The 113637-nt window shown below is 65.4% G+C and overlaps 3 protein-coding genes and 1 non-coding gene across 5 annotated transcripts; 2 read left to right on the top strand and 2 right to left on the bottom strand.

The window, feature by feature from the left end:
* Positions 1–17315: 17315 nt before the first annotated feature.
* KCNG3 (potassium voltage-gated channel modifier subfamily G member 3) lies at positions 17316–33834 on the bottom strand. The gene is made up of 2 exons (XM_056130563.1): positions 33224–33834; positions 17316–17961 (listed from the first exon to the last, which is right to left on the bottom strand). Exons 1-2 carry the CDS (start codon positions 33820–33822, stop codon positions 17316–17318), a joined length of 1245 nt encoding a protein of 414 aa, XP_055986538.1. The 5' UTR covers positions 33823–33834.
* A 15005-nt stretch (positions 33835–48839) lies between these two features.
* MTA3 (metastasis associated 1 family member 3) lies at positions 48840–86965 on the top strand. Of its 2 annotated transcripts, none has more exons than XM_056130530.1 (17): positions 48840–48882; positions 49782–49849; positions 54234–54327; positions 65173–65299; positions 67539–67602; positions 69663–69780; positions 70906–71008; positions 71231–71330; positions 74884–75072; positions 76425–76499; positions 78125–78183; positions 79634–79758; positions 79896–80044; positions 80508–80730; positions 83694–83780; positions 85240–85383; positions 86800–86965. In XM_056130530.1, exons 1-17 carry the CDS (start codon positions 48855–48857, stop codon positions 86823–86825), a joined length of 1779 nt encoding a protein of 592 aa, XP_055986505.1. In that variant the 5' UTR covers positions 48840–48854; the 3' UTR covers positions 86826–86965. The 2 variants fall into 2 exon arrangements, with proteins under 2 accessions (XP_055986505.1, XP_055986506.1); XM_056130531.1 differs by having other exon boundaries at positions 79637–79758; positions 86800–86964.
* A 3164-nt stretch (positions 86966–90129) lies between these two features.
* On the bottom strand, positions 90130–98009 carry HAAO (3-hydroxyanthranilate 3,4-dioxygenase). The gene is made up of 10 exons (XM_056130532.1): positions 97851–98009; positions 96616–96694; positions 92890–92973; positions 92309–92415; positions 91521–91610; positions 91086–91129; positions 90805–90950; positions 90570–90642; positions 90408–90486; positions 90130–90340 (listed from the first exon to the last, which is right to left on the bottom strand). Exons 1-10 carry the CDS (start codon positions 97928–97930, stop codon positions 90262–90264), a joined length of 861 nt encoding a protein of 286 aa, XP_055986507.1. The 5' UTR covers positions 97931–98009; the 3' UTR covers positions 90130–90261.
* A 4397-nt stretch (positions 98010–102406) lies between these two features.
* Positions 102407–102499, top strand: TRNAI-UAU (transfer RNA isoleucine (anticodon UAU)). Its single transcript is given in 2 exon segments — positions 102407–102444; positions 102464–102499. It is a non-coding gene; the product is annotated as a tRNA-Ile (tRNA).
* The last annotated feature ends 11138 nt before the right edge of the window (positions 102500–113637 follow it).

Below are 113637 nucleotides of genomic sequence, written 5' to 3'. Positions count from 1 at the left end.
TGCCCGAGCAGCTGCCCCCGTGCCCAGCAGGCCTACAGTCCGGTCTCCCCGCAGCAGCTGGGGAGGGGCAGAGGGCGCAGGGGAGAGGGCAGGACCTTGGCTGCAGCTCCTGCCAGGAGCCTGGCGAGCAGCTTTGGAAAGGCATCAAGTGGGCGCAGCGCTGCCAGGCCCGGGGGTGGCACAGGGAGCCTGGAGCAGCCTGGTTCCGGTGGGTCGTCACTGTCCCTTCGAGGTGCCGACAGCCCCCACAGAGAAGGAAGGGCAGGGGTGGGCGGGCTTCGGGGGAGGGGCAGCTCCCGGGAGGACTCACCCGCCCTGGCACAGAGAGCATCGCTCCTGGCACCGGCACTGCACAGGTCCCCTCAGAAGCAGCAGGGTCTGAGGCCATGGCGGGGCGGGCGGGACGCGGGCTGGTCAGGAGCGGGGCCTCGTGGGGACACCCGGCCACGCCCTAGCGCACTCGCCGGCAGCGGGCAGCTCTGTCTTTTTCTGGAAACACAGCGTGGGCACCTGTCCGCCGCTCCCTGCGAGGCCGGCACCCTCCCCACCAGCACCCACCCCAACCAGGTGTGTGCCCCAGCAGTGGCGACCACCCTGCCAGCGAGATCACAGTGATGACGAAGACGAAAATGATGGTGACAACGATGAAGACGAAGTTGAGGCTGGTGGCGGCCACGACAGTGACGGTCGGGAGCTCACTAAGCTTCGTGGCCGGGGTCGTAGTCCCAGCCTGCTGCCCCCAAGCTGTCACCTCCACGCATCCCTCCCCACCCGGTGGGTGACGGGACCTCACGGCCACCCGTGCCGGGAAGAGGAGGATCCGGAGGCCTAAAGGGGGGGGGGGGCCCTGAATCAGCAGCATGGTGGGGGGGACTGTGGCCCTCGCAGGCAGGCGTGTCGCTGGAGTGGGCTCTAGGGGGCACCCACGCCCTCTGTGCCCAGAACCGACCATCCTCGAGGGGCCACTCGGCTCCTGGCAGACACCACCCCACCGGCCCCTGCTGCACTCAGCCTCTTGGGGGTCCTCGCCAGGGGGTGGGGGCAGAGAGGAGTCTCGCGCCTGCTGGCCCCGTGCCTGGCCAGCCTCCCGTCTGCCCATCTACCGCTGCTTCCCGAGGCTGCGCAGACCTGGGCCGCTTCTGCGTCTCGGCTGCGTTCCCGTGTCGGGGGGGCTGGTCGCGTGGCAATGCCGCGATCGATCGAGGCGGGACCCCCATGCTGCTTTCGCAGGCTGTGCCATTCCATGTCCCCCGCAGGGTTCTGATTCGCCATCCTGGCCAACCCTATTTTCTGTGGTTGCTTGGAATAGCTTTCCTAACGGGCACCAGGCAGTGTCCCGCTGGAACCTGGCTCCGCAGCTCCCTAATGACTGTGATGTTGTGAATCTTTTCATGTGCCATAGAGCAAAGACAAAGCATGGGCACGGCGGGCGCTTCTTGGCTTCTCGGCAGAGCCGCCGAGAGCCGGCATACACACCCGTTTCTGCTGGAGCTGGCTCGGGCCGGCTCTACGGACCCTGGATCGATGGAAGGGCAGAGGGTGGGTGGATGGACGGATGGGCGACTGGAGGGCATGGAGAGGGGTGTGGGTGGACGGCTGATGGACGCAGGAAGGATGGGTGAGCACAAAGAGGGATGAGGAGGGTGTGAGGGGGTGGGTGATGGATGGAGGGAGGGTGGGTGGCTTGATGCAGAGAGGGACGTGTGAGAGTGTGGTGGGTGGGTGGATGATGAATGCACGGAGCGATGCGGGCTGGCTGGGGAGGTGCAGAGAGCCCGGGGGCGGGTGGGTGGACAGCAATGAGTGGTAGGTGGATGGATGGATGGACGGATATTACATGAATATAAGCAAACAAACAGATGTCGAGCCTGTTCCATGTCAAATGTCAAATCATCAGCTGACAGTTAAGCTCCGGGTCAGCAGGAGAATCTATTCCTAATCCTACGTCTCAGTCAAAGGGAGGCTATCGGAATCCTAGATGGTTCACCTCTATTTTTGTGCTTTTCAATATTTCTATTGCAAAAAAAATAACGATTTTTAAAAACAGTCTTGGTGGGGCTGGAGCGATAGCACAGCGGGTGGGGCGTTTGCCTTGCACGCGGCCGACCCAGGTTCGATTCCCAGCATCCCATAGGGTCCCCCGAGCACCGCCAGGAGTAGTTCCTGAGTGCATGAGCCAGGAGTAACCCCTGAGCATAGCCGGGTGTGACCCTCCCCCCCAAAAAAAACAGTCTTGCCTTGTACCCGACTTAAGTTCATGGGCTGGGGGACAATGAGCAAGGAAGTGATTCCCTCCGTGTGGCTGGGCTCTGCTTCTGCTCAGATGGGCCGCACCTGCCCGCCTGCCGCATGCTGGACTGTTGCCCGCCAGGGGACCAACATTGCTGGACCAGGCCAGTGTTGGGGAGCCTGTCCAGCAGCGGGCAGAGCACCTGCAGAGAACGATTGGGTGTGGGCGGGGCCCGGGCGCCCGCAGGAGAGAATGATTGGGTGTGGAGGGCGTGGGCGGGGCCTGGGCGCTAGCAGAAGAGAATGATTGGGTGTGGAGGGCGTGGGCGGGGCCTGGGCGCTAGCAGGAGAAAATGATTGGGTGTGAGGGCGTGGGCGGGGCCTGGGCGCTCGCAGGAGAAAATGATTGGGTATGAGGGTGTGGGCGGGGCCCGGGCGCCCGCAGGAGAGAATGATTGGGTGTGAGGGTGTGGGCGGGGCCTGGGCCGGTGGGAGAGGGCGGGGCCAGTCTCCCATCCTCTTGACTTAGTCCCTCCCCGGGCCTGTCCTGGGGCCCTCAGAACCGTTTTCTGGGGAATGGGCCTCTTCCTACCACTGCAGGTGTCCAGGGCGCCTCCCCGATGGAGCCCCACCGAGTGACAGCGACAACAGTCCGGCCTCGGGTCCCTCCCCGGGTGGGGGGTGCTGGGTTTCCTGGTGCACCTCACACCCGCAATCTCCGGGTCGTCTTCATACACGCCACACACCCAGCCCTGCAGGTCCTTCTCTGGGTGCACCTTCCAGAATATTCCTTCCTCTGGGTCTAAGGTGCAGATGAGGAGAGCTCCCCAGTGAACGCGAGCAGAAGTGCATACACACACTCTCAGGGGCACATACGCACACGCGTGCACGTGCACACATCACAGTCCCAACAGCCGCAAGAGGCCTCAAACACCTCCACGCTCCTTCCTGCCAAGGGAGGCAGAACAGAGACTTCCGGGCTGCAGTGAGGTTCTGTCCAGCACCCGGACTCGGCAGGCCTCCTTCAGGGAGGCCCCTTCCTGGACCACAAGCGGGGGGGTGCGCCCAGGATCCACCCAGACGGGCAGCATCAAAGTCCACAAAGCCTGTGGGCCTGGGGAGCCCCGGCCGGGAGGGGCTGGGTGTGGAGGGCCCCCGGCTCTCTGCTTCCCGGCCAGGACTGGTCTGGGGCAGGGCTGGGGTGGAGGGTGAACCCACCCGCGGGATGCTCCGGGCTGGAGCCGCAGGAAGGGGCTGCCTGGGGCAGAAACAGCCCTGGACTGCGGTTCTGGTTCCGAGGCCAGGAAGGCGCTGGCTGAGCACATGGTCCAGGGCTCAGTCCCCCAGCACCCATCCGGCTCTCCAGCCCCCACTGGGTGCGATCCCTGAGCACCCGCAGGGGTGTCCTCCAGAGCAAAGAACAACAGTAACACAACCCTGACCACATAGGGGGGAGTTCCCAAGGGAGCTCGGGGCCCCAGGCGAGGGCCCCGACACCCACTCAGCAGGGCTAGGAGACCCCTGGGTGCTTGGCCCCTGGCTACGAGGGGCTTCGCTTGCATGGCACCAAGAGCCCCCAGGCCCGCTCTGCACGCCCTTCCAGAGCCTGTGCCTCACCAGCTAAGGCTCGTTTCCTGGTGCTGCGCCCCAGGGCCAGCGGGGAGAACGTAGGTGGCATGTGGGACGTGTGTGGTTGTGTGGCATGTGTGAGGCGTGGTGTGGCATGCGTGGTGTGTGTGAAGTGTGTGATCGGTAGGGCATGTGACGTGTGCTGTGTGTGGCATGCGTGACGTGTGGTCTGGCGTGTGGCATGTGACGTGTGGTGTGGCAGGTGGCGTGTGGGGCACGTGGCAGGCCACAGCGGGCCTGTGCTGAGGGACGAGCACACGACTGGACCTTGATGTCTTTGGGACACTCGGCCCTTCGTTGCCAAGCAGCCGGGGCTCGCTCGGTTCATCTCCGCAGTGATGGAGTTAGAGGCCTCGCTCCAGAGCTCTGGGAAGAGCCGCCTGCGGAACGGCAATGCAGAGTCTCGTGCGAGACGCCTGGCTCTGCCCTGACCAGCGCCGCGCGAGGGGGAGAGGGGTCCCGAGTCAGACGGTGACTCTGTCTCTGGCCGGCGGCGGCCTGCGCTCCTGAGTGTCCCCTGGGAAGCCGGAGCCTCCGCCGGGTCCGGGATGGGCGCGGGCAGGCCCGGCCTCTGCCGCACAAGGCCCCAGGTGCCATCCAGCCTCTGAAGGAGCCCACAGAGAGAAGAGAACCAGCCCCCAGCTGTCTCCTGTCCCGGGGCCTCGGTGGCCGTCCTGCGCCAGGTGCTGTGAGGTGGCAGGAGGGAGCACCGGGGGCCCCTGGGGCAGCCGAGGACCAGCTGAGGGCACAGCCACAGACAGCTGAAGTCCAGGGTGCGGCTCGAGGTGGGGGCTGCACCCGACCCGCCTCTTTGCAGACCCCCTCCCCTTCCCCTTCCTCCCGCCCCCACCATCTGACCCACCTTTCTGCTCCGTGAAGCAAGACGGTGGTGAAGATGGAACACTGTGTTCCATCTGTGGGCGTCTCACTCAGAGACCGTCACCACGATCCCCGTGGACCCAGCCACGGCGCCGGACCCTTCCCCCGGGCTCGCGTGGTTCTGGCGGCTGTGGACTTCTCAGTTGTGCTCCAGTGGGGACCTGCTCAACTGTCTAGGCCTGGAGGGGACCCCAAAGCCCTTCACCCCTAAAACACCCGCATCCCACACCCATGCTTGTGGCAAGCTGGGCGTGGCATTAGCCCCTAAATGACTCCCCTGCCGGTGGCTCACGGGCGGGCGCTTCCCGGACCCTGATGGTCTCTGGCTGCTCTGCCCTAACTGGGGTATTTCTCTCTCCTTCACCCCAGGAACTCGCTGCCGGGGTCCGTTTGCGATCGCTGTTCTCTGTAAAACCCAGAGCCGTGGACCCGAGAGACAGACAGCAAGGTGTCGCCGAGCAAGCCGGGAGGCTAGGTAAGGCCCCGGCACCACGCAGTCTCCGGAGCACCACAGGAACGAGCCCCGAGCACTAAAGGACGTGGCCCCCAAATGCTGCTGGCCTGCTGAGACCTCTCGGGTGCCCACATACCAGTCCGGGCCTCTGTCCCCAAGACCATCTCCCTGCCTCTGCGTCTCCTGCGTAGCCACTTGCTCCTGGCCTTTGGGGACAGGCCCCGGCCTGCGGGTCAGTAGGGACTCCCCAGAGCCCAAGGGCCCTGCTGAACCAGAGGAGCTTTTTATTTTTTTTATTTCTCACTTGTTTGGGGGCCACACCCGGCTGTGGTCAGGGGTCACTCCTGCCTCTGCATTCAAGGATCATTTCGTGGTGCACCGGGGCCTACGAGGTGCCAGGGATGGGTCCCGGGTTGGCTGTGTGGGCGAGCGCCCTCCCCGGCCGTCGGGCTCTCTCCAGAGCATGTGACGCGGACGTGAGGTTGAGTCCCTGGGGCCGAGGCGACCCCCGGCTGGGCTCTGAGTTCGTGGCTCCTGCAGACACCCCCTGTGGACCAGGGCGGCCCCCAGTCTCGCCTGGAATGTCCCCTCCGTCCCTCCCTCCCTTGGGGAGGCCATTCTCTGCAGCAGGAACACGAGAGAGCAGAGTGGGCCTGGGCAAGGGCAGACCTGAACAGGGGTGCGGGCCTGCCGCCCAGCGCTCGTCCGGCCTGCGTTCCTTCCCTGCCCCGGCCGGGTGTGGGGGCGACGCAGCCTTGCCGCTGGCCGCTGCCGTCTCTGCAGTGAGCAAACATACGTGGTGAGCCCTGCTCACCGTCTGACGGCCACGCCAGGACACAGGTCAGAGTGTGGTCAACGGGCCGAGCCATGGGGCGGCAGAGAGGGCGCTGGCCGTGCACGTGGCCAGTCCAGCTCTGATCCCTGGCACCCACACGGCCCCCGGAGCACTGAGCCTGGAGCAGGCCTGGGCACTGTCCAGGGTGGCCCCAGAACAAAACAAATGAAAACAAGGTGTCCCAGAGGGGAAGGGTCCGGACCCCAAAACAAGAGCCCCTCAGACCCAGCTCCCTGGGGTGCCCGAGCTCAGCGCCTCCCCCGTCAGCCTCTTGCTCTCTTGGTCGCCGAGCAGGGCCCACTTCCCCGCCCAGACTGACCCACTGCTCACCAGTCTTGAGCGCCTGCCCCTGCTGGCTGGGCTCTGCTGCCACCAGGGCTGGACACGAGGCGAGGGCCGGCTCAGATGCCCGGCCACACTCCCCGCACACTGGACACGCCCGGCCAGTCTCTCCACACACACACTCTCCCCTCTCCCCCCCACACACCCCTGCATTGCCGTGGGTGCCCTGGGGGCATGCAGAGGCGGCCACTCGCTTCCACTGTTTGACTCAGACCCTGCGTCCGTGATTCCCAAACAACAGGACGCTGAGGCGGCTTCAAGGCGGCCAGGCAGGCAGCCCTGGCAGCGCAGGGTCGGAACAAGCGTCCTCAGAAGCCTTTGCAAGCCCAGGCCCCGGCCAGGCACATCGGGCCCTCGTGCCCCGTCGCTGCCCGCATCCGTGTGGCCACCAGCGATGGCCAGCACAACTGCAGCCGCCCCGCGCCTGAGTCTCACCAAACTCGCACACGTCACCACACAGCTGACACGAGACTGGCACGGAAAATGCCCCTGAGCACCCGCTGCTCCCTTGGCCCGGACAGGCGCCGGGGCTTTGTCCTTGTTCGGGATGGGTTTGCTGCATCAGGGTCAGACCCGCCCAGAGCTCCAGGGACAAGTCCCAGCCCCCACCCCCGGGGCAGAGCTCACACTCGTCCCCCTGCCCGTGGGGTGGGCTGGAACGGGGCCCCAGCTCAGGACCAGGCCAGGCCAGCGTCCCACAGGGCTGGACAGAACCGAGGTTGCCTCAGCCCTCCGCCCGCTTGCTGTGAGGGGCTCTGGAGACACTCCGGCCGGCCCCTTCGTCCTCCTGCCCCACCTGGTCCCAGGAACCAATCGGTCCCTCCTTCTGCTCCCTGTGCGCCGCCTTCCAGAACCTTCTCTTTCCAAGCCTAGTGCAGACCAGCCCTGCTGTCTGTGCCAAGGAGGCTGGTGCCAGCCCCAGGACTGGGCAGGACGGCCCGGGGGACTGGGCGGGACAGCCCTGCCTCCACGGGCTCAGGAGGTCGCTGGCCTTCTGGAAACTTCCTCCCAAAGGCCCATCAGAGTCATTAAGGGACCGAGGCAGTTCCCAGGCGCAGCCACTCTGCACCAGCCAGAATCTGGGTCTCTGCCCGGGACCTGCCCCGAGACCCTCCTGGGACCCCACCGTCCCCCGGCCCAGCCCATCCCCCGACGTGCTGCCACACATGCTTCCTCCTGGCACCAGCCCAAAGCCGTCCCCAGCTCTGGGACGCGAGACACCGGGAGCAGCCTCGCCCGCTGCCTCTGGCTGGGCTCGTCTCCCAGACAGACTGAAGGATTCCTCCTCCAGGGAAGCCTCCTTGACTCCTGAGCTGAAAGAGAGACCGTGCTGGGCTCCGCGCTCATCGCCACCTGTCCCCTCTCCGACCTCGGCCACTGGACCCTGCCCTCCCCCCTGAAAGGCAGCCAGAGCAGGGGGTGTCCCTCGACGCCCAGCGGGGAGCGTTGAGCTGCTGCAACCAGCGCCCAGCGCCAGCTCCTCGCCCTCCCGAGCCCCCAGACCCACCCCAGGCCAGGCCACGGCCTCCAGGCCCCGGCAGGAGCAGGCCCACCGCCCCCAGGCCCAGGAAGGTCCCGCTGCCTGGGGCTCAGGCGAAAACCGGCTTTAGCCAAACGTGAGCCACCTCTCCCGGATCCCGGCAAGGGAACGACAAGGAGGGTCAGAGGGCACCCTGTCCCCGAGCCCCCAGCGGGGGCCCTGGCCAGGCGGACGCCAGGAAGGGCAGGGGCGAGGCCCCAAGCTCCCCAAGGGTCTCTTTGTCCTTCTGGCAAAACCCCAGTTCTCGGGCTGAGGTTTCAAGAATTCCGACCATGTGCACGCGCTTGTCATTCTTTTAAGGAGCAAAAAAATCACCACCACATAATGTTCAGCCTCACATTTGCTGCTTGTTTTCCTTAAGAGAAAAACCTGATTCATTCCCAGACACAGCAGCAAGCCTGCCCCCACCCCCCACCCCGCCACCTCCCGGGCTGCTGCAGGCGCGGGGAGGAGACATCGCCTTGCAGGCTGGAGACCGTCAGGCTCAGCGTCCAGCCGGACTGTCCCGTCCCAGCTCCGCGTCCTGCTGAACTGTCCTGCCAGCCCTGAGACAGTCCCTCTTAGACTCTCACTGGGCAGAGGACGGGTGCGGGTTGGGGGCTTGGGGATGGACACAGGCCTCGAGGCTGGCCAGGGCCCCTCTGCCCCAGGCTCCTGCCCATGTCCCCAAGGGGCCCGTGGTGGCCGACCTCACGCCAGCTGTCCTGAGTGGCTTCTGGACTCTGCGGTGCCCAGACCTGACGCGGCTCAGCCCCGTCGTGTGCCCAGCTGAGGCCAGGACATGCCAGCTGGCCCGCGGGAAACGGCCTTTGGATGCCGACGGCGGAGCTGACGGGCCTCGCACCCGCCCAGCACCGACTCAGATGGGTGTGAGGCCGGAAGTGGGGGACAGATTGGAACCTCAGAAGGACGACCTAAGCCCTGGGCGGCTGCACAACTCAACTGCCTGATCGGGGAGGTCCCCAGCGCTGCCGGGTGTGGCCCCAAACGAAACAGCAGGGACAGAATCTCAGAAGGCCACAGAGCTCCCTTCTCGTGCCAGCATGTGGGGCATGAACGAGGCATCACAGCCTCCGGCACGGGTGGGAACAGCCCCTCACAGAACCCACCCCGCGCTCCCCCAGCCAAAAAAAGGCAGCCCGTTTCCAACGGGCAAAGGCTCGAAACGAAAATTTCATGCCAAAGACTGTATCGATTACAGTCAATAAAAACTTGGAAGGACGCTCAGTGGCGTTGGCTGCGGGGAAATGCAGAGCCGCCGCCCCGAGCCTCACTTGGTCCTCAGGACGGCCGAGGAAGAGGGGAAAGTGCGTGGCAGTGTCTGTCCCAGCGCCAAGTCCCCCACGCGACCCGAGAGCACTGGCTAGAGCTCGAGACTCTCGCTCAGTGCTGCGGCCGCCTTGGCTGGAAAGGCCCAGACGTATGTCCGTCCGCAGAGGAGCAGCACGGCGGAAACGGCTCCGCGCCCAGATGAAGCTGGCGAGTGCCAGGTGTGAGCTGGAAAACGGTGTGGAGTGGCCGAGCCGGGCCAGGCTGTGCACCGAGGGACAGGCACAGGGCCCGTCTGCAGGAGGCCGGGCCTGGACATGAGTGTGCGGTCATGGGAAATCGTGGGCAGGGCCAGTGTGGGGCCCATCAGCTTCTGCAGAAGCATGTGGGCTGCTTGGGCGCGGCCATAGCCCCTCATGCAAAGAATCCTCGCTTGTCAGAGAGACCCAGCCCCGGCCCGCAGCCTGCACGCCAGCCCGGCCTCCTTCCTCTCGGGGCCCCGCGGTCGGCTCTGCAGGGTGGGGGCCGTGGGGCCCACACTGAGCCGGTGAGCCAGAAGGATCTAGAAAGGCTGATGGAAGGAAGGGATCCCCTTCCCCCCCCCAGCCCCCTCAGACAACTTCTGTGGGAACCAGAAAACCACCTGCTTAGCCACCATGAAAGTCACAGAAGGAAATGGACACACGTCATGCCAGTGCAGCAGACGCTCAAGGGACAGGAGAAGGGGCAGAGTGTCCTGCTCGGAGGGGAGCGGCCGGGACATGAGCTCTCCTGCGACCACACGCCCCCGGGCACCAGGGATGCTCCCAGGTCCACACGCTCCCGTGGCATCATGGCTGTTCCCATGACCACACGCTCCCGTGACATCGCCTGAAGGACAGGGGCCCCGAGAGCCAACACGGGACACCCACAATGACCGGTGCTGCACCAGAAACTGGGCCAGCTTCCTGGGGGATCGAACCCCCCCCCAGACATAAAAGGAAGCAGAGCCCCATGCTCTGGGGAGCAGGAACAGCCGGTCCCGGGACCCGCTCCCGCCGCCAGGGTGAGCGTGGCAGTCGGGGCCGTGGCTTCAGGGGCCTGGCCCCGAGTCCGTCTCAGAGGCGCCAGGGGTTCCGGGCCGGGAGGTATTTGTGGGGAGATGCAGACGTCTGCTCAGCTCCTCTCCGGCCTCGGGGAGCTGGGCTGACCGACTGCCTTGGACTGCCCTGAACGGAACCTGGGGGAGAAGCGGGAGCCATGATCCTCTAACATGGGGATGTCCGTCTGATTTTTATTCTTCATTTAAGAGAAACAAACCTTCAAATGGCAAGAATGACCGAACAAAAAAACAGAAGAGTAGGCAGTGACCCCAAAGTAAGATATCTCAACTTTCTACATGCTTCTACGCAGAATCAAATCAACTGCGAGCCGGGCTTTACATCTGTCACGATTTTGCATTTCACTAACAAGTGATCCGCGTGGAAAGTAGCTGTGGGGAAAAAGAAAAGGGACAATGTGTATTATATAACATACGTTTATTGTCGTACACACAGAGACACACAGGGAAGCCTGAGTCAGAGCCGGGCGCGGCGACAGCTCTGAGCGCTGCAGTCTTGGCGTCTGTAGGGAACTGCAGAGTCAGTCGAAGATTCAGCTCAAACAGTCCGTTGAAAAGCAAGAGAAGCAATGTGTACACGGAACAGATCGCTGCATATTCATACGCAGAGAAACGCTTTTCTCAAAGACATGCTTCCAGACTTTAAAAATAACAGAGAGCGTCACAACAATACACCTTCACGTTGGCCTCTGCACTGTCATCGGGAAACGTGGAGAATCGCTTCCTGGCAGCTGATGTTGGGGCTGGGTGGGACGTGATGACCACTGGGAGGGCGCTGGGCGGCTGCGAGGGATGCCGGGTGACTTGGGCCCAGTCAGTGGGGTCCAAACCATACTCTTTTCCTCTGCCTTCCATCCACTAAGCATCACTGACGGTTCTACTCTGAGCAGAGCACTGAGACATTAAAGCACAGATCAAAGGGGTCTCATCCCAGTGACTCAGAGTGAGCTTGTTTAAACAACAGCTTGGGCACGGCACACGCTCCAGGTCCGTTCCTTAGACCAGCGATGCAGTGATGAGGATGGAGTGCGAGCTTGTGGTTACGACGGAAGTGCTGGTGGGGGGGAGAATGGGGGATGGGGAGAGGCAGTTTGACCCCCTCGGAGATCAGCCCAGGCAAGGTGTTGCCTTCTGGACCGTCCAGTACATCCATCCCATAGCAATCGGGCAAGAAAAAGAAATCGAAGGGTCCCAAATTGGAGAAGTTAAACTATTACGATTTGCAGATGACATGATAATATGAAAGGCCCCAAAAGACTTTCTGGAAATAAACCAACATGGCAAGGTAGCAGGATACAAAATCAATACACGAAAGTCTGTGGCATTGCTATATGCAAATAATGAACTAAAACAGAAAAAAAAAATTTAAAGCCCCAAACACCAACCCAAGGGACAGAGAAATAGGTAGGGCACTTTCCTTGCAGCTGAACCGGGTTCAATCCCCGGCTCCCCGAGTAATCCCCAGAGCCCACCCTGAGTGAGCCCTGAGCACAGAGCCTGGAGTCAGCCCTGAGCACCACCAGGAGTCAGCCCCGAGGGGGGACTGAGCACAGCTGGGTGTGCCCCCCCAAAAAAAACAACAACCTAAAACCATTTATAATTGTGTCCCCAAACACCAAAAACCTAGGAACAGACTTAACAAACGACACGAAAGCCTTCTCCGTAAAAACGATGTCACTACTGAGAGAGACAGAAAAGGGAGCAGGAGGCGGAGCGATCCCCGTGCTCAGGACTGAAGATCTGCCATCATCGAGACGGCGATGCTGCCCACGGCACCACAAGACTCTGTGTGACCACAAGGCAGAGACTCAGAACAGATGCTCCGAGCCCCTGGGTGGAGCCACAAAACTCCCCAAACGGCCAACGCAACCCCGAGAAGAGACGGTGCTGGGACTGCATCTGCCGACGCCAGACCATCCCGGGAGCTGCAGTGCCCCAGACCGGGTAGTCCTGGCAAAGAGGCAAAACCCAGGGCCGGGCTACGGGCCCAGCAGCGCCTCGGTGCCAGGCAGCTGGGCTCTGAGGGGCCGGGAAAGGCTCTGCCAGGCGCACAGGACTGGCGTCAGCACGTGGAAACGGACCGGACCTGTCTCCCCCCATTCACAACAGACCGTCCAGAGCGAACTCAAAGCATGGGTTGAAACCAGGAGCCGGAAACACTGAGGGAAACTTCAGGGGACTTTCGGACATGGACCTCAGGGTCCCGACAGTGGTTGGGTTCAGGGGCAAAGGTGACAAAAAACCAAAGTAAATCAACGGGACTACATCAGATTAAAGGGTTCTGCGCGGCAGAGAAACTTGGGCTAATACTGAAAGACATCTCACAGAGCGGGAGGAAACGCGCACGCCACGGGCAGGAAGGCTAACGTCCAGACACGTGGGCCCCCAGAGTCACAGCACAGCGGGGAGGGCATCTGCCCTGCACACGGCCAACCCAGGTTCGATTCCCAGCATCCCGTATGGTCCCCGGAGCACCGCCAGGAGTAACTCCTGAGTGCAGAGCCAGGAGTAAACCCTGTGCATCGCCGTGTGTGACCCAAAAAGAAAAATTAAATAAATAAATATATATTTAAAAAAAACTGTCCCCCAAAGCAGCAGTAATTAAATTAAAACAGCGTGGTACTCGGACAAAGACAGGCCCTCAGATCAACGGAATAGGGTTGAAAATCCAGAGAGATCACAGGCATGTAGTCAGCTAACCTTCGAGAAGGTTGCAAAAAACAGGGAGGAGAGCAAGGAAAGCCTCTTTTGCAAAAGCCTCTTCCCAATGCTGGGAAAACTGGCCGGCCGTGTGCAGAACAACAGCAACAAAAAATAAACCAATCTCTTTCTAACACCACACACAAAAGCCAACTCAAAACGGACTCAAGACCTTGATATCAGACCTGAATCCATAAACCACTCACAGGAAAGCACAGGCAGAACCCTCCCTGACACTGACGCCCAAGCAAGTGGAAGCAAAGACAGGGAGGGAACCAAACAAACGGAACTGCATTAAATTAAGAAGCGTCTGCATCTTGAAGGAACTGCATTAAATTAAGAAGCGTCTGCATCTTGAAGGAAACGACCAAATACGAACAGCCCACAGACTGGGAGAGATCATTTGCACACCACTCTTCCCATAAAGGGTTAATATTCGAGAGACACAGAGCACTGGTGGAACGCGCAAAGCAGAAACATCCAACCGCATTGAAAACTTGGGAGGAGAGGAACAGACACTTCAAAGAACAAACACAAACGGCCAAAAGGCATCTGAAAATGTTCCTACATCGCTAATCATCAGGGCGATGCAAATCAAAACAATGTGATTCCATCTCACACCACAGGGACTGGCACACATCCCAAGAACAGCAACGGCAGTGCTGGCGCGGATGTGGCGAGAAAGGGACACTCCTTCGCTGCTGGAGGGAATGCCCACCGGCCCAGCCTCTTGGAAAACAATGCGGGCGTTCCTCCGCAGCCTGGCAATCAAGCTTCCACACAACCCAGCAATGCCACTTCTGGGAATATGCCCCGAGGCCCCCCAAACACGGCAGGAACGCCATCTGCACGCCCGCGTTCGCTGCAGCACTGTTCACGATAGCCAGAATCTGGAAACAACTCGAGTGCCAGATCAACGACGCCCAGCTGCACCCTGGAATACTGGTAGGCTGTGAGAGACGATGGGCTCGCGCGGTTTGCTGCTACCTGGGGGGCCATGGAGAGTGTCACGCTGAGTGAGTCCAAGAGACAGGGACAGTGTGACTTGCTCACTGCGGGACATAAAGACACAGCAGGGGATAAATCGTCCCAAAGGCAGCAGGGACAAAGAGCAGGAGGACTGGGCCCTACTGGGAAGGGGGTCCCGGGGCAGGGAGGGATGGCAGGTCAGGGAAGGGCCGTGACAACCACGACAGAGGAAGTGGCCACGGGACAAGGCCCAGGTGCTGAGGGGTCGAGAGACAGGCAGACACCTCCAGGGGCGGGACTGTGCACCACGGGCTGAGGGCGGCCTGGACACGGGGCCACGGGTCGGGTGCTGGTCACCCACACCTGAGACCCAACCATAAATAACTTTGGGATTCACAGTGATCAAATCGACTTTAAAAAGGTGCAGTCCCTACCCCCAGGAGCCATCCACAGCTGTAGGGAAGATGGACCCTCAGTTGGCTGCAGCACGGGTGGGACTGGAGTGACCCGCAGGGAGAAAGGTCAGAGCGGGGAGCAGGTGGACGAGCTCACACCGCGGGCAGGGGAGGGCAGGGCAGCGGCTCCACGCGCAGACCCCGGGCTCAGAGCAGGGGCGTAGGACGGATCGGTCTCAAGGGACCGTGGGGGGGCCATGGGGACAGCGTGGGGCGTGAGGACAGGATGGGCCACAGGGACAGCAATGGAGGGCATGAGCAGCAGGCGGGGGTGGGATATGGCAACTTTGTACATAAACACCATCCACTTTACGTCTTTATTTGGTCCTCAGGCCGCCCCGGCGGTGCTCAGGCTGACTCCTGGCTCTGCGCTCAGGAATCACTCCTGGCGGTGCTCGGAGACCATGTGGGATGCCGGGGATCAAGCCTGGGGTGGCTGTGTGCAGAGCAAGTGCCCTGCCCGCTGTCCCGTCACTCCAGCCCCAAACACCATCAACTTCAACACCTCGATATCTTCCTAAACTATATTTTGAAAGAAAACAATTATGTAAGATCATGCAAACACGCACGCGCGCGCACACACACACACACACACACACACACAATTCAGGCCTCAGAGGAACTGCTTAGTTTGTGCATTAAGGGGGCAAAAGTCAAGCGACCTCTTCCAGAACATTCCAGCCAACCACCCAGGACACGCCTCTCCCTGCTGCCCTGTCCAGTGGTCCCCCGGCACTGTGGAGACATCTGAGGCAGCTGCCCGCCCCGGGGCCCCAGGAGGGACACCCAGACGACACTTGTGTCTGCAGTCCCGGCGAGAGCACGTTGCTCCCCCCTCCCCTGCCTGCCTCACCCCGCGGCCCCAGAGCCCAACACGTCAGGGAGAGAAATCCTCCTGCCATCGGGGCGGTGCCCACTGGGAGAAGGTGCCAGCTGCCAGGGCATCCGGGCGCCTGAGTCCTGGGCTCTGGGACAGACAGGGCAGAGTCCCTGCAGCCCGGCCAGTGGCGTCACCATTGAAAAGAGGACGCTGGTGTCACAGCCGGGACAGAGTCAGCCTCGGCGAGTGGTTGGCGGGGCCCCCGAGCACAGCTGGTGTGCGCCCAAGGTCAAACAACAAAACAGACCCCAAAAATTAAAAAAAGAAAGAAGGAAAAAGGGGAAGAAAGGGAGGCCTGCCAGTACAGTAGGACAGCTCCGAGGCTCTCGCTGTCGCCGGCACCAAGGTGACCTGTGGAGGCCCCCGCAGGTGCGAGGCCTAACTCAGGTGAGCACAGAGCCAGGAGTCACCCTGGGCACAGTGTGTGGCCCAGAAACCAAAAATTTAAATGAAATTCAATTTAAAAACAAAACAAGAGGGCTGGAGCGATAGCACAGCAGGTAGGGCCTTTGCCTTGCACGCGGCCAACCTGGGTTTGATTCCCAGCATCCCATATGGTGCCCCCGAGCACTGCCAGGAGTAATTCCTGAGTGCAGAGCCAGGAGTAACCCCTGTGCATAGCTGGGTGTGAAAAAAAGGGGGCCAGAGCTATAGGACAGTGGGGAGGGCACTTGCCTTGCACACGGCCAACTGGGTTTGATCCCCGGCATCCCATAGGGTCCCCGAACCCCATCAGGCAAGATTCCTCAGTGCATGGCCAGGAAGAACTTCTGAGCATCACTGGGTATGACCAAAGAAAAAAGAAAATAGGAAGGAAGGAAGGAAGGAAGGGCTCTAGGAAGTCCCAGCTGGCCGGCTCTGACGCAAGGCTCCTCCCGGCCAGTCTCTCGGTCACAGGCCCACCCAGCACCCATGGCTGGAGCACGGAGCAGACGGAGGAGGTAGGCCTCTGCCCAGAACTCGGACCCATCACCCCGTGGGCTTCAGATGGGCCAGCCGCAGGGGCAGGGCAGGGCGGGGGCCAGCTCCCTCCGCAGACCCAGAGAACAGCAAAGCGCAGAGGTGGCAACCCGCATCCAGCCGCGAGCCTGGACGAGAGAATCCGACGGGCCTCTGGGAAGCTTCTGGCAACGCTCTCTCTACGGACTCCCTCTGCCCAAGAGCTACGGTCTGTGGCCGGTCACTCCCTTCCCTGCCACACGCGCCAGCAGGGCACGTCCTCCCTTGAGCTGACTCTCCGGCGCTGCACAGGACGCGGCCTGAGGTCTCCCAGCTCCCGATGTTGGCTGCACTGCCCGAGGCTGGCCAGAGCAGCTGGGAGTCGGGACTGACCCACGCCTGGTGCCAGCCCTCCGAGGACCCGAGGAAGGCCGTGGTGTAGAAGGGATGCGAGGAGCCCCCGCCCAGGAGCCCCACCAAGCCCAGTGTTCAGGGGTGAGGACGAAGAGGAGAAAACCACAAAACTGGATTTCACTCTCCGACTCTCTCTCTGGTCATCTTCACGTCGGCAGCCGCCGTGTTTGGACACACGGACACAGGACAGTGGTCACAGTCACGTCGGCGAAGCTGGGGAAGCCCAGGGAAAGGCGAAGCAAGGTGAGCACTCTTGGTTCTGGAACTCTCCGGGGACTCACATCAGTGCTGACAGCGACAGGAGCGTCCCCGGGCCCCCTCCCCCGCCCCTCCCGCCTCTCCCGCGCTCCAGCCCAGAGCCGAGAAGCTGGCCAGATTTTTCAAGTATTGGTTAAACAGCTCCTGCCTGTGACATATGTTTCCAGCATACTTCTGACATTGATATACAAGATTATAAAACACTGAAAATGTTACTCGCCGACAAGAAACACACGGCAGCTCCGGGTTCCCTGCTCCGCCCGGCGGTGAAACATTTGGGAGGCAGCGGCATCCCCGAGAGCGGCAGACGGAGCAGGCCGAGACAGACGCTGCGGCCGGCGGCCAGACTCAGGGGCCAGCGGCCTGGGCCCTCTCCCCCTGCCGGTGCCCGTCCTGCCCGGTGCCCTGCGGGGGGCCGGCCCAGTCAGCCCAGGAACTCTGCCGAGAGGCTCCTCCCGCAGCGGGCGGAGCGGACCTTGAGCTCATGGTAGCACTGCACAAAACTGTGGTAGATGAAGGTGATGGGGAGCGCCAGGAGCACGATCCCGCTGACCACACACACCCCGCCGAGGACCCTGCCGGGCACCGTGACCGGGTACATGTCCCCGTAGCCCACGGTCGTCATGGAGATGATCACCCACCAGCAGGCGGCCGGGATGCTGGCGAAGTCCTTGTTGGAGGCCTCCAGGTCCAGCCCGTGCTCCAGCAGCTGCGAGAGCGCGCCGAAGACGGCCATGGCCACGCCGACGAAGAGCACCAGCATGGCCATCTCGCGGTAGCAGCGCCGCAGCGTCAGGCCCAGCGTCTGCAGCCCGATGAAGTGGCGGGCCAGCTTGATGACCCAGAAGATCCGCATCATGCGCAGCACGCGCAGGGTGACGCCCGCCCGCTGCAGCTGCGAGTTCTCGCCCGTCAGCACCGTCACCAGCACCGACACGTAGTAGGGCGCGATGGCCAGCAGGTCGATGATGTTCAGCGGCCGCCGGACGAACTCACACTTGTCCCGGGAGACCACGAAGCGCACGACGCACTCGGCCGTGAACCAGCCGATGCAGACGGCCTCGATGACCCTGCGGGAGAGCAGAGGGGCACGGTCACGCTCAGCCTCTCCGTCCGCGCGCAGGCCACACCCGCGGGCACGCGGGCACGGACAGACACGCGAGCACGGACAGACACGCAGACACCCACAGACACGAGGATGTGGAGAGACACGTGGGCATGGGCAGACACGCGGACAATGGCAGGCACAAAGACACAGACAGACACGTGGACACGGACAGACACACGGACACCCACAGACACGAGGACATGGACAGACACGCGGGCACAGGCAGACACGCGGGCACTGACAGACACAAAGACACAGGTGGAGACGGACAGACACGTGGACACGGACAGACACGCGGATACCCACAGACACGAGGACACAGACAGACACGCAGACACTGACAGACACGCGGACATTGACAGACACAAAGACATGAACAGACATGTGGACATGGACAGACACGTGGACACCCACAGATACAAGGACACAGACAGACACGCGGACACCCACAGACTCACGGACACGGACAGACACGCAGACACCCACAGACACAAAGACATGGACAGACACACAGACACCTACAGACACACGGACACCCACAGACATGTGGACATTGACAGACACACAGACACGCGGACACGGACCCGAGAGGTTCTGGGCTGCCAGGCCAAAGCACCGGCTCAAATGGGCGTTCGCCGCCGGCCGCCACCTGAAAGCCCCCCCCACTGACCCGACGGCTCAGAACCGCCCGCGCTCAGCCGCCATCGGAACGCCAGTGGGCCTGGCCGGCTGCAGACACCCACGCGTCCAGGCTCCAGACAACGGGCGCCGACATCTCCCTGCGCTGCTGCCTCCGCGGCCTCCAGCCTGGACCCCCCTCACGGTGCCAGCGGCCGGGGCCAGACTGGACTCACTTGCAGTTCCCAGAGGGGCCACGGTCTGCAGGCGGGAGAGGGCAGCCGCCGGCCACGCACCCAGGAAGGACGCGGGTGCCGGGAGCCCGGTGGAGCCCCAGCCGTTCCTGTCTCAGCGGGGCAGTTTCCAGGTCTGGCATCCCGTTACTGCACGTCCCAGCTGGCCTGACAGCGAGGCCCGGGCCAGCGTCCAGCTCAGCGGGGCAGCAGCTCCCCTGCCTCCCACGCACAGGGGAAGTAGCCGCAGGGCCGGGGTGGGAAGGCAGCCACAGACACGGACAGCGCCTGCCACTCTGCCCGGGCAGCACCCAGGGGGCAGAGCGAGCGTCCACAGAGCCAGGCGTGGCCAGCGCGTGCGGTCAGCAGCAGAGCACAGGGCTGCAGGGCGGCCGCTGTGCTCGGGAACAGCCTTGGCCCCGGGCACCTCCCAGCACTGCCCAGTCAGGGCACTGGGACCTGTGTCTGCAACTCCCACCTGGCGGAGGGCGGGGCTGGGCGTCAGGGAGGGCCCTCGCCCGAGGGGCCACCTGGGAGTGGAGGGAGAGGGGCTCAGGACTCAGGACCCTGCACTGGGCTCGGGGGAGGGGGAAACCCAGGACCCCTCACTATCGCTGTGTGTTGTCTGGAGGCAGCAGGGCTGAACTGAGGCCACACGCCATGTGCCATGTGCCGTGTGCCCATCCCAGGGAGCCAGGGGCAGGGCGGGGCTGCGGGCAGCAGGGCACGTGTCTGAAACACACGCGTGTCCGTGGGGCCTGCTCGAGTCTCAGCCCAGGCCATGAGCAGCGAAGAGCTCAGGGACAGCCCTGGGCCTTCGTAGGTGACCACGGGCCGGACGAAGGCAGGAAATGCCGTTGGAGCCAGGGCCCGCTCACGGGAGAGGGACGGTGGAGTTCCCGGACCCCTGAAGTGCTGGTGGGCGGCGGGGGCGGCCGGGCCAAGGCTCCCGGACCCCACGGCCTCGCCCCCGCCCACAGACCCACCTCGGCCGAGCCGCGCTCTTGCTCACGGCAAGAAAGCCCAAAGATGCCATTAAACCCACATTAGTGAGATGTTAACTGTGCCAAAAATACCAGACCATCTTCTGTCTAATTATTTCCAGCAGCATCAGAGTCGTTCCGAGCGGCAGGGAGGGGCCTGCGCGGCCCAGGGTCCCGGGAGAGGCTGCAGCCAGGCTCGGCCCACGGCAGACGCACAGCCCGCTCCACGCTCGGGGACGGCCACCACCGGCTCTCTGCTCGCCTGCGCAAACAGCCGCCAAGGCTGCTTCCAACGCTCCCGCTCACTGCCTGAGCACTGGTCCGAGAGTCGGGGGGGCTGGGGGAGAGAGACAGAGACAGAGAGACAGAGACAGAGAGAACGAGATATACAGAGACAGAGAAACAGATATAGAGAGACAGAGAGACAGAAAGTGAGAGACAGAAAGAGAAACAGACTGAGAGACAGAGATAGAGACACAGAGAGACAGGGACAGAGAGAGACAGAGAAACAGAGATACAGGGAAAGAGAGACAGAGACAGAGAGAAAGAGATATACAGAGACAGAGAAACAGATATAGAGAGACAGAGAGACAGAAAGTGAGAGACAGAAAGAGAAACAGACTGAGAGAGAGACAGAGAAACAGAGATACAGGGAAAGAGAGACAGAGACAGACAGACAGAAAGAGAAACAGAGACAGAGATAGAGACACAGAGAGACAGAGAGACAGAGAGAGAAAGGCAGAAAGACAGAGAGACAGAGTGGGGGAACATGCAGAAATTGGTGCTCCCGGCACTCAGGCCCTCAGCTGAGCTCACGGCCGGGCCTCGGGGCCTCGGACATCTCAGCTGTGCGCCGACGGCTCTGGGTGACGGCAGGAAGGAGGGACCCAGGGTCTGCCCACGGCGCAGACGGCAGCATGGATGTGCCCAGCACTAGCAAGGCTCATGTCCCGACCAACGCGTCGGCGCTGCCAGCCCCTGAACGCCAGGGCCAGCCTGGACCGCCCAGACCCGGCAGGCGGCACAGGGCGTCAGGGAGAGGGTCCGATGTGCCTGCTTGCTTCCGGGCCGGCCGCGGCTGTCCACAGGCGGGGCCTGAGGCGGGACAGAGACCGGACGCGGGGGAGGGCAGGCTGACAAGTGGGGAAGGGCGTGAGGCCATGCAAGCCCAGGACAGTGAGGGCCATGACGTGCTGGACACTGAGGCCACGTGTGTGCTGGACGGGACGGGGAGGCCCGCGGTTGCTCTGCATCCCAAGAGCAAGGCCGGCGGCTGGCGGGGTCCTGGGGCTGCTGCTCCCCCTCCCCTCTGCGTCCAGCGGGCCTCTCCTCGGGCTTCAGCAGGACAGAGGAGAAGGACACCGCTGCAGTGGGGACAGGCAGCTGCTGTGCCTCAGTGGACGCAGAGCACTGAGCACAGAGCACCCATCTGAGGTACGGCAGAGGACACGCGCCGGAGCCCCGGAGTGGGCGGGGCGGCAGGACACAGCCTCTGCGCGAAGTCTGAGTAAGGCTCTCAGCGACCCCGTGATCGCACGGAGTCACAGTCACACTGAGTGGACACGGATGGCCCGGCAGTGGCCGCAGGGGTCGTGGTGCCGTGCGCGAGGACCCTGCCCCCTCCGGCGTCTTTGTCTGCGGCTTTCGCGTTCACCCCAGCCCAGGAGCCAGCCTCTGGGGGCAGCTGCCGCGGGAGCTGCCTCAGGCGGGTTCCCATGGCCAGGTCCCTGTGGCCACCTGTGGTCCTGCTCCGAGGAGGCCCACCTCCCCCCAGGACCAGCCCCCTCCTGGCTCCCTGCACCCCGCAGGGCAGGGGGGGACAGGGGCCAGGCCTGACACAGGCAGCCGGGGCTGGGGGACGGGGCAGCAATGGCCTGGCCTGGGGGTCCTCGCCTATCCACACTGCAGCCAAACTGGGGACTGCGGCGTGGCCACCATCCATCCCGGTGCTGGCCCCGGGGCTCCAGGTCCTGCAAGGCTTTGCAGCCACGCATGCGGGGACATCGGTCAAGGAGACGCTGCTGGCCCCTCTCAGCACAGCTGCCGGGGTTAGAGACGCGGGCCTGGGGCCAGTGCTCCGGGGACGCCCGTGACGGGTGATGGACGAGAAGGCGAGAAGGCGTCAGTTTCCTCAGCAAGGCTGGTGGGGAGATGCAACGGAGAAGGGAAGGGAAGGGGAGGGGGGAGGGGGAGGGGGAGGAACGAGAGGGGGAGGGGAGGGAGCACTGCAGGCTGGGTAGCACTTGGGAGAAGCACTGGGCACTGCTCGGGGTCCAGGGGCCATGGGGGGCAGCGCCAAGGAAGGGGCTCCTCTCTCCCCGCCCCTGTCCAGGGCTCCTGGGCAGGACGGAGGCAGGAGCAGCCCTGGGCACCTCCAGGTGCGGCCAAGGACTAACCACAGCCCCAAACGGCGCGGAAGAGGCTTGTGTGGCAGAACAGAAGCACCTGGGAGCCCCCCAGCCCCCCAGCCCCGACCCCCGACTGCTGGGCCGAGGCCCCCAGGGAGTGGCCCCATCCAACAGGCTCCCTGGACGCAGCCGTGGACGCTCACTCGGGACTGACGGGGTCAGAGAGGGTGGAGACAGGACAGCGAGAGGCACTGGGGGTCCCCTGAGCATGGCCAGATGTTCCCCTGAAACAATGGAAGGGAGGGAGGGAGGAAAGAGGGAGGGAGGGAGGGAGGGAGGGAAGGAGGGAGGATGGAAGGAAAGAGGAAGGAGAGAGGGAGGGAGGGAGGGAGGAGAGGGAGGGAGGGAGGGAGGGAGGAAGGAAGGAGGGAGGGAGAGAGGGAGGGAGGAAGGAGGCTGAGAGCAGGGCGGGTGTGGGGGCCCCCGGCGGGCTCCCAGCACTGCAGGCCCCCGCCACTGAGCTGGGGACAGCCCCTGAGCATGACCGTGGTGACCACAAACCAGTGTTGAACGCGAGGAAACGTGGCTCCTGGCAGGGAGGGGTCGGGAGCTTCCCTCTGCGTTTCTGGCCTTAGTTTTGTTTCTGTTTGGGGGCGCCATATGGGGCGCTGGGGACGGAGCCAGGGTCCGCTGGGCACAGGGCGAGCGCAGGTCCCTGTGCGTCTCTCCAGGACCCCCAGCCCGACTGAGGCGGGCAGGAGCTGCTGCTCCCAGGACCAGCCCCGAGCAGAGCCCAGTCGGGGAAGCAGCGGTGATTGGCAGCGGGTGATTGGCCGCCGGTGGCTGGGGACCTGGTTGAAGAACGCCTCAGAGCTTCCGCTGTAGTGCCTCGGGTACCAATTTAAATAAATTATCCAAACGAACGAGAGAGGGGGACAGTTTGTTCTGGAGGCTCCTAGTATACTGCATTGTTAGCAAAAGGACACTTCTCTCCCTATAGGCACTGGGAAATTCAGCGCTTCCCCACTCAGGTTTGGGCTTTGGGGCGACGTCGGGGGGGGGGGGGGGGCTGCCTCCCGGCTCTGCACTCAGAGATGGGGCTGGGGACCACGCGGGATGCCGGGATGAAACCGGGGCGCGTGCAAGGAAAGGTTCTCCCTGAGACTGGTCCCTGAGGACGGATGTCAAATAAGTCCAGAGCTCGGGGGTCCATCAGAGGTCCTGTCCCCTCCACAGTCTCCCGGGCCCGGCCCCTACTGGGGGCCCCCTCACACCTGGACAATCCCCAGGAAAGCAGCAGATGCCTCAACACTAACGTCGCAAAGCTGGTCCCTTGCCACGGTTTCTGACAGCGTCTGAGGCATCCGACACAGCCGCCAGACAGATGGACAGATGGACAGATGGACGGGTAGACGGTCAGACGTCGGTCTACAAAGCCACCCCTCCCTTCACCTCCTCATCAGCCTTCTGAGCTGACTTTTCCCATCTGAAAACTGCTAAAGCCTTCACGTCCTTCTCTGCAACAATAAACTGTGTCAGTGTCTGCTCCTCAGTGTCCGGCAATAATCTGAAACTGTTTCCTCTCCGCTGGGTTACTGTTGCACCCGCCAGTATGGAACTCATTCACGTAAAAGTCTCTTATTTGGGGGCCAGACAGCGGCCGCAGGAAGTGTACGCACCTTGCACAGTCGGCCAGGGTTCGAATCCTGGCACCCACCTATCGTCCCCCAAGCCCACCGGGAATGATTCCCTGAGCACAGAGCCAGGAGTAAGTCCTGATTACAGGGGGGTGTGACCCCCAGCCCAAAGTAAATGAATGAATAAACATAAATGAAAATATTCTACGTCAGGGTGGCGACTGCTGTTTGCAGACGGGGGTGGGTGGTAGGGGTCAACTCAGGGCGCCCCCAACACCAGCCACGGGCCCAAAGACCCAAGCTTCACCCACAGCCCCCGGAACCACATTTCTCATGAAACGGAGATTTTCCTTTTCAGCTCATGCCTGCTTACTTAGCAGTTGGGAATCTGACACCCAAAGCCACATGTGTTATTGGTAAAACGGCAGCTTCTGCGTCTCCAGCCCACGTCAGCTGTCACAGAGGACAGGCTGGGCGCCCCTGTCCGGAGGAGACGACTCCTCCAGGAAGTCCTCCGTCTCCCCACCACGTGCATCCCGCACCGGGAGCCGCACATGATTGCCGTGTGTATTCGCCTGCTATGTCATGTCCCAGGGAAGGCCAGTCTAGAACGCAGCGATGAGGCCATCAGACAAGCTCCCCTGAGGGGCATCTTCAAGTCAGCGACCTGAGCTGTGAGGCACGAAAGGCGAAGAGCCGGAGCAACCGCACCGCGGGGAGGGCGTCTGCCATGCACGCAGCTGGCCCGGTCCAGCCCCGCAGCCCACACGGTCCTTGGGGGCCACTTGCGGCCACTCTGACCACAGTCTCGGACAGCGCCACTGGCCCGTCTGGGGGTCCCGGGGTGACAAGCCTTCCCCAGCCGCCTCCTCCCAGAAACCGGGAACGGGCGGCTGCGAGTTCAGGCTCACGGTCCTGACACACTGGCCCCGACCCCAGGGCCCTGGAGTCGCCACACAATGCCCGGGTGCCGCCACCTGCTAGGGTCCAGGGGCCCCCCTGGGGGTGTGCGGGCGCCCAGACCCTGCCGCTAGCTGGCCAGGAGAGGGTGCGGAGATCTCGGGCTGTGCCCGCTGAGCCCCCCCCACCCCTGGGCCTTGCAGCTCTCTGCCTCGACCCTCCCAGCGCTCCCCATTGGGCCCACAGGCCCGCCAAGGGGCTGAGGCCCGGCGCACACAAGGTCACACAAGGTCGCAGGCATTCGAGGCCCTACAAGGTCAGAGCCGCCTGGCACTGGCCGTGAGGTGTGTGGGGGTCGGCTGAAGCGCTCACCCTTGTCCCACCGGTTCCCTCAGGACGACCCCCGAGATGAGGCTGTAGCGGGGCCCAGGCTGAAAGGGCGCGCCTGGCACCCGACCCGCACCCGAGGGGCCCGCGCTGCCTGGCGTGGCCAAAACAGAGTTGGGCCAGGAGCAGGCTTAAGGGTGAGCAAGGTCCAGCGCCCCCCGGGCATCACATGTGCCCCCGCCCCACCCAGCCCAAGGCCCCGGGAGGGACCCCACACACACCTAAACGGAGCGAGTGTGTGGGGGTTACCGCCTGTCTTGCATGCAGCTGACCTGGGTTCGATCCCCAGTGGGCCATAGGGTTCCCTGAGCACAGAGCCACGAGTCAGCCCCAAGCACAGATCCAGGAGTCAGATCACAGAGCACAGAGCCAGGAGTCAGCCCTGAGAACAGAGCCGAGAGTAAGCCCTGAGCACAGAGCAGGGAGTCATCCCTGAGCACAGAGCCGGGAGTCATCCCTGAGCACAGAGCTGAGAGTCAGCCCTGAGAACAGAGCTGGGAGTCAGCCCTGAACACAGAGCAGGGAGTGAGCCCTGAGCACAGAGCCAGGGGTCGGCCCTGAGCACAGAGCCAAGAGTGAGTCCTGAGCACAGTCATGAGTCAGCCCCAAGCACAGAGCCAGGAGTCATCCCTGAGCACAGAACCGGGAGTGACTCTGAGCACAGCTGTGCAGTCTCCAATCGTGGCGCTCCCCCACAGCTGAGCCCAAGTGCTGGGCTTCCCGCCCGCAGACCTGCATCCGTGGAGTCTGCACTGAGTGGGGACGGTCACCGAGCTGAGGACGCAGGTGTGGCTGCCCAGCCTCCCCAGGGAGAGCTCGTGGCAGTGTCCCCTGAGCCCGGGCAGCGACGCCCCTTCGAGGAGGGGGCTGCTGGCTTGGGGTCTCCGCCCAGGGGGTCCCACCACGCCCCAGAGCCTCCGCCACCACAGGCACAGGCTCCGTGGCCCGTCACCTGGGCGCCTCCACCCCTCTGAGGGCTTCTGACAGGCCACGGGGACCCCACGCCCCCACGCAGGCGGGCAGGAGCCGCCGCCGACCACCGGCCTGTGTACTGGTGGCGACCTGCGTGCCGGAGTGACAGGTGTGTGTGTGGGGAGAGGGGGTGGCAGGCGAGTGTGAGGGGGGAGTCACAAGTGAGAATCACGGGTGAGTGTGACAGGCGAGTGAGGCGGAGTCACAGGTGAGATCTGAGTGGTGGTTCGCAGTGAGACGTGTGTGTCTGAATTTCGTCTGAGCAAAGCTATAGCCTGGACTGGCACGGCGGCACTGGGCAGTGCAGGCTACTCCCACGTTGGAGTTGGTGTCACCTGTGGCGGCTGGTGCCCAAAGGACCGTGTGGTGCCGGGGACAGAATCCAGGTCCAGCACACAAGGTCTCAGCCCGGACCCGCCTCCCACCCGAAGCTGTGACGAGTTCCGCCAAAGGTCCTGCCGCCGAATGTGTTCCCAATTGCTCTGGCTGTTAGAGCAGCTATTATGATTAATAAAGAATGCGAATTTCATTCATATTTTAGGAGGAAACTTGATATTGCCCATATTGAAAACCACCTGTAAATACAATCCAGCCATTTTCTACTTTGGAATCGACCCAACATTCGCATACACCGATTTGCGAACGTGCGTGGGAAAGGTTTGTCCTGCACACCCGGAACTCCAGAAAACCAGGTCAGGCTGAGCAGCACCCAGGGCAGGCAGGGAGGAGGGCAGGGCTGGAACGACGACGGTCCGGTCTCAGCCCCCACGCCGGGTGCGAACAGCGCTGACCAGCAGCACACAGCACACAGCACACCGCTTCCCTCCGTCCTCTCTGCCCCTGCCCCCAGAATGTCCGCCAAGACAGAGTCCGACTGGCCATCGCTGTCCTGCGTCCTGTGCTTGATGCACTGAACGGACAGCTGTGGTTTCCAAGCCGAGGAGGATTTCTAAGAGAGAGAGCAATGCACGGCCGGATGACAGGACGGTCTCAGTCACAGATGCTGGGAGATAACCGTGTCACACACGTGCTCAGGGCTATGCACGTGGAAGCATACGTGTGCGTTTCTGCATACACAGGCCTCTGGAAAGACGCCCAGTGCCTGGCTAACGGGCAGTAGGCCTGGGGCGTCCGTCCATCTACACTGTAACCGCAGCGCGAGTTTCCCTCCCAACGGCAAAGCGTTTGTGGGAAGAGGCTGATGTGAGGAGTGACTTGCTCAGCCCAGGGGAGCAAAGGAGGGACACGGAGCCGACGCAGAGCCACCGGCTACCAGACAGAGCGGCGAGGGCTGCCACAAAGCCGCCCATGCGGCTTTTGCAAATGCTGCCTTTTATTCCGAACGAACTTAAGACCCATCAGATGTCGACTGGCCTAAAAGGCAACAGAAATCACACAATACTTAAACTTCCATCACCTAGGGTTTCGCTTCGTTTCATTAGAGAAGAAAGAAAGAAGGACCCTGTGCTCAAAATAACACTGCCAGAAATTTAAACATCTTTCAGTCTTGACAAACTCTCACCCACAAGGCGAAGCAATACAAATCAAAGATCAAGATTCCAGCAAGGCAATTTTTAGAAATGGTTTGTAGAGAACAGATTAAAATGACAGCTTCGCACAGAGACGAAGAGACTTCAGAGCCCGGAGACGCCACAGACGAAGCCAGAGCCGAAGTCGGGGGCCTAGTGCCGCACACCCCTCTCCTCTGGCAGGACCCCCAACCTCCCCAAGGGCCCACCCGTGAGGACCTCCCCACACGGCTGCCCTGAGGGTGCCCCGCCCCAAGAGTAGAGCCAGAGCAACTCTGAGCAACACGGAGAAGCCCATGAGCCCCGAGTGAGAGCCCTCACCTGCACGTCTCAGTAAGCCCCCCTACTCCGGACCCTCCTCTGGACGCGGGGAGCAGCTCCCCCTCGCCCGGGGTTCGCGGGGTGTGGCCTTTCTGGAAGGCCGGACAGAATGACATGCCCTTGGCCGAGCGGGAAGGAGGATGGCCCTGACCACAGGCCTCAGGAGGGCCCTTTCCAGAACCTTCTTTCACCTGCTGATGGGAAACAGGATGTGCAGAAAACACCAACTCACAGCTCCCCGGGGAAGCACAGCCATCAGGCCAGAGGGTGCCAAGCCTCGGCGAACACTCCCGGAGAAACCGGGCGGGGCGTGCAGGGGTGCTCAGGGCGGGCTGCGGGAGCCGGGTGCAGTCCCAGCACCCCAGAACCTGACCAAGGCCGCGGTGGGGCAGAAACCCTCCCCCAGGGCGGCTGAAAATCGCACAAATGGGCTATCACACAAGACCAGGGAAACAACTAGTGGGGGAGAAGGGAAACAGAAAGGACACACAGTCAGAGGTGGTCACAGAAACGGTCAAGAAACATGGCCTTAGGATGCGACGCAACTAACTTTACGGGGAATGGGAAGGAAGCCGGACTGGGTTCAGTTCACATGCCTTGCCAATCACCCAAGCTAAATCAGACATTTTTTTTCTTTTTGGGTCACACCCGGCGATGCTCAGGGGTTACTCCTGGCTCTGCACTCAGGAATCACTCCTGGCGGTGCTCGGGGGGATCATATGGGATGCTGGGATTCGAACCTGGGTCGGCCGCGTGCAAGGCAAATGCCCTCCCCGCCGTGCTATCGCTCCAGCCCCTAAATCAGACATTCTATCCCACACCAAATTTGATTACTTTACAGCTTACACCTTACTCGTTATTCAAGCAACAGTCCTTCGTATTAGCCCCATCACTCAAACATCTAGCGGGGGTAAGGACTCAGTATCTGCACTGCACCTGGCAGTCTACAGTCGAGGGATGTATGAATTACATCCCGTGCTCAGGCGGACTCCCAGGGGTTCTGGCTGCAGCAGGAAACGGCCAACCCCGCACAGGGCTGGTCTCTCGCGCCAGGCTGTGCAGACACCCGCGTCCCTGCCCTCGGCGCGGCCTGAGGAAACCTCGCCTCACCCCGCCCCTCCCGAGACCCCCAGCCCCAGCTGCCGAGACTCAGAGCCCTGGAGACCCAGGTTCACACGGCTGCTGGCCGGGCCCCCGGGTTCCCTGCTCGCCCATCAGGTGGGGTGGCGTGTGATGAGGTCGAGGGGTGCTCAGCGCCTCGGTGCTCACAGCCTGGCCCCCGGGACGGTGATGCGGGTGATGCCACGGCCAGAGTGGCCTCCAGAGCTCTGCCCCGGACCTCCCCGCAGCCCCAGTGGTTCTTCGGGGCTCTACTGATGCACTCAGCTCCCAGCAGAACAAGCCGCCCCGCCCGGGCCCAGAACCTTCTCCCCTGCCCTTCTCTGAGCTCAAGCCCCCGAAGGACGGGGTCCAGGCCCACGCACCCCTCCACACTCGGCCCTGAGCAGCGTCTCCCGCAGAGCCTCAGCGGAGTGTCCACGGGGCCTGTCACCCCTTCCGTACGCCGCCAGCCCGTCGGAAACTCAGACACAGCTGGGCCTGTGAGGCTCCCCGGGAGAGGCCGAGCTGGGGCGGAGTACGAAGGGTCCCCAAGGGCGAGAGCAAAGTGAGACTGGATTGTGCGGACGCCTTCAGAGCGGTGGGAGGGAGCGGCCGAGCTGCTGGACAGGATGGCACGAAAGGGGCAGAGGAAGCGGGTGGGGGGCCGCCCGCGGGGCTGGCAGGACAGGGGGTCCCAGGCAGCGGATCAGGCAGCCTCCTGCAGGCGCTCTGGGGAAGCTTAAATTTGGTCCTTCGAGCCAAGAAAAACATCTTCGGCCTGAAATATCTGGGTATCTAGGAAACAGCCGCTTGAGTCATGATCCACGTTCACAAAACCAGACACCAGGTCTGGCTGTGCCCCTCCGCCCGCTTTCCCTGTGCTGCCCGCCCTCTCCGGCCCCCCACACCGCCACACCCAACGCCTGGCCCTGCGCCTGGTGCTCAGGGCTCACTCCTGGCGGGGCCTGGAGGACATGCAGGGGGCCGGGATGGACCCGGGCCAGCCGCGAGCAGGGCAGGCCCGCCCCGCACCACCTCCCATCCCTTCTCCGGAGCCACCAGCCATCCATCTCAGGCTCTGTCACTCCAGCCCCTTCTCGGCGGGGCCCGCGGGCACACCGAGCTCTCCCTGCCGCATGTGACCACCCAGGGGTGTGCTCCAGGGACCTGGGGCCCCTGCCCTGCCGAGCCTCACACTCTCGTGGGCACCATTCTGGGGCCTCAGCGGGAATCAGGAGCCTTTGCGGACGCAGCCAACAGTGTCCAGGCCCACCCGGGCCGATGAGTCAATAGCCCTACGGTCAGACGTCACCAGGCTGACGGCTCAGTCTCACCCAGGCGCCAGCCTCAGGAGGGGAAGGGGGGAGCAGCCCTCGGGAGCACAGGGGTACAGCCGGGCCCTCAGGATGGACGGTGGGGGAGACGCGGCTCAGAGGGCTGAGCACGCAGAGGAAAGGCCTGGGTTCCACCCCAGTGCAGGGTCCCCCGAACACAGAGCCGGGAGCAGGGCCAAGTAGCCCCGTGAGGCCTCCGTGAAAGCAGAACTCGGTGCAGTGACAGGACAGTGAGCAGGGGGCCAGCTGCAGCCGGCCCGAGTTCGATCCTCAGCAGCCCACGGGCACCCCTGAGCCCGACCAGGAGTCATCCCTGAGCGTGGAGCCAGGACGAAGCCCTGAGCACTGCTGGCTGTGTCCACTAAAGTGAAAACAATAGGGGAGGGGGGCCATCTCCCCGCGCCCGCTCCCCTCCCCTGCAGAGGGAATTGGGAGCAGAGCACAGACAGCTGCAAGGGCCGGCAACTGCAGCCGGGCAGCGAGACGCTTTCCTTGCTCAACTGACCTGGCACCGCAAATGGTCCCCTGAGCACTGGTGGGTGGTCCCTGAGCACCTCCTGGGAGGATCCCCAGCACCGACCCAGGGACAAGCCCTAAATGCAGATGGGTCCAGCTCGCCAAAAGAATGGGTACCCACAGAGTTCAGAGGTGAAAGGTTAAGGTACATGCAGAATAGCCCGGGGCAAGTTTAACTCTGCCCTGCGGGGGGACTCGCAGAAAGACACAGCAGCCAGGCTTCGCCCCTGCACACGCGCCCCACGGCAGTCAGGCTTCGCCCCTGCACACGCACCCCACAGCAGTCAGGCTTCACCCCTGCACACGCGCCCCACGGCAGTCAGGCTTCACCCCTGCACACGCACCTCGTTACAGTCAGGCTCCACCCCTGCACACGCACCCCAGAGCAGCCAAGCTCCACCCCTGCACACACACCCCACAGCAGCCAGGCTTCACCCCTGCACACGCACCTCGTTACAGTCAGGCTTCCCCCCTGCATACATGCCCCACAGCAGTCAGGCTTCACCCCTGCACACACACACAGCTATAGTCAGGCTCCACCCCTGCACACTCACCCCGCTACAGTCAGGCTTCACCCCTGCACACGCACCTCACTACAGTCAGGCTTTACCCCTGCACAAGCATCTCGTTACAGTCAGGCTTCCCCCCTGCACATATGCCCTACAGCAGTCAGGCTCCAACCTGCACATGCACTCCACAGCAGCCAGGCTTCACCCCTGCACATGCACCCTACAGCAGTCAGGCTCCACCCCTGCACACATGCCCTGCTACAGTCAGGCTCCACCCCTGCACACACACCCCACAGCAGTCAGGCTCCACCCCTGCACACTCACCCCGTTACAGTCAGGCTTCACCCCTGCACATGCACCTCATTACAGTCAGGCTTTCCCCCTGCACATGTGCCCTAAGGCAGTCAGGCTCCACCCTGCACACGTGCTCCACAGCAGCCAGGCTTCACCCCTGCACACACGTCCTGCTACAGTCAGGCTTCACCCCTGCACACACACCCCACAGCAGCCAAGCTCCACCCCTGCACACGCGCCCCACTTCAGTCAGGCTTCACCCCTGCACATGCATCTCGTTACAGTCAGGCTTTCCCCCTGCACACGCACCCCACAGCAGCCAGGCTTCCCCCCGCACACGCGCCTTACAGCAGTCAGGCTCCATCCCTGCACACGCACCCCACAGCAGCCAGGCTTCACCCCTCCACACACCCCACAGCAGCCAGGCTTCACCCCTGCACACACCCCACAGCAGCCAGGCTTCCCCCCTGCACACGCGCCTTACAGCAATCAGGTTCCATCCCTGCACACGCGCCCCACTTCAGTCAGGCTTCACCCCTGCACACACGTCCTGCTACAGTCAGGCTTCCCCCCTGCACACACACCCCACAGCAGCCAAGCTCCACCCCTGCACACGCGCCCCACTTCAGTCAGGCTTCACCCCTGCACATGCACCTCGTTACAGTCAGGCTTTCCCCCTGCACACGCACCCCATAGCAGCCAGGCTTCCCCCCTGCACACGCGCCTTACAGCAGTCAGGCTCCATCCCTGCACACGCACCCCACAGCAGCCAGGCTTCACCCCTGCACACACCACACAGCTGCCAGGCTTCCCCCTTGCACACACCCCACAGCAGCCAGGCTTCCCCCCTGCACACGCGCCTTACAGCGGTCAGGCTCCATCCCTGCACATGCACCCCACAGCAGCCAGGCTTCTTCCCGGCACAGGCACCGCACAGCAACTAACCTTCACCCCTGCACACGCGCCCCATAGCAGCCAGGCCTTCTCCCTGCACACGCACCCCACAGCAGCCAGGCTTCCCCCCAGCACGAGCGCCTTACAGCAGTCAGGCTCCATCCCTGCACACGCACCCCACAGCAGCCAGGCCTCTTCCCGGCACAGCACCACAGCACCGCACAGCAACGAACCTTCACCCCTGCACACGCACCACACAGCAGCCAGGCTTCCCCCCTGCACACGCGTCTTACAGCAGTCAGGCTCCATCCCTGCACACACCCCACAGCAGCCAGGCCTCTTCCCGACACAGCACCGCACAGCAACGAACCTTCACCCCTGCACACGCACCACACAGCAGCCAGGCTTCCCCCCTGCACACGCGCCCCGCAGCAGCCAGGCATCCCCCCGCACGCGCGCCCGTCCCTCTTCCGGGGCCCTCGGGGGCGGCTGCGGGGCTCCCGCCGTCCTCCCTCCCAGCGGCACGGGCCCTCCCGGCCCGCGCCCGACCGCACCGTCCCGCGGAGCGCGGGGCCGCCGCGGAGCCCTCCGGAGCCGCGACCCCGCGGGCGCCCGCGACCCTCCCGCGGCGGGGGCGCGCGGCGGTACCTGCTCCGCTCCTCCAGGCTGCGGTCGTCGGCGGCCGCGGCGCGCCAGTCGGGCAGCGTGCTGGCGCACAGCACCACCATGGACACGATGACGAAGAGCACGGACACGCCGGCCAGCACCCGCGCGGCCCGCGACGACGTGGGCTCCTCGAAGGTGCGCCGCATGCGCTCGAGCCAGCGCGGGGCCGCGGCGGGGGGCGCGGCGGGGGGCGCGGCGGGGGGCGCGGGCGGGGCGCGCGCGCCGGGCGGGGCGGCGGCCAGGCGCTCGTCCAGGCGGCGCTGGCAGCAGAAGTCCAGGTGCGCGCCGTCCAGCCCCCAGTAGAGCATCTCGTGGTAGAAGGACAGCTCGCACATCCGCGGCGCGAAGCGCAGCTTGCCGTGGCCGCGCGCGTACAGCAGGATGAAGCCGAAGGCCTCCGGGTGCCGGTCGAAGAAGTACTCGTTGCGCTCGCGGTCGTAGTCGTCGCACAGCTCCAGCACGTCGCGCTCCGAGCGGCAGCCGTGCAGGCGGCTCACGCGCCGCAGCGGGAAGTCCTTGAGGCGCTCGCGGGCCAGCGCGTAGCGCGCGCCGCCCACGTTCAGCACCACGGGCGCCGGCATGCCGCGCCCGCGCCGTCGGGTCGGGTCGGGTCGGGTCGGTCGGGTCGGTCGGGGCCGGTCGCGTCGGGGCCGGTCGGGCCGCCCGCCCGCCCGCGCGCCGCTCGCTCCCGCCGCCCGGCCGCCCGCTCGCCCGGCCGGCCCCGCGCCGGCCCCGCGCGCGCGCGCGAGGCGGGGCCAGCCCGGCCCCCGCCCCCGGCCCCGCCCCGCCCCGCCGCGCCCCGCCGCGCCGGACCCTCCCTAGGTCCGCGACCCCCCGCCCCGGCCACCCCGCGCGCCCCGGGCACCACGCGCGCCAGACCCTCCCCAGATGCCCCCCACCCCGGCACCCCGCGCGCCCCGGGCACCCCTGGCGCCAGACCCTCCCCGGACGCTCCCTAGATCCGCAAACCGCCCCCCCCCCCCGCCACCCCGCGCCCCGGGCACCCCTGGCGCCAGACCCTCCCCGGACCTCCCCGGGCACCCCTGGCGCCGGACCCTCCCCAGATCCACACCCCCGGCACCCCGCGCGCCCCGGGCACCCCGCGCACCAGACCCTCCCCGACCCTCCCTAGATCCGCAACCCCCACCCGGCCACCCCGCGCCCCGTGCACCCCTCGTGCCCCGAGCACCCCGCGCGCCAGACCCTCCCCAGATCCCCCTCCACCCCGGCACCCCGCGCGCCCCGGGCACCCCTGGCGCCAGACCCTCCCCGGGCACCCCGCGCGCCCCGGGCACCCCTGGCGCCGGACCCTCCCCAGATCCCCCCCACCCCGGCACCTCGCGAGCCCCGGGCACCCCTGGAGCCGGACCCTCCCCGACCTCCCCGGGCGGCGCGCGCGAACCGGGCGCCTGACCCCGGACCCTCCCCAGATCCACACCCCCGGCACCCCGCGCGCCCCGGGCACCCCGCGCGCCAGACCCTCCCCGGACCTCCCCGGGCACCCCTGGCGCCCGACCCTCCCCAGATCCCCCCCACCCCGGCACCCCGCGCGCCCCGGGCACCCCTGGCGCCAGACTCTCCCCGGGCACCCCGCGAGCCCCGCGCGCCCCGGGCACCCCTGGCGCCGGAGCCTCCCCAGATCCCCCCCCACCCCGGCACCTCGCGAGCCCGGGGCACCCCTGGAGCCGGACCCTCCCCGACCTCCCCGGGCGGCGCGCGCGAACCCGGCGCCTGACCCCGGACCCTCCCCAGATCCACACCCCCGGCACCCCGCGCGCCCCGGGCACCCCTTGGCGCCGGACCCTCCCCAGATCCCCACCCGCACCCCGCGAGCCCCGCGCACCCCGAGCACCCGCGGCGCCGGACCCTCCCCGAGCGCCCCACGCCGCCGCCTTCCTGGGCAGCGCGCACCCCAGGCGCCTGACCCTCCCCGGACCCTCCCCGGACCCTCCCCGGACCCTGCCCGGACCTTCCCCGGACCCTCCCGGACCCTCCCCGGGGACGCCGCGTGTGCAGCGGCCCGCGGGAGCCCCCGATCCCGGCGCGCTGCGCTCAGAGCCGGGCGGCCCCGGGACGGCGTTTCGGGCTCGGCCTCGGCCCAGCGGACGCCCCTCACCCCCCGGGACGGCGCGCAGGTGAGTGGGCGGGGCCGGCGGGAGAGAGGCGCGGCGGCACCGGCCGGTGTGGACCGGCCGGTTCCGAGAGGGTCTCGGCGCCCGCTAGAGGCCGCTGTGCCGCGGCGCGCGGGGGCCGGGGGGCGCGGAATTCATCTGGGGGTGATGAACGCGGGGGCAGCCTGCGGGGAGCGGCCTCGGGCGACGACCCCCGCCCCCCCCAGCGCGCGGGGCCCTGCGGAGCTCTCGGGGCGGGGACGCAAGCTCGTGGACCTCTGCGCTGCCGCCCCGGACCCGGGTCTGCGACGCCCACCCCTGCCGGCCTCGGGGGTGCCGGGGCTCCCTGCCGAGACACCCTCCCGGGCCGCGGCCGCTTGCGGGCAGGGGCTGGCCGGCGCCTGCGAGTTAGGAGCCGGTTCACAGACGCGAGCTGCAGGATCTGGGTCTCGGCCCCGCTTAAAGTGCTCACGGTGGGCAGGGGGGAGATACAGAGGCGACAGCACTCGCCTTGCCAGGGGTTCCTGCATCCCCGCGCCATGGCACCACCCAGAGCCCCACCGGGAGTACTCCCTGATGCAGGCCAGGAGTGCTCCCTGCTGCAGTCCAGGTGTGCTCCCTGCTGCAGAGCCAGGAAAAGTGCTCCCCGATGCAGAGCCAGGAGCACGCCTCGGCTTACTCAGCCAGGTGGGGCCCCCGGAGGAAAACAGAACTTCCCTGAAGCTCCCTCCTCAGCCAGCCGGCCTTTTGGCAATTATTAATCCGACCTTAGTCGAGCATCTTCCACCCAGATCCTCCAAATTCCAGTAGGCGGGGGTCACACCCACCACCTGGCCCCCTGGCGCCGTGTAATCCCATCAGCGGCCAAGACTCAGAGACTATAAAATCCAGATCCCGGAACCGCGCGGCCGCATTCCCGGCCGCGCGACATCTTATTATCTCATTCCTACTTTGGACAAACTTGCAGGCTGTCGAATGTAGCCTGCCCACAGGGCAGAGTCTGGCAAACTCCCCGTGGCCTACCAAATATGCCAAATACCAGTAACAATGATGGGTCTCATTCTCCTAAAGAGCCCTGAATATAATCTCAGGGCTAAGATGAAAGAGACGTTACTGGGGCCTGCTCGAGGCAATCGACAATTAACAGGATGATGAAATGAAAAATGAAAATCCGACCTTACCCTGCGTGTTTGCCTCTTCTCCAGAGCTAATAATCCCTTTCAAGTCTGTTGATGGAACCGCTAGAAAAGATACCACGCTTTAAATTAAATTCGAGCTTAGGAAACACATTAATTTGCCGGCAATACGATTTGTGTCTCCTAGGCATATCTTCACGAAATTTCTTAGAGAGATAGGCTGAAATCATTTCATTTCTTCAGGAGGAATGTTCCGGCGTGACCCAGTGCCATCAGCCATCACCGCAGCACGGTGCCCTGGAGGTTGCAGGACTGACCCGTTCGTGCCAGCCACCCAGGGAGCATCCACGGCCCTCAGCGGTGTGGCCGGGGGACGTCACATCTGCACCCGTTCCTGGGACGAGAGCCGGGCGTAGTGCTGGAGACTCCCGAGTGTTTCTGGTCTAAATGCCCAGTGGCCACTGCCCCCGCCACAGCCCTCACAGCCCCTCAGCCCAGCTGGCGCTGTCCGCCGAGGGGCCCTGCTGCTCTCCTCCGAGTCCCGTGTCGCGCTGGACACCCTCGGCCCATCCCCGTGGGCCGCCCTAGCCTGGCCACCACAGAGTGTCCACACCAGCCCTGCAGGGAGTCACTGCTGGAGTTTTGGAACAACCTGGCTCCACCCCGGCCCCTGGCGTGGAGTGTCAGGAGTCAGCGCTGAGCACAGCCAGGAGAGGCCCGAGCATCAAAGGAGCGCTGGACCCGGCCCCTCGGGAGCGGGGGACACTCTGCTCGGCCACCCGCTTGTAGCTTGGGTGCTGGCACAGAGTGGCCGCAGGAGCAGGAGGTCCCATCAGGGGTCCCGAGTCACCCGCCGCCGGGCCTGGGACGTCTCCAGGGGTGAAGGAGCCATCGCAGTGGACACTCAGCCTGGCCAGTGGCAGTTGCCACTGTCCCGTGCCCACTTCCCCTTGGCCACGCCTCAGGCCAGACACCTCCTCCTCCAAGAAGCCTTCTGGCCTGCTGCTCGTCCTTCCGGACCTCTCCTTACCCACTAAGCGTGTCCCCCTCTGAGAGCAGGCATCCCAGGGCATGTCCAGGGCAGTCCGCACAGGAGGACACCTGCCCCTTCTTGACCTGCGTGCAGGCAGGCTCTGGGGCTGGCACAGAGGGGCCCCCGGGTGCGTGGGTGGGGGCGTCCAGCAGAGCTGCCGGGTCTGGCTCAGGGCCCCGGGTGAGAGGAGGGAGGGAGGCCCGACCTCGGGTCGACTCCGGCAGAGGGAGGAGAGACCTGAGCCCTGGGACTGGTGCGGAGAAGGTGAGGGGCCGGGGCTCTGGGCCCTGCATCCTCAGCCCGGGGAGTGGCCACCTGCAGAGGGGATGGCGCAGCTCTGCGGCAGGGCTGGGCCTCTGCACCCCAGCCGAGCAGCTCAGACAACTGAGTGAGTCCCCGCTGCGTCCCCCCACCCCCCAGCCCTCCGGTGCCCGTGAGGCTGAGTGTGTGGCCTTCCTGGAAGGGAGCACGGCCCAGGGGGCTCTAGGAACGGAGCCAGTCCGGCTGCTCCCCTGGGGCGGGCTGGGAAACACCAGCCCTTTTCTTCCCGGCCTGGTCCAGCCCAAACAGCTGTTCTGTTCCTGCGGTCATCACCCTGCCCTCGAGGCGCCCCAGCCTTGGCTGTTTCCTGGACACAGGCCTCTTCAGGTCCACCAGAGTGGTGGGTGTGGAGGGCAGCCTGGAGGGGGCGTACTTCCCAAACAGGTGCTGAAGCAGGACGTGGCCGGGGTGGGGAGAGAAACCCACTGAGAGTGCTGTGGCGCTGAGGGCTCCCCCAGCCGGGCCCCGCACTGGCCAGCACATCGGGCATCACTGGACTCTGAGGCCCAGAGTGCCCAGCGCACCCCCACCCCAACTGCTGCGTCCATTCTCCATCGTGTGGAGCTCAGAGCTCACTGCCCGGAGGCGGTGGCACAGGAGATGGGAGTACGTGTGAGGGTGTGTGTGTGTGTGTGTGTGTGTGTGTGTGTGTGTGTGTGCGGTACATGTGTATGCATGGGAGTATTATGTGGTGGGATGTTTGTGTGTGTGTGTGTGTGTGTGTGTGTGTGTGTGTGTGTGTGCGCACGGAGCCTTGCTTGGGCCCTGTCTGGGGGGGTTGCTGAGGACAGAGCCAAGGCCCAGGGGAGCCCTCTTTCCCGTCAGCTTCCCTGACTGCGTTTCTGGGCTCCATGGCTCCGTGGCGCCCCCAAGTGGAAGCACAAAGGGTCGCAGGGAGATAGATCAGCTGTTCTGGACACACGTGGCCCTCATGTCTCTGCAGGCCTGACATGCACATGGCCAGCTCGGGTGCCCCGTCTTCCACTTCGTCTCCCTGGGGTCACCCAGCCAGCCCATGAGGAGGCCACTGTCCACTCCCAGCTTCCAGTGGGGTCCTCAGGATGGCTAGGGCCCGGCTGCGAGTGGAAAGGGGGGCAGGTCTCCCGGTGGGACCCACGTCTCCAGGCCTGAGGCCTCCGAGGCCCGGGGCCAGAAGCATGGACCCCAGGGAAGGGCCGGCCTGCGGGTCTCTTCAGGGCTGATGCTGCAGGACGCGGCCGGGAAGAGCTGAGAGTCCCTCCAGGGAGGACCCGGGGAGACGAGGCCCCGCTGACGTGAGGCCCAGAGGAAGGCGCCTGCAGCCAGGGAGAACCCGTGACAGGGCTCTCTGGGCTGCTCTGTGGAACTCACGGGCGGAGAGGCACTGGAGACTCTGGAAGGCTCTGCAGAGTTCTAAAGGGTTCTGGAAGGGTCTAGGTCTCGGAGTGTTCTGAAAGGCCTTAGGAGCTTCTGGGAAGCTCTGAAATGTTCCGGACGACCCCAGAAGACCCTAAAGAGATCTGGAAGGCTTTAGAAGCTCCTAGGAGACTCCTGTAAGTTCTGGAAAGCCCTGGAAGCTTCTGGGAGGATGAGGCTTCCCCTGACTCAGCACTGCTGACTCCCTCCTCCACCTCAGTTTGGAGAAGTCAGTGTCTACAGTGATGGAGCTTTGGCAAGCCATGGTTGACTTAGCACAAAAGATTTGTGCTGGGGCTGGAGCGATAGCACAGCGGGTAGGGCGTTTGCCTTGCACGCAGCCAACATGGCCGACACGGGTTCCATTCCCAGCATCTCATATGGTCCCCCGAGCACCGCCAGGATTAATTCCTGAGTGCATGAGCCAGGAGTAACCCCTGAGCATCACCGGGTGTGACCCAAAAAAAAAAAAAGCAAAAAAAAAAAGATTTGTGCTCTTAGGGCACCACGCCCATGCTCGATTACGGAATATCTGTTTTTATGGTTTCCTTTGGATTTGTGTTTGTACTTATTTGAGAAGTTCTTCTGTAAACGTCCATTCTGTGCTAAGCTGAAGGGAGAGAGGTTTGAGACCTAATTCAGTGACCTAATTCAACATGATTAGGGGCTCCAGGGTACAGGAGTCGAGGTGCTTGGGTGCTGTGGACACAAATGTGGTTCAAATCCCTGATGCGGCAAATGAGCACTGTCAGGTGTGCACTCCCCCCCAAAAAAAAAGAATTGGAGAAACAATCAAAAAAGCTAATTTACATATTAATATGCCAAAATGTGCACAGCGACACTGTAAACAATGTTACCTCGGTAGTCCCTGAGTGAGAAAACAACACAGGGCACCTGGCTTGGCCGGAAAGCCTGCCCAGGGCCATCTGGGGTCCAGGCACTGGCCTCTGGGGAGCCTGCCCAGGGCCGTCCGGACATGCTCACAGTCCTGTGGACACCCCCATCCCCAGCGAATCCTGGGACGTTGGGGGGACCCGTGCTCCCCCGGCCTTGAGACGGCCAGCACCCTCAGGAGCAGGACGGTGGGCAGGTAGGCGTAGGGCCCCAGCAGGGGCGCGTGGGAGCAGGGGGAGGGGAGCGGCAGGCGAGGGCCCCCCGCCCGGCTCCCACCTGCTCTGTGTGGGTGTCCGGCTCTTCTCCAAACCTCAGACTCTTGGGAGGTTAATTGTTTGGAACTGTGGGCGGGGTCTGGAGTCGGCCCGATGGATGGATGGGGGTCCGGGTGGATGGGGTCTCTGCAGCAGGGAGCGACACTAGCCCACCTTGCCCGGCGCAGGGCCGGCCTTCCTGGGGCAGCGCGTCCGGTCAGCGGGGTGTGCAGGAACCCGGCCTCTGCCTGAGGAGACTGCGAGCAGGAGACGCCCCAGGAAGGCTGGGGGGCGAGGGGGACAGTGGCCTGGCCTGCCAGAGCTGCCCTCACGGTCAGGTGTCAGGGAGGCCAGCACCCGGTGAGCAGCAGAGAGGGCAGATGTCCAGGGCGGCCCTGAGCCCCGTGTTAGGCCCAGGCGAGTGTGAGTGTGACTGGGTGTGAGTCGATGTGAGTGTGTGAGAGTGTTTGGCAGTGTGTTGCCATGGCGTGTGTGGTGAATGTGCCTGTGGGTGTTGGGTGTTGTGGTGGGTGTGTCTGGCTGTGAGTGTGATGGCCTGTGTGATGGTGCGTGTCTGAGATGGATGTCTCAGTGTGTTGTGTCTGTGAGTCTGGCTGTGGGTGCGTGTGACCTTCTAGTGGGAGATCCCGGGCGAGAGTCAGGGCTGCTCAGTGCCAGGCGGACGAGAGTTCCCCCGGGCCCGACTCCGGTGTCACTGGCTCTCCAAGGCCCGAGGCCCCGTCGGACTGTCCTGCCCAGGCCGGGCGCTGCTGCCACCTCAGCTCCTTCCCACTGTCTCCAGCCTCCATGGACTCCGCACGTGTCACCCCACAGACCTACACGCGTGTCACCCCACAGAAGTACACACGTGTCACCCCACAGACCCATCCGCAGGTCACCCTGCAGATATGCCAGTGCATCGCCCACAGACCCACGCACGTGTCTCACGGAATCACCCGCATGTCACCCCCTAGACGACACACGTGTCATCCCACAGATGCGCTGAGCTCGCTCTCCAGCAGAGGCGACAGGCCTGGTCCAGCTAGTGGCGTGTCTGAGGGACACTGAGTTGTGGGGGCCTGGGGTGTAGTGTCTGGGAGGTATGCTGGTGTGGGTGTGTGCTCAGTGTATCTGGGTGGGGTGTACTGAGTGTGCAGAGACTACTAAGTGTGTGTGGTACACTGACTGCAAGATCTACTGAAGGGCGGGTGTACTGAGTGTGCGGGTTTACGCCCCTCAGTGGGGTGTGCTGAGTGTGTGACTGTGGTGTGTACTGAGTGTGCAGGTGTACTGTCTGGGGTGTACTGAGTGTGCGGGTGTGCCGAGTGTGTGGTCTCGGAGCGTGTGTGGCGTGGGAGTGGGGCGCGGTGAGTGGGTGGGGTGTGGCAGGGTCGGGGTGCAGCGGGGAGGCCTCGGGCACGTGACTTCGGTGGTTTCCAGGACTCTGGGTGGGGCGGCGCTGCCAGCGCAGGCCTGGAGGGCTCGGGGCACTTGTGGGTGAGGTTGGCACAGGCTGGCGCGTGGGCAGGGAGTGCTGGAGGCGGGAGCGGCCTGCACGCATGTCGTGGTACAGCGGTGGGCCCCCGCAGCCGGGCAGGGCGTCGGCACTCAGGGACAGGGGCTGGTGGGAGGTGACCGCTCCTGGCCGAGGGTCTGGGCCCGGAAAGTTCTGGGCTCTCAGCGCCCATCCCTGCCTCCGTTCACTCTCCCTAAAAAAGAGACTTTGCCGGCAGCGCGAGTCCTTGTTGTAAGTTGAGGCACGGGGGAGAAACGGGATTATTTTCGCCCACCACCTACTCCTGCCCCCAGAGGCGCTCAGTGGGCGCGCATCTCAGCCAACCTTCCAGACGCTTCCACGCCCTCCATCGGGGAGGCAGGGCTGGGGCTTTTCCGCTGCGGTTCTGCCATATGTATTTTAATCCCGCTCACTCTGATCACGTAATATATTTTGTAACTATATATACGTGTGTATAGAACATGTGTTTTTTTCCTCGGTGTCTTAAAACTCGGAATCCTCAGCTGAGCTAGAGCGAGGCCCGGTGCCTGCTGGCACGCGGCTGACCTGTTCCAGCGCCCACACGGTCCCCCGACCCCGCCAGGAGTGACCCCTGAGCGCAGAGCCCGGAGTCAGCCCTGAGACCGCGGGTGTGGTGGTGAGGCAGAGTGACCCCTGACCCTCCTGGGAGCCCGACTCCACGCGGGGGGTGAGGTGCAAGGCTCCTGGGGGTCAAGGGTGGGCTGTGGCCCCTCAGTAGGGCGCAGACCCCTGCTGTGAGCAGAGGAGTGGGAGCCAGGCCAGGGGCGTGCTGGGTGTCTGTCCACGGTCATGCCCATCTGGTGGGCGTGTGGACTCTGCCCCGTCCTGGCCTGTTCCTCCTGGGGGGCGGGGGAACACCCTGGCAGTGCTCGGGGCTGACTCCCGCTCTGCATTCAGGGGTCACTCCGGGTGGGCACCAGGAACCATACGGGTGTCGGGATCAGCCTCAGGCCGTGTGAGGGCAGCGTCCTCCCCTGAGCCGTGTGGTCTGGCTTTTCCCGCCGGCCCCTCCCTCGGGCCTGTGCCCCAACACCCACCTTTCTCAGAGCCCCCATCCGCTCTGCTCCCCTCAGGGACAGCCTGAGACCAGGCGGCCTCCGCAGGAGTTCGCCTTGGGGACCGGGCAGTCGCACGGCTGTAACGCTCTGCTTCCCGGCATCCTGTCAGTTCCCGCCACAGGACACGGGAGAGGGCTGGGGTCGCAGCTGTGAGCTGAGGACAGGCTGGGGGCTGGCCAGGAGACTGGGCGAATTCGGGGGGGGGGGGTGGCACATGCCCTCCAAGTCCGGGTACCATGGGGTCCCCTGAGCACCACCAGGAGTGACCCCGAGAGCACAGCCAGGAATCGCCCCTGAGTCTGCAGGTGTGGCCCAGTCCCTCCCCGCAAAGAAAAGTGTCTACAAGGGAGGTTGCCTGGGAGGTTGCCTGGGTCCGGTGTCCCCCATCCTGCCGCCCAGCTGACTCTGCTCACCCCTGCCCTTCCCATAAACTGACTCTCCAGGCTCAAGAATGTCCCCACACACGTGTGCGCGCACGCACACACACACACACACACACACACACACACACTGACTCTCCGTGCTCACCCGGGTCTCCCCATAAACTGACTCCAGGCTCATGAGTATCCCCACACACATGCACACGCACACACACATACACACACACACACACACTGACTCTCCATGCTCACCCATGTCACACCACACACACACACACACACACACACACTGACCATGCTCACCCATGTCACACCACACACACACACACACACTGACTCTCTGTGCTCACCTGTGTCCCCTCATAAACTGACTCCAGGCTCATGAGTATCCCCACACACACGCACACACACACACACATACACACACACTGACCATGCTCACTCATGTCACACACACACACACTGACTCTCCATGCTCACCCATGTCACACCACACACACACACACACACACACTGACTCTCCATGCTCACCCATGTCACACACACACACACACACACACACATACACTGACTCTCCATGCTCACCCATGTCACACCACACACACACACACACACACTGACTCTCCATGCTCACCCATGTCACACACACACACACTGACTCTCTGTGCTCACCTGTGTCCCCCCATAAACTGACTCCAGGCTCATGAGTATCCCCACACACACGCGCATACACACACACACCTATACACACACTGACTGTGCTCACCCATCACACACACACACACACACACACACACACACACACTCTGCTGCTGTGGTTCCTGGCCGGGGGAATGGTGGCGGGAAACCCCAGGGGCACAGACTCAGCTCACGAACTACAGAAATTGCTGGCCCCGGCTGAGGGCTGGGCCTGCATAGCGCCCAGAGGCAAGTGGCCGGAACCCAAACAGAAAAGCAGGGAGGAGGAGAAGTCTCCTCACGGTGGGAGCCGGGACTGGCGGGGGCTCGTGGGAGCCTCCTGGGGCCTGGGAGGACCCACCCGACCCCCTGCCCGAGCAGACACAGGGCCCAGCACTCCCAGGGGGCCGGGGGCCAAGTCAGCACCTCTCCGGCTGAGGCCCGGGCCAGAGAGGTGGGGATTAAGGTGCAGGTCGGGAGTGGGGAAACCCTGGCCAAGCCCAGCCCCCAGGAGGCTGCACAGGAGCACTGTGGTCCCAGGGGTCTGATCCCCTGAGCACAGAGCCGGGAGTCAGCCCCGAGCACTGCTGGGTTGCACACCCTCCCCCCGAAAGAAAGCAGGACATTTGGCCGCAGTGACAGGATTCTGAGCGTGCAGTGCCAAAAAGTCCATTGCAAGCAGGTGCCCCGCGAGGATGGAGTGCTGAGGCACGGACGGACGGACGGACGGACGGCAGCTCTCAGGGCTGAGGCAGCACAGACGAGGGACCAGGGCTGGGCTCCCCCCCGCCCCTCCCCCCCCCTTCCCGCTGCAGTGTCAGTTGAATCAGTGAGGACCTCTGGTGGAGTGTCTCTGTGCGGGTCTGTGGGTCTGTGTAGGTCTGTGTGGGTTTGTGTGTCCCTGTACAGGTCTGTGTGTCCCTGTGCGGGTCTATGTGGATCTATGTGGGTCTGCATGGGTCTGTCGGGTCTGTGTGGGTCTGTGTGGGTCTGTGTGGGTCTGTGTGTCCCTGTGCGAGTCTATGCAGGTCTGTGTCCCTGTGTGGGTCTGTGTGGATCTGTGTGGGTCTGTGCAGGTCCGTGTGGGTCTGTGCGGGTCTGTGCGAGTCTGTGCAGGTTTGTGTGTCCCTCTGTGGGTCTGTGTGTCCTTGTGTGTCTCTGTGTGTCCCTGTGCGGGTCTGTGCAGATCTGTGTGTCCCTGTGCGGGTCTGTGTGGGTCTGTGCAGATCTGTGTCCCTGTGCGTCCTTGTGCGGGTCTGTGTGTCCTTGTCCTTGTGTGTCTCTGTGTGTCCCTGTGCAGGTCTGTGTCCCTGTGCGTCCTGTGTGTCCCTGTGTGTCCTGTGTGTCCCTGTGTGGGTGTCCCTGACCTCCCGGTGTGGAACTCACCCCTCCCCAGGTAACAGCCCCTCTCAGGGAGGGTTGTGGGGGCGCAGACAGTGGATCCAGGGTGGCTGTCACTGGGCGCAGAGCCTGCGGCCACCCCAGAAGGGTCCGGCTTGGGCTCAGTGCTGGGGGGTGCAGGGCCCCCCACTCCCAGACAGCCGGTTCAGGCCAGGGAAGAGCCGGAAGCTTCTCCTCCCCCAGCTGCCTCTGCTGTCCTGGCGCCACTCTCCCCGGGACCCAGGGCCGCCCCCAGGCCGAGGGCGCAGCTCTGGGGACAGGCAGGCCCCGGGCGCGTCCTGCGATCTTGGAGATAAGAGGTGTCGCACCCACGTGTTTGCCCAGGAGCCGGGGCTGAGCTTTGAACCCGCGGGAACCGGCCGGGGCAGAAATCAGGCGGGCAGGACGTCCGAGGCCGAGGGCGGGTGGGGCGGGGCGGCCCCTCCCCCGCACCGGGTCCCGGCCCCTCCCCCACCCCCCCCACCCTCCTCCCGCTCCTGGGAGCTGCCGCTGGGCTCCGGCCTGGGGGTCTCCGTGAGCAGCTGCTCTGAGGTTCTCAGCCCCTCGGGCACCCCTTGCCTCTGCCCACCGGGGACAACCGTGCAACCCCAGGGGGCCGGAGAGGAGAAGGGGCACACCAGCAGGCCGCTCGGGAGGGGAGTGGGGGTGCTGCGCGGGGAGACCCTCCTCCTGGTGGCCACAGCCCCCACAGCCTGCCAGCCACAGGGGGGCCCTGGGGCCTGGTCCCTTGGCCTGGGGGGAGGGGTGGCTTGTTGTCTGGAGTTTTCCTCCAGCACCAGGCCGAGGGCTCAGGAGCCAGGGTAGGAAACTGACCCGCTGGGCTGGGGTCTGTGTCGCCGGCCCGAAGGCCCCTGCCCGTGGAGTGCCCCCCCCACCTGTGCCCCCAACCCAGGGGGAAGGGGAAGGGGACAGAGGGGAGGGGGGGAGGGGGGGGAGGGGCGAGGGAGCTGGGTAGAGAAGGGGGGAGGAAAGGGAGAAACTAGTCAAGCAGAGGGGAGGAAGATTCGGACTGTCCTGCCATGGAGTAGGGGTGAATTCTATCAGTGACTCTCCCCCTGCCCTCCCGCACTCCCCCTGCTGCGCTCCCTGCCCTCCCCCCTGCTCTTTCCCCTGCTCTCTCCAGGCTCTCCTCACCTTCCTGCTGCCCTTCCCTGCTCTCCCACCGGCTCCCCCCACCCTCCCCTGCTCCCCCTGCCCTCTCCCTGTCCTCCCCCTGCTCTCCCCTACTCTCCCCTGCCTTCTCCCTGTCCTCCCCTGCCCTGCTCTCCCCTGCCCTCTCCCTGCTCTCCCCTGCCCTCTCCCTGCTCTCCCCTACTCTCCCCTGCCCTCTCCCTGTCCGCCCTCTGCCCTCCCCTGCTCTCCCCTGCCCTCTCCCTGCTCTCCCCTGCCCTCTCCCTGCTCTCCCTACTCTCCCCTGCCCTCTCCCTGTCCGCCCTCTGCCCTCCCCTGCTCTCCCCTGCCCTCTCCCTGCTCTCCCCTGCCCTCTCCCTGCTCTCCCCTACTCTCCCCTGCCCTCTCCCTGCTCTCCCCTACTCTCCCCTGCCCTCTCCCTGCTCTCCCCTACTCTCCCCTGCCCTCTCCCTGCTCTCCCCTACTCTCCCCTGCCCTCTCCCTGCTCTCCCCTACTCTCCCCTGCCCTCTCCCTGTCTGCCCTCTGCCCTCCCCCTGCTCTTGGTGGAAGCTGGTGGCCGCTGCCAGGCTGCTGATTTGGCTCCTGAACCTCAGGGAACAGGAAACTCCTTGGAGTTCGATAGGTGACCCCCGCCCCCTGCCCCCGCCCCACACAGGGAGCTTTCGGGGCTCCTGGTGCGGACGAGGTCTCCTTCCATCCCAGGGTATTCATTCCCATTGTACGGACACCTGGGCCGCGGCAAGTCCAGGTGACACAGGCCGGTGTCCGTCCCCCTGGCTGGAAACGCTTTCCAGGAGCACTGGCTCTCGGGCTGGGCCCCTGCTCCCACGGGTGCGTGCCCGGCCAGGCGCTGAGGCCAGGGGCCGAGCGGGGTGCCCCAGGGGCAGCTGAGGGCCCCTGGGGGGCTGCAAGGGGTTGACATGGCAACAGACTGGATGCACCTGGCCTGGGGGTCTCCGGCCACTGGGCAGGGGCACTGTCCATGCGCTGGGTGGGCAACTTCCGAGTTCACGCACACCTGTCTGCTGGGCCCCCACACACAGCAGGTGTGAGTGTGTGTCCGAGTGTGTGACTATGCACGTATGTGTGAGTGTATGTATGTGTTGTGGGTGTGTATGTGTGTGAGTGTGTATGCATTGAGTATGTGTGTACTGTGTGTGCGTACACACATCTGAGAGTGCGTATGTTTGTACATGTGCATTGAGTGTGTGTATGTGAGTCTGTGCATGTATGAGTCTGGGCCTAGAATATGTACACATGTATGCGTGTGCATGGAAGTATGCACGTGTGCGATAATAATGTGTGCGTGTGATGCAAACATTCTCAGGGCTAGTGTGGACTTGTCCAGGTCCCCAGTCCAGCAAGGCCCCTCGGACCCCGTCCCAGCAAAGACTCCCCGGACCCCCATCCCAGCAAAGCCCCCCGGAACCCCGTCCCAGCAGAGACTCCCCAGGACCCCCATCCCAGCAAAGCCCCCTGGACCCCGTCCCAGCAAAGCCCCCCAGACCCCGTCCCAGAAAACTCCCCGAACCCCCATCCCAGCAAAGCCCCTGGACCCCGTCCCAGCAAAGTCCCCCAGACCCCATCCCAGCAGAGACTCCCCAGGACCCCTGTCCCAGCAAAGCCTCCGGGACCCCCATCCCAGCAGAGACTCCCCAGGACCCCCGTCCCAGCAAAGCCCCCCGGACCCCCATCCCAGCAAAGCCCCCCAGAACCCCATCCCAGCAAAGCCCCCCAGACCCCATCCCAGAAAACTCTCCGGACCCCCATCCCAGCAAAGACCCCTGGACCCCGTCCCAGCAAAGTCTCCCAGACCCCGTCCCAGCAAAGTCCCCCAGACCCCATCCCAGCAGAGACTCCCCAGGACCCCCGTCCCAGCAAAGCCCCCCCGGACCCCTGGACCCCGTCCCAGCAGAGACTCCCAGGACCCCTGTCCCAGCAGAGCCCCCTGGACCCCGTCCCAGCCAAGCCCCCCGGACCCCGTTCCTAGCCAAGCCCCCCGATCCTGTCCCAGCCAAGCCCCCCGACCCCTGTTCCAGCGGCCCCCGGCCAGCCCCCTCCCCAGCCGGGCAGCCCCGCCCCGCCTGGCCCCGCCCCGCCCCGCCCCGCCCCGCCCCGCCCGGCCGCCCCCGGCCCCCGCCGGCCGCAGCGCGCGTCCCTTCCGCTGTGCCCGCCCGCCCCGCCCCTGCACCTGCCTCCTCCTCCTCCTCCTCCTCCTCCTCCTCCTCCTCCTGCTCCTCCTCCTCCTCCTCCGCCGCCGCCGCCGCCGCCTCCCCCGCGGACATGGCGGCCAACATGTACCGGGTCGGAGGTAGGAGGCGCCGGGCGGGCGGGCGGCGGGCGGGGGGCGCCTCCCGGCCTGGCACCGCCGGCCCAGCCCGCCCGCCGGACCCTCCCGGCCAGGCCGCGCCGGCGGGGGACAGGTCAGGGCCGCGGGCGGGCGGGGGCCGGGGGCGGGGAAGGGGCGAGCCCGGCGCGCGGCCCTGCCCCCGGCCCGGCCCAGCGCCTGCCCCGGTCTGGCCCCTGCCCCCGGCCCCGGTCTGGCCCCTGCCCCCGGCCCCGGTCTGGCCCCTGCCCCCGGCCCCGGTCTGGCCCCTGCCCCCGGCCCCTGTCTGGCCCCTGCCCCCGGCCCCGGTCTGGCCCCTGCCCCCGGCCCCTGTCTGGCCCCTGCCCCCGGCCCCGGTCTGGCCCCTGCCCCCAGCCCCTGTCTGGCCCCTGCCCCGGCCCCGGCCCTGTCCCCGGCCCCGGTCTGGCCCCTGCCCCCGGCCCCTGTCTGGCCCCTGCCCCGGCCCCGGCCCTGTCCCCGGCCCCGGTCTGGCCCCTGCCCCCGGCCCCTGTCTGGCCCCTGCCCCCGGCCCGGCCTCCCACCCCGTGGGCCCTGGCTGTGTCCCCCAGCCCCATGTCCCGTATCCCCAGCCCCCACGGCCTGTCCCCTGGCGTGTCCCCCGGGCCCGGACCCCGGCCGTGCCCTGCCCCGTCTGTCCCGTCTCTCCGGCCCGGTGTGGGGCTGTCGCCCGGCCCAGCTCCCTGTTCCCCGGGCGGCCGCGCTGGGCACTGGGTCCTGGCCGGCCAGCTGACGGCCGTGGCCTGGCCCCTTGGGAGGAAGGACGCGGGGGACAGGCGTGGGGGCTGCCGGTCTGGGGGAATGCCAGGGGCTCGCGGGCTGCTCTGGGGTGCGAGGGCTCAGAGCCCCCCTCCCTCTCACTGCAGACTATGTGTACTTCGAGAATTCCTCCAGCAACCCCTACCTGATCCGGCGCATCGAGGAGCTGAGCAAGGTACAGGGGTCCGGGCAGAGGCCCCGGGGAGGGAGGGCTGCGGGCCTCGGGGGTCCGGGCAGAGGCCCCGGTAGGGTGGGCTGCGGGCCCTGGGGGTCCGGGCAGAGGCCCCGGGGAGGGAGGGCTGCAGGCCCCGGGGGTCCGGGCAGAGGCCCCGGTAGAGTGGGCTGCGGGCCCTGGGGGTCTGGGCAGAGGCCCCGGGGAGGGAGGGCTGCGGGCCCCGGGGGTCCGGGCAGAGGCCTGGCGAAGATGGGCTGCAGGTCCCGGGGGTCCGGGCAGAGGCCCTGGGAGGGTGGGCTGCAGGCCCCAGGGGTCCGAGCAGAGACTGGGGGTCCGGGCAGAGGCCCCGGGGAGGGAGGGCTGCGGGCCCCGGGGGTCCGGGCAGAGGCCTGGGGAAGATGGGCTGCGGGTCCCGGGTGTCCAGGCAGAGGCCCTGGGAGGGTGGGCTGCAAGCCCCGGGGGTCCGAGCAGAGACCTGGGGGTCCAGGCAGAGGTCCCCAGGAGGGAGGGCTGCGGATCCCGGGGGTCCAGGCAGAAGCCCCAGGGAGGGAGGGCTGCAGCCCCGGGGGTCTGGGCAGAGGTCAGAACTGCAGAGGCCTGGAACTGCAGAGACCCCGGGGAGGGTGGGCTGCCGGCCCCGGGAGGGTGGGCTGCGGGCCCCGGGGGTCTGGGCAGAGGTCAGAACTGCAGAGGCCTGGAACTGCAGAGGCCCCAGGGAGGGTGGGCTGCCGGCCCCAGGAGTCCAGGCAGATATCCCAGGGAGGGTGGGCTGCCAGGAGTCTGGGTAGAGGCCCTGGGGAGGGTGGGCTACGGCCCCGGGAGGGTGGGCTGCGGGCCCCGGGGGTCTGGGCAGAGGCCCCGGGGGTCCAGGCAGAGGCCCCGGAGAGGGTAGGCTGCAGCCCCTCCGAGCTGGGAGCTGACCCTGACCACGGTCTCGGGCGCCTGCCCGTTGCGCTGACGGGTACTGCTGAGCCTTCCGGGGCAAGTGGCCGTTGGCCGCGGTGCCTGGCCTAGGACGCCGGGCTCGCGTCCCTTCCTCTCTTCCTTTTCTGAGTCAAGTATTTCCTCTTCCTGTCCGAGGAGGAAGCCCCGCGGTGAGGGGAGAGCCGGCCTCATCCTGGCCGGGCGAACTGCACGGTGCCATGGGCTCGTGGCTCAGTCTGTGAGGCCTGGTCGGCCCTGGACACTCAGGTCGAGCCTGGTGGCAGTGGGACAGCCTGGAGCCACGTGGCAGCATGCTGGGCCCAGTGGGCTCAACGTGCAGCCTGGGGGGGCCCGGGCAGCAGAACCCCCTGCGGGCTGCTGGTGTCCCCCCCGAAGTCCTGGTGTCTCGGGCCTGGGGGGAATCAGGGGTCAGGGGCGGGACCCCAGTTCGATCCCCAGCACGGCTGGAGGTGACCGTGGTGCCCTCGCCAGCACGGAGCCTGGGCGGCGTCTGGCAGCCTGGGGACCACCACCACAGAGACACGGGCTGTGGGCACTGCTGCTGTGTCCCGGGCAGTGACATGTGACGGAGAATGCAGGCCTGGGAGAAGTGTGTGTCCGTGTGCGGGGGGGCATGTGTGTGAGCGTGTGTGCGTGGGGGGGTACGTGTGTCTGTGCATGTGAGTTTGTATATGTGTGTGCACACGTGTGCGTCACAAGCATGTGTGTGGCCGAATGTGTGCATGAAGGTGTTTGTGTGATGTGTGCACGTGTATGTCCAAAGGTGAGTACATTTGTGCGACCAGGCGTGCATGCAGGAACATGTACACACGTGACTGTGTACGTGTGTGTACATGTCTGAGCATGCCTGTGAACATAGATGTACCTGCGTGTTGTGTGAGGGTCCTTGGGACTGTTACTGGCTTGGCTCAGGAGTGACTCCCGGTGCCCAGAGGATGGGACCGGGCAGGCGTGCGGGTGCCTTCACCCTACTCTGGCCCCCGGGCCCTGGAACAACGCTCTAGGGTGACCCCTGGGTGGACGCACCTGCCAGACAGCCCTGCCCAGTCTCCTGGGCCACCCTGCCCGCTGCTCCGAAGCACAGAGACGCCCCGGGTGGACCGGTCTGGCCGCGAGAGCCGTGGTCAGTGTGACTGTGGCTGTGCTGCCCGGGCAGGAGCTCGGGCCTCTCCCGAGCCTTCTGGCACGGAAGCTCCCACCGACAGCCCGGCCAGCGTCCGTCTTCCCTCTGTCCCTCCTGAGTCTGGCCTGCAAGGGCCGCTGACCCCTGCAGGGCCGGGGCGAGGGCCGAGCGGCTCGGGGCCCCTGTGCTGAGGCAGCTGGGGGCGGGTGTGTCCTACGCCCCGTGGTCTGCAGCGTCCAGTGCTCGGCCACGTGCCGTCAGGCTCTGCGGCCCCTCGCCCTCTCCTAGCCCACACTGGCGCTGCCGCAGCTTCCGGAAGGTTCCTCCTGCAGCGGTTCTCGAAGACCGTGAGTGTAGGACCCTGAGGTCGCCCCTTTGTCCTGTTTCAGGCGGTGTGAGTGAGTGTGAGCTGCACGTGGATGTTACGGTGTGTGCCGGTGTGAGTGAGTACGCGTGTCCGTGCGTGCACACGTGTGCGTGTGTGTTTGCATGTGGGGGTCCTACCCAGTGCAGGGAGCCCTGGAACTGTAAGTGGGCTGCGGGGGTGTGGTGGGCCCGAAGAGCCCGTTTGTGAGTAAGAAGCAGAGTGACCTCCCAGCTGCTGTGAGCCCGAGGCGCCTTCTCAGACGGGCTTGGTCCTGGGCCCGGGCGGCAGTGCTCAGGGAGAACCCGGAGCTCACATGTGCACACCGCGGTGTGCTGCTGGGCCAGTTCTCCACCCTGGAAGTTTGGTTTTTGTTCTTTGGCCACTCCTGGCAGTGCTTGGTGCTTAGTGCTCAGGGCCCAGTGCTTTGGTTTGGCTCTGGTGGTGCTCAGGGCTCGGTACTCGGGGCCCAGTGCTGGGGTTTGCCTCTGGTGGTGCTCAGGGCTCGGTGCTCGGGGCCCAGTGCTGGGGTTTGCCTCTGGTGGTGCTCAGGGCTCGGTGCTCGGGGCCCAGTGCTGGGGTTTGCCTCTGGTGGTGCTCAGGGCTCGGTGCTCGGGGCCCAGTGCTGGGGTTTGCCTCTGGTGGTGCTCAGGGCTCGGTACTCGGGGCCCAGTGCTGGGGTTTGCCTCTGGTGGTGCTCAGGGCTCGGTACTTGGGGCTCAATGCTGGGTTTGTCTTGGTGGTGCTTGGGACTCGGTACCCAGGGATCAGCTCTGGGTTTGCTCCTGGTGGTGCTCGGACTGTGTGGTCCCCAGGGCCTTCTCTCTGCCCCCCGAAGCCCCTTGGAGGTGGTGCTGGTGCTCGAGCCGGGACCTTTCAGATGCTTCCTCGGAGCTCCCCTGCCCCCTGACCCTGCTGTGGCCCTGCAGCGCGGGGACAGTCTGGGGCAGAAGCACTCGGTCTGGCCTGGTGGGCTCCAGCTTCAGGAGGCGGCGTTTCCCTTTTCCTTCCCCTCTTCTTCCTCCCTCCTCCTTCCTTCTCCTGGCTCTGCCCCTGTCAGGACTTGGGGTACCATCGGTGGAGCTGGGGGCTGGACCTGGGTCAGCCGTGTGCAAGGCCAGTGACGCCCCCGTCCCCTCTGCATGGGTGTTACCTCCCCCGCCAAGCCCAGAGACTCTGGTAACTTTCTGCAATTTGTTTGAAACTGGAATGACGGAGCAATTCGCATTTCATCGTCAGCTGTGTCGTCTTTTCTGTTTCGCTTTGGCTTGGACCGACCCCTGTGCCCTGCACATCTTCCGGGCCCAGGGCCTCTCTGGGATTGGTTGTCTGTCTGTCTTTCTTTCTTTCTTTCTTTCTTTCTTTCTTTCTTTCTTTCTTTCTTTCTTTTTTCCTCCCTTTATCTCTCTCTCTTTTCCTTTCTTTCTGCCTGCCTGTCTGTGCCCAGGGCTCACTCCTGGCAGTGCTCGGGTGACCATGTGCGGTGCCAGGCTTGAGGCGGGCGCCCTGCCTGCTGTGCCAACCATGGCCGTGGCACGTGAACTCCTGTTCGGGGGCCGGGCCCGTGGAGCCCCGCGCCGTCACCAGCATTTCCAAGCACGCGTGTCAGCACTGGGCCACCAAGGCCGCACTTGGCGTGTTGAGAGCTTAGGGCTTGGCATCGGGTGCCCCCGGGGGGCGCAGATTCCCAGCTGCAGAGTGCACGCCCCGTCTGGCCCCTCTGCCTTGCCCCGTGCAGCCGAGGGCACCGCGGCCCGGCGTGGGGCCTGGGAGAGGACCGGCCAGCGCTGCACTGGCCTCGCGCCGGTGCTCGGGGGCGGGAGGGGCTGTGTGGACAGCCCCCGTGCGGGTTCCCTGAGTGGCGCGCTGCGAGTTGGCGAGGGTGTGAGAGGGCTGTGGTGGCGGTGCCAGCCATGTGCAGTGAGATGACTCTGACTTTTCTTATCTCTTAGACTGCAACGGGCAACGTGGAAGCCAAAGTAGTGTGCTTTTATAGACGACGCGATATTTCCAACACGCTTATAATGCTTGCAGACAAGCATGCTAGTAAGTCCATTCTCTTTTTCTGGGATTCAGAGCTCGTGGGTCAGCCTGCGGTGCCCACCCACCCCTGGCGGGGGAGTGCTCGGGGGACAGTGCTCTCGCCGCCTCCGGCCTTCTGAGGCGGGTGTGAGTCGGGGTGGAGCCTGGGAGTCGTGTGCGTAGTGTGGGGGTGGGGCTGTGCCCCAGGCCGGAACTGCCGGGGCTCCGAGGCGGTGGGCCTGCGTGGGCTGGACAGGGCGCGGGGGGCTGGGACGAGGGCAGTCCTGGCTTTGGGGAGGACTTTTCCTTCCAGAACAGCCAGGGTTCAGCGGGGAGGGCGTTTGCCAGGCACACAGCTGACCTCGATTCGATACTCAGAACCTCATAGGGTCCCGGGCCTGCCAGGACTGATCTGTGAGCACAGAGCCAGGAGTAGTGAACCCTGAAAATCCACTGAGTGTCGCCCCAAAACAAACACAGAACAGAAGCAAAAAGCTGGGCAGTATTTTTATTTTATGTATTTTTTTTTTTTTGCTTTTTGGGTCACACCCAGCGATGTACAGGGGTTCTTCCTGGCTATGCACTCAGGAATTACTCCTGGCGGTGCTCGGGGGACCATATGGGATGCTGGGGATCGAACCCGGGTCGGCCGCGTGCAAGGGAAACGCCCTACCGGCTGTGCTGTCTCTCCAGCCCCAGTATTTTTATTTTGTTTAATTAAGTTATTTTATTTAGTTTTGGGGCCACACACCAGCGGTGCTCAGGGAACCCTGTGGGGTGTCGGGGATTGAGCCCAGGTCGGCCTTTGCAAGAGTTCCCTCCCCTCTGCACCGGGTCTCCGACCCCACATGCTTCTTTTGAAAGTATCTCATCTCCTGTGTGAGGCCGGCCGCCCCTCGAGGGCTGCGGCCGCCTCCAGGAAGCAGCACTGGGCTGGGCCGTGGTCACGGGGTCCCACCACCCCAGCCCCGCCCGGGCCCACCGGGCAGATGGGCCTGTGCTTCCGTTAACTTCCTCTGCGTGCGTTTGGTGCAGGAAGTAGTTATGAGGTGGGCCGGGCACGTTTGCAGGGTCTGTGTGACACCCTGTTCTCTAGCTCCCTGGGGTGGGGGCTGCTCCCAGCTGTGCTGGGGCGCCTGGGGTCGGGGGTGCCGGCACAGGCCCCAGGCTCAGCCTATTGGGTCTCTCCAGCCCCAAGTGCTGCTCTTCAGCGCGGGCCAGAGACAGTGCGGCCCTGAGCACTGCCAGGAGTGCCTGCCCCAGAAAGTAAATGACACGCGTAGGAATCCATTATTGTACTTGATTCATTTATTTGATTTGGGGGCCACATCCGTCAGTGTCCGGGGATCACACCTGGTAGTGCTCGGAGCCATACGTGGTTCCGGGATTGAGCCCAGGTCAACCCTCCCGCTGCCGTCTCTCCCTGCCCCCTGGTCCCGTATCTCGGCCGCAGCCAGCCCCTGTGAGCGCCTTGTTAGCAGAGCGATGCGGGAGCCTTTGGAGTCGACTCACGGCCACAGTCTTTTTTTTTTTTTTTTTTTTTTTTTTTTTTTTTTAATTATTGAATCACTGTGGGAAAGGTTACAAAGCTTTCAGGTTTATGTCTCAGTCATGCAAATATCAAACACATTTCCCTTTACCAATACTTATTTTTTCCCATGAAGAACCCCAATAAAACCCCACCCCCCACCCCTCCCCGTCCCTGTGAGGCAGATGAATTCTAGTTAACACTCTATCTGCTTTGATTAGATTGTTTCAATAAAAGATTCACCACTATTATTTAGAGTTTACCCCCCCCAAATCAGACATGCTGAAAAAGCATTGTGAAGTGATTTGCTTTCTACAGCTGGGTTCAAGAATTAAATGTTGGTTTTGGATTTCTGCTATTTTACCTATTGACCCTGGAAGTATTTCTACTGAAAGTCAGATAGTTAAGAAATTGGTTTCTGTGTTCTGGAGTCGTGGCCGTGTTGGAGAGCCGCTCGTGGGGGGCAACTGGTGGCCTCGGTAGGGCGTGAAGGGCGGAGCACGGCCACAGTCTTTAGCTCGAAACGTCTCCGTCACGGCTGCGGCCTGTGAGAGGCCCGGGTTCGGTCCCGGCCGGCACACACGGGAGGAAGCGCTGTCCCCTCTGACCCCGAGGCCTGGGTTCCCGTTGGCGTCTTACACTGCAGCTATGAGCGGAACGGGCTGTCGGGGCTGTGTGTGGGCTTGGGACTTCGGGCCGCGGGGGTCCTGGGGCCACGAGGCCCAGGCGGCTCCTGCTGTTCCTCGCGGAAGAGCCCCCCCTCGTGCCCCCACCGGTGCCCCTCGCCTGCCCCTCGCCGGCCCCTCCCCCGTGCCCTCCCCTGCAGGCTCCAGGTGTGGCTCTGGGCCCCTCACACCCCACCCCGCCCCGCGTGTGTTCCCAGTTTGTTCTGAGAGCTCTCGCCTGCGCCCCTCTCAGGCCACACGTGTCCAGGCATGGTGGCAGCCTGGCTCTGCCCCAGAGCACACGTGCCCCGTGCGTGAAACGGCACATGCCCTACGTGCCGTGGCGAGGGACTGTGTCCCCCGCGCAGGAGGCCGGGCCTGCTCACCTCACAGCGTTGGATGCTGTCCACGTGTCCCTGGCTGGGGGCACTCAGTGACACCGCCAGTGCGGGCAGTGGGTGTGGGCCAGGGCGAGACCCCTTCCTGGGACCCTCAGCTGCTTCTCTCGCGGGGGGGGCCACGTGCTGCGGGGACCAGCTCTGCTGCCCCTCGTCTTCCAGCCAGGCCCGCCTGGGAACGTGGCTGGCGCGTGTGAGGCCTGCAGGGGTGACCCGGGCGGGCCGAGCCCACAGTCCAGACGTGCCAGTCTGTTGCCTGTCCACGTGCCTCCTGGCCCAGCTACCGGCCGCTCTGCCCCGGGGCTGGGCCTGCTCGTCCCTGACTGCTGCTCTGGTCCTGCAGCCCCTTGTCTGTCTGTGGGCCACTGCCGTCCACCCTGTCCCCGCGCATAGTTGTGACAGGAGACTGTGACCCGGACCCGTCTTCCTGGGGGTCCGTGCGCTGCCGCGGTCCCAGGGCTGCATGTCTCCCGGGTGACACGTCTCGGCAGCTGCCCCACTTCTCACGGGCTCTCGCCCCGTCCTGATTCCTGCCACCTCCTGAGCCCCGAAGTCACGCTGGTCCCACGGAGTCCAGGCCGTGTCAAGCCTCCTCCCGGCCAGGGAGTGGGGAGGGGGTGGGTCAGGTCAGCGCACCTGCCCCCGCACCATCTGCTGAGCTCCGGACGCTTCTGCAGGCCACCCTGCAGGCCACTTGGCCAGTGTCCCCTCGAGCGCCGCTGTGTGGCCGTGCAGCCGTCCCCAGAGCTGCGGCCCTTCTCTTGGCTGACCCCGCACTCAGACCTGCTTCCCGCCAACTGCCCCCTCGCGGACGCTTGTTGGGGCAGCCTGCGTGCCCTGAGCTGCCCCCGCTCTCCTGCTGGCGCCTGGCCCTCTCCTGCGTCAGCGTTGTGCCCTGCGAGGGCACTCTGACCCCTCCTGGAGCCCCTCGTCCCAAGGTCGGTCTGGGGCGGGTTCCAGGGAGGGGCCTCCTGGCGGCACCTGCTTTGGGGTTGGTTTCGTTTGTTTGTTTGTCTCGGCAATGCTCAGGGCTGACTCCTGGCTCTGGACTCAGGAATCACTCCTGGCAGGGCGCGGGGACCGGATGGGGTGCCAGGGATCGAACCCGGGTCTGCCGCATGCAAGGCCAGCACCCAACCCGCTGTGCTGTCTTTCTGTCTCTGGTTTTGGTTTTGTTTTTAGCATTTTTCCTTGAGGTAATCTGGGTCACTGAAGAATCCCTACGGATGTGGCCGAGAGTCCTCGCCTGCCCCGTCTCCACCCCCAGCCGCCCATTTCCTCCTCGTGCCCCAGGACTCTCACGGCATTGGCGGTCACGCGCCCTTCACAGACGGTTGCAGACTGTCGAGGCCCCACGGTGAGCCGCCTTGCAGAGTTCCTGCCGCTGAGCTCAGTGCTGGAGCGCTTGGCCGCGCAGAGTCCCCTGTTGTCCTGCCTTGTCACCTCCTGGGCCCTGTCCCTCGTCTGGGAGGGGCTTTCCTTGCCCATCTCAGGAGCCGCCCAGCCGCCTTTGCTCTGTCCGACGTAGCCAAGCTCGTCCTCTGAGCGGCTGGCACTGCTGGCCCTGAGTGGGGACCCTGGAGTCCAGGCTTGCAGGAGCCCCCCGCTGGTCCCCGGCTCTGCTCCACGGGCCTCTTGTGGGGCGGGGGGTCCTCGGGGTTCTGAAGTGCTCCGCAGTGCCCGAGTCTCCTCCCTGTGGTGGCGAGAGGACGTGGCGGGCGCAGGGCTCAGGGAAAGGTGGGGAGACTCACCCCGCTCTGCCCATGCCAGGCCCGTGTCCCTGCTGGGCCTGGCAGGATGGGGAGGGGTCGGCCCTGCCCTCCCGCACGCCCTGGGGACCTCTGCCCGGGGCCATGCTTGCGCTCGCTGGTGGACCCAGAGTTACCAGGCTGGAGGCCTGGGGGCAGAAATGGGCTTTTCAGCCAGACCTTGGACTCAGTCTGCGTGTCCGGCCTCTGTGAGGGTGCTGGGGGCGTGTGCTAAGCTTCCGGGGGGCCGAGGACCCCACTGCCCTCCACCCTCAGCAGCTCCCCGACTGACAGGAAGCAGACCTGAGACACGGCCCGGCTGCCCAGGTTGACCCTGGCATCTGGGAGGCCCTCAGGAGGGTCCCACCCGGACCCTGGCCCCCATCCGGATGTACTGCCAGACAGCATATGTGGTAGGGGCGCCCAGGGCAGGGTTGTGGCGGGAGGTGGCTGCCACCCTGACCCCGTGGGCAGACGTGGTGGGCATCGGCGCTGCGTGGGGCTGGGTGGCTGCTGATGCTGGAGGCCACAACGCCCCTGGGACCCCGCGTCAGCCTCTGCCCGGGGCGCAGCACCGTCGGCTGTACCCTCCGTTGTCAGCCTAAGAGGTTTCTGGGTGCTGGTGCTGTGCTTGCCGAGAAGAGGAGTCTGGAGGGCTGGTGGGACACTGGGACCCCGAGGTTGCTTCTGCCGCCCAGGCCGGGCCCCTGTGGGCACAAGCCTGGGGAGGGGCTGCATTTCCACCAAGTGTGCTCACTGGCCTGGCCGACAGTATGAAAATAGGCGGAAACTCGGTGCTGGGTCCTCGCTGCCCCGTGGGACAGAGGCGGCCAGGTGCCCTAGGAGTGGTGCCTTTATTCTGTGTGTGGGTGCCTGGGATGGGGTGTGGTACTGGGCCCTCGCTCTCACCGACACGCCACATCTGAGCAGGTTAGGCTTGGGCCAGCAGCAGTGAGGATGGCCACAGGCAGCGTGTCGGCGTCGCAGAAGCCAGGCTGGGCACCTCAGGGCCAGGGGCTGGGCACAGGGTGGCATGCTCTGGGTCCCCGGGATGCGACGCCACGGGACAGGGTGGACGACGTGGCTCAGGCACTCGGAGACTCTCGGAGGACAAGATGCAGCTGTGAGGGATTCTGCGATGGAGCCTGGGGCCGGCCGGGCGCCCTAGGCTGCCCAGGAGGCCTGTCCACCCCGGCTCCGCCCAGATCCGCTCTGGCCCCGCCCCCAGCTCCGTCCTGGCACCGCCCCACCCTGTCCCAGCTCCGCCCTGCCCTCCAGGTCAGGCCCAAGTCGGCCCCCGCAGCCCCGCCCCCCGCTGTATCCTGGCCCCGCCCCAGCCCCGCCCCCGGCTGTATCCTGGCCCCGCCCCACCCCTGGCTCCATCCTGACCCCGCCCAAGCCCCGCCCCAGCTCCACCCTGGCCCCGCCCCAGCCCCGCCCCGGGCCCCATCCTGGCCCCGCCCAAGCCCCGCCCCGGCTCCATCCTGGCCCCGCCCCACCCCTGGCCCCATCCTGGCCCCGCCCAAGCCCCGCCCCGGCTCCATCCTGGCCCCGCCCCACCCCTGGCTCCATCCTGACCCCGCCCCTGGCTCCACCCTGGCCCCGCCCAGGCCCCATCCTGGCCCCGCCCTGCCCCGGCCCCGCCCCTGACTCTGTCCTGGCCCCGCCCCATGGTCCTCTGGGTTGGAGCCATTTGTGGGCCTGATTTTGTGGCCTCTCAGGGCTGTTGGGTGAAAATGCATTTTGCAGCTGGGGTAGCTCCTGAGGAACTTTCTGGTTAGCCTCAGCTGACATCGAGCAGAGTCTCGAGACACGTACTGAGCAGTGAACTGAGCTGGGCCCGTCGCGGCCTCCCCTCCGCCCTGCCCTCATTTCCAGCTCTCCTCTGGCGGAGGAAGGAGGAAAGGCTGGGTCTGCGGGCCTCATTCAGCGTGTCTTCCCACCCGGGAATGTTCTAGACCCAGACTGGAACCCCAGCCCTGGGTACCTTTCAGTCCCTCTTCATCCCCTGACACCTGCTCACGGACTCCAGCCCTGCTGCCTTGCGCCTGGGTCAGTGTGGTGGACTTCGACGCCCACTCTGAGGCTGCATGTGGGGTCGCCCAGGGAATGCCTAGGGCAAAGGGCACCAGACACAGGGGCCACACAGGTAGGACTTGGGTGGGTTAGCACAGGTGTCATGGGCCAGTACAGGTGTGATGGGTTGAGTACAGGTGTGTGGATTAGTGCATTTGTGGCTGGGGTCAGTACAGGCATGCTGGGCCCCTCGCGGGCCTCCTTCCCCATCTGGGGGGGCGTCCCGGACACTGCCGTCTCCTCAGCTGACTGTCTGACCGTGGCTACTGCGTGTCACCGTGGGCCGAGGAGCGTCTCTGACCGCCGCGCATGTGTGGGCATTCGGGAAGCAGCAGTTCAGTGCCCGGGGCCATTGCCTGCTGGAACTGTGGCCTGGCCTGCACATGCTAGGCCACGTATGTGGCGAGTGCCGCCTCGGTCTGTCTGGCCTTCAGTAACAGGTGACAAGGACAGTGGGAGACACCAGGCCTGGCTGTGTCTGTGCTCCCGGTCAGGTCCTGCTACAGCTTTTGGGCTGAAAACCATCTCCCGGGCGGCCCTTGGCTGACGGACCCAGTGCCCGACCCCCATTTGGCCGGGAGTAGTGCAAGACAGTGCTCAGAGCAGGGATCCGTGGCACTGACTCCCTGCAGACAGTCCTCACGAGCCCTTCCTGGAACTCAGTTCTGTCCCCACCACCCACCCCCCTCCACTGCCACCAACCCCAACCACCACCCACCCTCCCTCATCACCGTCAGCCACACCATCAGCTGCCACCACAGACCATCAACAGCCGCCGCCACTCTCAGCCTCACGCGTCTCCCTCCCGCCACGACCACCATCACCACCAGCCACCACCACAAACCCCGCCATCACTGCCAGCCACTGCTGTCAGCGCAGGGCTTCCTCCTGGCTCAGGGCTTACGCAGGAACGACCCGAGGCGGTGCTCAGGGACCGTCTGGGATGCTGCGAATCAAACCCGGCTGCGTGCAGGGCAAACACCCTCCTGCTGTGCAGTCGCTTCAGCCCCTCACATCTCTGAGAAGGTGCCTGGTGAGTGCCCCGGGCCTCACTGCTGCCCTCCGAAAGCTCTGGCTTCTCGGGGGCTGGACGTTGGGCCTCTGCTAGCGCCAAGAGCGCAGACGTGCTCAGAGTGGAGAGGGCGCACCCGCACCTCTCTCTTGCTTCCCCCCGGTCCCAGGAAGAGGTCGACCCTTGAGCGGCGCAGATCGATTGTGTCTGCCGTTCCCCGCAGGCAGGAGGGAGAGTGCTCCCTGACTCAGGCCGTGGTCGCACCGGCACTGGCCGTGGCGTTGACTCACGGCCCTCGCTGCGGAAACTTCCGCGGGACAGACCGTGCCCCGGGGTGGAGGACCGCGCCGGCCGGGCGAGAGGGCAGGTGGCTCGGAGCTGATGTCCTCTCTTCCTTTGCTGGCTGCTCGCTCTTGGTTCGGGGCTCGCTCGGGGCTCGCTCCGGGCACGCTGGGGATGGAGCCAGGCCGCCAGTGCGAGGCCAGCGCCCTCCCTGCTGTGCTGTCTCTCCGGCCCTCCTGTCTCCCTTTGCGTCTCCTTGTGTTTCTGTAGTGATGTGGTATCTCTGGGCGAGACTCGAGTTTGCAGATTCCCTTTAGAGAGAACTAGAGTAGAAACGATCCCCTCCTTCTGGGGCCAGTAGAATTGATTTGTACCTGGGTAAGGCGTTCTTCCTGCTGCATTAAAAAATCGTTTCCTGATCATATATATAAATAGATGTCTTATTCTGGTTGGTTGGTTGGTGGGCCACACCCGGCAGGCTCGTAGTCTGCTTTCAGCTCTGCGCTGGGGGTCCCTCGGCCAGTGGGGTGGGGGTTGGGGCGGGGTGTGTAGGGGTGAGGGTGGGGGTGTGGGTCTTGAGTCTCGTTCAGTGTGTGACTCTCGAGACTGGGAGCGCCGTGGGCTGTGCGTGGGGCCCCTCGGAGGCTGAGGTGAGGAGACACACCTCCAGCCTGGGGTTACCCCGGAGGGTGGGGGCCCCACGCAGGGGTCCCGCAGGGGCCGAGGCAGAGCTGGAAGTGGCCCGAGCTTGTTCCGTGGTTCGCTGGTTGGTGCTGCCGTCCCTGTCAGGTCTGGTCCCTGGAAACGTCCTACTTGGCCTGTCCGGATCTTCTCTCTGGGTTCTGCTGGGGCTGGCACGCGTGCTCCTCTCAGAGTTCCGCGGAGGCGAGGAATCGGCTGTCCATCACCTCATGTGACTGGGAAGGGCTGTGCAGCGTGCGTACCCGAATCAGCCCGTCAGACCAGGACTGGCGCAGCCAAGCCGCAGACACTGTTGCTCGGTGTCCCCATCACTGCTCTGCAGACCCCCTATCTCCAGGAGCGCCTGTGCTTCCGTGGGGGTTCCCCTCAGCGGACTCGCAGCGGACCCTCCCTCAGCGGCCCCCCTCAGGGGACTCAGTGAACTCCTCAGCGGCCCCCCCTCAGTGGGTCCCCCCTCAGCAGACTGTTAGCTCTCTGTGCAAGATCTGGAGTTCTTACTCTCCTCTCTTCCTATGATTGCATCTTTCTGTTGTTGTTTTGGCCACACCTGGCGCCGCTCAGGGGCCATTCCTGGTCCTGCACTAAGGGGTCGCTCACTCCCGAGTGAGCTCAAGGGACTGTACGGGGTGCCGGGGACCAGGTCGGCCACTTGCGAGGCGAGCGCGTTCCATCCTGTACTCTCTCTCCAGCCCCATAGTGCATGTTTGGTCAGGGTTTTCTTGGTTCGGGGGTGTGTGTTTTTTTTAAATAAACTTCTGTTTTCCATCTTCTAAAACTTTCTGGGGATTGAGATTTTTTCCCCTTTGTGTGGGCGCGAAGGAAGTCACCCTGCACCCCTGGGTCTCCAGAGATGGGATGGACAAAGCCGGCAGCAGATGTGTATGTGGGGAGGGCGTCTCTCTCTCTCTCTCTCTCTCTCTCTCTCTCTCTCTCTCTCTCTCATTGTTTTTCGCTTTTTGGGTCACTTCTGGTGATGCTGAAGCGTTACTCCTGGCTCTGCACTCAGGAATTCCTCCTTGGTGCTCGGGGACCCTATGGATGCCAGGGATTGAACCTGGGTTGGCCGTGTGCAAGGCAGACGCCCTACTCTTGCTCCAGCCTCTAGCTGCTTTTTAAAATCAATTTTAGTTCTTGTATATCTCAATGTTTAGAAAGCAGTTGTGAGAGTTTATTTGTGCAGGGGCATAGTCAAACAATTCAGACCTTTTCTCTTTGAGATCTGGAGATACTCAGAGCTAGACTGAGCACATACTTCTTTCTAACGGGCATCTGAGGGGCATCTCGCAGGGAAAACTGCACTTTGTCCGCACGGTGCAAATGTGTCATTGGTTTTTCCCTGAGGAGGTTTCTGCTGATCAGGGGCTTTGGGCAGAGGGGGCTGCCTGCCGGGACACCAGCTTATATCCCCGCTTTCCAAGGAGACCTTTGTCCTGGCCACGGCCCCTCCCTAGAAACCCCCCTTTGCTGGAGACCAAGTGAGCTTGGGGTGCAGCCGCTCTCTCCTGCCATGGAGAACCTTACGGAAACTGCTGTTCCTGCTGGGTTCTGTGGCCACGTGGGTCCCACAGGATTCCACAGGCTCCCACGGAGGCTCCCACGGAGGCTCCCACAGGCTCCCACGGGCTCCTCCAGGCTCCCACGGGCTCCCACAGGCTTCCACAGGCTCCTCCAGGCTCCCACGGGCTCCCACAGGCTTCCACAGGCTCCTTCAGGCTCTCACAGGCTCTCACAGGCTCCCACAGGCTCCCACAGACTCCCACAGGCTCCCACAGGCTCCCACAGGCTTCCACAGGCTCTCACAGGCTCTCACAGGCTCCCACAGGCTCCCACAGGCTTCCACAGGCTCCTTCAGGCTCTCACAGGCTCCCACAGGCTCCCACAGACTCCCACAGGCTCCCACAGGCTCCCACAGGCTCTCACAGGCTCCCACAGGCTCCTCCAGGCTCCCACAGGCTCCCACGGGCTCCTCCAGGCTCTCACAGGCTCCCACAGGCTCCTCCAGGCTCCCACAGGCTCCTCCAGGCTCCCACAGGCTCCCACGGGCTCCTCCAGGCTCCCACAGGCTCCTCCAGGCTCCCACAGGCTCCTCCAGGCTCTCGCAGGCTCCCACAGGCTCCTCCAGGCTCTCGCAGGCTCCCACAGGCTCCCACAAGGGTCTATAAGGGTCTCATGGGGATCCCACAGGGGCTCCATAGGTCCCACGTGGGACTCACGTAGGGTCACAGGGCCAACATGGGGCTCCCACAGGGGTGCCACAGGCTGCCACAGACCCCCACAGGGCTTCGTGGGGATCCCACGTGGGGCTCTGAGGGTCCCATAGCGTCCCACGGGGGCCTTGCTTGTCACATGCCTGGAGCCACACGGCAGGTGCGAGCGCGGTCCCGGCTGGGCTCCAAGGGGGAGACGTGCACGACTGCACCCAGCCCGCACTGACCGCCCTTCACGCCTGTCTGTGCAGAGGAGATGGAGGAGGAGTCGGAGACGGTGGTCGAGGCCGACCTGACAGAGAAGCAGAAGCATCAGCTGAGGCACCGGGAGCTCTTCCTGTCGCGCCAGTACGAGTCTCTGCCTGCCACACACATCAGGTAGGGACGAGGGTCCGTGTGGCCCCCCACTCCTGCACATGGGTCTTTGTGGGGTCCCAACGCCCCACCCGCAGGGATCGGCACTTCCCAGGCCGGGGGGTGCCGAGGCGCAGGGCCGGCTCTGGGCTGTGTCCTGCCCCTCCGCCGTGTGCCCTGCTGGGCAGAGGCTCGAGCCCTTCCTTGGTGGCACCTTGGTGTCAGCGGGGCTGCCGCCTCCAAGGCTGGGCAGGAGGGGGTGGGGAGGCCGGGAGCACTGCCCCGTGGAGACGGTCCTTCAGCTTTCACTCCAGGTCTCGGCTTAGTCCTGTCCATCTTACACGGTTCACGCAAGTAAGGAAGACTTGCGTGAAGGAAGGTCAGCTCTGCCCGTGTGCCCTGGTCCAGCACCCGCTTTCCTGGCCAGTGCAGCTGGGACCGGAAGAAGCCTGGCGGCTGCCCTTCAGCCTGGGCTCTGGGCGGCGGGGCACAGGCGGCTGCTGCTCTCACCCTGTGCTGATCAGTCCCCGGGAGGCTTGGGGGTGTTGGGGGGGGCAGCTGGCCCAGATGTGAGCCGGGTTGAGCTGCCCACACAGCAGCTGCAGCCACCGTGACTCAAGACCCCAAGTGCATTGGTCAATGCAGGCCCCCCAGGTGCCGTGACACAGGACCCCAGGCGCTGCGATGTGGGACCAATCATGAAATTGGTCTCCTGTTGTTTGCTTGCTTCAGGGCCTCCTGGGATGCTCAGAGACTGCTCCTCGCTCTGTGCTCAGGTGCCCGTGTGGTGCCAGGGGGAGATCTGGTGCCCACGCAGAGCCACTTGCGCTGTCTTCCCGACTCCAAAGTTAAATGAAAACCGTTCCGTTGAAAAATCTTCACCTATCCCTGGCTTTCTGTTACGTTTGTTGTGGTGGGTTTTCACAGCTGGTGGCGGGGCTCACTGGGGGGCACCCTTGGGTGGGGGTGCTCACAGATCCCAGAGTTTGCAGTGGTTCCGGTGGTGCTCGCAGGTCCCAGTTTGTGGGGTTGCGGGCACTCTCGTCGCAGAGCTGGGGGTCTCAGTTGGCGTGTTGGCTGCGCTGGGCCCTAAACTCAGCCTGCACCTGCAGGCGGGCACTCTTCGCCTCTGCCCAGGCCCTCAGCTGGGCTCTACTGGACGCGCCGGTTCCTGGTTCTCTGCCTGTGGCGGTGGGGCTGCCCTGCCACCTGGGCACATTCAGGTTGACACCCGACTTGCTCAGTGTCGTCAGCAGGCCTGAGGTCCCGGGCCCCAGAGCTCAGTGTTTCGGGCTGGGATCTCAGTGATGTGGCTGTGGGGTGCTGATGGTGCTTGCACCCTGCCTCCCGGTGTCCCCTGTTCTGGGTGCTGATTCTGCATCGTCCCTCCAGAGGGTGGACAGGCTTGGTCAGGGCCCAGACGGAGCCTCCTGGATTTCTCCTTGGCTGCCTTTGAGCTGCCTTGGCTGCCTCCTGGATTTCTCCTTTGCTCCTTGGCGTATGTGTGGGCTCTGGGCTCGCAGGTGATGGAACCAAGGGCGCTGGGGCACAGTACGGGTTCCCACTGCTGTGCCCACAGAGACCTGCCGAGCTCTTGCCCACGCCCAGGGATGGAGGAGCAAGGCACAGGGGATGGGGTTGGCCCAGAGGGTTCTCCAGCATGCGTTATGCCCAGACGGGCCCAGCGGACAGGTCTGTGGCCACCCCTGGGGAGGCGCAGAGTCAGCCTGCCACTGTTCCAGGTGGGCCAGCCCAGCCTGGCCATGGGCATCACGGTGATGGACGCCCCTTGTTGCACTAGCCCCTGCCTCCTCCTTTGGCATCTTGACCCAACAGCCTTCAGGGACTGTGTGGCATGTAGGAGCCCAGGAAGCGGTTCAGGCTCCGCCTGTCCTGGCTGCCCCGCCCCCGCCCCGCCCCCAGGGGCACCTCGTCCCGCTCCGCCCGGGACGCCCCGCCCACTCCCCGCCCCTCACGGAAGGCCCCGCCCAGAAGGCCCCGCCTCTCCCGGCCGCCCCGCCCACGCCACGCCCCTCCCGAGCGCCCTGTCCTTCCCAGCATGCCTTGCCCACGCCCTGCTTCTGGCCGCTCCGTCCCGATCGCCCGGCCCCGGGCGCCCCGCCCCTTGCCCCGCCCCCAGGCAACTCGCCCCGCCCCTTGCCCCGCCCCAGGCAACTCGCCCCGCCCCCTCGCCCCTCGCCCCGCCCCGCTGCTCCAGGTGGTCGGTGGAGCCCCTCGCGCCCTCACGCCCGCTCTCCTGCAGGGGGAAGTGCAGCGTGGCGCTCCTCAACGAGACGGAGTCGGTGCTCACCTACCTGGACAAAGAGGTACCGCGCCCCCCGGGGCGCCACTGAGGGTTAGGGCGCCTGCCCGGGTCGGGAGCCCGCCCCTCCTGCGGCCCTCCGGGGAACTGGCCGGCCGGAGCACCCGGGTCCCACCCAGCGTCGCACGTGAGCCCCGAGCACCGAGCCGGGAGTCAGCCCCGAGCACAGAGCCGGGAGTCAGCCCCGAGCACAGAGCAGGAGTGAGCCCTGAGCACAGAGCCGGGAGTCAGCCCCAAGCACAGAGCCGGGAGTGAACCCCGAGCACAGAGCCAGGAGTGATCCCTGAGCACAGATCCGGGAGTCAGCACTGAGCCGGGAGTCATCCCCAAGCACAGGGCCAGGAGTCAGCCCCGAGCACAGAGCCAGAAGTGAGCCCCGAGCACCGAGCTGGGAGTGAGCCCTGAGCACAGAGCCAGGAGTCAGCCCTGAGCACAGAGCAGAAGTCAGCCCTGAGCACAGCCAGAAGTGAGCCCCGAGCACCGAGCTGGGAGTCAGTCCCGAGCACAGAGCCGGGAGTCAGCCCTAAGCACAGAGCTGGGAGTGAACCCCGAGCACTGAGCCAGGAGTCATCCCCAAGCACAGGGCCAGGAGTCAGCCCCAGGCACAGAGCCGGGAGTCAGCCCCGAGCACAGAGCCGGGAGTGAGCCCCAAGCACAGAGCCAGGAGTCAGCCCCGAGCACAGAGCAGGAGTGAGCCCCGAGCACAGAGCTGGGAGTGAGCCCCAAGCACAGAGCTGAGAGTCAGCCCTGAGCACAGAGCTGGGAGTCAGCCCTGAGCACAGAGCCAGGAGTCAGCCCTGAGCACAGAGCCAGGAGTGAGCCCTGAGCACAGAGCCCATTGTCAGCCCCGAGCACAGAGCCGGGAGTCAACCCCGAGCACAGAGCCGGGAGTCAGCCCCGAGCACAGAGCCGGGAGTCAGCCCCGAGCACAGAGCCAGGAGTCAGCCCCGAGCACAGAGCCAGAAGTGAGCCCTGAGCACCGAGCCGGGAGTGAGCCCTGAGCACAGAGCCGGGAGTCAGCCCTGAGCACAGAGCAGGAGTCAGCCCTGAGCACAGCCAGAAGTGAGCCCCGAGCACCGAGCTGGGAGTCAGCCCCGAGCACAGAGCCGGGAGTCAGCCCTAAGCACAGAGCTGGGAGTGAACCCCGAGCACTGAGCCAGGAGTCATCCCCAAGCACAGGGCCAGGAGTCAGCCCCAGGCACAGAGCCGGGAGTCAGCCCCGAGCACAGAGCCGGGAGTGAGCCCCAAGCACAGAGCCAGGAGTCAGCCCCGAGCACAGAGCAGGAGTGAGCCCCAAGCACAGAGCCAGGAGTCAGCCCCGAGCACAGAGCAGGAGTGAGCCCCGAGCACAGAGCCGGGAGTGAGCCCTGAGCACAGATCCTGGAGTCAGCCCCAAGCACAGAGCCGGGAGTGAGCCCCAAGCACAGAGCCGGGAGTCAGCCCTGAGCACAGAGCTGGGAGTCAGCTCCTAGCAGAGCCGGGAGTCAGCCCCGAGCACAGAGCTGGGAGTGATCCCTGAGCACAGAGCCGGGAGTCAGCCCTGAGCACAGAGCCAGGAGTGATCCCTGAGCACAGAGCCCATTGTCAGCCCCAAGCACAGAGCTGGGAGTGAGCCCTGAGCACAGAGCCGAGAATGAGCCCTGAGCACAGAGCCGAGAGTCAGCCCCAAGCACAGAGCTGGGAGTGATCCCTGAGCACAGAGCCGGGAGTCAGCCCTGAGCACAGAGCCGGGAGTCAGCCCTGAGCACAGAGCCGAGAGTCAGCCCCAAGCACAGAGCTGGGAGTGAGCCCTGAGCACTGAGCTGGGAGTCAGCCCCAAGCACAGAGTCAGGAGTCAGCCCCAAGCACCGCCAAGTGCGGTCTCCCAGCTGTCCCCTCCCAGATGGGACCAATTTCCGCGGTCAGGCGAGGCAGCATTTCAGTGCCGGGCAGAAACAGCTCCGCGCTGAGTGGCGGTGGGCGTGGCGGGACGGACAGTCACACTCCCGGCCCCGCTGTCCCGGATGTGGGTGTCGGCCCCCACCACAGCCCCCGGCACGCGCGCGCCTCAGCCTCTCTCCCCAGGACGCCTTCTTCTACTCGCTGGTGTACGACCCTTCGGTGAAGACCCTGCTGGCCGACAAAGGGGAGGTGCGCGTGGGGCCGCGCTACCAGGCCGACATCCCGGAGATGCTGTCAGAAGGTGGGCAGCCCCGACAGTCCGCCCGCCGGGCCCCGCTGGGCAGTCGGAGCCTCGGTCTCCTGCAGGCTGGGTTTCCCTGGGGACGCAGGGCCCGAGTTGTTGCTGGGCCGGAGCCCTTCACCTCTGTGTCAGGAGTCATACTCGGACCTTCCAGAGCCTCCTCTGGGGTGGAGGAGGCGGGTGCGAGGCGCCTGGCCAGCACCCGGCCGACCCGATTCCTTCCCCGGGGCCGCCCCCGAGTGCTGTCTGGGTCACTCCCGGGCACCGCCTGATGTGGCCCCCAGGGCAGGCTCAGGGGGCAGCCTCCGTGTCCGTGAGCGGGAGGTGCAAGTCCCAGCCCGAGCTCCCACATCTCTGTGGTCCCGGGGCAGTGCCCGTCAGGGACCCCGAGTCACCCCGAGGACCGCCGTGCGTGAATCGGGAGCACGACAGCCGAAGGGCGGGAGTCCAGAGACTCCTGAGTGAGCCCGACGAGCTCCACAGGTGGGGGCGAGGCAGCCCCGGGGTCCCCGCTGCAGTAGCACGGGGGGGAGGAGAGGCGGACCCCTCAGCGCCCGGTGGGGACACAGGCCCTCCCCTCCTCTCCCTTCCCAGCGTGTGGTGGGTGGGTGCAGGGTCCCGGCTGCTCTCTCCGGTACCTTCTGTCCACTCCCTGCGGCTCTTCCTGCGGGAAGCAACAACGTGGCAGCCTGGGGACGTCCGGTCCCCGCCTTCCAGCCCCCTCCATCCGCTCTCTCCTGTCCCTCCCTGTCCCCTCCGCCCGTCCCCTCGGTCCTGTGCAGCTCGCACAGAGCCCGTCTGCACGTCTGGGGTCCTCGTCCGTTGGGTCACGCCGTCGGGGGTCCATGTGTGTGGGACAGACACGCCGCCTGGGGCCGTGTCCATGTGGGCTCCTCCTCCCATGGTCGCTGGGCTGTCCCGAGCCGTGACCCCTCCTGCTCAGTGCGCCCTCCCATCCACTCCCGGGGGCGCGCACTGCGGGTTGCTGCTGTCCCTCCCGCTTCTCGCTGGACAGTGCCCGGACGGTCCCCAGCAGGTCCGAGCGTGTTCCTCACCAGTGTGCCCTTCCCCCAAGACCCCCATCCCCGGGGTCGTGCTGTGACCAGGCATGTCCCGTGTCCCCAGGAGAGTCAGACGAGAGGGAGCAGTCCAAGCTGGAGGTGAAGGTGTGGGACCCCAACAGTCCACTCACTGACCGGCAGATCGACCAGTTCCTCGTGGTGGCCCGGTGAGCGCGAGGGATGGACGGGCGGGGGTCTCGGGGAGGCTCCGCTTGTCGGTGTAGACAGAGGCGCTGTGGAGCCCAGCACGTCAGGCGGAGACGGACGGGGGTCTGGGTGCGACGGGTCACTGAGGAGCTGGCTGTGTCTTGGTGTCTCTTCCCGAGTCTGCACGGTCCCCAGGGTACGCGCCCTGCGGCCCTGACAGGCCCGTCCCCTCCCTCCCGCAGTGCCGTGGGCACCTTCGCCCGCGCCCTGGACTGCAGCAGCTCCGTGCGCCAGCCCAGCCTGCACATGAGCGCCGCCGCCGCGTCCCGGGACATCACGCTGGTAAGACCACTGGCCCGGAGCCTCGCGCCCTGCCACTGCGGCCGGACGCTGACAGAGCCCAGCCCGGTCTGTGTGGGTCTCACAGGGGCGGCCTGGTGTTGTGTCTAAGTGAGCTGGTCATGGGTGGTCGCGGGCATCTGGGACTCCGATGCTGCGCCCTGACCATCCGCCCCCTGTGAGGACATCTCTGCTGGTCCCCAGTGTGTCTCTGTGCCCTCCATGCTCTGAGTGACCCCCGCCCCGGCCTCTGCTGGGCCAGAGCTCAGGGCTGATGCCTGCCCTGGCCACTCGCTGACCACTGTCCCCATTCCTGCCCTGCAGGGGCTTCTCTGCCGGGACATGGTGGAGCAGGGTTTAGGGCACTCATGTCATCTGCTTCCGCGGGAAGGGACCCCGCCTCAGCCCCGTGCTGCCTCCCTGTCCCGTGTGTCGTGCCTTTTCATGAGAGCACATGATCTGCCCGCTGCGTGCATACCCGAGAGCCGGCCCCCGAGCCTGCCTCCTCTGGCCTCTCCCAGGAGCGCCTCATGGGGGGCCCGTCCCTCCACGGTGCTCTGCCCTGGGGCCACGTGGTCAGGCCACGGGCTCGGTCGTCCCGGGAGGAGGCATGTGCTAGAGTCTGCGTGTGTCACCGGCACCTTTACCTGTCTGCACACGTAAGGTTGAGTCAGGATGTTTCCAAGCCTCTGTGCCTGTGTTTTGTCTGTTGGGGGCCACACCCAGCAGTGCTCAGGGCTGACTCCTGGCTCTGCACTCAGGGATCACTCCTGGCGGCTCTCGCTCGGGGGACCGAATGGGGTGATGGGATTGAACCCAGTTTGACCGAGTGTAAATCAAGCGCCCTGCCGACTTAGTGCTCCAGCCAGTGTGTCTGCATTTTTAAGGTTGTATTTTTTGATTTTTCACTGTATAAAACATCAGGTAGTAGTTGTGGGAACTGGATAGTACAGCAGGATGGGTGCTGGCCTTATACACAGCTGACCGGGTTCGATCCTGGTACCCCGCATGGTCCACTGAGCACTGCCAGGAGTGAGCCCCGAGCACTGCTGGATATGGCCCCAGGGTAACAACAAAAGTGGGGATTTGTGACTGGATTTGAGCTTCGGGGAACATGGAAACTGTCACGTCTTCACTTGAGGTAAACGGGGTTTGGCTTCACCCATGTAAGATAGCGAAGCCCTTGGGGGGTCATGATTTTTAGAACGTCTTTCCTTGGCCTTTGGGATGATACTGAAGTCCGTCAGAGTCTTCATCTTCCCTGGACAGTAGGGGGTCCTGTCACTGCTGAGGACTGGAGGCAGTTTCCTCAAGGACCAGAAGGTTCTGCTCAGCTGGTCCCCGGAAGTGTCCTTCAGTGCCCGCCTGGCCCCTCCTCCTTCCAGCATGCTCTCAGGGCGAGCTGGGCCCTGGTGGGCCTGCAGGCCGGACCGTGGCTGGACCGTCCGTCCGCCCATGCCGGGCAGCTCTCGCAGTAGCCGGCGAAGCTGCGACCCTGCCCACCTCGGGGCTTTCTGCCGTGGAGGGTTTGTCCCCCGGCCTGCCATGCTCGGTGGCTGCTCCCTGCTCTGTGCTTGGGGTCACTCCCAGCAGTGCAGTTTTGTGGCCCGAGGAGGGGCGGCCCGGGCTGGTTCCCTTCCTTGTGTGGCTGTTCTCCGTAGCTGGCTCTTCGCTCTTCTCTCCGTCTGCTCTTCGCTGTGCTGTCCCCGTGTTGCCGTCTCAGGACTAGTCTTCGGCCCTTTCCTCCTGACGATATTTGAGGGCTGACGGTCCTCCGTCTTCATCACCGTGGCTGGATCTCGGAGTTCGCCACGTAGGCCTTCGTTTTCGTTCTGTTCTGACTCTTTCCTATTTGGCCTCGTGATTCGGCGGCCTCCAAACAGGAGGTCCGTGTGAGCCCCCGCTACTGTGGGGGCGTGGGCACAGACTCTCCCGCGACCCTCTGGCCTGGGCCTGGACGGGGCCTCCCAGTCCTCTGTCCCGGGTCTTGCGAGCTTGCCCCGGAGTGCTCGGGCCTCAGCCCTGCTGTTCCAGCCGGTGTCCAGGCGTGGGGCTGCCCCTCGCCCCGTCCTGCAGAGCCAGGGCACAAGCTCCGCGCCCCTCCCCCGCGTCCTTTTCCAGGGCCTGTAAGAGAAGCGTTTGCCTCATCCATCCGTTAGGGCACCGCGAGGTGGGTGTGCTACCGGCCGAGAAAAACTCATTTCCTTCCCCGACTCGTCTTCAGAGCACCTGTTAATCATCAGAATGACTCTGCATCCAGGGCGCTCAGCCTCAGGTGCTCCGTGTAATTACGAACCTTGAGCACCGCTGGGTCTCGGCTGGGCCTGGCTTCTGGGGCTGGGTGAGAGGTGGTAATCAGGCTGGAGCCGGCGTCCTCCCCCGCCCCTCCGTCCTGCGCCTCTTCTGGAGCAAGTTGTCCGCATGCCGCTCGGAGGCGGTGCAGCCCAGCAGCACTGCTGGTCGGGGCCGGGTCACTGCTGTGACTGTGCGCTGGCCCCCACCGGGCAGGGCCAGTTGGTGACTGTGGCACGGCCCCACCTGTACCTGTTTCGGGGCCACACCCTGTGGTGCTCCGGGGTCCCTCCTCCTCTGCTCCATACACATGGGGGTTGAACTGGGGCTTCCTGCACCAACGCATGCTCAGAGCCCGTGGAGGGGCCTCTGCGTGGGAAGACCCCCAGGCAAAGTGCAAGATTCCAGTCCCCCGTGGTGGGAAGTTGAGGTAAAGTCGTTCTCAGGGCCACTCGGTCCCTCTCGCTGCCCAGGGGCTGCAGTGAGGGTGTAGCTGGCCTGAGAGTCCAGCTGGGCCCCGAGGCCGCCACTCTCCCTGCCCGCCCCCCGGGCCAGGAAGCCCTCACAGGCCCCACGGGCCTCTGTCCACTCCCTCTGGCAGCCAGGGCCTGGGTCTCAGGCACAGCCGGGGCCTCGCGGCTGGCGGCCTCTGCGGCGTGGCGCATGGTCCTGCTGTCAGCTGCGTCTCTTGGGTCCGTGTTCCTGCCCGCCTGCTCCTCCCCGAGACACCTTGCTGCCCCCCAAACACACACACTGGGCCTCTGCTTTCTGGTCTGCTGTCACCAGCAGGGGCTGGTCTTTGTGCTCAGGTGCTGGCCACATTCACAGACACGCACCTGCAAAGGTCCACGTGCAAGTTTGCACTTGCTTCTGCCTTTTCCTTGCTTTCTCTCCCTTCCCCCCCTCCCTCCCTCCCTCACTCACCCTCCTTCCCTGCCTCCCTTTCCTTTCCTCCTCCCTTTGCTTTTGGACCACCCCACCTGTGCTCAGGGCTGACTCCCGGCTGCACTCAGGGATGGCTCCGGTGGTACTTGGGGGACCATCAGGGATGCCGGGGTCAGGCAGCCGACAAGTGCAAGGCAGCGTGCTCCCCACTGTCCTGTTGCTCCTCCCCACTGTGATTCCTAACAGCAACAAACGCTACTTGGAGCGTGGAGGGCGTTGCCCACCGTGGCTTCGCGGTGTGGTACTTCAGGGAGGACACGGTGGTAGGCACGGCGGGTCTCTGCCGCCTCCCGTCAGCTCTGCCCGCGTGTCCCCGCAGTTCCACGCCATGGACACCCTGTACCGGCACGGCTGTGACCTCAGCAGCGCCATCAGCGTCCTGGTTCCCCTGGGAGGCCCCGTGCTGTGCCGAGACGAGATGGAGGAGTGGTCGGCCTCGGAAGCCAGCCTGTTCGAGGAGGCACTAGAGAAGTACGGGAAGGACTTCAACGACATTCGCCAGGACTTTGTGAGTGGATGGAGCCCGCTGCCCTGAGCAGAGCCCGGGACGGCAGTGCCTGGGCGCCACCACGGATGGGGCCCCGCAGCAGGGTCCCGGGGTCCAGGGAGGTGACGTGACGTCTACCCGTTGCGTGAGCCTCCACGGGCGTCACAGCCTGTCGCCTTCCCCGGCTTGTCGTGGGCCCATTCCCAGAACGTGTCCTGGTCCTGCTGTCTGAAACCGGTGTGGGTGTCTGTCGTGCTGCCGTCACCGGCGTCCTCGGGTCCCACGTCTGTGTGCGGTCTGGCCTCACCCTTGCACCCAGGCAGCGCCCAGGCTCGAACTCGGCTCTGAGTCTCCACGCTCCGAGGCGCTGCCGGGGTCTCCTCTCTCCCTCCGTCCAGCCGGGCTCTGTCCGCTGGGAAGGGGCGGGCGCACGCCCTGTTGCCGCCTCTCTCCTGGCCGCGGCTCCGCTCCCATCCGCTCCCACGTGTGCTCCCACTGCGGCTCTTTCTTCTTCGCTCTCTGTCTCCCTAAGTGACGGGTGATTTTCTGGGTCCGCGTTGATGTTCCGATCGTTGTTTCACTGGACCTGCCCCTCCCTTTAGCTCTCTTGTGAGACGGTGTCTCGCACATGGCTCTCCGGCTTGTTTGCTTCTCATCCACGATCTTCTGTTACGTGCTTCTCCGGGTGCCCCCGTGCCTGGGCCTCGCAGGAAGGAGAGGCTGTGAGCCTCCACTTGTGAGCCGGGGGCACTCTGTGGAATTGGGGTGCTGGCCCCCAGGTGGGTCTGCCCCGTGCAGGGCTGGCTCTGGCTGTGTTCCGGGTGGTGGGCATGTGGGGAGGAACAAGGCGCCGAGACCCCGATTCTTCCTTCCAGGACTCTGGCCAGGGCCCCCGGGCGTGTATGGCTCTGGACACACTGGGTATGGGTGGGGTTGTGTCCAGCCGTGCGGCTGACCGCGTGTGCCCACACAGGTGGGGGCTGGGGGCTGTGGGGACGGGCACCTGTGGTGCAGGGGTGAGGTGGGGAGAGGGTCCACGGTATGTGGGCAGGGCTTGGAGAGGTGTCCACGTTGTATGGACCAGACTGGAGAAAGTGTCCAGAGTCTGTAGACCGGGCCGGGGCAGGTGTGCACAGTATGTGGCCAGGCTGGGGAAGGTGTCCACAGTGTCTGGGATGGGGTTGGTGTCCATGTTGTGTGGGCCGGGCCGGGGAGGTGTCCAGTGTGCGGGGCCAGGCCGGCTGAGGTGTCCCCAGCATGCAGAGCCGGGCTGGGGTGTTTGAGGTGCGTCCGGGCAGTGCAGTTGGGCTCTGGCCCACACCTTCTGGCAGGGCTCGGTGGACACATCGCTGGTGTCCTCTGCTCTCTCCCAGCTTCCCTGGAAGTCGCTGACGAGCATCATCGAGTACTACTACATGTGGAAGACCACGGACAGATACGTGCAGCAGGTAGGCCCGGGCTCCGGGTGCCGTGGGCCCACGGGCCAGCAAGGTTCCTGTCTTGAGACCCACCGCAGGGCTGCAGAGCTGCGCAGGGGGAAGCCAGGACAGAGCCCCGCGCATTGGCAGGGGCCCGGGTGGTCCGGGGGCTCGCCCCGTTGCCCAGGAATTTCCTGGAGGGGCCCCACGCCCTGTGAGACCCACTTGGGAGGACCCCTCTTCCCGGCCCTCCTTCCCACATACATACACAGAGCCCGGGGTTCTCAGCTTCCTTCCAGCTCTGCACAGGGGCTCCCTGGGGCTCCGGGAGGCAGGGCAAGGGCCACAGCTCTCTGAGCCCCCAAGAGTCTGACCTTGCCGGTGGGGAGCAGGGAGGGGCCCTGGCGGCCAGAGCGTCAGTCTCACCGGTACCTGAGTAGACCAGGGCCAGCAGCCTGTGCTGCGGGGAGCGGATTGGGCCAGGCGTGTGCTCTGCACACAGGCCTGCTTCGGCCCTCCTTAGCACTGCCGGCACCTTCGGTCAAACTGGACCGAACCGCCCCGTGGCAGCCTGGCGAGGGTTTCCCTCAAGGTCCTAACTCTTCTCCCACCCATCTCTGAGCGACCTTCCAGGAAGGAGACGGGGGCTTCGGTCAGGCGGGGCCTGTGTCCTGTTCACACACACGCACACGCACCTGTACCATGCGCTCATGCCCACGTAGATGTATACACACGCGCACACACGTACTCATGCACACACAGACACATGCATACGCATGCACACGTGATATACACATATGCATGCACACGTGATGCACACGGATGTGTGCACAAACACAGTCATTTACACACGATGCACGCACATGCACACACTCATGCGCACACACAGTGCACACGTGCACACACTCATGCGCACACACAGTGCACACGTGCACACATACTCCTGCACACAAGCGTACAGACACATGCGCGCGCACACATGCCCACACATCTACCAGGGTCTGCGCAGAACGAGCTTGCAAGTGCTAAGGGGTCTTGGCCTGTGAAAAGGGCCAGTGTCCCACAGCGGGGCACGATGGTGACTCACGGTGACCCACAGGTCACAAAGGTCACAAAGCTGCCCCAGGCAGGCCTGAGGTCAGAGGGAGGGACAGTCAGGGCAAAATTGGGTCGGGACAATCAGCCTGAGGTCAGGGGTCTGCACAGTCTCCTGAGGTCAGGCCTGAGGTTGGGGGTCTGCACAGTCCCCTGAGGTCGGGGGCTGGGACACTTGTCAGCTCTGGGCTTCCTGCCCCCTCCCCAGGGCTCCTTGCTGGCTGTCAGTGCCCCCACCGCCCGTGCGTGTCCCTCCAACCTCCAACCGCGTGGCCACTCACTCGCACTCAGCCCTCACTAGCCCCTGAGTGGACCCGGGACTCAGTGCCTGGGCGTCTGTCCCGAGCCAACACCGTGTTCTCTCCAGAGGTCAAGGGAGCCGGCTCACGGCCGGGGCGCCCCACCCCGTAGCTGCAGCCGGACCGTGTGGCTTCCGTGGCAGCTCCTCGTTCCCCTCACGCTGAGGGAGCCTGTGTGGTGCCGCCCCCCCCCCGCCGTGCTGCCCCTCGGTCCCTTCCTGGGCCTTGCCTGTGACCGTCCTTCTCTGTCTCTCGAATCAGAAGCGCTTGAAAGCAGCCGAAGCCGAGAGCAAACTGAAGCAGGTGTACATCCCGACCTAGTAAGTGACGCTGCGGCCTCAGCTGTCGCCGTGGGCACGGTGCTGGCACACGGCGGCCCTCCGCGGGGGGGGGGGGGGGGGGGTGGCCTGGGAGGCGCCTCTGTTTGTTCCGGGAAGCCCACGGGGAGGGGGGCGAAATGACTGTTCTAGAGAGGGTGGAGCTGCCGCCCGCAGCCACCGAGCGTCTGGGCTGGCGGCTGAGGGCACTGCCCCGGAGGGGCCGCTGTGCCCGCCAGGGCGTCCCGCTCCAGGGGCCGGGCCGGGTCCGAGCCGCCAGGGCGTGGGAGGGCTCTCGGGCCTCGCCAGAGCTGGGCACAGGCCCGAGTACTGGGTGGCCGAGACTTCTCAGGCCAGCCACAGCCGGACAGAGGCTGAGGCCAGGCCGGCCGGGGAGCAGGTCTGTGCCCTCCTTGCGCGGGGGCCACACTCGTCCCCCAGGACTGGGAGCAGAAGGAGCCGGGGCAGGCGACTTCAGCCACGGGCCTGAGAGGGGGCATGGCTGACGCCTCAGGCCGAGCAAGACAGCAGGGACGGGTCCGGGGGTGCCCCGGTCATGAGTGTGGGAGCCGCCGGGAACCCCGTGTGTCCTCACGCCCCTCCTGCTGAAGTCTCGATGCTGGGGAGAGTGAGCAGGAGAGGACAGTGCAGCTCCTGGGGCCCGAGGGCCTGGGGGAGGCCGGGTGAGGTCACAGGGGCCCAGAGGGGCCAGGTGAGGTCAGAGCGGCCCGGGAGGGCCAGGTGAGGTCACAGGGACCCGGGAGGGCCGGGTGAGGTCACAAGGGCCCAGGAGGGCCGGGTGAGGTCAGAGGGGCCCAGGAGGGCCAGGTGAGGTCACAGGGACGTGGGGGGGCCAGGTGAGGTCACAGGGGTCGAGGGGGCCAGGTAAGGTCACAGGGACCCGTGGGGGGGACAGGTGAGGTCACAGGGGCCCGGAGGAGCCGGGTGAGGTCATGGAGGGGTGAGGTCACAGGGGCCCAGAGGGGCCAGGTGAGGTCAGAGCGGCCCGGGAGGGCCAGGTGAGGTCACAGGGACCTGGGAGGGCTGGGTGAGGTCACAGGGGCCTGGGGGGACCAGGAGAGGTCACAGGGGCCCTGAGGAGCCGGGAGAGGTCAGGGATTGTCCAGTACTGTGCTACTGCCGGGGACCAGGTGAGATCACTGGGGTTGGGCCCACAGGAGGCGAGAGCTGCTTGGGGTGCTCAGCTGAGGGCGTGGAAGTTCTGCCCACCCGCAGCCCGGGCACGTCGGCAGGGGCAGAGCCAAGGGATGGTGACCCCAGAGCGCGGCAGCGCTGGTGGCCGTGTTCTGGCTGTCGTTGAGACTGGAGGCCGGGGCATGCCCTGGCGCAGGGTCTGCTCTGTTGCCTCCTCATGCCCCTGGTGGGCCCGGAGTCGGGGGCTTCTCCGCGCCCTCCCTCCCCCCCGTTGCATCACTGTGTGTCTCGTTGAAAGCAGCAAACCGAACCCGAACCAGATCCCCAGCAGCAACAGCAAAGCCAGTGCCCTCAACGGCACCACGGGCACCGCGTGCCAGCCCCAGAGCCCGCTGCCCGGCCGGGCGTGTGAGAGCTGCTTCGGTGCGTCCTGGGCCCGGGGGGGGGGTGGCCGGTGCTTGCAGGGTCACCTGCAGCTGGGAGCACGCGCGGGCTGGGGTCCACCCGGGGCCCGTCCCGGGGGTCAGAGTGGACAGACCAGCCCGCGCCCTGCCCCACAGCCACACAGTCTCCGCAGTGGTACTCGTGGGGCCCGCCCAGCATGCAGTGCCGCCTGTGTGCCGCCTGCTGGCTCTACTGGAAGAAGTACGGGGGCCTGAAGATGCCCACCCGCAGTGACGAGGACAAGTTCTCCACCAGCCCCGCAGAGGTATGCAGGCGCCCGGCCCACGCTCTTGGGCCAAGGCGCTGGCCGATTTTCAGTTGGGTTTTAGGTGATTGAGGATGGTAGTGGGTCATGATGGCGCCCCCCGGCACCGAGGGCCCCCAGGCTGGGGTTGGGGTCACTCAGTGCCTGCTCTGGCCAGCCACATGCTGCCCCTAAAGCCAGGCGGAGCCGTAGAGCCAGAGGGACACAGGGGGTGTCCGGAGCGTGGGGTCGTGCAGATTGCCACTCCCTTCCCTCCCCTCCCCTAACCGTGGGCTGCTGGGACATGACCGAGCACCGTTCAGGACAGACTGAAAGGCCAAGTACGGGCGCCCCAGAAGTGAGGGGACCCCCACTTGTGTGTCCCGTGGAGGGGCTGACACCTCCCATCCTTCCTGTCCCCGCGGGTCGGGTGGTGCCGTGTCCCGTCCCCGCGTGGGTCTCACTGCCCCGCCTGGCCCCGCAGGACCCCCGTGCCCGAGGCCACCTGTCCCGCCAGGCCACGCAGGGGATGCCGGTGCGGAACACGGGGAGCCCCATGTCTGCCGTGAAGACGCGCCCCGCCTTCTTCCTGCACACCACCTACTTCACCAAACTGGCGCGGCGAGTGTGTGGGAGCTCCCTGGGGCTGCGGCGCGCGGCGCGGAGGCCCTTCGTGCCCATCGACTCGGCCGCCGTGCGCGCGGAGTGTAAGCCGCTTCTCTCTTCCTAGCCCACCCACCGCCCCCACCCAATAAACACGAGCTCTGTGTGTACAGCCTTTCATTTGGGTTTTGGTTTCTTTGTGTTTCTGTTGTTGCTTTTCTTTCACCATCATCTGTCTCGTGCTGCCATTGTCTCATGCCACCCTGGGGAGGGCCCCGGGAGAGGTGCTGGGCGGGGGTGGGGTGCCTGCAGCGCTCTGGGCCGGGACCCCCCTGGAGGAGCTGGCGGGACCCGGTGGAGCGTTTCTCCTCTGCACGGAGCAGCCTCGTGTGTGGCCTCCTGTCCTCACACCTCTGCCCCGGCGTCTGCAGGAACCTGCAGTGTGGTGAGTTTTGTGAGAGGCCGGGGTGGCGCCCGGGCCTCTTGGGCTCTGCCGTTGGTCCTGGGCTGGCTTTGGGCACCGCCGTCCTGCTCTCGCACACAACACTCCTCTTCATGTTTCTCTCTCTGTTGGACCTGGGCCGTGGGGTGGGTCTGTCACCCCACCTGCCTGGGTGTGTCCCTTGCTCATCGGTCTGGGCCCTGTGCCTGGCACCTTCCGTCCTGCAGGGCCTGTGCTGGGAACCCAGGACGTGGGTGTCCCTGGGTCTCCTGGTGGCGATTGGGAATGGCTTGTGGCCCTGTTGTGAGCAGGTGGGAGGCGTTAACCCTTGTAGCTAGATGCTTCCTGAGAGCAGCCAAGTTCTTTGCTGGAGCAGAAGTCGCTAAACCTGCAGGGCCAGGGCGGGAGGGGCCGCCCAGGCCTCGGGCACTTGCCAACTCAGTCTTCATGTGGGTGTGAGCGTTCAGGTTGGTGCCTTCAGCAGGCGTCAGCTTCCCCTTTAAGAAACTGAAACTGTGTTTATTTTTCTTTCATTTTTTTTTGGCTTTTTGGGTCACACCTGGCAATGCACTGGGGTTGCTCCTGGCTCTGCACTCAGGAATCACTCCTGCCGGTGCTCAGGGGACCCTATGGGAGGATGCTGGGAATCAAACCCGGTCGGTCACGTGCAAGGCAAACACCCTCCCCGCTGTACTATCACTCCAGCCCCTGTGTTTATTTATTTCTATTTTATTTTATTCATTTGTTGGTCTTTTGGGCCCTACGGGTCTCTCTGTGCTCAGGGATCACTCCGGTGGGGTTTGGGAGACCTTAGGGTGCTGGGGACGGACCCCGGGTTGGCGCACAAGTGCCCTCCCCGCTGTGCTTGCTCCCTGGCCGGGTCCCGCCTTCCGAGGCGGCCTCGGCGCTGGGCCGTGGGGTGCGGGCAGAGGCGGGCGCGCATCTCCTGGCCCCCACGCGCGAGCGGCCTGCCCCCTCCCCAACGGGGCTCCTCCGTGGTCCACTCGGCTCTGCCCTCGAGGTCCCGTCCCTTTCGCGTCTCGCCGGCGCCTGGTCCCTCTGTGGATCCAGCACACGGGAGAGCCCCGCCCGCTGCCCCGGAGCCGCCAGGGCTGCGTGTCCTGTCTGGTGGCTCCACCTGGGACAGGCTGGAGGCGGCCACGCCCTCCCCGCCGGCCCGCTCCTTGGCCCTGGCTCCCTCGCTGCACCTGCCTCGGCCCTCCCCACACTGGCCACGCCCACCCCACACTGGCCACGCCCCTCCCACGATGGCCCCGCCCCTCTGCCCTGGCCCCCTGGCTGCACCTGCCTCGGCCCTCCCCACACTGGCCACGCCCACCCCACATTGGCCACGCCCACCCCACTCTGGTCCTGCCCCTCCAACTGTGGCCCCGCCCTCCCCACGCTGGCCCCGCCCCTCTACCCCGGCCCCCTCCCTGCACCTGCCTTGGCCCTCCCAAACTGGCCACGCCCCTCCCACGCTGGCCCCGCCTCTCTGCCCTGGCCCCCTCCCTGCACCCGCCTTGGCCCTCCCCATACTGGCCACGCCCACCCACGCTGGCCACGCCCCAGCCCTGCTGGTCCGGCCCCCACTGTCACCGCCCCGCCCCACTGGCCCCGCCCCGGTCCTGCCCCAGGGGCCCTTCCCCCCACTAGCCCACCCCTTACCGCACTTGCACACACCCCTTACCCCCCCACCCCCGTCCCCGCCTGCTCAGGGCTGCGGGCTGGCGTGGGCACCAGTTCCCTGCCCCTGAGCTGCCTTTTTCCGGATGGTGGGGACCGATCCGCCACCCTCTCTGCAGGCCACTGCTGAGTTGTCACCCACGCGGTTTCGTTGTGCGGGAAATGCCCCGTGTGTGGGACTCAGGGGCGCTGTGGCTGCGTCCTGCCCCTTTCCTGGGTGCTCAGGGCAGCACCCACGTGGCTGTGTGGAATGGCAGGTCCCCGGTGTGGCTTCCGCGGGCTGACACTGCCCTCGAGGACAGGTGTCCCTGAGACCCGCACAACAGGCCTGCGCGGCAGACACGAGCAGAGAATGGGGACACGCGGGAGGAGGGGTGAGGGGTGCCCTGCTGCAGGAGGTGTCAGGCCCCCGTGTGACCCCAGACTCCCTGTGAAGGGCACAGCCCACCTGCTTGCTCTGCTCTGCGGGTCTGGGTGCTGGGAGGGCGGGGGCTGGGGGCTGAACAGTGGACTCTGGGCGATGCCGAGAGGGATTCAGTTCCCCACGCTCCTCGGCATCCTCACGAGAGGCCCACTCTGTCCGGGTCAGCAATCTCCCGGGACCCCATCCATCTGTGGCCCCCATCATCACCCTGGGACCCCACCGTCCACCTGGCTTCTCCCACCTGGCCCCCACCATCCGTCTGGGTTCTCCCGCCATCTGTCTGGGGCCTCCACCATCCGTCTGGGTTTCACCACCACCCGCCTGGGCCCCCGTGGTCTGGTCCTGGTTCCTTTAGTCTGTGGCAGCCGCGGTGCTGCAGACACAGCTCACAGCCTGTGGTGGGTGTGTCCCGGGGCCTGTCCCTGCTGGCAGGGACCCCTCAGCCCTCAGCGGCACCCGAGGGCAAGAGCGTCATCAGAGGGCCTCACCGCTGTCCTCTCCCACTCTCTCCGCAGACGCAGACCGACACGCTGTGCTCCCCGGGAGCCCGCCCAGGAGCCGGAGCACGCGGAAGCCTCTGGCCTGCATCATCGGGTCCCTAGGTGGGTGTCTGTGGCCCCCGGCCCTCCTGCAGACATTCCGAGCCAGACTCCCCGATGCCCGGTGCGAGCCTCCCGCCCCAGCCCACTTCGTCACTGCATACTTGAGTCTGTTGACTTCTTCAGTGCCTCATTGACCAGAATGGGTAGAGATACACTGTGATCATCAAGGAGCAGACCTCGAAATCTTAGAGAATAGAAGGTTTTTGTTGTTTTCTGGTCTCCAAGCTGACTCCTGACTCTGTGCTCAGGGGTCACTCCCAGTGCGGTGCTGGGGATGAGCCTCAGGTCAGACATATGTAGGGAAAATCTCCCCTGCCGCAGGGTCTCCATGGCCGCTGAACTGTCCCCTGAGGTCCCGGCGTCAGCCTCTTCCTGCCCATCTGCCTTCCCGGAAGCAGAGCGCTGGGTCCTTTGGTGACTTGGGGGGTTCTGGTGAGAGGCCACACCTGGCAATGCTCAGGTGTTACCTCTGGCTCTGCACTCAGGGCTCACTCCTGGCGGTGCTCGGGGGACCCTCTGGGGTGCTGGGATCGACCCAGGTCAATGCCCTCTCTGCTGTGTGATCCCTCCGGTCCCCTCTGTGACTTTTCAAATGAGGTGAAACATCCTGGGGTAGAGCAGTCACCAGCGGGTTTGCTCCCTGCACGTGGCTGAGCCCGCCTGCCCCCCCCCCCCTCCAGCACCCAGCACAGAATGGAAGATGGCAGGACTGACCTTGAACCTACCCCCAAGGAGACTGCTCTGGGTCGGACTGCCTCAGGCGGTGTGCACAGAGCGTCTGTCGCCTCTGGCGGTCTGGGGTTTGCTCCAGAAGCCCCGGAGCAGGCGCCCACCCCCGCCTCTCTGCAGGGAGGAGACAGCTGGCAGAGTCGCGCCTGACCCCCGGGTCTGGCCTTGCGGCCGCAGAGCCCAAAGCTCAGAGCCCAGAAACGGCGTGTCCCTCGCCAGAGCCCCCGCCCGGTGCCCTGCGGCTCTGCGCCCTTCCTGGGGGCGAGGAGGCTGCTCTGACCCCCCAAACACCACACGTCCCTCAGGGACCTGCCCCGGCCTCCACCTTTGCGGTCTGTGTCCCCTACAGAACCCTGAGAGCTGCCACCCGACCCCAGGGAAGGTTCTGGAAGCTGCACTGCCCCGCTGCAGAGCGCTGGTGGCAGGCCTCTCCTGCCAGCTCCTCCCACTCCCGTCTCTGAGGGCATGAGTCCCTGAGTGAGGCAGCAGGGGACCGGGAGGTCACCAAGCCCTCGGTGCACACAGGGGGCATCCGGCCAGCTTCTGGGTGCATGAGGGCAGCCACGGGGGGGGGGGGAGCAACGCGGAGGGTGCCAGGCATGTGAGCCCACCCTCGGGCTACCGGGAGACAGCACCTTCCTGCCCGAACCCTCAGCCAGAGCCGGCCCGGCCGCCCAGGTTCCGGCGGCCCCCTGGGTGCCCTGCCCTGAGCACCTTCCTCCCTCCTCAGAGATCCACCCTGCAAGGAAAGCCGTGATCCGGCCCGCGCCCAGCCTGAAGAGCCCAAGCACCAAGCGCATGCTGCCCGCCCCGAGCCACGCGTCCCTCAGCATCCTGGGCAAAAGGAACTACAGTCACCACAACGGCCTGGACGGTACGTGCCGGGGGTCGCCCTTCCTCAGGCCACACCCCACCTGGTCAGGCAGATCCTCCCGCTGGCTCCTCCCGGAAGAGGAAGGGGAGGCTGCCCGGCCCCGGGGAGCTCTGCCCTGTGTCCTGCCGGCCAGCTGCTCACGAGGAGGGTCAGGGCCCTCTGCCGGGGACCTGGAGGGGATATCCCCAGACCACGCTCACATCCACGGCGACACAGGCTCACTGTGGAGCACGCTCGCCGGTGCACACGCAGGTGCTCTCTCGCACACATGCTGAGCTGCCCTGGGTCCACATGCCCCGTGGGGGGAGGGGGGACACACTTGCTGTGCTGTGTGCTCACTGTGGTGCTTTTCTGTGCTGCTCACGCACTGCATGCTGACTGCTGCACACAGGCTGAAAGGCACGCTCAGCACACGCATGCTCGCCTTAGCACACACTCAGATACACAGCACACTGCACTCGAGCTGATACACACTCAGTGCACTGCACATTGATGCACTCGCTGCACTGCACTTCGGCTTGTGTACAATCACTACACTGCACACTGATGGACTCACTGCACTGCACACTGGCCGATGCACTCAATGCACTGCACACACTGGCCGAGGCGCTCATTGCACACTAACCGATGCTCTCACTGCACACTGACCGATGCTCTCACTGCACACTGACCGATGCTCTCGCTGCACACTGACCGATGCATTCAATACACTGCACACTGGCTGATTCACTCAATGCACTGCACAATGGCCGATGCACTCAATGCACTGCACACACTGGCCGAGGCGCTCATTGCACACTAACCGATGCTCTCACTGCACACTGGCTGAGACTTTGCACACTGGCTGATGCACTCAATGCATTGCACACTGGCTGAGATTCTCACTGCACACTGACCAATGTTCTCACTGCATACTGGCTGAGGCTCTCACTGTGCATTGGCCGATGCATTCAATGCACTACACACTGACTAATGCACTCAATGCACTGCACACTGGCTGAGGCTCTCACTGCACACTGACCGATGCTCTCACTACACACTGGCTGAGACTTTGCACGCTGGCTGATGCACTCAATGCACTGCACACTGGCTGAGGCTCTCACTGCACAATGGCCGATGCACTAAATGCACTGCACGCTGGCTGCACACAGGCTGATGCACACAGCTCAGCTCACTGGCTGAGATGCTCATGCCTGCTGTCCTCCTGTGCAGATGTTGGGTCTGCCATGTGAATCAGTGGTGCTCCTGGGGCTCCTCGCTGCTCTGTGATCTCTGAACATGGCAGTGATCCCCACTCCTTTCTCCTGATACATCTTTTAACTGCTCAAGAGCTGGGTTGGAAGCACCTCAGGCGGGCAGTGAGCGCAGCAGTGCCGTGTCCGGGCTGGGGACTGAGCCTCTCCCTCCCACCCCAAGGGCTTCTCTGGGGCTCGGCCATGTGACGAGTCAGTGGACTGAGCTGCTTCCTGGGGACTGGGAAACACGCAGCGCCTGGCGCCGTGGGCAGCAGCGTCCACCTCGCCCCCGGATGCTGACCTCTGGCACTCTGATGAATAAAGCTCTCTGGGCTCACCAGCCTCCTGGCCTCAGTTTCTCCAGTGACTGCTCCGCCAAGGGAGGAAGGTGGGCAGTCACCCCTGGGAGCACAGACCAGGAGCACCGAGGGAGGCAGGGAGGACGTCAGGAGGGTCGCAGCGGGGAGGCAGACGCCGTGGTGCCTGCTGGGAGCTTGACAGGGAAGCAGGAAGCGCTTCAGACACGCTCCCCGGGTCTCTCCACTGTGGCCCGGTCTGTTCCCGTGTGTCTGCTCTCCTTGACCACGTCCCGTATTGGTTCTTTGCAACACATCCATTGTCCGTTCTCCATGTCCACTCTCTGTGACCACACCCCATCTCCTCCATGGCCACCTTCTCTGTGACCAGCTGCCCGTGGAAGTCCCTCAGAGACACTCTGGGGCTTTCGTGAGAGTGGACGTGCGAGTCTGGTTCCCGCCAGGCCACAGGAGCTCTGGTCTGGGCCCTGGCAGCTCGTGGGGTCAGGGTGCAGTCACCCCTCTAAACAGACCCACCTGGACACAGGTTGCTGGCCGGGCGTGTCCTGGCACCCGGGTGCCTCCCTCGGGGGATTCCCAGATGGAGAGGAGGTCTTCGCCCCTGGGGCAGCTCTGTAGTGTGGTTGGGGACCCCCATTCGGAGCCCCCAAAGGCTCAGTCCCAGACCCTCCTGGGCCCAGACCCCCATGCCCAGAACCCCTGTGCCCACCCCCCCAGTGGCAGACCCCCTGGCCCAGGCTTTCTCAGGAGCATGCGGAGACGGGCCAGGTGGCACCCCCGGGAGGGCCCTGGGGAGCCTCGGTGCTGGAGGCCACACTCGGTTCCACGCCCGGGGCTGACCCCCAAGCATCTCTCTGGCTGAGGAGGTGCCATGGGGTCTGCAGGACCCACCAGCCCCGCCCTGCCAACCCTGTAGCTCCCCAAGTCTCCGTGAATCTCCCCTCCCGGTTCTGTTAGAGTAAGCGCGTGGCGGGGGGGGGGGGGGGCTGGCTGGTGGGTGGGCGCAGACCTGGGAGTCTGGGGGGCAGGGGAGGGCGGGGGCTGTGGGCGGGGCTGGGGGGCTGGGGGGCTGCAGCCCGTCCTGCCGCTCTCGTCCAGCCACACGACTTGGGGCTTCCTGGGGGCCACTTCAGGGACTCTTGGCCAAGTCTGCAGTGCTGCGGGGGCCCAATGGGCCGGGGCGGGTGACCCCGGGCGGCACTGCCTCCACCCTCTCCCACCCGCCCTGTCTCTCGCTGGCCCTTGAGGTGACAGGCCTGTGCCCAAGTTGTGTCCGCGGCTGCCTTGTCCTTTCACCGGTTGCTGAGGGCATTTGTCGGGGTCTGTTCCGTGGAAACGCAGGGTCCGCCTCAGCCGCCCGCAGGCGAGAAGGGGGCCGGGGCGCGGGGGCCAGAGGCAGGGTCGGGACTGGGCTTCCAGCACCCCTGCACCTCAGTGCCTCCTTTCCCTCCGCGGTGCAGGCTCCTCCCAGACCTAGAAGATCTAGAACCTTCCGTCCGCTGCCCTGCTCTCACACAGTGGCTGTGGCCGGCCTGACTCTGGCACGTCCCGGCCCGAGGGAGCCGCACCCGAGTGCAGCGCTGGCCTCTCCTTCCCCTGTCCACTGCTCTCACCTGCCCCAGGCTCCTCCCCATGCGCTGCCCTGAGCCAACCCGGAGGCGGGCAGGGGACGCCAGGTTTGTGGGGTCAGGCGGCCCCGCAGGCGGCCGCAGAGTTTCGGGGAGCCCTGGTGACATCAGAATGCAGCACACGGCGGACAGCAGTGAGGCTTGTGTGACCCCCACGCTGGGGTCTGGAGCCCCCGAGAGGACCCACACGCTGAGGCCGGGGCTGTGGGCAGGGGAGGCGTGGGGACCCGCAGGTGGAAGGGACACCCACCTCCACGAGACCCTCAGTGCCCCGGAGAGACCCCCTGGTGTGCGGCCCCCCTGCCCTGTCTCGGGGAGCGTGTATGGGGGCTGTGCCACGCCCATCCCCCTCCCATCCCCTCCCCCTCCCCCCCTCCCCTCCCCTCCCCCTACCCCCTCCTCCTCCTCCTCCGTGTTTGTTTGGGGGCCACACCTGGTGGTGCTGGGATGGAAGCTGGTCACCGCGCAAGGCCAGTGCCTTCCCCATCCTTTCTGGAGATGCAGGGGTGAAGTGGGGAGGGCAGCTGGTGTGGCGTCTGGCTCGGGGTCTCAGATGCCACGAGGGTGCGCTCGCCCCCAGCTCTGGGGCAGCCGTGGCTCAGACCAGGCAGGTCTGGACCCACTTGGGGCCAGTGGCCAGGCCAGAGCTCGGTCCCCGGTGGCTGCTGGGGGACTTCCCGTGTGGCCCCACCACCCAGGGCCCCACGCTGGAAGGGGAGGGGCGCGGAGGCCTCCCGTTCACCTCGGGGTCTTCCTCCCACGAGGGGCCGGACTGAGGAGCCCAGCAGGGAGCTGGGCTGACGGTGGCCTCGCGGGCGGGCAGGGCCTTGGCCTTGGCTGTGGTCACCCTCGGCCCTGGGGCGCCCCAGTGTCCAGCGGCCCCGCAAGCATTCTGACGGCCCGAGAGCCCCGGCTGTGAGGCCAGGGCGCCCACCCGCAGGCGAAGGTCAGTGTGGTCCTGGAGGGCCCCAGCCCAAGGTCACCCCGGCCCAGCCACACCACGGCCCCACCCGGCTACTCTTTCTGCTCCCACTGGCCCCCTGCCCCTGCAGGCTCCCCCACTCGCCACCCCTGACCCCGCCTCCTCACACAGCTGCAGACAGTGAGGGCAGGTAAGGCCACACCCCAAGTTCCTGACTGACTGAGCCTGCAAAGCTCAGGAATGTTCAGGAATAAACAGGATCCCTGCTGGTGAGGCGTGACTGTTCTGAGACAGAAGAGTGTCCTGGGGACCCCAGACACTGCAAGAAAGACTCGGTGGACGGGGTAGAAGCAGGACCATGCTGCAGGGGGGCTGCAGAGACAGCTGCGGGACACCAGCGGCCCAACCACCCCCACGGCCTCGGGCCCAGCAGCTGGCAGGCACACATGCGTGCACGCGCACACACACACACGCATGCACACGCATGCACACGCATGCACACACGCACACACGCACACACGCCCAGACATATGCACACACATGCAAGCACACACACACAAATGCACACACGCGCACACACACACGCACACACCTGCAGTCACACTCACCCATGCTCACACATGCAGGGGCCACGTTGCCTGTTCCTGGACCCGGAGCTTTATTGCGGCCACTTTAGGGTGCAGGGGACAGGGCAGGGTCATGGCCCGCAGTCTGGGGCTTTAGAGGAGGGGACCCTGGTGGCAGGCGGGCAGGCGGGTCACCTCGGCGTGGTGAGCTCACCCCAGGGGCTTCTTGTTGGCGGGGTCCTGCGTCACTGAGAGCGCCACGCAGCCGCGAGCCCTCGTCCAGGAGTACCTGTGGACCAAGAGGGGGTCACGCGGCCGTGCTGGCCCGAAGGGGTGCCCCCAGCCACGGGACTCACGCGGTCCCAGCCGGCACCAGGAGGCTGTCGTCCGCGGCCAGCTCATGGCGCTGTCCCCCCACGATCACCACGGAGGAGCCTTCCTGCGAGGAGCAGAGCCGTGAGGACGCCGTCCCTGCCGCCCCCGCCGCCCCCTCGGCCATGGCCCCCGCCCACCCCCACTTGCCAGCTGCCACAGCCACTCGTCCACGTCCCGTGCGGGGAACTCGCCACTGCCTTGTCCCAGGACCAGCACCTGCGGGGGCAGCCGGTTTGTCCCCAGACACCCGTGGGAGACTATCTGCTGCACACGCATGAGTGATCAGTCTCCCGTATGTGTGAGCACATGCGTGTCTGTGCCTGCACACGCGTGTGGTCACCCGTCCCTTTTCTGTGGCTGCTGGCCAGGCTGCCTCACCTGCGTCTCATAGGTGTCCCCAAACAGGCTGAGGGGTGCGCCCGCCTGCAGCGGCCCGCGGTGCTCGTCCAGCCAGCCCTCCAGGGACATGGGCTTCATGACCGCGCGTGTGCTCAGGGCAAAGGGCGGCTCTGGGCGCAGCTGGGCTGCAGCACACAGTCCGTGTCAGGGCCCCGTGGGGCTGCCCAGTGCCCAGGCCGCTCTGGTCCAGGGGGAGTGGTCAGTACTGGGCAGCCCCTGGAGCAGCCCCCCGGCTCTGGGAAGGGGAAGGGAGGCCTCACCCAAGATGGGCTTCCCTGTGCGGTACTGCTCCGAGTTGAAGAACCTGCAGACAGGCCAGGGCGTCTGAGCACAGAGGCAGGCACGCACACGCAGTGCACACGCGTGCACACATGCAACACACAGCACACATGTACACGACACACGCAACATGCATGCATGCAACACACAACACACATGTACACTGCACACATGCACACGCACACAGAACACAGCACACACATGCACACAACACACTTACACACAACCCCAACCCACATGGATACAACACACATGCACGAGATGCACACACAAAACACCCACAACACATGCACACCACACACACGCACACGCACATGCATTCGCTCTGGGGTCCGAGAGGCAGGATAGCCCAGGCTCCCGGGGGCGGCCGCCTCCCTCCCGGGGGCTCCACAGCGCCAGGGGCCAGGCGGGCTCACTCCTGGATGATGGGCACCAGCTGGGTGCCGAGGTCCTCGCAGTAGAACCACTTCTCAAACAGGACGTCCGTGCTGTCCCCCACATAGTACCTGAGGACAGAGGCACACGGTGAGTCCTCCGGGCTGGCCTGACGCTGGGGGGCTGGCGCCGAGCCCCTCTGCTGCCCGCTGGCTCCTCGTGATTTAGCAGATGTCCTTCGCGCCCCCAAGCTCGGCCCTTCCTGACTGCTGAGTCGGTCTTTCCAGCGCTGCTTGTCTGGGAGAAGCCAGATGCTGCGGACGCGGACACGCCACTTCCCTCAGACGGCTGGGCGTGCCCTGACCCCGAGCAGCTGAGCAGAGGCAGCACTTGACCTCTTGCTGGCAACACCCAGACCACGTTACGCTTCTGCTGGGACCCCCACACGCCCCCCCCCACCTCCCAGCCCCTACCTGCCCCTGGTACCTCCCAGCTCCCCACCTGCTCCTCAGACCACTGAGCTCCCCTCCTGCCCCCTGCACCTCCCAGGCCTGGCCTGAGGGTCCCAGCCAGGCCTTCCTGGCCTCGGTGAGGAGAGGTGGGCTTCCCCGGGGGGTGCCCAGCTGCCAGCCCCACCACCAGTGGCAGCCGGGAGCCAGCGAGGGGAGCGTCTGGGCCGCGTTTGCAGGGGCAGGATGCCGCCGTCCGCACCCGCAAGTCAGAGCAGAAAGAGGGTTGAAAGACCCTCCCACCCCGACGTGGCAAGGCCCCCCCAGGACCCCCCTCCCAGGGCCCGGCCCTTCCCGGGGCCTCCTGGCCCAGGCCTCACCTCAGCCCGTCCAGCTCCGTCTCCAGCCTCCGCCGCTCGACCACGAGCCCCACCGTGTCGGCGAACCGCTGTGGGGAGTGGGGGACCCCCGCGGGCAGCAGGAATATCTGCGGGGACAGGGGACACGGTGCCTCGGACAAGCCTGGCCCCCCCTCCGCCCGGGCTGCTCGGAGACACAGTGGCAAAGTGGCAAGGAGGACGCCAGCCCCGCCCACACCAGCCCTGGCCACGCCCCTACAGGCCACGCCCCCGCCACGCCTGCTATGGCCACGCCCCCGTCACGCCTGCTATGGCCACGCCCCCGCCACGCCCATCCTCCCTGCCGTGCCCTCCTGGCCACGCCCCCTCCTGACCACGCCTGCCCCGCCACGCCCCCGTCACGCCCCCACCCTCCCTGCCATGCCCTCCTGGCCACGCCCCTCCTGGCCACGCCCCTCCTGGCCACGCCCCCGCCACGCCCCACCCGACCTGCCACGCCCCCTCCCGCCACGCCTGCCCTTGCCACGCCCCCCGCCCCCCGCCTGCCCCTGCCACGCCCCCCGCCCCACCCTCTGCGCCCCGGCCGCCCCCACCGACCTCACCTCCCCCTGGCGGATGACCACGTCCCGGTGTCGACCCTGCTCCAGCACCTTGAGGACCATGTCGCCCTGCAGCTGGTAGAACACCTGCAGGACACGGACAGCTGGGCCCGCCGCCCCGCCCTGCCGGGGCCACCCGGGGCCACCAGGGGGGCGCGGAGGGGCCCCGCACGGAGCCCCACCCCGCCCCAGGAGTCCGCGCCAGGGAGGGCGGTGGCGGGGTCTGGGGTCAGGCGGGGCCGCTCGGGGGCCCCCTGCATGTTCCCCTCCTGCTCGCTGAGCCACGGAAGAGCTGGGGACAGCCCGGACCGCGGAAGACGGACACTAACCACGCTGACCCCGGTGACGTCAGGGGACTGGTGTGAGCAGGCCCCGGGGCACCTGCAGGCGTGGACGTAGGCACCTGCGGCCGGGCCCAGTGGCCCCTCCAGGCCACGTCCCTGCCTCTGTCCGGGACAGCATTGCTCTGGGTCGTGTCTGGTTCATAAGTGGGCCCTTGGGTCCAGTGGTCAGCGCCCCGAGGAGGGGCCCGGAGAGTAACAGCAGCAGTAGCAGGAAGACAGACCCTCGGGCCAGTAGGACACTGGGAACAGGCCCTCGGGCCAGTGGGAGCCCAGAGATGGCCCCTCGGGCCAGTGGGAACCTGGGGTTGCCGCTGATCTAGGCAAGGTCGGGAAACTAAGTGGCCACAGGCAACCACGGGAAGCCAGAGCCTCTCTCAGACCACACAGAGGCCACACAGAGGCCAACTGAAGACCCGGGTATCAAACCTGCGTCTGTGAGGTCCGCGGAGAGACACGCGGGCAGCCTCTCAGCTCTTGCCCTCGGAGGCATCTTCAGGAGACAGCCTCATGGGCAAAGTAAGCCACAAGCAAAAATGAACAAGAGAGATTGTTTCGAACCAAAAGGTTCTGCATTGCAAAAGAAATAAATGCTCCACTAGTTGGGAGAAGACACTCACACATCGCACTAATTGGGAGAAGACAGTCAAACATCGCACGTCAAAGGGCACAAAAACACTCATCCAAAAGGACCAAAGACAGAGGGCTGGAGCGATAGCACAGCGGGTGGGAAGTTCGGGTTCGATTCCGCGCATCCCACCCGACCCATATGGTTCCCTGGGCACCGCCAGGGGTAATTCCTGAGTGCATGAGGTAGGAGTAGTGCGTTGTCAGGTGTGACCCAAAAAGCAAACAAAATTAAATAAATAAAAAAGCAAAAGGACCAAACACCCCTCTGTTCACTGCAGCCCAGAGCCGGAGACACCCCAGTGCCCAACACTGATGAGTGGATAAATGTTTGTGGTGTTTCTGTGCTACGGAATACCACTCAGCTATGAGACAAAGATAGAACCTTGCAGCTTGCTGTGACTTGGATGGAACTGGAGGAAGTCACGCCAGGTGAAGCTGGTCACCGTGTTTCACGCAGACATTGAGCGTAAAGAAACAAACCAAGGAATTTGCCAGTCCCCAGTGGAAACACAGAGCTGGTCTGAGGGGCTAGGGAGGCGTGGGGAGGGTCCCGGCACTCTGGCTGACCAGGAATAGGTGATACTATTAGACTATTGAAAAAAAAAAAACACACAATAGAAGTTAATTAGAAGAGATGAGAAATTATGACAGCATGTTTTATTAAACCCAAATTATCTAAAATATTATCATTTGAATAAGCAATAAACAGAAGAAATGCAACTAAGAGAGTTTTGCCTATTTTCTGCACTGGATCTTTCGATTCTAGCTCCTCCCCGCACCCCTGCATTGGTGCTCCCCGAGGCCTGTGCTAATAATCATGGAATGCGGCACTCTATAAAGTATTTGGAGACGGAGGGCTTCCCTCTTTAAAGTGAAGCCCTCTTTGGTCCCAAGTGTTAAATTCTCTTGGAACTCAGACTTTCTTAGACACAATTTGGAAGTGGCCCTTATCAGCAACCACCTAATCCTCAGGTTAGAGTTCAGTGAGGAATCAGCAGAGCCCTGGAAGCCACAAAGAAAGGGTCCGAGCCCATCTGCAGCCACCCTACTGAGTTCAGGGCCAGGAGTCGGGGGTCTGAATGGGAGCTTGGGGGGCTAGGGAGGAGGATGCTGCCCGGGAGCGTGCGACGGCTGAGACCCCGGAAGTTGAATGAGGGGGCTTGGCTGTTCCCACGCTCACCCACACTCACCCCCACTGCCGTCCGTGCAAGGCCATGGGTGGTGCCGGGGGGCCCTCCCTGGCCACGGGGCGGCAGCCGCAGAGCGCACAGGGGCTCAGGTCGCATTGGCTCCATTGCTGAGGTCACAAGCGAGGCAGGAGGGAAGGGGAAGGGGAGCCCCACCAGGCCCTTGGGGCGACTCTGCAACGCTCAACGCCACGCGGGAGGGAGGCCCTATGTGAGGGAGAAGGAAGGGGCTTCTTCCACGTGGGGCCCCATCTCTCAGGCACCAGGGGCACTGGACATGGGCTTGTCCCTGGGCCTCTCTGCCCAGAGGACTTCCTGTGCAGGACAGCTGAGCCACCAACCCAGCCCTGAGCCACAGCCTAACCCCAGCAGACCCCTCTATCAGCTATACAGCCCCGGCGCTCCGGAGGGAGCACGTCAGGGTCGGGCGGCAACAGGCACAGCAGGACCAAGCGGCTTCCAGATGCCCATGACTGCGCTGTGCCCCTCTTACTGACCCCCAGGTCCAGTGTCCCAGACACCAACCCCTGAATATGGCCCTGCCCGGGGGGGGGGGGGGGTGGGCGTGAGGACTCACAGGAGCTGATGCAGGCTGCAGAGGGCAGCCGGGCCCCCGAGGCGGGTGCAGAGACTCAGGGGGCCAAAGCGGAACCTTCTGGGAGGCCGGGGCCAGGCACAAAGTGGTTCTGGGTCCAGGGAGCCTTAATGCTGCTCTGGCTCTGGGCCTCGATGGGTCTCGGAGGAAAGGGGGGTGGGGAGGGGAGGGCAGGAAGGCGTGCAGGGGTGTGGGTGCCTGCCTTTCCCCTTTAATTTTCTTCATGTTCCTTTGCTTTGGGGTAGAGTGGACAGGGGCAGAGTTCAAAGTTTAGGGTTCACGAGGTCACCAGTTGCCCCCCACGAGCGGCTCTCCGGCACGGCCACGACTCCAGAGCGGAGAAACCAATCTCTTAACTATCTAACTTTTAATAGAAATACTTCCAGGGTTAATAAGTAAAACAGCAGAAATCCATCATTTTATTCCTAAACCAAGCTGTAGAAAGCAAATCATTTCACAACGCTGTTTCAGCATATCTGATTGGGGGGGGGGTCGTAAACTCTAAACAATAATTGTGCATCTTCTATCGAAACAATGTATCTAGTCAAAGTCGATAGAGTATTAACTAGAACTCAACTGCCTCACAGGAATTGGGAGGGGTGTGAGGTGGGGTTCTATTGGGGTTCGCGGTTAAAAATAAGTATTGGTAAAGGGAAATGTGTTTGATACTTACATGACTGAGACCTAAACCCGAAAGCTCTGTAACTTTTCCCACAGTGATTCAATAAAGAAATAAATTATTAAAAAAAATAAATAAATAAAATAAAATAGAAAAAAAAAGTTTAGGGTTCAAAGTTCATTCAGGGCACTACCTTCCTCTACCCCCAAACCAGTCAGAAGGCGGCAGCCTCGGCTTGTCTGGACCCTCGGGTGTGGGGCTCCGGAGGGCAGTGCCTGGACTCGCCCCGGCCCCCCTGCCCACAGCTCCCCCCTCCTCCAGGCGCCCGGTGGGTCTCTGCTGGGTCCCCGCACTCACCTCCTCCCCCTCCTCAATGTGGAAATCCTTCCTGGTGTTGGGGCCCCCCACAAACATGACCTTCAGCTGCTCCTGGTGCCTGCGGGGAGACAGACGCTCGGGTCCTGCTGCCCCCAGCAGAGGCCAGGCGGGACGGGGGTGGGGGGCGGCGGTGAGGGACACGGCACGGGTTCCTCGCCTGCCATCCCCAGATCGGGGGACACAGGGGACCCCTTCCTGGGGGGCGGGCAGTGAAAGGTACGGTGGCCTCTGCCCCCAAGCTGCTGGGCTCCAGAGGGCACATGGGGGGGGGGGCGGGAGTGGTTCTGAGGGTGGTGAGCGGCGGTGGACCGGGGCCAGTCTCCCTCAGCCACACTGGACACAATCTAGAGACCCATGGAAGATTCTGGAACAAGTCTGCCAGGCCCCCAGCCTCTCTCCGGGTCGGCCTGCGTTCCCCGGTTCCTATGTGGTGAGCAGAGCCCAGGAGCTGGCACGGGCGGGGCAGCGGGCAGGAGGGTCAGGCTGCCGCCCCCGAGCAGCTGCCCATGTCCCCATCGAAGGGCCAAAGGCCTGCTGCTGGACCAGGGGAATGTCCAGCGTGGCGGGCCCCCTGCAGTGCTGGCCACAGGCCCGTCCCCGATGACTGCGGGGCCTAGTGGGGGCCCAGGGGCAGTGGGGTCACTTCTAAAGCTTGGCCCCGGCCTGGGTAGCTGTGGGGTGCAGGGAGACACAAGCCGGGCCCCAGTGAGGGTCCCCCAGAACTGCAGGAAGGCACAGCCTGGCTGCTGCTGGGGCTGAGGGGGACATGGGAGCCCAGCACGGGGGTCCAGGGGGTCTAGGGGAGCAGCGGCCCAGCACGGGGCAGCAGGGGGCTGCAGCTGGGAGCAGGAGGGCCCCTCTGAGCGTGCCCTTTGCCAGCAGGTTCAGGGCCGAGTTGGGGTGCAGGATCGGGGAGTGCCCTGCCCTGATTCCTCTGAAACTTGGGGGCAGGGAAACCCCTGCCGCAGCCTCCCAGAATCAGGGGTCGAGCTGAGTCTCAGGCTGAGGGGGCCACACCTGCGGTGGCCTCGGCACCCCCACCCACCAGAAGTGACGGTCATGACGGCCTCCAGAAAGAGGAACACAGGCGGGGAGTCCCGGAATGACCACAGCCGCCTGCTGCGGGAGCCCCGGGGATGGGGGGTGCAGGGGTGCAGGGTGCAGGGTGCGGGGTGCGGGGGCGCGGGGGCACGGGGGCACGGGGCTGGGCTCACAGCAGCTTGTTGCAGACGGGAGGCAGGAAGAAGTGGCGGTTCCCATCCACCCAGCTCTTCACCCGCACGGGGTGCTGCATGGCTCTGGTGCCGGTGCCGGGTGCCGGGTGCCGGGTGCCGCGTCCTGGGAGAGCCGCGTCTGCTCGGGCCTGGTTAATCAGCATCCTGGCCGCGGGCGGGGCCGCCCCACACTGGGGGCGGGAGCTGGGGGGACTTTGACCTGGGCTCCCCTGGCCTGTCCTCGGCCCCGCAGCCCCAAGCCCTCGTCCCCCAGGCCCCACACACCCCCTTCAGCTGGCGCCTGCCACAGGGGGCAGGACGAAGACCCTGAAGGTCCCAGTGTGGACACGGGCACCAGCTGGCCAGTGCCACAACGTGGGGGCTGGGGACTGTGGGGACCCGTCCAAAGGGCCTGCGGAGAGCCAGGGGTCCCCGAATTCCACTGGGGCACAGCCAGCCCGTCCTGCCCCACTCGCCACACCTCAGAGCTCAGTGCTGGCCACTTCTTCTAGAATCTTCTGCGGCACCAGAATTCGAGGAACCTCATTTTCTCTCGGTTCCATCTGGGCACTCAGAGGCCCTGGGTGTGGGGGGAGCAAAGGCCCTGTGGTTGGCTACAGCGGGGGGGGGTGGGGCTGGGCCGGCTGCTGGCCTTGGTCACTCCCACCCTGGCCACTCTCTGTCTTCTCTCTGACCTCCTGACTTCAGATGGCTCTGCAGGAACGGCAGAAGAAAGGCCGGGGGAATGGAGGGGCCGAGCCACAGCGGGCGGCTGGTTCGGGAATCTGGGCTCTGGCCTCAGGATCTCTTTCAAGTTTGTGGATTTTTTTCTTTTGAGATTTGGGGCCACACCCAGCAGTGCTCAGGCTACTCCCAACTCAGTGCTCGGGGGTCACACCCGGAGGCCCTCAGGAGCACGTGGGGTGGGGGCAGAGGTCAGGCAGGGCCTGCAGTGCGGCCCCTCCGAGCTCCTCCTGAGCCCCTTCCCCGGGTCCTCGGAGTCTGCTGGAGGCTGCCGGAAGGACCCCCGGCTCCGCCCACAAGTCCTGTGTGCCTGGTACCCGGGGCTGCACTAACGCGACCCCGTGTTTGTTTGGGGTGCACCTGGCAAACAGGCCAGAGGCGGGGGCTGGTGCTTGGGGAGGGGCCGCAGAAGAGCCAAGTAAGGGGACCCCGGCCTGGACAGCCCCAGGGCCCCTCGGAGCTGCTGGAAGGCGGCAGCTGCACCTGAGCGCCCAGAAGAGGCGTCTCCCACGGGACCACGGCGTCCACCCGGCTGCTTTGCTGCGCCCCACCCTTGCTGCTGTCTGTCATTCCCGCTGCCCGGCCCCCCACCCCCGCTGCTGTCCCGCCTGGATGTGCCTTTGGGGCTCACATGCCTGTGGGAGAGCGTGGCCTCTGCCTAGGGGGCTCCCAGCTCTGGCCACGTACTGCCCTGCTGGGCTGGGGCTCCACGTCACCCCCGCCTCTGCTCTCTCTTCTCCTGTTCTGGCTCTTCTGCCCCAGGCCCAGGGGCATTGGGTTCCCCCGAGGGCGCCGTCCCCACGCCCTCCCGTCAGCCTGGTCAGGCACAGGTCACGGAGGTGCCAGGATGTCCCTGTCGCAACCTCTGCTGGGCTATGGCCCTGTCCCCCCATCCCCGTACCTCGCTCCAGGCCTGTCGGGTCTCGGTTCCAGCGTCCTGGTGCTGGTGGGGCCACGCTCTGCTTGTCACGTGGGTGACTGGATTTGGGGCTCACGTTTGAGAAGCCCCAGACTGTTTCCTCCGTGACCTTCCCAAACACTGCCAGCAGCCAAGAGGTCCAGCATCTGTGTTCATCGCTCTGCCTGGCTCTGGCTCTTCACGCTGAGGCAGCCGGTGTCACCTCCAGACTCTCCCGGGGTCCCTGTGGAGGGGGGGCGAGGGGGAGCACTGTGCCCCCAGTGGTGGCAGAGGAGATGCATGTCCACCCGGCACCAGGGCACTCGCCCCAACACGGTCTCACCAACACACCTCCCAGGGCCGGATGGCCGGCAAAGGGCCCAGACACCTCACTGCAGGGGGCAGAGCCAGGACAGGGTGGGCGCTGGCTTCAGTTCGATCCCCGACACCACGGAGGGTCCCCCAGGCCCACAGGGTCAGGAGTGAGCCCTGAGCACTGCCAGGGGGCCCAGAGCAAACCAAAAGCCCAAGAACACCGAAGAGGAAGAGGGCGTGTGTGGGAACAGAAAGTGCTGCGGGCAGCCGGACCTGCCCCGCCGGCCCCACCCTCTCCCCCAGTCCGCGTCCACGCGGAAACGGGACCGCAGCGCAGCGGGGGGCTTCTCTCGGTCACTGGGGACGACAGGCGCCCCGATGGGGTGTCCGGCACCATGCTGACGCTGACGTCCTCGGCCCACGTCCCTCGGCCAAAAGTGGGCTCACGTCCACGCTCGTGCACGCGCCAGGGAATTCCCTAATTCAAAGCTGTTTCCAGCATTTTCTCTGAAAAATGCCCGAGTGTCTTCGCTGTGCAAAAGCGGGCAGAAGCGCTACCGTGAAGGAGTCAGCACAGGGCAGCGCTGCCCTGGCCCGGGAGCGCGGGCGGCGCCCGGAGCCACGGGGAGACCCGGCAGCAGCCTGCGCCCAGCGCGCCTCTGCGGACCAGGGCCAGTAGGAGTGGGCGGAGCGTCGAGGCGGGGCCTGTGTGAGTGGGCGGGCGTCGGGGCGGGGCCTGTGGGAGTGGGCGGGGCGTCGGGGCGGGGCCTGTGGGAGTGGGCGGGGCGTCGGGGCGGGGCCTGTGGGAGTGGGCGGGGCGTCGGGGCGGGGCCTGTGGGAGAGGGTGGGGTGTCGGGGCGGGGCCTGTGGGAGAGGGTGGGGTGTCGGGGCGGGGCCTTGGGACTGGGTGGGGGCGTCGGGGCGGGGCCTGCGGGAGTGGGTGGGGCGTCGAGGTGGGGCCTGTGTGAGTGGGTGGGGCGTCGGGGCGGGGCCTGTGGGAGAGGGTGGGATGACGGGGCGGGGCCTGTGGGAGAGGGTGGAGTGTAGGGGCGGGGCCTGTGGGAGAGGGTGGGATGTCGGGGCGGGGCCTGTGGGAGTGGGTGGGGCGTCGGGGCGGGGCCTGTGGGAGTGGGCGCGCGTCTGGGCGGGGCCTGTGGGAGAGGGTGGGTGACGGGGCGGGGCCTTGGGACTGGGTGGGGCGTCGGGGCGGGGCCTGTGTGAGTGGGTGGGGCGTCTGGGCGGGGCCTGTGTGAGTGGGCGGGCGTCTGGGCGGGGCCTGTGGGAGTGGGCGGGCGTCTGGGCGGGGCCTGTGGGAGAGGGTGGAGTGTCGGGGCGGGGCCTTGGGACTGGGTGGGGCGTCGGGGCGGGGCCTGTGTGAGTGGGTGGGGCGTCTGGGCGGGGCCTGTGTGAGTGGGCGGGCGTCGGGGCGGGGCCTGTGTGAGTGGGTGGGGCGTCTGGGCAGGGCCTGTGGGAGTGGGCGCGCGTCTGGGCGGGGCCTGCGGGAGAGGGTGGAGTGTCGGGGCGGGGCCTTGGCACTGGGTGGGGCGTCGGGGCGGGGCCTGTGTGAGTGGGTGGGGCGTCTGGGCGGGGCCTGTGGGAGAGGGTGGAGTGTCGGGGAGGGGCCTTGGGACTGGGTGGGGCGTCGGGGCGGGGCCTGTGTGAGTGGGTGGGGCGTCTGGGCGGGGCCTGTGGGAGTGGGCGGGCGTCTGGGCGGGGCCTGTGGGAGAGGGTGGGTGTCGGGGCGGGGGCCTGTGTAAGTGGGCGGGGCGGAGAGTCGGAGGCGGGGCCTGTGAGAGTGGGAGAGAAGGGTGGGGGCGGGATCTGGGTAAATGAAGGGGCGGAGCCTGTTGAGAGTGCGGGGCGGGGTAGGGGGCGGGGCCTGCGAAAGTGGGAGGGGAGGAGAGTCGGGGCGGGGGGGTTTCTGTGCGGGTGGGCGGGGCGGAGGGTTGGGCGGAGCTTGCATACATAGAGGGGCGGAGCCTGTTGAGTGCGGGGCGGGGTGGGGGGGCCCTGAGTAAGTGGGCGGGGCGGAGAGACTGGCGGGGCCTGCGGAGAGGGGTGGCGAGCTGGGGGCGGGGGCTTGTGTCAGTGAGCGGGGCGGGGAGCCGGGGCGGGGCCTGTTGAGTGTGTGGGCGGAAAGTAGGAGGCGGGGCCTGGCGCCAGCGGGCGGGGCGGAGAGCCGGGGCGGGGCTGGCGTCAGTGGGCGGGGCCCGGCGTCAGCGGACGAGGCGGAGAGCCGGGGCGGGGCCGGGGCGTCCCGGGCGCACGCGCGCTGACACAGGCTCCGGCCCGTGCCCCTGGGGCGCTGCACGCGCGTCCTCGGACTGAGGCTCGGGCTGTGGTTCCGGCAGCGCTGCCCAAGAGCCGCGCCGCTCTTCCTCAGGTCCCCGACCCACCCCTGGCCCGGCACTCCCCTCGCGCAGCCCTTCCGAACCCCCCGAACCGCGCCTCCCGCCCGTCCGCCACGCCCGCCTCTGCGCATGCTCCCCCGCCGGCCCCAGTGCGCATGCGCCCCCGCCGAGTGCGGCGCGCATGCGTCTCGGCGGGCCCGGCCCCACCGCGTGAGCCTGATAGAGCCTCGCGAGAGCGGCTGAGCGGAGCTCCAGTGGCGCAATCGGTTAGCGCGCGGTACTTATACGGCAGTACGTGCAGAGCAATGCCGAGGTTGTGAGTTCGAGCCTCACCTGGAGCACGACCTTTTGGGCGCCCGCGCCTCTTTTGTGTCTGCCCGCAGCGGCCGCGCAGCCTATTTAGCCCGCGACGCGCCTGCGCCCCGCGGCCCCCCGACGGCTCCCGCCCCGGCCCGCGCGCGCCCGGCGCCTCGTTTTGGGGGTCGGCCCGCGCGCCCACCCGCCGCAGCCGGCCACGTGCTCAGGGGGGCCCGGCAGAGCCCCAGCGCGCGCCAGAGCCCCTCGGGGACGCCGGGCCTCGCGGTCTCGGGGCCTCCCTGCGCGCCGGCCCGCGCACGCCTGCCCGGACTCCCCCCTCAGTGCTCCGGGCTCCCCGGCAGCCGCGCCCCCTCGCCCCTCTCTGCCCCTCCCTTTCTCGCCCCCTCTCTCCGGGCCCCCCCAGGCCCTGCAGCCGGGCGCCCGGTGGAAGGTTCTGGGTGGAGAGCGCCCCAGGGCGTCCTTCTCTGGACGGCGGGGCGGGCCTGGGGGAGGGAGCCCGGCCCCTGCCGACTGCCGCCACCCGCACGGGGCAGGCCTGGCCGCGGCCTGGTGGCCACTCGGAGTGGACGTGCGGACGGCTGGGGCAGCGCGTGGGCCTGGGAGCGCGTGTGCGAGCGCGTGTGCCCGTGTGGAACGTGTGCATGCACGTGCGCGTGTGGCGCCTCCTGGACCTGTGTGCAGGCGTGTCCTCGCCTCGGCGGTGCCACTGGCCGCGTTGACGCCTGTGCCAATTCCCGGGGGCCGCGGCTCAGCCGGGCCTGGGGCGGGGTTTGCCTGCAATTTAGCAGCTGGCCTCCAGGTGGCAGTGGCGCCCCGCGCGCGCTCGGCTGGGTGGGGGCTGACCCGTCCAGGAGCGCGCGACCGCTGACCGCCGCAACCTGGGATCTGAGCTGGGGGTTGTGTGAGGTTCGGGTTGGGGTGGCCCAGCGTCGGGGGTGGGGGGTGGGGTCGGGAGGTCGCTGGCGTCCGAGTGTGCAACGGCGTGAAACGTGCTACTGGGCTTTCATCCCAGTCGTGGTGGACGCGAGGTGGACGCGAGGTGGACGCGAGGCGGAGGCGGCCCTGCTGTGGGCTGCAGCCTTGTGACTGAGATGAACTCCCGTGGACTGGCCGAAAACTCCCGCTGCCCACGGCCGGCTCCCACGAGTGGCGGGACAGCGCCAGGCCAGGTGGCCCGGAGGGGCGGGAGTCCCCGTGGTCCCCTGCCAAGTCCTGCCTGTCCCCATCTGGGCGCTTGTCTGGAAGCCTCGTCTCAGCCCTGGACGCTGAGTCCCCGAGGTCGGGAGGCCCAGCTGCAGTGGGAGCAGGGAGTGGTGCGCTCCCTGGGGGCCAGCCCTGGCCTTGCTGGGGGTCCTGGGCTGCATCCCGCCACCCTCAGACCCCCAGGCAGGAGACGCAGATGGGAGAGGGCCCCTGTGGTGCAGAGAGGACTGCTGCGGGGAGGACGCACTGGCCACTGCAGGGAGGAGGCGTGGGGAGACTGAGGGTGTGCGGCCAGGCGGGAACCTCCTACCTGCCGGCTCTAGGCTCCACTGCATGGCCCAGGACACAGGCTGGGCTTGGTGGGGGCGGGGGCGGGGGAAGTTGTCCGCTCCAGGCCACAGGACACTTGAGAGAAACCTGCGCCCTGCTCCTGAGGGAGTGCTCCCCGTCCCTGCCTGCGACCCCAGACCCGGCATCGTCTCTGCCTCCTGGGGGCTCAGGCCTGCCTGTCCCTGCCAAGGGGGCCCAGTTCGGCCCGGATTGCAGGGTGTGGGACCCGCAGGCTGCTCACACTGGCCGGGGCGACTGGCCCAGGCCTGCGGCCACGGAGCCGGACAGGACCACTGACTGCTGGACAGCGCCCGGGCCATAGGCAGATGTTCTCTCACTTACTTTGTGTTGCTTGTGATAAGCAGCATGAGATGTTGTGCGGCCGCTTCGTGAACTCCTGGAGTTCTAGAATTTTCAACAGTCGGGGTCTGGAGACGTCCCTGCAGCAAGCCACTCGGCCCTGGGGTTCTTTTGTGAGTCTGGATCAAGGCCTTTGACGTGCTCAAACAGCACCTGGGTGGGACAGCTGGGACGTGGGGGTGGGGAGGTCGGAAGGAGCAGCTGCCCCGTCCCTCTGGGCCGGGCTTGCTGTCACTGGTCCCCGCACCTGGGCTTTTCATTGGGGTCTGGAGGTCTGTGCCGTGGGTGGTCCTCGGGGGCAGGTGGAGGTGGCAAAAAGCCATTCAGGGAGTCAGTGAGACTCAATGACAGGAGGTCCCAAGAGCCGGGCGGCTCCATCAGCCCAAGTCGCCCGGCCGGAGTGATGCCACTTCAGAGATCAAGCGCAGTCAGGGTCTGTCCGCGCCTTGCCACCTTCCGAGAAGCCAGACAGGACCGAGGCGCCTGCCACTCGGCGGGGACAGCCAGAGCCCTGGGAGGTGTTGCCACGTGTGGGGGAGGCTGTTGGACCCCAGGTGCTGCCCCTTCTTGGCAGGACCCCCACGCCGATCCCACGGCAAGTCCCAGAAGACTCTTTACAGGGTCCTGGGAAGAGTGAACGAGGGCTGGGGAGCGGGGGAGACACGTCACTGGCTCTGGACATCAGGGGCGAGGGGACGGGGAGGCCGCCCACCTAGGGGGTGCTTGGCGGTGGGGGAGCCGGACGAGTGCCCTGAGAAGAAAACCTGCCGGCAGGAGCAGGCGGCCTAAGGCCCTGACCACAGCCCCGGCCCCACGTGCCACGACGTCCGGGGTCTCTCCTGAGGCGCAGCCACGTGTGTGAGCACCTCCCGGGTCAGGGCACCCAGCGACGTCCGGGGTCTCTCCTGAGGCGCAGCCACGTGTGTGAGCACCTCCCGGGTCAGGGCACCCAGCGGGCGCCACAGCTGAGTGCCGGTCGCAACTACGGAGGTAATGGGACCTGCCACAGCCCCCTGCTCTGTGGGCCAGTGGGCACACTGTGATCACCCTGCGAGTACCCTGTGAGCACCCTGCGGGCACCCCGTGGGCACCCTGTGTGCAGGTGGGGAACAACCTGCCCGGGTGGACCCTGCCGCCCTCTGCCCTCACTGGGCTGTTCAGCGTGGGCTGCTGCCTGAGTGATGGGCCCGCTGGAGTCCCCGCCAAGAGGCCCCTCGGCCTGGCGCCCTCGCGGGACACAGAGCCGCGGTGAGCCTCCCCCGGGCGGGAAGAGGAGCGTTCCTCTGTCCTGTGGGCCTGAGCCTGGCAGGGCCCCTGCAGCTCCTCCAGGCCCTGGGTCTGATCATCTCGGTGTGCCTGTGTGCCTATATGGCACGTGTGCCTGTGTCTCTGCGTGTGCCTGTGTGCATGTCCGCATGTATGTGCCTCCCTGCATGTGTACGCCTGTGCACACGTGTGTGTGCACATGTGCCGTTGCAAAGTTGTGTGCCCATCTGCACATGTGTGCATGCCTGTGTATGTGCATGTCTCTGCACGTCTGCACTGTGTGCACGCCTGTGTATATGCATGTCTTCATGGTGTGCCTCCATGTGCTGCCATGTGTGCGTATATCTGCACACGTATGTGTCAGGATGCTGTGCATGTCAGCACATGTATGCCTGTGTATATGCATGTCTGCCCGTGTGTGCTCCAGAATAGCAGGTTTGGGGGCTGGAGCGATAGCACAGCGGGGAGGGCGTTTGCCTTGCCGACCAGGGTTCGATTCTCAGCATCCCATAGGGTCCCCTGAGCACCGCCAGGAGTGATTCCTGAGTGCAGAGCCAGGAGTAAGCCCTGTGCATCGCCAGGTGTGACCCAAAAAAAAAGAAACCGGAATAGCAGGTTCTTTGTCTTTTTGAGTTGAAGCCGCAGACAGCAGCCGTATGTGCTGGACTTGTCAGTGTCCGCCTGACCCTCGTGTGTGAGGAGGGAGGAGCAGCCCCAGCACACAGGAGCTCGCCCAGGAGAAACACCGGCTTTGTGCTTTGGCGTGTGCCAGGGAGTCTGGGAACAGGCCCCAAGTCCAGGGCCTGGCCCACGGCCTCTCCTGGAGACCAGCTGCTCTATGGGGCGAAGGCGGGTCAAAGAGGGGGAAGGGAGAGGAGGGGGGTGGGGGAGGAGGGGGAGGGGAGGAGGAGCCACTGGTGTGGCCCGTGGGGCAGTGAGGACTAGGCCCAGGTCGGGCAGCTGCTGACTACGTGACCCTCCAGGCTCTGGGCAGTGGAGCCCCCTCGTGTGGCCACTGTGTGGACCGCCAGCTCCAGGGACTAGTGGGTCCCAGAACAGCGGGCCGGAGCCCGGAGCCTCCCCGGGGAGGGGTGCTGGGAGCCCAGTCCTCACTGCCGGAGCTGCACAGCAGGCCCTGCCCCCCTGGACAGCCCCCTGGCAAGACCCCCGACCTGCTGGTCTGTGGGGTCCTCGGCAGAGTCTGGCGAGGGGCCAAGGGGTGGGTGCTGTCCCGGCGCGTGCTCCCCACCCCCGGTCTGCCGTCCTGGGGGGCCCTGGCTGTCAGTGGGCACTGCACCCCAGGAGATGGCCCCCCTCCCCAGGAGGCACTTGGCCATCACCAGCTCCCCAGAGCGCCCGGGGCAGCAGGGGGCAGCTAGACCCTGAACCCAAGCTCAGATGCAGACCGGGCCCGGCCGGCCCAGCCACACATGGACCCCAAGAACTGCCCCAAAGGAAAGGAGCTACTCAGTGGCGCCACCTGGTGCCAGCACCCCCCAACAGCAGGTGCCAGGGGCCAGAGAGGCAGTGGGCCTGGGCCCGTGGTCACACACCCAGGGGCCTGGACCACCATCTTGGTCTTGTCACCCCCAGGGGCCCCAGCCACTCATCTCTGAAATGTGGGCGGAGAGAAAGTGCAGGAGGCTGAGGGACTGGACTTCACTTGGCCGCCTGGCTCCATCCCCAGGACCACATATGGTCCCCCTAGTACCTCCAAGAGTCAGCCCTGAGCACGAAGCCAGGAGTCAGCCCTGAGCACAGAGCTGGGAGTGAGCCCTGAGCACAGGGCCAGGAGTCAGCTCTGAGCACAGAGCCAGGAGTGAGCCCTGAGCACAGAGCCGGGAGTGAGCCCTGAGCACAGAACTGGGAGTGATCCCCAAGCACAGAACTGGGAGTCAGCCCTGAGCACAGAGCCGGGAGTGAGCCCTGAGCACAGAGCCGGGAGTCAGCCCTGAGCACAGAGCCGGGAGTGAGCCCCGAACACAGAGCCAGGAGTCAGCCCTGAGCACAGAGCCGGGAGTGAGCCCCGAGCACAGAGCCGGGAGTGAGCCCTGAGCACAGAACCAGGAGCCAGGCCTGAGCACAGAGATGGGAGTGAGCCCTGAGCACAGAACCGGGAGTGATCCCCAAGCACAGAACTGGGAGTCAGCCCTGAGCACAGAGCTGGGAGTGAGCCCTGAGCACAGAGCCAGGAGTCAGCCCTGAGCACAGAGCCGGGAGTGAGTCCTGAGCACAGAGCCAGGAGTCAGCCCTGAGCACAGAGCCGGGAGTGAGCCCCGAGCACAGAGCTGGGAGTGATCCCTGAGCACAGAGCCAGGAGTCAGCCCTGAGCACAGAGCCGGGAGTGAGCCCCGAGCACAGAGCCGGGAGTGAGCCCTGAGCACAGAGCCGGGAGTCAGCCCTGAGCACCGCCGGGTGTGGCCTTCCCCGGCCCCGCTGTGGCTGGTCCAGGCCCGGACCCTAAGTCTGTCTTGTGCTGAAGCAGCGTCCAGATCCCGAGGGCTCAGCCCCCAAAGCTGGGCAGCCCTAGGGTGTCGGCAGAGTCTTCTAGAACGCCATGGGGCCACATCTGGGAGTCTGGGCTGGGCCGCTTCCACCCTGCCTCCGGCCTTATGGCCCTGAACCGCCCTCGGCTCCCAGCAGGCCCGTTGTCTCGACCACCAGGGCGCCTCCTCACCTGGGGGAGGGGGAGGGGTACAGCTGCCACCACCGCCAGGAAGGCCCCCGAGATCACAGACCCCTCGCACGCTGGCCTTCAGGCCTCCAAGGCCCTGATCTGGGCCAAGGGCAGTGACCGCAGGTGGGGGTCGGGACCGCTCCCGCGTCCTCTGCCCGGTCTGGCCCCTGGTCCCCGGGAAGGGATTCGGTTTAGCTTTGGATGCAGGTCAGCGCCCACGGCCCCTCGGCAGTGAGGCTTCTCGGACAGTGACGTTTCTGGAAGGAAGGCCTATGGCTGACCCACCTGCAGGCACAGAGAGCAGGACCCGTGAGACCTTCCGCAGCCTGAGGAGGCTGGAGCCCCCCCTTAATCCCATTAACCTTGGCCGAAGAAGATGCCAGACCATTCCAGACCAAGACCACCTGGGAAGATAGACAGCCAAGAGCCCAGGAGGCCACTCAGGGAGAAGCCCGTGTTCTCTCTTGAGCGTGTTATTTTCTCTCTCTCTCTCTCTCTCTCTCTCTCTCTCTCTCTGTCTCTGTCTGTCTGTCTGTCTATCTGTCTGTCTGTCTCTCTCCGCCCCCCTACCTTCAAAAACCTCCAAATAAAATCTCCTTTACTTCACGGCCCGTCTGCTCCTGAAATTCTTTTCTGTGAGCCAGACAAGAGCCCGGTCACCCTGGGGAAGGCCTGGGCCTGACTCTCCGTTCCTGAAAGAGCAAATCCTCGTCCCAGCCTGTGTCTGTGGCTCCCTGGGAAGTCAGGTGGCGGGGACCAACTCCCGTGCCTGAAGACCAAGGGGACGGCGGGTGGAGCTGGCCCGTGCGTCGGGGGCTCACGGCAGACCTCGCCCGTCCTGGGCTTCCCAGCTGGGTCTCGGGGAGGCGGAGGTGGATCAGGAGGAAGTGACCATCTCTTCTCCCCCGCCTTACATGAGCCACCCGTGGGGGCCACCGACATCACCTCCACGGGCGCGAGTGTGGGGGTTGTGAGTGTGTGTGAGCGTGTGCATGAGAGAATGTGTGTGACTGTGTGTGTGTGAGTGAATGTGTGTGTGCGAGTGTGCGTGTGAGGCTGGGTATGAGAGCGTGTGAGTGAATGGGTGTGTGTGTGTGTGTGTGTGTGAATCTGAGTGTTCTGAATGAGTGTGTGAGAGTGTGACTCTGAGTGATAAGTGTGAGACTGTTGAGTATGTGTGATTGTGCGTGTGAGTCTGTGAGTGTGAGCACTGTGGGCCGAGTGTCTGCATGGGCCAGAGGCAGCCGTGTGTCCAGGCGCCCCTGTGGTGTCAGTCCGCTTTGCCCTCCGCTGACTCGCCCCGACCCTCATTTCCAGCCTGTCCTGCCCCGTCCCTGTCCCGGGCCGAGCCCCCGCCCCCCACGTCTCTGCCCCCGGGTCCAGACCCCCAGCGGGCCCCAGGTCCGAGTCTCTTCCCTGGGTCTGAACATGCCCAGGAAGGGCGCAGGGGTGAGGGGTCCCGGGGGCTGTCTGGCCGGGGCCTGCGGGTTCCCAGGGGCCCAGCGGAGGGGCCGTTACAGGCCGTTGCCTGGCGCTTATCTGGGCTCCCGGCTCTTACACCACGTCCCCAACCGTCGGGAGCCGGGGGCCTGCCCTGCCCCCCACAGACCGTTGGGGCTTCCGCCCCCGACCGCCCAGGGGAAGCCCGGCTGGCCCCCGTAGCACATGCATGTGTGTGAGCGTGACTGCTCCCACATGTGTGTGAGCGTGTGCCTGCATCCCCTCCCCCCCATCCTTGGGACTCAGCACAAACCTGGGGCAAAGGTCAGAGGCCACCGTCCTGCCCTGGACAGCCATGGTCTCTGGCAGGCCTGGGAGCTGCCGGCCTCGGCTTCCTCTGAGGGACCCGGGGTCCACACAAGCAGTTGCACGTGTTTGTATGTGCCCGTGCACATGTGCCCACATAAGCGCCCACTGTCTGGCTCACGGAACGGGAGGTGGCGGGAGGTCCCCCAAGATGGGCAATGGGCAGTGGCCCCTCGGAGGCTGACTGCCCCCGGCCGACCGGGCGGCTCCAGGGCGGGAAGGGAGGGTCAGGCCTGTCTGGCACACATCAGTTACGTGGCCCGTTCACGTGTGGACCTTGACATGTGAGTCGTGAGACTGGGAATGGAGCCGAGCCCTGTGGGGTGCAGCCGGGCCCCCCAGACCCTCCGGCCCGTGGCCCGGCTCGGGCTGCAGCTGCATCTCGGGGGCAGTGACTGGCCTGGCCCCGACAGGGCTTGGCTCGGCTCCAGCCTTGCTGCCCGGGGGTCCTCCTGTCCTGCCCTCGGAATGCGGAGCAAGTCTGGGAGCTTACGGGCATTCCAGCTGGGGGCTCTGTCCAGCCCCACTGTGACCGGAAGCGGGGTGGTCCTGAAGCTGAAGCCTGGGGCAGCTGGACGGGACCACCACACAGACACACTGCCCCCGGCCCTCAGGATAGGTCTTCAGGAATGTTCCAGTACTGGCTGCAGCCCTCATTCCCTGCAGCCATGTCCTGGGCTGCCCAGACCCCCAGCCCACTTCGGTCTAACACTGGACAGTCCTGCCTTGGGCCTCATCCAGGGCCGGGCATGGCCAGCAGGGGCCAGGCAGGGGCCATGGGGTCTGGGCCGGCACCCTGACCTGGGAAGGCCTGCTCTGCCCTGGCACGAGTGCAGCCCGTGCGGCCCAGAACCCAGGCCTGGGGCAAGTGGCCAGCGGTGGGGCCGGCTAGGACCCAGCTGTGCGTCACCCGCTGGCATGGAAGGTGGGTTGGGGTGTCCCAGGCTGCACTGCCCAGGCCTGTCTGGGGCCGTCATGAGGGCAGGGCCCGAGCCAGGACCCGTGGGCCGAGAGAGCCCTGGGACCAATCTGGCTAAATCTGAGCACTGAAGGGCTGAGCCCAGGGAAGCCGGAGGCACAGAGTGTGTGTTTAGGTGGAGATGTGGATGCACAGACATGTTCATATGTGAGTCACGTGTGCGAGTTCATGTGTGAGCATGCCTGAGTGTGCGCCTGCAGACAGTCAAGCGTTCCTGGGCGTCGGAGTCTGTGGGAGTCTGTGGGAGTCTGGGAGTCGTGTACTTGTGAGCTGGGCATGTGCATACGTGTGTGCTCTGGGCATGTGCACACGCATGTATGCTCATGTGTGTGGATGAGTGGATGTGCATGCGATATTGCACGAGTGTGCACCTGCAAATGGGCACATGTATACACACATGTGTCCGTGTACAGCGAGTAGGTGTGTGCATGCATGCACGTGTTCAAATGGGCACGTGTGTGCACTGTGTGCGTGCATGTCTGCGCTGCAAAGGTATATCTACATGGACATACGTGTTGCATAGGCACATATATGCATGTTACATGTGTGTGGCATGTGTGTGGTGGAGGGCCCAGAGAGACGGTAGAGCAGGTGGGTGTTTGCCTTGATCCGGGCATCCCAGATGATCTCCGAGCACTTCTAGGAGTGACTCCTGAGAGCACAGCCAGGAGTGACCCTGAGCACAGCCAGTGAGGCCCAACACAACAAGCTGACAGACAAAAGCCCTAACACTGGACCCCACGTGTGTGCTGGCCCGGGTGCTGGGCACGGGACACGTCCACCAGGCAGGCCCTGGGGCGCCAGCAGCCGGGCCCCTCGGCACTGTCTGGGGGCGAGGACTTGGCCGGACCAAGTCCACCCCTCCCTAGGCCCCCTGGAGATTGGAGGGACCCTGAGCCTCTGGGTCCTTGGGGACGCTTGGGCCAGGCTAGGTGGGCAGGGGCCTGGGGCCACCGGACAGTGAGAACACCAAGGGGAGTCCGTGCCCCGGGGCCCCGCCTGGACCCTGGCTCTGGGGTCAGGGCAGCAGAGGCCTCGCAAACAGCTGCAGGTCTCGGATCCGCTGGGAGGAACGTCCGGCGTGTGAGTCCTCTGGGTCCAGCTGGGGGATGTGAGCCGGGCGGGGGCACTGCTGTGCAGAGACCAGACACCAGAGGGCAGCCCTGTGCCAGCAGCGCCTTCCAGGCCCGGACTGGAGCCAGAGGGGACAGTGGGGTTGAGGCAGGGCGAGGCGAGGAGTCTGGGGCAGACCCTGGGCTGGGCAGAGGGGGAGACTGAGTCAGCCTGCTGGGGGGGGGCCAGTCGGAGAGGCTGCGTCCCCTCCCCCAGCCAGGACTCATTGCGGAGCGGAGGCCCTGACTGGGGGCCACTCTGGGTGACCAGCCCAGTGCTGCTCTCTCAGGCCCGGACTCGGAACCACCCACAGCAAATGCATCTGGCAGCACAAGGTCTGGGCCCCGTTGCCTGGCCCCACACCCAGTCGGGGGCCACTTTCTGGTGGGGGGGGCTGCCCCGCATGGGCTAAACTGGGGGTCCTGAGACACTGGCTGGAGGGCCGGAACTGCACCACCGTCATATCCTTGAGCGGACGTGTTAGGGTTCCGGGGCCAAGGCCTGGTCCGGCCCCTGGTGGGGGAGGGGGCACACACCAACTCCTTCTAGAACGTTTTTCAGCTCCTGTGCACTCGTGAGCTGGGTTCTGACTCAGGCCCCCCTGGGCAGCTGCGAGGCAGCCTTGCACGGGCCTGGGTGTGCGAGCGCATCAGCACCATGACCTGGACGAGGGGGAAAGGGCCCTGCCCAGGGGCCTCCCTCCCCCACCCCTGCTCCCGGCCCCAGTCCTCCCCGACCCACAGGGCGCAGAGGGGCCTGCCCCCTGAGCGCTGACGTGGGCTGAAGCGGCTCCCACAGAGCCTGTGGGTGCATCTGCTAAGGTCTCGCCACACGAGCAGCCCTGGCCTTCTTGGGGCCTCGTCCCTGTCTCCCAGGGCCAGCCGGGCTGGGTGAGGTGTGGTGGCCGCCGGGCCTTTGCAGCGGGGAACAGGAGCGCCCCCTCCTGCCCGTGGCCAGGATGCCGGCAGGATTTCCCTCCAGGTGAAGTGAGGCTCCTTCCAGGACCTCCACCACCCGCAGCGCGATGGTCTGAAAAGTGAGCCTCAAAGAAAACGGGATCAGTGGGACAGGGGGCAGGCGCTTATCTGCACACGGCTGACCCGGGACGATCCCCGGCACCCACGACGGTCCCCCAAGCCCCCAGGAGTGGGCCTGAGTGTGGAGCCAGGAGGAACCCCTGAGCACTGCAGGGCGTGGCCCACACACACACACACACACACACACACACACACACACACGCCAGGACGGCTCCTGGGCCCCAGCCTGGGCTCCATGGTGGAGGGCCGGGCGCACGGGTCAGCGCTGCCCACAAAGGCCCGCAGAGGTGGCCCCACCCCTGCGCCTGCCCGGGTGGGAGGGGCCGCCCGCCGCCTCCCCCCTGCTGAGCAGCCATCCCTTCTCCCTCTCCCAGGCCCAGCACTGCCGGG

The sequence above is a fragment of the Sorex fumeus genome, unplaced genomic scaffold, assembly GCF_029834395.1.
Source record: "Sorex fumeus unplaced genomic scaffold, SorFum_2.1 ptg000079l, whole genome shotgun sequence".
Lineage (NCBI taxonomy): Eukaryota > Metazoa > Chordata > Mammalia > Eulipotyphla > Soricidae > Sorex > Sorex fumeus.
Note: the sequence above shows the minus strand (reverse complement) of the source record. Positions and strands in the feature narration are given on the sequence as shown.

Excerpts from the sequence above, each read along its gene's own strand:
- KCNG3 (XM_056130563.1), bottom strand. The coding sequence starts at position 33,822 with ATGCCGGCGCCCGTGGTGCTGAACGTGGGCGGCGCGCGCTACGCGCTG. Across the intron at positions 17,962-33,223 it reads AGCCTGGAGGAGCGGAGCAG|GGTCATCGAGGCCGTCTGCA; the intron begins GTACCGCCGCGC and ends GCTCTCCCGCAG.
- MTA3 (XM_056130530.1), top strand. The coding sequence starts at position 48,855 with ATGGCGGCCAACATGTACCGGGTCGGAG. Across the intron at positions 54,328-65,172 it reads GCTTGCAGACAAGCATGCTA|AGGAGATGGAGGAGGAGTCG; the intron begins GTAAGTCCATTC and ends CTGTCTGTGCAG. Across the intron at positions 80,045-80,507 it reads TCTCCACCAGCCCCGCAGAG|GACCCCCGTGCCCGAGGCCA; the intron begins GTATGCAGGCGC and ends CTGGCCCCGCAG.
- HAAO (XM_056130532.1), bottom strand. The coding sequence starts at position 97,930 with ATGCAGCACCCCGTGCGGGTGAAGAGCTGGGTGGATGGGAACCGCCAC. Across the intron at positions 96,695-97,850 it reads CCCGTCTGCAACAAGCTGCT|GCACCAGGAGCAGCTGAAGG; the intron begins GTGAGCCCAGCC and ends GTCTCCCCGCAG. Across the intron at positions 91,611-92,308 it reads ACGGAGCTGGACGGGCTGAG|GTACTATGTGGGGGACAGCA; the intron begins GTGAGGCCTGGG and ends CTCTGTCCTCAG.